Source organism: Gastrolobium bilobum, unplaced genomic scaffold, assembly GCF_033153095.1.
Source record: "Gastrolobium bilobum isolate Gb01-03AN ecotype WA unplaced genomic scaffold, APGP_CSIRO_Gbil_v1 utg1885, whole genome shotgun sequence".
NCBI classification, from domain to species: domain Eukaryota; kingdom Viridiplantae; phylum Streptophyta; class Magnoliopsida; order Fabales; family Fabaceae; genus Gastrolobium; species Gastrolobium bilobum.
The window spans coordinates 417,596-520,742 of NW_026899589.1; the positions used below are offsets into that span (position 1 = coordinate 417,596).

At 33.3% G+C, this 103,147-nt stretch overlaps 7 protein-coding genes across 8 annotated transcripts; 4 read left to right on the plus strand and 3 right to left on the minus strand.

The window, feature by feature from the left end:
- Positions 1-9,385: 9,385 nt before the first annotated feature.
- LOC133291748 (ubiquitin domain-containing protein DSK2a-like) lies at positions 9,386-15,093 on the minus strand. 2 transcript variants are annotated; one of them, XM_061490059.1, is made up of 9 exons: positions 14,648-15,093; positions 13,388-14,131; positions 13,002-13,213; positions 12,821-12,907; positions 12,266-12,324; positions 11,147-11,175; positions 10,436-10,525; positions 10,172-10,323; positions 9,386-9,789 (listed from the first exon to the last, which is right to left on the minus strand). In XM_061490059.1, exons 1-8 carry the CDS (start codon positions 14,874-14,876, stop codon positions 10,175-10,177), a joined length of 1,599 nt encoding a protein of 532 aa, XP_061346043.1. In that variant the 5' UTR covers positions 14,877-15,093; the 3' UTR covers positions 9,386-9,789; positions 10,172-10,174. The 2 variants fall into 2 exon arrangements, with proteins under 2 accessions (XP_061346043.1, XP_061346041.1); XM_061490057.1 differs by having other exon boundaries at positions 9,396-9,789; positions 12,821-12,931.
- Positions 15,094-20,860: 5,767 nt separating this feature from the next.
- On the plus strand, positions 20,861-35,901 carry LOC133291792 (uncharacterized). The gene is made up of 14 exons (XM_061490123.1): positions 20,861-20,917; positions 21,044-21,125; positions 21,489-21,599; positions 25,052-25,149; positions 25,251-25,343; positions 25,497-25,633; positions 25,850-25,922; positions 26,025-26,070; positions 26,164-26,273; positions 26,578-26,685; positions 26,772-26,831; positions 27,495-27,556; positions 33,040-33,352; positions 34,698-35,901. The coding sequence occupies exons 1-14, from the start codon at positions 20,861-20,863 to the stop codon at positions 35,547-35,549; spliced, it is 2,202 nt and encodes a 733-aa protein (XP_061346107.1). The 3' UTR covers positions 35,550-35,901.
- Positions 35,902-56,969: 21,068 nt separating this feature from the next.
- LOC133291776 (G2/mitotic-specific cyclin-1-like) lies at positions 56,970-60,270 on the plus strand. The gene is made up of 9 exons (XM_061490102.1): positions 56,970-57,080; positions 57,185-57,237; positions 57,607-57,758; positions 57,849-57,974; positions 59,037-59,126; positions 59,252-59,473; positions 59,580-59,678; positions 59,787-59,965; positions 60,074-60,270. Exons 1-9 carry the CDS (start codon positions 56,971-56,973, stop codon positions 60,216-60,218), a joined length of 1,176 nt encoding a protein of 391 aa, XP_061346086.1. The 5' UTR covers position 56,970; the 3' UTR covers positions 60,219-60,270.
- Positions 60,271-66,067: 5,797 nt separating this feature from the next.
- On the plus strand, positions 66,068-67,920 carry LOC133291779 (phosphoserine aminotransferase 2, chloroplastic-like). Its single transcript, XM_061490105.1, has one exon. It carries the CDS (start codon positions 66,230-66,232, stop codon positions 67,511-67,513), a length of 1,284 nt encoding a protein of 427 aa, XP_061346089.1. The 5' UTR covers positions 66,068-66,229; the 3' UTR covers positions 67,514-67,920.
- A 1,448-nt stretch (positions 67,921-69,368) lies between these two features.
- Positions 69,369-85,332, minus strand: LOC133291751 (protein GRIP). The gene is made up of 22 exons (XM_061490064.1): positions 85,135-85,332; positions 84,149-84,663; positions 83,743-83,858; positions 83,125-83,294; positions 81,814-81,907; positions 81,190-81,276; positions 76,956-77,036; positions 75,798-75,923; positions 74,703-74,811; positions 74,549-74,628; positions 73,746-73,874; positions 73,557-73,657; positions 73,177-73,310; positions 72,970-73,067; positions 72,764-72,883; positions 72,615-72,642; positions 72,402-72,460; positions 71,861-71,932; positions 71,721-71,768; positions 70,880-70,985; positions 70,713-70,771; positions 69,369-69,912 (listed from the first exon to the last, which is right to left on the minus strand). Exons 2-22 carry the CDS (start codon positions 84,627-84,629, stop codon positions 69,802-69,804), a joined length of 2,409 nt encoding a protein of 802 aa, XP_061346048.1. The 5' UTR covers positions 84,630-84,663; positions 85,135-85,332; the 3' UTR covers positions 69,369-69,801.
- On the plus strand, positions 77,483-78,913 carry LOC133291774 (polyubiquitin 11-like). Its single transcript, XM_061490100.1, has 4 exons — positions 77,483-77,596; positions 77,748-77,877; positions 78,217-78,695; positions 78,755-78,913. Exons 1-4 carry the CDS (start codon positions 77,483-77,485, stop codon positions 78,911-78,913), a joined length of 882 nt encoding a protein of 293 aa, XP_061346084.1.
- Positions 85,333-90,287: 4,955 nt separating the features above from the next.
- LOC133291755 (serine acetyltransferase 2-like) lies at positions 90,288-94,954 on the minus strand. The gene is made up of 10 exons (XM_061490072.1): positions 94,543-94,954; positions 94,149-94,346; positions 93,986-94,045; positions 93,058-93,153; positions 92,934-92,958; positions 92,410-92,504; positions 91,603-91,769; positions 91,419-91,492; positions 90,783-90,842; positions 90,288-90,599 (listed from the first exon to the last, which is right to left on the minus strand). Exons 1-10 carry the CDS (start codon positions 94,810-94,812, stop codon positions 90,562-90,564), a joined length of 1,083 nt encoding a protein of 360 aa, XP_061346056.1. The 5' UTR covers positions 94,813-94,954; the 3' UTR covers positions 90,288-90,561.
- Positions 94,955-103,147: the final 8,193 nt, after the last annotated feature.

The window sequence follows — 103,147 nt, forward strand, 5'->3', positions numbered from 1 at the left end:
TCGAGGTAGAACAAATAGACGTGAAGACGACATTTCTTCACAGTGATTTAGAAGAAGAAATATATATGGAGCAACCTGAAGGATTCCTAGCTCCAGACCAAGAAGACTTGGTATGTCGGTTGAAGAAGAGTCTCTATGGCTTGAAGCAAGCACCTCGGCAGTGGTACAAGAAATTTGAATCATTCATGACTGATCATAAGTTTGAGAAGACAGAAGCCGATCACTGCATATTTGTGAAGAGGTATGAAGTCGGAGATTTTTTGATTTTGTTGTTATATGTTGACGACATGCTTATTGTAGGGAAAGATAAATCGAGGATAGCCGCCCTGAAAAAGGCGTTGAGCTCGTCCTTCGCAATGAAGGACCTCGGCCCTGCAAAGCAGATTCTCGGAATCAAGATCATTCGAGATAGACAGAAGAAGCTACTGTGGCTGAGTCAAGAGAAATATATTGAGAAGATTCCGAAGAGATTCAGCATGGACAAAGCCAAAACAGTGAGCACCCCCCTTGTCGGACACATAAAGCTGAACCAGAAGCAATGTTCGAGATCTGATGAAGACAAAGATGAGATGGTGAAGGTCCCGTACCAATTCGCTGTCGGAAGCTTGATGTATGCAATGGTTTGCACTAGACTCAACTTGGCGTATGTTGTTGGAATGGTAAGTCGGTATTTGTCAAACCTCGGCAAAGAGCACTGGGAAGCAGTGAAGAGGATCTTCAAGTACCTCTTAGGTACGACCGACTTATGTCTCAGATTTGGAGAAGGCAAAGCCGAGTTGCAAGGCTACTCGGATTCTGATTTAGGGGGAGACGCCGACTCGAGGAAGTCAACTATAGGATATTTGATGAGATTTGCCGGAGGAGCTGTCTCTTGGCAATCAAAACTTTAGAAATGTGTTGCACTATCGACAATTGAGGCTGAGTACATTGCCGCTACTGAGGCAAGCAAAGAGATGTTGTGGATGAAGAGGTTCCTCATGGAACTCGGCCATGAACAAGACAAGTACGAGCTGGGTTGTGACAATCAAAGCGCAATCCATGTTGCAAAGAATTCGACCTATCACTCCCGCACTAAGCATATTGATGTGAGGTATCACTGGATCCGTGATGTGGTGGAAGGTGGAGAACTCGAACTCGTCAAGGTGCACACTGACCAAAATTGGTCCGACATGATGACAAAGTCGGTTCTAGTAAGAAAATTTGAAGACTGCTGTTAAGGAGCCGGGTTGATGCTGAAGTCGACGCATCGAAGTCGGAGGGGGAGATTTGTTGGGTTTCCTCCTCCAATGCTAAGCCCAAGCCCATTGAGGGGTTTCCTAAAAACCCTAACCCTAGATCTCACCTCCTCTATATATTCATTAGTTGTGGGTGGAGGCTAGGTTAAGAAATGAGAGAGAAAATTTGAGAGATAATTATTTTGATTGTTTGAGCAAAGCTTTATGCTTTGCATTTGAGAGATCTCTAGAGAGAGTTTGAGTGAAACATCTTTAGGGAGGTTTGATTATCACCATTGTTGGAGAGGTTGAGTTAACCACCACATTGGTGATTCTGATCATTTGTAACCATTATTTTCATAGTGGATTTTTGATCTGGACTAGGTCCCGTTGGTTTTTACTTCTTCATTGGAGAAGGTTTTCCCACGTTAAACATTGCTTGTGTTCTCTCTCTTTTCTTCTCCTCTCTCTCCTGTTTTTCGTTTTGATTTTCCGCTGCGCTCGCTGCCCGACCTGGTGAAATTCAGGCCGAGGTATTGTCGAGATCTGAGATCGAGGATCTCATTGACTGACTTCCGCAAAGGCTCCTGAGCCTATTTGAGGGAATCGAGTTCCCAACAATATGTACCTCACTCTTTCATTAAGGAGTCATTAACCTTCTCTCACCATTGTTGTCACTCTGTTGAAATTCAGCCTCACACAACCAAACCATGCATGCCCTTCACACCTCCCTTTTGATTTTCAGCCTTCATTTGAAACCTTAAACAATTGAATGATTGATCCTTTATTGAACTCTACTTCACCATACTATTATTGCCTTACATGATCACCGTTATATAAAATACCTTGCCATTGTTGGGTATGGCTCATACTTCGCATGCTGATGAGGGCCCTAATTATCGAGGTCAGCAGAAAGGCAATTGGGGGTCTGGGAGAGCCGCCCCGGCGGGGGTCCGGGGGGCAGTGCCCCCAGGCCCGTAGAGGCTAGGTAATATTGTGGGCCTCGGTTCTATTGTAATTTTCTTAGCAGTTTGGGCTTGGGCCCATGAATAGCTGTTGTTAGGGTTTTCTAATCCTATTTATATTTTCCTTGTAAACTGAGAGACTTGTAACAAGTGGCGGTGAGGTGAATATAGTACAGACAAGCTGAACGTAGCCTAAATTGAGTGAATCAGGGTAAATCGCTGTGTCTATTCTCTCTCTTTTCTTTTCCGTTTTCGATTTGTATGTTGTCGATTTCCAACATTTAACAATCTCTCCTACTACCTCTTAATGAGTTCAAATCCAAACCCCATAGAACGAAAGACTCAAAATCAACCGAGAGGTGCTCTTTCAGGTACTGTATAATTAAAATTTAGAACCTATATCATTTTTTCCCTACAAATTAAATCGCCTACCTAGCTAGCTATATACATGAAAACCTAATCATCACTTTAGAACGCTGCTATTCTGCATGCATGAGCAATCCCCATTATTATATATGTTTATAAGATTGCACCCAATCCACATTATAAGATATTGCACCCAAATCAATATTTAAATATTGGTATATTTTTTTTAACATATATGCACATCATTATATCTCGCACAACAATGTTCAAAAAGCCAGTCCAATCAACATTTTCTCTTCGATTTCAGGTAGACTCTATTTAGTTGAGTAGGTGAAAAGTAAGAATTAAAAAAATATATATGAAAATAATGTCAGCCAAAATTATCATTCAAATTAAAGTAAATACATTTAATTTTTCTTATTATTTATATTAAATAAGTGTCTAAATCTTTCACATTTTCACTCTTTACATACTCAACTAAAAGTATCTGGGTAAATTATCAGTAGTGTCATTATTGACTCGGACTCATCACATATTCAAGACATAAAATTAAAAAAAAAATGTACGTAAAGCATAGAAAATTATACTGTGACATATTTTATAGTTTGCTTTATCAAATTGAATCTTGATCATGTGCATGTGGCTTCTTACACGGGTGACTATATATATATAGGGGAAGGATCCATTAACAATTTTTTTTTACAAATTAAACTAAGTATGACCGGTCATATACTCTTGATTGAAGTATGACTAGTCATACTTAATGTAGTTTGTAAATAAAAAATTTGTAAATATAACATTCTCTATATATATATATATATATATATATATATATATATATATAGGGTTTCTCTTTTCTAATGTTACATGAGATAACATCTCTCATGTTATAGACACAACAAGTGGTAGGTCCCACCATTTGTTAAAAAAACAAAAAATAAAAAGAAGATAGCACGGATTTCGATGCCTCACAACATGAGAAAATAATCTCCAACAACATGAGAAAATGATTTCCCATATATATATATACCACCGGATGTTCCTCTTTCAATAGCCACAACAATACCAGAGTTTTGGGTAACTCAAATAAACATTATCAGTGCTTTGGAGCTTATTAATATGAAACCATTTAGGGGACGACGAGGAAGACCTTATCATTGGTCCGTATAATCCCCTGTAATGTTTTGTATGCCTAGCTACTGATCTTTTTAAAGAAACTAACCTTAATTCAATTGAAAAAATTATTAAGGCGAGGCCAACAAATGAAAAGGTCAAATGTTATAAAGGGTAGCTATCTAGGTTTTCCATTTTAAACGAGCTAGGTTTATCAATTAATGGTCGAAGAATTTTTTTTTGAAATACGGTTTTATCAGTTAAAGCCTTAAACGTAGGCAATTAAATGTTTGTGGACATATACTGAATTTTAAAATTGAAATTGTAGTTGTTTCTCAACGGATATTCAATGAAAACTTTGTGCGTTTATACACTCTAGTGTTTTTTCATATCACCAATGACATTTTATTAGTGAAAGGGTACAATCTACAATGTTTCTCTTTTTGATCTTAAAGCAATTATGTATGTGGTTATTCTCACAAAAATTTACCTAAGAATTGATCACACGTCCTTTTTCTTGAAAACATAGCATGTTAGAATTTAGATTTTAGAGCACATATCCAATTATTGTCCTTTCTTTCGTTGACAGAATATATCTAATTAACAAGAGGTTAATATTGAGTGCAATTTATAACACACCAATTAATAAAATACCAGTTTGTAAGATATAAATTTTTAATCCCGTCCCTTTGTAAGAATACAATAATTATAGATTAATGACAAAGAATTTACATTTAATGAATATACTACATTGATTCTCCTTTCTAGCTAGGTTAAAAAAACATAATAAACCATACTTTTCATTTATGAGTTACAATATTGTTGATTTATGATTTTCTCGTAGAACCCTGTGTTTGATGTAAATTGAAACTAATGATGTAATTCAAATATTTTTTTAAGTTATTATAGAGGAAAAGCTATTATTTCTAAATTGTTTTGTATTATGAAATTTAGAGTATATTTGGAGAATTTACAGAGAATGGAATAAAATGATTAATATTAATGAAAAAAATTGAAAGACAAGGAATACAATGAAAAAAAAATGTCACTCTCTTGTTTAGTTATTTAATGAATAAAAATAAAGAACACTTAACAAAGGCAATTACATTCCCTCATTGTCCCTCTAACTTCGAAGGACAAAATATTGGAGTTGTGCATCATAAAGGGGGTCTTGAAACCACTCCATTTGTTACTTAAAAAAAAAAAAAAATCCCTAACAAATCGAGGAGTATTATTAAGTTATACTCTCAATCCTAATTATAAATTTTATTTATATTTAGTGATTTTAATTTATTAAATATGTGAATTATTAATTACATATCAAATTTGATGTATAATCCCTTCTATCAAATTTGACATATCATTCTTTCTGTCTTCAATGGCCATACTTATTTTCATTTAAAAGTAAACTAGAAAAGTGTTCCTACAGTTGTGCTTGACCAGTGGTAGTACATTCTCAATCTCAAAAAGAAAGCATCAATAATTTATTGTACTCGACCAAAAATATCGAGATTTGATTTATACGACCAAAACCCAAAAAGGATTAATACTGCAACATGCAAGCAACATCACCCAGAAAAACACACACACAACCACAAACACAAAAACACAAACATAAACACAAACACAAACACAAACATAAACAAAAGCTAATTTCTAAGGTCTAGTAGTTTTCGTTCTCTTGAGGAGGAAGCTCATTCAGGTCAAATTCAAAAGTCATTGCATTGCGAGAATCATCATTTTTCTCTTTAAGCGATGACTCCACTTCATTTTTGCTTGTTGTTGAAGGTCGTTCTTCATGGCTATTTGGGGGATAAGGCTCAACTTCAATTTTCTGGACAGCAAAAGGCTTTTCTTCAATAATGTTCTCAGCATGATCATGAGGCCCCTCTTCAATTTTCCCAAACACAAAAGGCTTCACATCGATATTCTGTGCAACAAAAGGCTCCACTTTTGTTTCTTGTTTAACATGATTAGGAGAGTTGTCTATTCCTTCCATTCGTTGGTTTTGATCAAATCCCAAGAGTTGTCGAATACGGAAGCCCTCGTTCCTTTCCACTTTAGGGTGAGTGTCTTCACCTTCTTCTAACACATGACAACACACAATCATCTTCCTCATCATAAATAATAATAATAATAAAAAAAAGCATTCTACATTTTCTTAATCAACAAATTGAAAAAATAAAATTACTCTCTATTAAATCCCGACCAGCAAAAATATAGGGGTGAGAGCAATTTTATAAGCAGTCTTACTCTTCGTATTTGCGAAAAGATGATTTCTTGTATAATGTCTATTGTATTGTAGGAAATAAAATTATCTCCTACACACATAAAAGTGTGTGTAACACTGTAACTTATATTCTTTTTCTTTCTCTTCTCTTGACGTGATGTCACATGAGCCCCACATATTTTTATATGTGTAGGAGGTAATTTTATCTACTACAACAACGTGAGAAACATCAAACTCATAAACAAAGGCAAGCAAAAGTGGTTTAAGATCAAGAAAGTATATTATATGCATGCATTGGGTTTTTACCTTGAGGAACCATTTGGTTATTAAGTCGTGGTTGTAACGGTGGGAGTTCAATATAGATAGAGTCACACAACACAAATTCTCTAGATGCCTTACGCTTGTGACCAACCTCAGCGATGGGTACAGTTTCACCATCTCCAGAAGACCCTTCCCCTTGAATGGTAGTAGTAGCAGCATTTCTCATGGTATCTTGTGTTGAACTTGGGCTAATGGTATCAGTACTCTGTGACTCAGAAATATGAAGGTGTTGGAAAAAGGAGGGGAGAGACTTATTTGTGGAGGAATCTCCTGCAGAGTTTTGCATGGTTAGTAAACTCAAAAGGGACCTTAAACTCAGAAAATATCAAAATGACAAGGAACCCAACAAATTAATATATCATATTTTATACTGAGAGGGTATAGTTACTAGCCAGCTAGGTTTTTCACATGAGATAGAGTTATTGCTGACAAATGTTTAGGAAGTAAGGATTATATGAACGAAAGGGCGCGATACTCCACTTTTTTTTTTTCCTTTTATTTAAGGTGACAAAATATGGAAGTTGCTGCTAAATATAATTAAATGAATTTGCATATATATATATATATATATATTCAATTCGATTCTTGAAGGATTGAGACTTTAAAACATTATAATGACATTTAAGAAAATACCATATATTTGTATAATGTAATATTTATTCTACTTTTCCTCAATGAGAAACTAAATTATCTCTACCTTTAAAAGGATAGATCAGTCCGTATTCAATGCATATGTAGTTAATATTATCTATATATTCTCCTTGCTAGTTTAGAAAAATATATATAGCATATCTTTAATTAATGACCTAGTTCAGGAATGTTCCTTTTTCATATATTTTTAACCATTTCTATGTGTATTATGTATTTTGAAATTATTGATATGATGAATAAATAATTTCTAAGATATTTTCTGATATGGATAAAATATAGTAGGCCCATCAAAAGGTTAAAGCTCAAACACAATAGACCCGTAAAGGGTTAAGGGCCCAAACAATGCGCAATATCTATATCGCACATAAGAAATTAGAGGCGCCATTCGTCTTTACCATAACTTCATAGTAAAGGAAGTGATCAAATAGGTAAAAAGCCACCGCGCTATAGAACCAATACACAAGGGACAGCCCCAACTTGCCACTATATTCTATCAAGATAGCCTGATATAATGGGATAGGGCCAGAGCAATACCAGCTGAACCTGCAGCCCATCTACAACCAATCAGAATATACACTGCTTATCAAAGGCGGTATCTGATTTACTATATAAGCAAATGGTACAAATCCAGGTAGGATAATCTAATTCAAAAAGAATACCACATAAGCCTGACTTTGATACTGATTTTTTTTTTTTTTTTGTAATAACTTTGATACTGATTTGAGTGTCGGAGTGTGTCATTGCAGGTACCTCACAGTCTGGATCATCACGCCAAAGGAGAATCATACCCATCATATCATCAACAACTATCAACCCAGAAAACAGACAACCTAACTTAAAATCTCCTTACATCAATCGTGTGTGATTAGGCCCGGTACATATTGGCCAACCCATATTACGTTGGACTGATCATCCTCCAATTCCAAAAAAAAAAAAAAAAAAGATATCTCTATGAAAAGAACATTTTCCAATTCAATTGGATATTAAATTACGTGATGTTACGTTTCTTTCAAATTGTTTTGTATTATATTTAATTGAAAAATTTAAATTAAAAAAAAAAATTGTATCTTATTCACCTTACCCATTCAAATTTTAGTTCAAGCTCCACCATTCCTCATAATTGATAATCACAAGGTCGCTAAGGCCACCGCAATGGCTCATGGAAAATATACTTGAATTATATATAACTAAAATTATTTTAAGATCATGTAACACAATTTTATTTTATTATTTTTTGAATTAAAAATTTTCGTTTAATTCGTATGGCTTCTATGGACATAGATTACTTTAGCCATTTTCAACTTCTATTATTTATTATTATAAGAAAAATGGCTGAAACTTGTGAAAGTTTAAATTTGACTTAATATGTCAATGAATAATTGCATTTAAAGTACATTATTTTGTTTAACAATTTAAACTATTTTCTTAATATTAATCTAATAAATTGTATTTGATTACATTATTGCTCATGCCACTTGTTGCATTTTATATGATCTGAATACAATATTATAAGATATTAATGTTTCTTATATTGTAAGAGATAATTTTATCTCCTATACACAAATAAAAGTATATGAGATCCATATTTTCTTTTTCTTTCTCTTTTCTTCACATGGCCTCATATGGACACTACGCACTATTATGTATGAGTAAAAGATAATTTTATATCCTATAACATAAGAAACACTAATCTCATATTATAATAGTATATAAAAATACCAACTCCCCATCCCCAAAATAAAATAGCATGTAAAAAAGCACCCGTAGGCTTTTGTTAAGTTGGCTTTTTTGTCACCTTTAACATTTATGGTTTTACCAAATGATTGTAACTCAATTGCTAGCAAAGATGTTGAGTAAGTGAAAAAGAAAGAATCTCAGTTCGATCCTCACATACCACCTTTAGAAGAGAGATTTAAATATCTTCATCCTAACTCGTCCTGTACTTCGAATTAGTCCCATAATCGATTCAAAGAGTCAAAGCTTGTAAGGATACAGAGAAAAATCAACTCGCCTCAAAGAAATAATTAGAATTGGGTTAACTGCACACACAAAATCATGGTTTTGACTTTTTGAGTAATGGTGAACGTATTTTTCTGTGAATTAAATCATCTAGCTTAATTATAAACGAGTCACCTAACCAACTATTTTGGGGTATTTCAGTTTAACGAGTGGTCTCAAGTTTAGGTTTTGAATGTACAGCTATTTTAAAAACTTGGTAGGAAATGCATTAGTCAAGTAATCAATAAGCCAGTGCAGGAATTTCAAAAAAAATAAAAAAACCCATTAACATTAATCTTCAATCAAAACCGATTGAGACTAAACCGAAAATATCGCCAGCTATCTTTCGTTTTCAGTTTTAACATCTGATTGAAGAATTTCAGACTTCATCAGTATTCACAGGACGGAAAGAATGTACAACTATAAATAATCAACGGGTTCCATAGAAGAAAATATATGTAGACATTTTTCTTCTAGGAAATTATAGCGAATTTCCCAATCCAATAACATCAAGTATGGCTACTTTGCAAGTTGTAGATTAAAGACCGCCGAGCATCTACTTGAAAGAGGAGCTCGTGTGAATGTTTTTCTTTTTCCTTAAAAAGGATTTGCAGATGAATATTTTCATCTTAAATTCATCTTCCAATATAAATCCCTTCTCTTTTAAAATGTAACTATGACGCCAATCCTTGCAAACGGGCAAGTTAAAATTACACGTATATGGTACAAAAGGCCCTTGTACTCTTGTAGTTGAATGCATGATTAATAATTGGAGTATTGGATGTACTACTAAATTCTAGATATCATGTAAAAAAAATTCAACATATTTGTTTAAACATAATTCCCATGACGAAAATCGAAGCTAAATCGATAAATATCTCCCACCAGATTCTAGCGTTTGGGATTAGTTGCTAGTCTCGTCCCTTCCCACCTGCCAAATCAGTAATTATGGAGTTATTAAAGTATTAATGTGTATAACCAAAAAAATATATTAACACATTAATAGCATTAAAATAATTCAGTTGAAGATTTTGAGCTCTAGCGCCATGTGCCTAGAACTAGTTTTCATACAGGTACATGAGAAGAAGAAAAAAACACGAAAGGGTAGAAGGGTTAATCACACTATCACAGGTTCAGTCCAGCATATAACCTACACCACCATGTCAATTTTGAGTCCTGACCATTATAATTTGGACATTTTTTATTTTATTTAAATACCCAACAAGGCGCTTGTTGAACACATTTGAGTTCGAAGTGACCAAACTCAACAGTCCACAGAAGGACCTTCACCAAAGGAAATCAGCCAACATTACCTGCTACTGTCCAGTGTTCCCCAAAAGCCGCTCAACTGCTGCGTGAACATTCCCTGATGTGGCAACAAGAGCCCTTATGTTCTCTTGCGTGTCAAAGAATCCCATCTCTTGAAGCTGGGAAAGTTGGGTGGCATACAATTGCTCTGGCGGCTCTGAGAAGCCAACGAAGTCAGAGAGAGCAGTATAAATCTATTCAGAAAAGTAGAAGAAAACACCAATGCAGTATACAATCTATTTAGAAAATTGCAAAACAACAATGCTAACCATTTGATCTGTTCGGAACAGCTAGGCTACCAGCTCCAAGTCCACCAAACATGCTTGATAACATCTCCAACCCCATGTTGTTCAAAGATCCTACCAATAAAAACATTCAATGGCAGTTACCAAATATGCTTATAATTCGTGCTAGCAATCAATTTGCAATTGAATCATCCATCAGCCACATTCAAATTTAAAACTTATTTTATTGCTATAGATGGATGGGGCCCTTCAAAATGTAACAGTAGCACATTTATAAATGGGTCATCGGATTTGGTTGGGAGCAGCTTGAATTTGGTTAGAAAGGATTTTAGGCAATTTCCTTCCTAAAAGGCCACGTCTTTTAAACACTCAGACTCAGCTCGATGACTTATCATCCATCTAATGTCTGAGCAAAGGTCTCGGAGACCTCATAATAGACAAATTTTCATTTAAGTTTGATAGGGAAAAAAAAAACCTGCTACTCCAGATTTCATCATACAGATGCAGAGAACAAGAAGAGGAAATCCAATCACATTATTAAACGTTCCAGTAATCCAAAAATTATAATTCATACTAACTCAAGTACGGGTTGGTGGTGATCTAAAGAGATGGTCGAGCAATCTAAAATTCTGAATTGCCATCGCGAAACCACAGCAAGAAAATATTCCAAACAGACTAACAGAGCATATTTTCTATGAACAGAAACCAAAAAAAAATACAGGGTTGTCTTCATACCAGTGCCTCCACCTGTTTGACCTGGTTCCCTGCAAAAGCATACAACATTAATAGAATGTCAAGCCAGCAACAGATACTAAACATCACAATAAAATTCAAAATGGGCATCAAAATTCAAACCTTAACTACTTATTTAATCACCAGGAAAAATTCAAATTCAAGGGGCCTTGTGTTGTAAGCAGATTTATTTGTTTTTTTTTTTTTTTGGCATAGCAAGTTTAGGGTGAGGAGAGGAGTTCCAGAACGCAAATCATCAACCTCAATGAGAATTTACCATGGGATTCAAATGGAGGACCCAAGTCATACAAGTGTCATGAGAAAACGTCAATCTGGTGAGCCAACCGCTATTGGCTTTGTTATATGCAGATTTTGCTAGATGCCAATAATTTAAGAATTAATGATCATTTAGTAAGAAGAATATCCAATTCCCAAACACACAAGGTCCTGGCACAACATGATATTTTCTTCTGTACAAAAAAAGTTGAGGGAGAGGAGATTGTGCCTCATTCCAAGGTCGGGGCATGCCCACAAGCCTCAGCTGGGGCTTATAGTGGAAGAAAACTTCAAAAATTTTTAAAAGATTCTAAATAATTCTGACGTGGTGAATCACAATGGCTCACATTTATTTGGGTTTTAAAATGACACTTTAATGTGCTATATTTATTTCTCAATTTTCTTGAAAACATAAACGGTTGTATATCTGGCTTGGATCATAGACAGACAAAGAAATTTCCCTCTTTCAAGGATTCTTATTAGACAGAAAATCTTATTTTTCAAGCATAGCATCGGATAATTTTGATCAGCAGAAGTAAGCAAGCCACGACAATAAATATCTTTGGAAAAGCTATAAAATAAAAGAAGGATAAGAAGATGCAAGAAAGCTCATCCAACTAAATGTGGGAAGTCAGAATTGTCTAGGTCCAAGAGCTCAGTTGCAACAGATAAACTAGGGTAAAGCAAATAATTGCATTATTAAGCTACAGGATTGAGACATTGGTACATAACAGTCAAATCAAGTCGGCAAGAATTAATGCAAATTTTTGTAATTTGCATCTTTTCATGGAGTAAAAAACAAATGGCATATGAAAATGAGAATGCCAAGATTGCTCCATTACTTACTGTGTTGATTGTTGCTGACCAAGCTGAGACAGAAGAGCTTGCTGGAAAGACAAGAGTTGCTGCCAATGAGAATAGAACATGCAGTTATGAGAAAATTAAATAAAACAAATGTAAAATTGTATAGGCAAACAAAACAATAAAAACTCTTTATCATAATTAGATCACGTTTGATAAAATCCAATTTTCTAATGCAAAAAAAGCATCAAGGTTTAACCACATAATGTCAAAGTCAAATTTTCCCCAAATGCTTAGCTAGGAGGTAATTGTCCAATCATTTGACCTACGTAGCCCTCAGACCAATTAGATCTGATACTCATTATTTCTTCAATACTAAGACCTCTTAGAATTTATCACAGAAGAAACAAAACGCAAAGTTGCAAACAACTGTAGGAACATTCAAAATCACCATTCTACATAATGTATATAAGTGTATTACTAGTAGCTTCAGTACTGGACCTCATACTAATATGAGTAAAGACATGTACCCAACCCTATGGTTGAGAAAAAATATTAAGCCAAATTCATCAACAGATGCGTAACTCTAAATCTGCCTACCTGCAGTGTCTCAGGTGAGGAAAACAAGCGAAGGAACTCTGGGTTTTGCATCACTTCTCTCAGAGAATTTAAATCAGGCATACCACGCTGCTCAGCATTGACACCAAGAATCTAAAACCAAATAATGTGTTAGAGAGATCAGTCCAAAACATGCAGTACTCAAAGCAAAGTAAGTAAATACCTGATTCATAGTCTGTGGATTGGAAAGGATACTTTGCATCATTTGTGAAATAGCTGGATTTTGCATTAACTGGGTCAATAAAGCAGCATCCGGCATACCACCCATCATACCTTCAAGATCTGGCAGACCAAGCCCTCCTAAACCAGTTGGTGTCTGCTGTCGAGCATCCCCACCAGTAGTTGACCTTCTGGTGTTACCTTCGGCACCTCCAGCTGCAATATTAACATAAATTAAACCAGTACTAGTCACAATCCACTCAAAAATGTAGCTATTAGCTTTAGAACAGACCAAAAACTTAAAATAAGGAAAACAATTTAAAACATTTGACAAAAAAGTGACATTCAGTCACTGGATTATGAGAAGAAAATTATGGGATGAGAACTTACTTCCAGTAGCGGACCAAGGATTAGGAAGCGGGTTAGTATTTGGTATAGGGGAAGTTGTTTCAGAACCAGTAGTCGAGGGATTAGTTGATTGGTTCCTGATTTGGCCACCTTGAGTTCCCAAAATTGCTGCACTATCATTTCCTGTATTTCCAGCCATTGTAGTGGCATTTAAAAATGGTTCTTGAACATTTTCATACATGCGCCTCAGCATGTTGAATCCCTCGGGAGAAGATTCAATGTTGCTCATTGCTCTGTCTGTATTCCTCATCATTTCGCGCATGATCTCAGGGTTCCTTGTAGCTTCAAGTGTCTGGCGAAGAGTGCTGGGATCATTTAGTATGTGTGCCAGCTCAGGGTTTCTATCCATAAGCTCTTGCATCTGTGGGTTATTCATTATAAGATTCCGCACTATCTCAGGATTATTTATTAAATTCTGCATAGCAGGTGTGTTCATTATTTCTCTCACTATATTAGGATTTGACAAAAATGGTTGCTGCATTTGTTCAAGATCTGGAAAGCCCGCTCCAAATAAGCCATTGAGACCACTGTTCCCCGTCCCATTGATCCCTGGTCCAGGGAACAGTGAAGCTCCAAATCCAGGCCCTCCTAAACCTCCACCCTCATTAGCACCAACACCTCTCGTATTGGTTGTTGTGGTATTGGCACCAGTAGTATTAGTTCCACCAGTTGTATTGGAAGGCGCAAAGCCACGAACCAAATGTACAGTGTGATCTGACTCCAAACCTATAAATATGAATAGAAAAGTTTGTTATGTTCACTCATTCAGGAAATACTCTCTGAAACACCAGAGTTTTCATGTGGATAAATCTTGGCTGCATCAAAAATGACTTTCCATGTTACATTTTCACTCAAGAGGAAAACAACACAAACTTTTTTGGCTGCCTAATCCATGCTATCTTCGTAGAAAAAAACTCCACAGATTGCCAGGCAAGTTAATCCTACATTATTGATAATAAAAGCCTAATAAATGCAAACAAGGGGATTATTTCACGCTCTAAAAGAACTCTAAGTGAGATAAATAAATATTGATTGAACAGCATGCAAGTGATAAAATCATAGCATGTAAAAAAATCAGCAAAAAAAAAGACACATAATACATCCGTTTTTTTCAACTATTACATAAGAAAAATGAACAGTGCCAGCAAAACAGGAATCGAAAAACGCTAAATCGCCTCTGCAAACAAATCAGGGTTAACAGTACGCAAAAATATATCAATAATAGCAAGATCGGATGTATACCGTAGCTTTGGAGGGTTTGATCCTCCTTGAGGATCCGACCCTTGTAAATCAGACGCTGTTGATCGGCGGGGATGTCGCAGTTCCGAGCGACAGCATCCTTGAAGGATCCGACGGTGGATTCGAGGCTAATCAGAACGGAAAACTTAGAACCATTGGAGCAGCGAATGTTGATGTTGACCTCGGCGGCTTTAGGCTCCGTCGCACCCTCAGCTGCAGCGTCACCTCCCATGGCGTCCTCGTCCCAAGTAGGGGAGGCGAATCAGATTTCCACTCCCGAATTGAATGCGCAGATCGAATCGAAGAAGAAAAGGGATCAAAACCCTAACCCTAAAACGATTTAAGGAAGGAAACAAAATCGGAAGCGTGCGAATTTGGGCGAAAGTGGTAACTGGGAATTTGAGGATGATAGAGAGATGGTGGCCAAAAAAAAATTAAGAAAGAAAATAGCCGACTGTTATGCTTATGCAATCAAAAATATAAAATAAAAAAGATATAAAGAGAGAGAAAAGGGACCAGCGGACCCTACACTTCATAACCCTCCTAAGCCGGGAAAGAATTGATGTTGGTCTGTTTTAGGAAACTTAGATCCACGTGCTCAACCTGCGCGTGTCTAAAGATGGCAATCGACCATTTTCCCTGCACAACGGGTGCGAAGCGGGAGAACAAGATCAAAATCGGCACGCTCTTTTTAGAGCGCGTGAGGTTTTTTTTTATTGGGTTTAGTATTTAAGATAACAATTTATTTTCTATACACATAAAAAAATATAAAATCCATATGAGAAAAAATTGAGAAAAAAATATATAGGCTTTATATATTTTTATACTATATAGAAGATTAATTTATCTTCTATAATACGAGTAAAAAAAAACCTTTATTAGTATGGGGCGATGTGAATAAATATAAGAGATTGGTGGAAAAATAATTGTATATGTTCTAAACTCATTTTATAAAGCCATGGTTTCATAAATGGCAAACTAAAGAGATAAGAGACAGATCTCTTATCTAAGCCTAATGAATAAGCGATAAAAATATTTATCTTTTTTCCTCGACAATCTCATTCCTATTAGATTTTACACATGCAGGTAATTTTAGGGAAAAGTGTTTGTCCTTTTAAATGACACAATTTACATTCTTTCACTCTCACAAAGAGGTAAGACCTACACCTTTATTTTTTTTTTGTCCATACTCTTTCCTCCTTTATCTATCTTTTTTTGTCACTTAAAATGACATAACTTTACATTCTTTAAAACGATACATATCTTACCCTTCTTATTATAAATAAAACGTCAAGTTTTCAAGGTATATACTTTGAATTTTATATCCTCTTAGTTATCACTACCCATATACCGCACGCCTTGGCTGTACGCGATTATTATTACTATATTAATTATACACAGTGATTTATCATTTTTCACAAAGTCTCTTCAGTAGACTTACACGACCATATTGATCCAAATCCAACATATGAATATTAATCTCGGTTAGACATTCTCAATCCATCTTGATGGATCAGTATCTTTAAAAAAAAAAAAATTGAATGAAAAATGGTTGTTTGTAGGGTCATTGATGAGTCACCTAATCAAATCATCTTGTAATACGGTCAGAAAGTTATGTAGAAATTTTGTGTTTATGTTAAAGGAGTAAAATATCCTATTAGAATTAGAATTATTTTAAGAAAACACGAAGAAGCTAATTGGTTAACCTACTAATTGGAATTAGTAGGCTAGAAATTAAATTAAAGGTTATAATAATATATGTTAGTAATTTGAGTGCAACTTATAAAATTAGTTACTATAATACAATTAGATGGCCATATGTTTTTATTTAATAAGTGAATGATTATTATTTTTATTAGGGAAATGTTATCGTGCCAGAGAGTCTTTTTCCAAACGTTGACCGGAAATGTTGTGTTGATTATAATATTATTTTGCTTTACAGTTTTTTTTATTAATTTCTATTAGTATTAATAGATTACTATATAAATAGTATTTGTACTACAAATAGTAGTAGAAAATATTTTTAAATTTCCATTCCAATTTTCAGGGGCTTGATTTTTTGATGTTGCATAAGAATTGAATTCTCATGTTGTAACTTAACTAGGGGTGGACTCCATATTTATTGGAAAAAAAAAAGCTTTACACGCAAATCGATGAAAAATGTTTTCCCTTAATTTAGAGCAAACTTTTGGTACCACAGTTATAAGTATAAATTCCATTCAAATTTTGTCATTTGGATTATTTTTTTATTTTTTTATCTCACTTTTACGTTCTCTCTCCATTTTTAATTAGTGTTCCCCACTAAAAAAAGGTACCACGGTTGTACCTTAGAAATTTCCCTTAATTTAATACATAAAAACATTGTTCATTGTGAACGACTCTGACTACATGTGCTTTTAGGAGTGGAGCTCATTAACATTACCCTTTTAATAAAGCTTAGCAACTTATTAAATTGATTCATAAACTATTAAAGGAAAAAACAAGTATCATGTTATAGGAAAATTTTCTTGTCATGTTATAGAGACAATAAGTGTGAGATCCACCATGTTTAAAAAAGAAAGAAAAAAAAAGTACAACACAAATATTGATATATGTATAGGAAACTTTGTATTTGTCATGCAACATGACAAATGCAAAACCCACTATTAAATTATTGGAAATTTTCAAAAGTATAAATATTTTGTAATTGTATCTAAGTCACTGACGCCGTGTAGCTAGAGGTCTAAACAGATTAGGCTAGATGACTTAAATAAGTCAAGCCTGGATAAAAAAACATTGCATCTGGTCTGGCCTGTTAGCCTATGTAGGTCCTAAATTACAAATCTGATTTGACCTATATTTAAGAAATAAAAGCTTTTACTTAAGCCTGTTTAATCTTATTAAACATTCAACAATTAAAAAAATAACTAAAATAATATTATTTTATTATTCAAAATTATTAAAATAATAATTTTATTTATTTTATTTAAAATAAAAAATATGATATAAGCATACCTGTAGACTTATAGGTCCAACATGTATAAAAAAATCTATAGCCTATTTTCTAAATAGGTTTATTTAAAAGACTAGGCATGTTCTACTTTACTATTTGTAATAGGTCCAAACTTGGCCTAATATAAGCTAAGCCGTAGGGCTTTTTCACCCTTTTGCCCCTTATTAATTAATTAATAACCATTTTGCCCCTGATTCGAAACTATCTACCAATCTGCCCCTCTTTAATCGACTACCTTGCATTTTTAATCGACTAAACGGTTGTTAGGAGATTTAATCGACTAAATCTCTCTACTTAATCGATTAAAATCATACTGACTTATTTTTTTTTTTGTAAAATATGAAGATTTAGTCGACTAAATAAGGAGATTTAGTCGACTAAATCTCCCAGCAGCCATTTTTTGTCTGTTTTGGTCATTTAGTCGATTAAAAATGCAAGGTAGTCGACTAAAGAGGGACAGATTGATAAATAGTTTCGAATCAGGGGCAAAATGGTTATTAATTAATTAATAAGGGGTAAAAAGGTGAAAAAACCTAAGCCATAGGCCCCTGTAGGCCAGTTTAACCCATTTACACCCCTACCTGTAGCCTTGTAAAAAATAGGCGTGTCAATGTAAATATTTTGAGCTAATTATAATTTTATATACTAAAGAAAAAATTATCTATCCCTATTATTAAATATGACTATCTATTTGAGAACGAGTTATTCACTATGTAATTTTTTTTTATATATATTACTATGTAAAATTTTAATTTGTACGAAAAGAATTAAGTGAAAGTTATATAAATTAATATCATTGGTTAAATACATGTGATAGAATGTAAATAAATTACTTTCAAATTATTCACCTATGCATTGTTATTATGCTTTCTTGTTTTTTTAACTAACTTTGTAACAAATTTTTTCATACCAAACGTTACATTGCTCATTTTCTTACTGTATTCTTAATCAAAAACTTACATGAGTTACTTTCATTTTTTTTTAAAAATAAAATTCAAAATTCTCATAATTATATTTTTTAAATGTATATACATTTTAACCATAGTTTAATTTTAAAAAATATATAAAATACACAAAACGCTCACTAACTGATATACAGAAGTAAATGAAAGTTATTAACTTTTAATATAACTTGATTAGCGATTGATATCGAATATATAAATTATTCTTCACTTAAGAATATAATGCATGAGATAATCATGATTTGTTTTCATAATAAAATATTTATCATTCTTTGTGAAACCATTCTACTCACTCAAAGAAAAAAAATATCAAACACATTTTTTTTTTCATTCAAAATAAATTATACTTTTAAATTTGAGCAAGGTTATAGTTATAACTTTTTTTTACAACCTCTTGCAACCATATCTTATCACCGTTGATTTCTGCTAATCAACGGTTATCATTTTAGCAAATTAAACTTATTAATTAATTATTAATTCACAATAAATGATAACCGTTGATTGACGAAAATCAACGGTAATAAGATATGATTGTAAGAGGTTATAAAAAAAAAAAAGATGTAAGTATAATCTTCCTCTTTAAATTTAACGTGTGTTCTAGAGCAATCGCTGTACATGTCTTGAACCGATGAATAAGGTTATTTTTTGAAACCTATCTCAGACCCTATATAATGGTCCACACTCTACTTCCCTTTCACATGTATCTCAATATCTCATATTCTGGACCCTTAGGGGGCGTTTGGTAGAGGAGAAATTTTTTTTTGTCTGAGAATCTCGATTTTCAAAAATATAATTTTTACATTCAGTCTACAATAATATCTGAAAATTTAAAATTTAGAAAAAATTAATTTTCCGAAAATTCGACCAAAAGCCACGTACCAAACGGACCCTTACGTCATGTTAGCCCTAGCAGATATAGAAGTTGCCGAAAAATTACAGGTTCATAATGATTTTGACACAACGGTTACACACAAGGATCCTTAGAAGAGGAAATCGTTCCTTCTTCTCCATGGTATTACTCTCTAAATAATCAATATCTCCATACGAGAGAGGTCTCAAAATCTCGAGATAACCCTGCTGTTACTTTATCCCATCATTGTATTGAACTCACACTCCCATAAAATTCAGCTATTTACTGAGCTTCAGTATACTCGCACTAATTTGTAGCTTCCTATTTAATACACCACGCAACTTAGTATGAATCAGATTTTTTTGAATAATTTCAGTACATCTGTATTCTCAATATCTCCATTGAAGTTTTGATTCATTCATTCCTTAACCCCATTAGATTTTTTGTAATACTGTAGCATCATTCATTACCCACATGGGAAAGATACACCATTCACACTTATTACCATCTTATGTCAACGTAAACAGAGAAGAAATTGCATGATATAAATTTCTTTTGTAAATAAGTCAAAAAGAGTCCTAACCTATTAATGTGATATTGAGTTAAAACAAATTTAGAGTTAACCATGCAACAAAAAGTTATTTTGACATTGAGAAAAAAAAAAAACAGGCTTTTCCTGCTTGTAAGTAAGATCTTAATCCTTAACTGTAACTAAATTAATGAAAATAACAATCACAAAACGCATCAAAACCTAGTTATTAATTAAAGGAAAAAAGGTTTCTCATCTTAATAGAGAAATTGTCTCCCTGCACAAATAAATTGATGGGTCCCTTCAGTTTTTTTTTAAGTGATGGATCCTACAATATCATGTGTGAGAAATCTATCTCCTTAATTAAATTAAGGTAATGACTAATTATATTTATAATATTAGGGATAAGTTATTTTATCTATTTTTTCGTACTTACCTTATTTATTACTTTCCAACACTATTAAATTAAAATCTCAATTAACTTTTATCATTTTTTCTTCTTAAGATTATAATTTAATAATGTTAAAAGATGATAAATAAGGTAGGCATAAAAAAATTAAGCATAATATCGAATCCCAAAATATTAAACTAATTACGATTTGAAAACAATTACAGATAAAAAATGGATTTTATACTTTTTATGTAGGAAAATTTTCTACACACTGTTCAATTTTCATGTTGAGATAAATATTATACATGACTTTTTTTAATATACGACTCCCCATATTTTTTTATTTTTATGGCATAAGATGTCTGATATCATATTAGACTATAATTAGAGGCAACGTGCAGAAAAAACATTTGTGCCGCTCGAAACGAACTAAAGTGGTGTTCTTACTTAGCGCTGAAGTGGTTTCATGCTACAACAGTGGTTCCCCTCAGAATGAACAACAACAAGCGCGGCGTGCTTGCTCGTTTGAAAACCCTGATCAACTCACAGGTACACGTAACTAACACTACTCTCTCTTCTCTTATTTTGGTTGGGACAATTTCTCAAACACCTTGTGACTTTGGACATCTCTTTCTAAACCCACCCTTCTGTTTGACCTTGAATTCTTTGTTGCAGAGCTTCCACTCTAGTTTGCCCAAAGGAAGAGGACAAGATAAAGTGTCTCCAGAAATAGACCCCGATTACTTGGCTTGCCGAGGTGAATTTGCTTGTGCATTTTATTTTGCTCATTATATCAGCTCAGCACCAGGATTGGAATATTTTTTTTACTTTGGTTGTGGTTGTTTTTTCATCTTATCTTAATTTATTATTTTGGGTTCTCATCAGCCACCGTGGCTGTTATCAAGCAGAATGCATATAAACGCATAGGTAACTTTCATATGAAATATTGAGGGGAAGTGGTTACCCAAAAATCAGTTTTTCATCATGTTATTGATGGCTGTAATGTAATGGTAAAGCAATGTTTTGATTCTGATTGCATATATGTGATTGTGACCAATGCCTTAGTTGAGTATGCGTATCTACATGTAAGACCTGGTTACAATTTTAAGCTGTTGTCCAGGCCGCATTGACATAACACAATGGAAGACTTTGGACGCAAGGAAGCTTGGCATAACTAGATCTATGATTTCACAGCCCTCTTGGTTTGTCCTTAACCTGCTTCGGAGAAAAGGTGAGAAATTTCTTATAACCCACGTCACCCTTACTTAAGGGAGATTATATGCAGACTTGTAAAATATCCTTCTCCTTTTCTTATTCCCTACTAATGATAAAAGATGAGCATTGCCTTCCTTGCAAGTTTATTTTCTTTTTACTTGATTTTGAAACTTTGATCTTAGTAACTGGGTACTCTTACTCTATGTAGCACCGACACGACACGCGACACATGGCATGACACGATATGACACTTTGACATGTTAATCCTAAAAAAATATGAATTTTGACACGTTGGGACACGTTTTAATATTAAATAATATTTTTAATTTATATAGTGATACCCAAGATCCCTTGCATCTACTTGGTCAAGAGGTACCCAAGAAAAATGCTTTTAGATACCTGGGATCTATTTTGCAAAAAGGTGGAGAGATTGATGAGGATGTAAATCATATAATCAGAGCAGGGTGGATGAAATGACATAGTGCATTTGGGTTTTTGTGTGACCGCAAAATCCCCCTTAAGTTAAAAGGAAAAATCTATAGAACAACAATAAGGCCTGGAATGCTATATGGGGCTGAATGTTGGCCAGCACATAGGCAACATGAGCATAAAATGGAAGTAGCAGAGATGAGGATGTTAAGGTAGATGTGTGGTTATACAAGGATGGATAAGATGAGAAATGAAGATATTTGACGAGTGCTACCGGTGGCTGAAAAGATGAGAGAACATAGATTGAGATGGTTTGGGCACGTAATGAGAAGGTCCTTGGATGCTCCCGTAAGAACAAAAGTTTGTTATCAAGAGCTCAACACAAAGAAAGATAGAGGTAGACCGAAACTTACTTGGGGAAGGTAGTGAAGCAAGATTTAATGGATTGTGATATAGATTGGCGGACGATGTGCCTTAGAATGAAATGGAGAAAAACTATAAGCATGGTGGAGGGTGAGATCCGTTGTTATTCCTATGTTCCAGATGGTCCCTTTTTAGTCCTTTTTCCTCTTCATCTCCCCCCTCTTCTTCTTTTCCTCCTCTTTTATCACTTTTACATTTATATATATATATATATACATATATATTATTACTATCTTATTTATTTATTTTTATTTTTTATCTTTTTTCAACCCTTTCGTATCTTTTATTTGGGTTCATCTACCACCGACCTGAATTAATTTGGGATAAAGGTGTTGTTGATGTTGATGATACTGTATATTTCATTTAATATTCAATAATTTAACAAAAAAATGAAACTAAACTAAATAATATCCATCAACACGTTATAAAGGAGGAAGCTTTAATAAAAGAACAAGATCTGAGATGAGAGAGAGAGATCAAATCAAATTAGAGAGAAGGAGACACAACAAGAGCGTAACAGGAATGATAACGATATTGTTGAGATGATCTATTATCTACTTAAGGGGAAAAAAGGCAATTTTTTTTTGATATGATCAGGTGGAAGCTTTATTAATATTTTTTAATTTTTAATTTTTTTTTTAAATATAATATATTTATGAAAATGCCATTTGACCGTGTTGGAGCGTGTCAGACACGGTCAAATTCGCGTGTCGAAATGGTCAACGTGTTGGGAATGTCGGACACGACACTCCCTATTTTTTGGAGTGTTCGTACTAGCTACTCCTAATAATGTAGACACCTCACTAAAGTCACGGACCATTGTTTCCGCTTTGAGCCAATGGAATTGCTAGTCCATGAGGTTAAAGGATATTTCTGTTGAAAATAGGGCTTTGGTAGAGAAAAAAGGAATACTCAATATGAGAAGATCATATTGATATGGTATGTATTAATATGATACAAAATGCTGACTCAATGGTCCTATTTATATTAATAATTAGGTCTAGTACAAATTTAGTACTCATACTAAAAGCCCGACCATTGATGCAACACGACGACTAACCCAAACTAAATAAGGAAACAAATCATAAAACAACAAACAAGAAACAAATCCTAAGATTGCTTCCTCAATTAGACGACTAATTGATTCCACAATATATTCTAAAGACATTCTAAGATATTACAAATATTATGAAGATATGTGTTACATTCCAATTGCAAGGTATGAGACTTGATCCCACATCGGAAACATAAGGGTCTGGTGTGGGGTTTATATGGACTTTGTGCTCTCCTACCTTACAAGCTAGCTTTTGGGGTGAGGTCCTCCCAAGGTTCGTATCAATTGGTATTAGAGTCTTCCATTATGTTTCCTAGTTGCAATCGAGTGGTGCGACTGGTGGCGCTGGCATCGCAGTGTTCGCCCAGGGCTAGTAAAAGACTAGCGCAAAGTCAGACCACATGGACGCCGAGGCTGCGAAGCGTGGCGGGATGTTACAATCCTATTGCAATGTATGAGATTTGGAGTCCCACATTGGAAACATAAGGGTCTGGTGTGGGGTTTATATGGACTTTGGGCTCTCCTACCTTATGAGCTAGCTTTTAGGGTGAGGCTCTCCTAAGGATCGTATCAATTGGTATCAGAGCCTTCCACTATATCTCCCAGTTGCAATCGAGCAGCGCTGCTAATGAAGCTGGCATTGCAGTGTTCGCCCAGGGCTAGTAAAAGACTAGCGCAAAGTCAGGCTGCATGGGAGCCGGGGCTACGGAGGGTGGTGGTATGTTACAACCCAATTGTGAGGTATGAAATTTGAGTCCCATATCAGAAATATAAGGTTTGATGTGGAGTTTATATGGACTTTGGGCTCTTTTACCTTATGAGCTAGCTTTTGGGGTGAGGTTCTCCCAAGATTCGTATCAATATGTTAAAATACCCTCAATCTATGATGCATGGGTACTCCTAAATAATTTCTGTATTCATACATGTTAGGTTCACATGGATATGTACCCAACACTTATCACTCAAGTACAAATCAGTTCATTCAGAACACCAAGTTTTGTTGCTAATGTTGTCTGGTTTGTTACTGAAAGAAAGAAACTGCTACTTTACTCCCTTCAAAACTTGTGCCATCTTTAGATATTTTTGTTACTTGAGTTAGGACATTATGAAAATTGTATTTATCTTATGATTTCAATACTTTAATATTTATGTTTTTCTATTTTTATATAATAGATCCTTCCATACCCCGTACTTTAGTTTTAGAAATTGTTGTACCCCATACCCATGCTAATACCGGTAGTCGTACATGTATGCTGACAACACAGCTCTCAAGATACTTTTAAGATATTCTTAACAATTTCCATGCTTCCCCTGCCGTCTTTTAAAAAGTTTTCTTGCTTGATCTTAGCTGAACTAGGGGGAAAAAGCATAATTAGACAGATCTTGGAAATGCCTTTTTTAAAAAAGCCTTTGTAGTTTGTACTATACTGGCTCTTTTTTTAAAAAAATAAAAAAACTTCTTCTGGTACTAAATATCATTTACCTTGAACTTTTCTATGTTCTGTTACTACCCGGATTTTCTTTTTTGATAACTAGATTCTTTCAACTTCTGTGAATTCCAGGATTTGAGTCCTACTTAGTAGGAGGGTGTGTGAGAGATCTACTACTAAATAGAACTCCAAAAGATTTTGATGTGATCACCACAGCAAAGCTTATGGAGGTTTTGTGACAACAATTCAATTTATTAACTATATGGGAAGGACAATATACATTTGTAGTGAGTTTTAATGTTTTTTTTTTCTCTCCAATGATATCTGACAGGTGAGAAAGCATTTTCGTCGTTCAGCTCGTGCTGAAGTTGTTGGACGGCGTTTTCCAGTATGCCTGGTTCATATAAAAGGTTCTGTAGTAGAGGTTTGTTTATTGAGTAGTTATACAAGGTTATATCTGTACATTTTTTAAGCTACAAATTACATGTATGATTTAACGTGCTCTCCATTTGGAGATCCTTCTTTGATTAATGTAATTTCAATAAATTAATTAACCAATTTATTTATATTGGATAAGGTAACCAGTTTTGAGACAGTGGCACAAACTTCCAAAGGGAAGGAGCGATCTTTATATTTTCAGCTGCCCAAATGCAGTAATAGAGAAGACTTAATTCGCTGTAAAAACTCCTTGCACAGGGACTTCACAATTAATAGGTACTGTTGGGTTTTTGTTTTATTTATTTATTTAATTTTTTATAACTTGTAGGGAATCTATTTGTTTGTATACGTAGCTTCAAACTTTTTCTTTCTCTTTTCAATGGGTTTTTTGATTATGTTACAAAGGATCGGAAGTTGCAGTAAGTATTAGTGTTTATCTTTGGTGTTTCATTTTTATCCATCTTATTAATCCTTTTCTTACTGTGGAAGCAGTTTATTTTATGATCCTTTTGACAATAAAATCTACGATTATGCCAATGGAATGGCCGATTTGAGGTCCTTTAAGGTAACTCTTTATTGGATTTGTTGATGAACCTTTACACCCTGAAGCATGATTGTAACTTGTAATTATGCTGATATGTAATTATGCTTGTTGATATGGATTCAGCTAGAAACTGTGATCCCTGCTCAGCTGTCCTTTAAAGAGGATCCTGGTAGGTAGTATCATACTCTCATTAGCATGAACATTGACCATATTAATTAACATTTACTATGAAAATGATGTTGCATGTGAAACCTCTGTGCAGGGAGAATTTTGCGCGGCTTTAGAATTGCAGCTCGTCTAGGTTTATCATTATCAAAGGAGACTGAGGCTGCAATCTGGACATATTCATCACTAGTTAAAAGCTTGGACAAGGTACCTCAAATGGAATTTTATGATGATGGTTTGCTGCCTGAATTTGGCATAATATTTTTTCTTTCATCGTTTAGTTTTACTGATATTGCTTCTCCTTGTATTTGTTGTCCATGGGCTGCGTAGAAATGCTGCCTTTTTTTTATTATTGCACTTCATCATTATTCTTGTTATTGACAATTGGGAAGGGTAAAACTGTCTATTACTGAACATACTCATAAGGTTTTGCTTTTGGATATCAAAGTAATTATAGATTTATAGTTTTAGCTTCTTCACTCACCCTGCTGCTGTTCTTTATATATTTCAGAATAAAATAATGATTGAATTGAACTATATGCTATCTTATGGAGCTGCTGAGCCATCTCTGCGCTTGCTCTGGAAATTCAACCTGCTTGAATTTTTACTTCCTGTGCATGTAAGTCTAATTGAGTTGCTGACTTTAAGTTTTCTAATAATATGCCTATCAGCCAAATACAAATGTTACTCATTAGTTGGTTATAGGCAGCATATCTTGACGAACAGACAAGTAAAGAAGATGCTCAGGCTTCCAACATGTTAATGGTAAGCTAGATTTGTGAAATAATTGTAGAACGTGCTTTTAATGATATGATTTTGATTAAATGAACGCAAATGCCAAAGTCATTACAAGCAGAAGGAATATGCTACAATAAGTTGATAGTTCACAGTTAACTGGATCACTATTTGAATGCTTTGATGTTTAATAAACAAATATTGCTAAAAATAATTAAATATCTGGTGTCATTCAAAATATAATTATTTGATCAGTGAACATTTTGAGTAACTTAAAACTTTGAACTGTAAGGACATAGTTGGAGAAGATTATTGCTACTTCTCTGATAATTGGAGAAGAATTTGCTTTTTAAAACTGAAGATAAGTTGGATAGTTTAAATGATGTTACTTACTCTTACAGTACGCCAATCCAACATTAAGAAACATAGACTATGAAGAGGTTCTCACATATTCTTAGGCTATGCTTGTATGAGTAGGTGGAAAATTAGATATGTAGTTTGTCACAATAAAGTCTAGATGAAAGATAAGAATATAAAGATAACATGTATGAAGACTTAATTGCGTCCCAGTGCAGTATTATTTTTCACCTTCTCATTTCCACCTACTCAAACAAGCGTTGCCTTAGTCACTATGATAACAAGTGTACTTATCAAACTTTTAGGCTTTCACTTATGGTGCTGTTACTTTTGCAGAAATTATTCTTCCATCTGGATAATGTGGTTGCTTGTGATCGACCTTCTGATTGCACTCTCTGGTGAGTGATTGCTAGTTCTGTTTGTTACACGAATCCTCTCTCTAAAAGGAAAAAAATAAATCCAATTGACCCTAAGATCTTAGGACTAATTTTCCTGCAACCAGGGATGTAGGGACAACTTTAGGATGTAGGTACGAGCAAGAAAGAATATCTAATGAGACTGTAAAGAACCAATTCAACCCAAAAGCTTAAGTTATTGGGTGAGGTTATATTAATGATTTTATATATCTCAACACGCCCCCTCACACGAGAGCCCACTGGGCTTGAAGGGTGGACAATGCACAGGCCCACCTGTGCAAATAAAGAAATTCCACTTGAAAGAAAATGGGGGGCGGCGAGGATCGAACCCGGGACACGAGGCTCTGATACCATGTAAAGAATCAATTCAACCCAAAAGCTTAAGCTATTGGGTGAGGTTACATTAATGATTTTATATATCTCAACAGAGGCATTAAAGCTTTAGAGAGGATATTCTCACTACCAAAATTTTCCACTACCAACTTACTACTAATTTAATTACCATTAGATCAAAGAGAGAGAATGTCAAAAAGTTTTTGAAGAGAGAGAAAATATTAATCTAATGGTGATTAGATAGGTAGTAAGTTAGTAGTGGAAATTTTTGGTAGTGAGAATATCCCTCCTCTTAAAGCTTATATCAAGTAGCAGAGCTAATTTGTGAAACTTTACATGAACGCTATTGGATCAAATGACAAAGACATTGTTGATAAAAAGATGGCTTTTCCCGGATGAGATGGTTGTTGCTATCTGCTCCAATAACGAATAATTGGTTTAACTGAATAACTAAATAAAATAGCTGAATAACTAAATAAAATAGATCATGAATGTTCGGAATCCATATTATGCAAGGAGACATTACTTTTGCTAATTCGAATTGAAGGGTGAGATAAAATCGGTTTATTTCCGGCATCATATCCATAGGTAGCACATTCATCATAGTTAGTCGAATTACTTATCCTTCGGTCTATTAGTGAACTATCTCTCCAGGGATTGTGAAAGATGTTCCACTAGAAATATTCTTGTTATTGCTTCGACTAGCTTTGTATGTTTTTCTAGCTAGTCTTTAGGTAACTGGGGAATTAGTACTAAGTCTAGTTTTCAAACATTCGATGCTAGTAGTAAGTCTAGTTTTCAAACATTCGATGCTCCTGTCTGTGTAACTGGGTTTTAGTTGTTTGATACCATATATTATATAGACGATTTTAGGTGCTTGAAACTGTATGTGTGACTGAAAATTCATGCAAATTTCAATCAACCGTCTAGCTTAGCTGACTTGGTGACTAACATGGCAGATGAAGGCTAAGTATTGTGAAAATGTTTCATCCCATTTTGGCAAATAAAAACAACCAACAAGGTAAGCCAAGAAAGAAGTCAGCATAACATAATGGTGTCATTTACAAACAAGGGTCATTAAATCAAACCTCCTTTCTCTCTGTTCCCTAGATAGCAACTCTGACACAGTTCTGAATGTCTTATCGATTATTTTTCCAAAGCTACCCGCCCTACTAAAAAAATTCGCAACCAAGGGACATGCCAAACACCTACCTTTCCAACTAAAAACTTTGATCATATTAGAGAAATATAATATAAAACCATTAATGTGGCCTTCACCTAATTGCTTAAGCTTTTGAGTTGAAATGGTCTATTATATAATATCAGAGCCTTTGTGACTAAGCCAACACAAGTTCGATCCTCATCATCCCCATTCTATTATAAATAATTAAATATTGTGGAGTTTCTCATCAGAGATTGGTGGACCTGTGCACTGTCCACCCTTCAATCTCAAACCCAATTGGTTCTTGTCTGAAGGGGCATGTAAGAGAAATATAATATAAAACTATTAATGTGACCTTCATCTAACAGCTTAAGCTTTTCGATTGAAATGATTCATTACAGATCACCATATTGAAAAGTGACTACAACAATGGTACTTTTTCCCCTTCTTTTTGGGATGGTTCATCTTTAATGTCTTTGAAAGGTAAGAGCATAGTTAGAAAGGGCAAATATTGGAACATTTTGGGTTTGGTGATTTCCATCTAAAAAGATTAGGTCTAGGATAGAGACATACAATTATAAAAAAAATCCTCTTTATAATCATATACATTCTTGTTCCTCATTCACTTTCTCCCAAAATGAATGGATTAACACTTGCACTAGGCTATCATAATCGTGAGTATTCGATGAACCCTAGATTCCACGCCATCAACGAGTCATTTCCTAATACTTATATTCATTTTGGTTCACTTTAGCTTGAAAATAAGTTATTAGGAGCATGAGTTGCTCAGTTTTTTTTTTTTTTTTTGACTTAAAAGTTACTTTAAAGGTAAAGCTAAAAATAATACCTTAAAAGTTAAAACTAAAGTTATTTGATGATTATATAATTTTTTTTAATTTAAAAGCTACTTTTGTAACACCCTCTATAGCTAGCTAGCATAAAGAATATAACATTAATCTTAAGTAATACTTTAAATAAAAAAATAAGAATTATGAAAGAATAAAGGGATATAAAATTCTAAAGCAACGGTTATAAAAGAAGGCAAATGACAGAGCACCCTTAAAGTTAATTATACATTAGATAGAGTTAAGTACATTGATTTATGGTGACTAAAACTATTTCACAATAGTGGTTATGGCACGCAAGCCATCTAGTTAATCAAGATTAATTCCCACTCTTATCTATTCGTTATTAAGTAGGAACTTTATCTAAACCTTCACATATTTAGTCATCCAGATTAAAAGGAAATGTTTTTACCCTATCATGGTAGAAAACTACAGCTGCACCATGAGTGTCTACAATCACCCGGAACTCTGTTTGGTCTTCGAAGTCGTTAATTAGTATGCTCCAACCTTCTCCGATGATACATATACTAGGCATTTTTATTCTCTGGAAGGGTTAGCATAAAAAACACAAATATGAGATAAATCTCAGTAATATTGAAGTTTTCAAACTATAACCAATCCAGCTGCTATAACGGAAATTATCATTCTCTCTAAGCATGTTTATGATAAGAAAATATATATTTCAATAATAACTGGAATAATAAATATAGAAGAGAACATGTAATTTTTAACTGAAACTACTAATGCCCAGCCTCTGAGAGTCTTTGAATGTGAAAGGTTACTGTGTGGCCGAGCTCAAAACCAATTAAGGCGTTTCTTACAACATTATCATCTATTCCGAATTTCCTTGGGTTAATTCACATCAGAATCATTCAGTTAAAGATTATATATTTTTTTTAATATTCTTTTGGTATGGTACCAAAGGAATACAAATCAATTAGTTCCATAGTCTTGATCCAATACCATCTTTATAACCAATATGAACAGATCCATCAAATCCATAAAACCAAAGTTTAGACGATTAAACCAAATGGTAGAAGATAAAACCAAAGTGTAGAAGAATTCTATAAGAAAATGGTTTGGGTCATGGTAAGGACACCTCCACAACTTATAGAAAAACAACTTCCCCAATACCAAATATAAACATAGAAATAGATGAAAAATAGTGAATTTCAAAGAATGAAGTTCACTCCCAACATTACTTTTCCCTTTTTGCTTCTATCTTTCTCTTTCCCTCTTTCTTTCATGTTGCCCCCCCTTCATGCCATATCTTTTTTTAAATATTATTTTATTATTATTTTTAATTATTATTATTTTTTGGATGTTACAACTTTAAAGTTCAAGCAATATCAAACGTAGTCATTTGCCTCCCTCACCACGGCTTCCATCTTCGACCTCAAATTCTTGTCCTTCATGTTGGTGATTTTCTTTCCCCTCATTTTGTGCGCAAAACGGCGGCAGCGGGGAAATCGTTGGAGAGGCAATCAATGAGAACCCTTTCCATGGAATCATGCAAGAGATGCAATTCCTTACCTTTGCTGAGAATCTCTCCCACGGTCAATTCCATGTACATGATTCTTTAATTGGTATTGTAAAGAATAAATTCAACCCAAAAGCCTAATATGTTGGGTGAAGCCCACATTAATAGTTTTACATTATATTTTTCTAACACGCCGACTCACAAAAGAGTCCATTGGGCTGACAATGCACAAGCCCACCTATATATGTTAAGAAATTCCACAATATTTAATTATTTATTAATAGAATGGGAGCGGTGAGGATTGAACTTGTGATTACTTGGTTACAAAGGCTCTGATACCATATAAAGAACCAATTCAACCTATAAATTTAAGTTGTTAGGTGAAGGCCACATTAATATATTTATATTATATTTCTCTAATAGGTTCTATCTCGGTGATAGAGACGAGGAAGATTTTGTTGATGATGATGTCCCCAACTTCCTTTGGAGTCTATTGGGTTTTCACCGCAACTATGGGTGAAGCTCAGAGCAATCGATTGAATTGTGTTCTTTAGTTTGATTTTGATTTTTTCTATAGAAAAAAAAAATTTAAACCTCAACTAGCGAGGGTAGGGGTGACTGAGTGAGGACAATCCTTGTGCGTAGTCTTATCCTTGTATATTTGAAAATAGGTTTTTTCTCGAATTTGAACCTATGACCTTTTAGTCAAGAAAGAGCAATTTTACGACTACACCAGGCTCACCCTCTTTAATTTTCTTATAGAAAATGTAAAAAGAATAAATCAAGGATTTTGTCCTTGGGGTTTTCATTTTAATGGGATTTTTTTTACTTTTTTTGTTTTGTTTATGAGAAACAAAAAAAAAGGTGGGAGGTGGATCTTGTCATACCGAGAGAAATAAATGGAATTGAGTGAGAGTGAAAGAGAATCCGGATGCTCCTCATAGAAGCTTCTAAAACGAAGCTTGTTTTTTCACTTTTCTTCATTAAAAAATAGCTCCTTTTATTAAGAGCTTTTCTATAATATTATTTGGAGCGGTTTTGTGGTTTTAAGCAGAAGAGAAACTGAAAATAAGCAAGGCCAAACAGGCACTAGTATTTATAGATGAGCTTGATTTTCAGTTAACAATGGATCTCTCCTTGCTAAACAATTAACAATTTTTCCACCAGTGTGCCCATGCTGTATTGACAACATATTGGGCCATATGGAAAGTATATTCCTGCAAAATATTAAAATGGAAAGTATTACCTGATATGTATTTTTGCCATATCCAGTCTGTGAATGTAATTGGCACATGCAAAATCTGCGTTTGGTGCAACTTTTTGAAATGCCTTCGTAGGAGATATCATAAGTATGACTACTGAGGATAGTCGAAACAACTACTCATTGTGAGTCACTTTTAGTAATAAATGTATGTTCTAATTCATTAATCATGTTAGGTACCAGGGCAACAATCAGCTGTTGATCTAGTTGCGAAATCTTTTTTTCTTATTAGGTTTTTGTGGGTGGAGGTGGAGATGGGGAACAACTGATTTGTTCAATCTTATTTTCTGTTGTAGCTTGGATGGATGTTGTTGTTTTTGAATTTATATATCTCCTTCACTCATGGGTGTTTGAGACACCATTGTATATTTGTACATGTTACAGGATTGGATTGCTAGCCTTTCACCTGGCATTAGTAAATAACCCTCAAGATGCTCTTGTGGTGTGGGCGCTTGCTTCTGTTCTCTATCATGGGGAGTGGGAAGAAGGTGTTAAATTTGCTAAAGAACGTGAAAAATTGTGTGTTAATTTTGCACCTGAAATAAGGAGGTCCAATGTATACAAATCAGATGAAGAAATTGCAAAAGCAGTCGCTAAATTGGCATCTTTGGTGATGGACTCCTTACGTGCTCTGGTTGAGAATAATAGTCTTCTTCAATCCATGTCTAGATACCCTTCTTTTCCACGGTCTGGCATGGTAAGTAAATTAATTTTGGTATATATACTTTTAGATAAGGTTTGAAAATTGCGTGGCTGGTTGATTGCGTAGTAGTTGCAAAGGGATCAAGTTCTGTTCTAATTGACTGAGATATTCAAACATGCCATAGGGTTTTTGTGATAATTGTTTCTGGTTAGACCTTACTAATGGTTTGTCTGGGCTTTGAAATTTAAAGTAGTTCTAATATCATGTAAAGAACAATAAGAAATTTTTTTTACTCAAACGTAGCTCAACATAAAATATGAATACACCCGTTCAAAAGAGATATTATGTCACTAAATAAATGGATAGTATATGGAGAGCTATAATTGACTGAACATAATTCATAAATATCCCAGCTTTTGTGCCCCAAAGCGCAATATTTTGGCAGACCTCAGTTCATAGGTATTATTTTCAGGCAGCTGCCCTGCTTTTAATCACAGATAAGTTTCTATCATAATGGTTAATCAGATCTTGAGATTAGTCAACTCATTTCATGTCAATCTTTACTTGCATTGTCATATTTCATGTATTGATTTCATGTGATCTTGGGATTTAGTTTTGATTCCGGGCATAAAAATATAAAGTTGGTTAATGTTCAGTCTGAAGCAACCAAATTTAGACAGACATGTTTTTTGGCTCCCTTTCCGTCATAACAAGGCGTGAGAATAGGCAAAATAAAAATTGATAGTATCAATGTCAAAGAATGGAAACTTAGTTGTTTTCTCCTGACTGTGATCTGAGAACAATGTTCTGAATCTTCTGATGATCTCTGGATTTTAGCTTCTTCAGAAAATATTTCTACTGTATCTTTGGAAACTTAATTGGTAGCTTATAGTTGCATTTTTTGCATTTTCAAATAATATCATGAAGTAAGAAAAGGAGAAAACTGTATCTAAGTAAAAGCTTAGTTTCGTGGTCTCTGACATTTAGTCTATTTGCACTAGCTACAAACTCCTCTTAAAGATTAACGTGATTTTTCTTTTCAAGTAACTTGTTCATGAATAACGTAGCATCGGAAAAGAGAAAAACATACATTTTTCTTTTGATGAAAGAAATAAAGGTTTGAATGCAAGTAGGCAACAGTCAACAAACATCAGATGGCTTAATATGAAATTGGAATGAGGCTGTAGATAATTTTGCCTTTCTCTAACGGGCTTATGATCATATTTCCTTCCTAACCTATTACCAAATTCATATAATACCTAATTCTAAACTTGTCCCTTTAGTTTTGATTGATTCATCTTTTACCCGTCTGTAAATCAATCATTTATGTCCATTTGAAGATGTGTTACATTGTGGTAGTTCATACCTCCAATCCAGTTGAAAAGTTTGCGACTTTCAGGTATTTGTACCAAGGAAAACAGGGAAACTTGTTTCTGCAATTTTTGAAGCGCTGGTCAATGATGTTGAGTTTTATAGGAGTGAAAGAAAAAGTTCAGAAATAAATTATGAGATGCTTGGCAGGGGCCATCTTTCAGAGACTGGATTTGTTTTTGGCAAAATTGTTCTTGAAACTATGAGCAGTGGAATTGTTGGGGACGGGGAGGATTTTGAGGCTGAAAAACTTCATCTTAAGACTGAGGGCACCAAGGAAATTGGCCAATTGCAACTTTCGAATCGAGTAAATTATCAATTGGTGGCAAGGAAAGATAAAAGACAAGTTTTATCAAAACCAATTCCAGAACGTATGCAAAGAAAAATCAAGAAACATAAATTGGCTGAGAATGGATGCATTGCTGAGCAGAAAATGGGTTCGGCAAACCATGTGGTGTTTGAGAAATTTGAGAACAAGGAAACCAATGAACAGAACCAGAAGCTAGTTAAGTTATACCAGAAGGTTGATCTATCCATGACGAGAGAGACTACGCCAAAAAAGGAAAGTAGTCACAAAAAACAGCTGATAAATGATAGGAAGAAAAGTGCCAGTGCCAGCAAAAGTTCTTTAGACCAAACTATGCACTTGAAGATGGATGATCACAACACGTGTACATTATCACAATCTGAAGTGTCTACGAATCATCAGGTGATAGCCAACAACTGTAACATAAACGTTGATGCAGAAACAACAAATGAGCCAGACTTAAAGAAGAAAAAATTGCACTTATCACTACATGAAGTCTTCAACGAGAAAGAAAGACAGCAACCACATAAAAGTAAGCAAAGTCTGCCTCCACTCTCCAGTCTCTTCAAGTAATGAATAACAATTTTTGGTAGCAGAAGGTATTTTATTTCCTCCAGTATAGTTTAGAGACAAAACTTATCTAGTCTTCCTTCATTGCATAGGAAGCAGATGAAACAGAATTGAGCCTCTTACTCCCTTTTGTCCTTAAAAACTTTAGATGGCTTAAAACTAGGCATTCAGCTCCTCTAGATTGTTCTTATGCTTATATTTCATAAGGCTCTCCTGGGTGTGTATCTTGCTGCCATTAGGAGATACCCCTTCCCTTCACCTTTTATTGTAACGAAGAACAAGGGAAGAGTGTTGTTTTAGGTTCTCTGTAAACTGCAACTTAATACAGTGTAGTTGGACAAAGAAACGATATTATATGGGCGATTACAGAATTCATTATGTAAACCACTTAAAAAGGATATAAACCTTTAGAGAGATGGAAGTGAGTAATAATTTATCTTGATTTCCTGCAAGGATGAATGAAAATTACGTTGTGTATGAAGTTATTTGATGACTTAAATAGGAAGAAATACTAGGACTTGCATTTAGGTATTGAACTAGTTTGAGATAAAAACTTCCAGCTCAAACACGTTTTAATGAATGAAAAGTACTTTAATACCTTGTTATTGGCTCATTAACTTGACCATGAACATTAGTTCTTGTAGAGATTAATAAAGGAGTTTTACACTCTGAGTTCGGCCAACTCAACTCGGATTAATTGAAACTTAACATAATATTTTATTACTTAGAGCCTAAAAAATTAAAATCTCTTTTTTTTCCCTTACATATTTAGTATTTTCTTCTTAGATATTTATTTCCACCTTGTTAGATCTTGTGCATGTAATGGTTTATTTTTTATTTTTTTGAGATATTTCAATTGGTTCATCGCTTTACGACTAGTCCGATTTGGGGCAGGTCTTGGAATTAAGGTTTCGCCGACAGAGCTATCATTATTTGGTTGTAATGGGTTGCTTTTAACATTTTTTTAACTTTAAATTTTTGTTCCTGTGCTCTGTTATTTAGGCTTTTTATCGTTTGTCATATTTTAAACTCTAAATATCTCCTCAAAATAAGACGAAAAAAATCAATCTTATTAATGTGGCAAAATATGCTTACATGGTTGTTGTGGTCGATATTTATGTAGACCTCTGCTCTTTGGCATTTTCAATTCAAGAATCAGGTCTGGTGCCAGAGATTTTTATGGCAAGAGAGTAGAGTCGAAGTAAGAAAAACATTTATGGTATTTTAACGAAGCCTTTAATGTTTTTAAAATGAATGTAGATAAGTTGTCTATATTCGCTTCCAAAACGATGTCGTTTTGGTTTGAAAAATTAAAAAATTATAATGAAAAAGACTATTATAATCCTGAAATAAATTATAATTATAAAAATACTTTGATTTCTGCCTCATAACTACATCATTTTAGGCTCAATGTAGATAAATTATCTACATTAGCGGTAGAAAAAACGAGCCCTTTAATGAATATTGTTAGTTTCTTAAATGAATTTATAACAAAAGATGGCTTTTATGGGAAATAATTATCTCATGTTGCATGAGATAATTATCTCATGCATTAAATACGAATAAATCTTTGGTGTTACTGTTGCACCAAAGGATCGGTACATCCCACCAATAGAAATATTAGATGTCAGTTAAAGTTTTCTTTTTTCTGCCAAATTTTTTCTCTCTCCTATGATGTGTAATACTTCCATTGGTGGGATGCACTGAATTTTGGTGCAACAGTAGCACCAAACATTTATTCACTAGATACAAATGGGATGTGAGATCCACTTTAAAATTTCTCTCTCTTCTTTATTCTCTCTCCTCTATCTTCCATATATGGGCTTTTTGATCCTTTTGCCCCTCATTTATTAATTAATAACCAATTTGCCCCTGATCAAGAACTATCCACCAACCTGCCCCCTTTTAGTCGACTACCTTGCTGTTTTAGTCGAGCAAATGGTCAATCTTCAGAAAGTGGACTACCGCAAATGTAGTCGACTAAAAAATCATCTTAATCGACTACATTTTTGGGATATTTAGTCGACTAAGTAACGATATTTAGTCGACTAAATGTCGACTGAAACCCTATAATTTCCATGTTTTCGGTCTCATTTCAATTGTTGTTGTTGTGTAAACCTAAATAGCTCCCTTTGTTCATGTGTAATCCTCTCAATCCGATTGTATTTCATCCCACTATCTCTACAGACCTAATATTGTGAAATCATTGTCATTGCCCAATTCCAAACCCACATAATGGGAATGTCATGTTCCAACACCCTGGAATGATTAAAAGATCGCGGAAACAGAACGTGGGTGAGGACATAGTGTAGTATACGGGACTCCACAGAAAGCAACCCCACCGTATAGTGCAAGTGTTCCCCACGGACTCTTCTCTGCTCCTGCACGGCATCCTCTCGTACATATCCTGGAAGTACTACACCACTATCAGCGTCATACGCCACAGTCTGAGAAGAGTCAAAATCATAGCCGAGTATCTCCAACCATGCAGGTGTCGTCATGATGATCTCTATTCCACAGACCCTCGACCTCAGCTCGCCCTGTACGTAGCTGAGGTTATGGTAGAAGGCCCGCACCATAAGCTCTGAATACGGACATAGGGTCTCGGCCAACACCCTCAGATGTGCCGCCTCCAACACCCCCACAATTTCAAATCCCTCCTTATCAAAAAAGGCTGTATCCAAAGATTTTGGAGCACATAACGGCCGGTTCAAATGGTCACGTACGAATGAAGCGTGGACGACAGGGTCGTCCTCAAACAGATACCCATACGGGAGGTCAACAGTATCAGGCTCTTCGTCTTGTCGCCTTGACGAAGAAGGCCGCTCTTGCCTATGCTTGGTGCGTCTCTCAAGTGACTCATTGCCCTCATCGCTTGGTCTTCTGCGGCTCGTCATTTGTTTAGGGTACCTACAATGAAACATGTCAGCATTTAACTATATGAAACATGTCATGATGGTAATGAAAACTTGCAACATAAGGGCTGTAAACCAAAAGCAAACTTTTGCCACATACAAACTTTTCAAACAAAAAAATTCACACAATGCAAAAAAATAAACCTTAGTAGATTAGGGTTACAAAACCTACAACAAACGCTTTGATTAGAGTTCACAAATTCGGACAACAAACAAATAAAAAAAATTCCTAAACCTAAAACACAATGCAAGTTAAGAAACCTTACCTATCCTTCAGATTTCACGATTTGGACCGTATTTGGGGCCAATCCACACGCCTAAGGGAAGGGTTTGGGGCGTTCTTCAGCTGCTCCTGCGGATTTGGGGTTTGGGCCGCCTCCTTAGTCGATTAGGTCATCCTACTCCCCCTCTGCCGAATGGGGGGTTTTTAAAAAACAAATCCGTCGATATTTAGTCGACTAAATATCGTTACTTAGTCGACTAAATATACCAAAAATGTAGTCGATTAAGATGATTTTTTAGTCGACTACATTTGCGGTAGTCCACTTTCTGAAGATTGACCATTTGCTCGACTAAAACAGCAAGGTAGTCGACTAAAAGGGGGCAGGTTGGTGGATAGTTCTTGATCAGGGGCAAATTGATTATTAATTAATTAATGAGGGGCAAAAGGGTCAAAAAGCCTCCATATATGTGTATAGGAGATTCTTTTTCTCTTATGTTAAATGAGAAAAACAATCCCGGTTTTTATATGCTAATTATATCAATCCTACTTCTTTATAAATTTTAGATATCAATAAATTTGTTTATCATTATGTGAAATCAATAATAAAATTCGAAGTCACATGAACATGCATGAATAAATTTTTTAAATATATTATATTGTGATAATTTTGTTATTTTATTATAATTGTTGTTATTACTACTGCTATTATTATTATTATTACATTCCACTTTGCATTTTAATCGTGTAAATTAGAATTAAAAATAATTTTAAAGAGCAATAATTTGATACATATAAAGAAAATGTATCTTTAATTTTAAGTTTCTCGCTAACTTTGGAAATTGAAAAATCCAAATATTAATTTTTGTAAATAAAAATACGTTGGCTATATAAAATTAGAGTACAAGTTTTAAATTTACTTATTGAAATTTAATTTAAGATCACAAGGAATTTTCATGCACATCTTGAAATCTTGCAAAGGTTGAACAATTACTTTCAGTTTATCTATCTTTTCACAATTCTCGATGGATAAATTATGGAGTAATTGAATATATTTTTCACAAATATAAAAAGTACATAATAAATTTACAAGTTTATGGAGTAAGGCTTCCTTTGTTATTTATATTGACTAATATGGCAGGTATTTAAATGTAAATTAACAAGTAAATATATTCGTGGGAAAAGCTTTTCCCAAGTGAAGCACTAATATATTTTTAATTTATAATTGAAGGGTTTATTGTTTCTCAAATTTATCTCCTACACGCAGAACCCTTTTTCATAATTTTTTTTCTCATTTCTCTTTATTATATTTCTTTTTTTTCTTTATTTGCTTCTTCTTCCACCAAATTTTAAACATTCTTTTAAAAATTTGATAAAACTTTGAAGTCCTATCGTTTCCTTTCTCTTGAAAGCAAATTTGGGTGATGTTTTAAGGTTAAGGAAAGTGCTATAAGGAGGAAGGAGTGCAATCCATTCCTTAAAGATTAACTTTTTGAATTATTTGAGATAAATCCATTATTCAAAAATTTGAGAAAATTCACATTTTTACAAAGATTTGTTTAGCGGACAGCGGTAGATGCATATAGCATCATATTTATGGTTTGTGACATTTAAAATTTCTATAAATGTTGGGTATAATCTTAATATGAAATATTTGATTTAAAATAATGAGATTTGATAATTTCACTTATTATTGAAAATGAAATGTTTTGAAGAAAAAATTGCTTTGTTAAAATGTTTTTTATATATTTTTAGGATCCATGTTAGAATCTTGTAACCAATGTTGTTAAAATCGAGATTTTAAGTAAAATCGGAAGGGGATTAAAAAATCGTAAAATCGTAATGTAAAAAAATCGTAAAAACGTTTGGAATATTAGTAAAATTATTTTGATAAAAAAAATCGCAAAAACGTAAAATCATAGTGATAAATCGAGATTTTAACAACAATGTTTGTAACAATTAGCAAGGGGTAACAGTGTAGGTGCACCTTTGTATATAAATATTTATTCTGGGAGAAGAGAGTTATCCGTTAGATGGAGTTGCCCCAAAAGAGAGGTCAGCTCTTGGAGGAGAAGGCCATTAGCGAGATGAAGTCACCCCCAATGGAGTGACTCCTGGGAAAAAAGTCACCCTTAGGAGAAGAGGACTTTTAACAAGGTGGAGCTGTCATTGCTTGATCCTCTCATGTGTAATCCCTATCGTAATAAATTTATGATTGTATTATGCGTTGTGAATGTTCATTTCATTATTCTAAAATTTCTTGATTTCTTGCTCACACATTTACTTTATTGATTTTATTTACATTGCTTACTTTCACTATTCAAGTATGTTTATGACTAAGTTGGCAAAAAAATAAAAATAAAAAAATCAATCGATCGTGCGTATCGTATTTTCCCTTTTTATGATTGTGGTTATTATGTCCTTATTAACTCTATGTAACTCACCTTTCCTTTATTTTGCCATCTAAATCATGAGGTAATTAAGTAGCCGATTGTTGGGAGTTGCATATCATTCCATAACATATTTTGATAGTCGTGTTTTAGATAAGAGCCCTTCTTTTTTTCTATTTTGAAACTCTAAGCATTTTGCTGCTATGGGAAGAATATTAGAGAAATCATTTTGGGATAATTATTGTTGTTGGTCGATAATATATACATTGCGTACCGGATATTTGATTTGATTTGTTTGTGAATGTCAGAAATATAAAGGAAACACCACCCAAAATTGATTTGTGTTTGGTTCAGGTTTTCTTTTGGGATAAATGGAGAAGTGTGTATGAGTATTCTAAAATATCATATTTGGTACAAGTTTAAGGAAAAAAAGTATAGGAAAGAATTTTGCATAGAAAATCATATGCCAGTTGATTTTGTGCTCAAATTCACTGTTTTAAAATACTACTTTTGAGATGTGGTATTTTGAAAAAATTGAAGAAGTAAAAAACTGAGCGCTAAAATTGTGACCAAAGTAACCCTCCATGTTTGTAAATTGAGTTACCCATTCTCATCTACAGATCTGGAGATATGGTTGCACTGCACTAAAGTTGTGCTTAAGGTGGGAGGTGAGTTACTGCTACATACATTTTCTTCTTCTTCTTAATCAAACCTTGACTTCACAGAAGTGTCTTGCAAACTTTGGCCTTTCCGATTGCAACGGGTTTGGGTGTCACCTTCACTTCTCTTGCATTTGGGGCAAGTAGCATATGAGATGTGGATGTTGTCCATGCCTTCAGTTTGCCAAACCATGCGTCTGTCAGTTCTCAAGATATACACCACAAAATTAGGTACCTGTATGCAGAAAAAGCAGATCACCTTGCCATGAAAAACTGAGGTCAACTACGCTCATAGGGGTCAAATGCACAAGTTGTATACCATTGTATGAATTATAGGATGCCGTTTGTCCACATACACATCAGTTTTTCTTCATTTTTTTAGTTTGTACATTTTTTGAATTGATTCAGTGATCCAAAGATGTAAATATGAATTTTGTATATACAGTAATTTTACATACTCCTCAAATCGAGTGTATTTCTATTAGAAAACTAATTGTGAAGTTGTAGATTTATGTAAACAATGATTTCTTAGGGTCATACGCAAGCAATTGAGATTAAAAAATTAAAAAGGGTTACTTTCGTCATTTTATATCACTTTCCTATTAATATTTTACCTTCAACCAAACATAGGCTTACAAAACTTTAGTCAATTTACCCGGTAATATCTCGTCTAACCAAACAACTTTTTTTCAACTTTACCAGCAAACTTACTTTCTCATGATTTTTCCAGTAATTATATTTACCTGGTAAAAAAAATTTACCCTCTACCAAACGTCCTGTAAAATTCAGAATATGAATTACTTGAAATTTCCTTCTATTTTATTTATTCTTTGTATAAAATACACTTGCGAGGCTAAGGATGTTTGAATTATCTTAACCTATATGTCGATCATGGCTCAAATATGAGTTGTGACAATTTATTTTTAACATTTAACTTTAAAAATTTATTTTCCTATGATGGGGCTACAACATGTATAAAAGCTTGTAATGAAACATCAAGTTATTTTTCTATCACGATAGGTGTACCCCAAGGTTTGACTCTAAGTCCTTATTAGCATTGCTTCCAGTGATGATAATATCATCAACATAAACTAGCATGAAGACACAATGTCCATTGCTGCGATGGATGAATAAGGAAGGATCACACTTGCTACCAGAAAATCCTAGCTGCAACAGACCTCCTTTTAATTTGTCAAACCAAGCTCTTGGAGCCTGTTTTAAGCCATAGAGGGATTTCTTTAACCTGCAAACAAGAGACTTGTCATTAGAAGTGAATCCAGGAGGTTGTTGCATATACACCTCCTCCTCAAGAATGGCATTAAGAAAGGCATTATTAACATCAAGCTCTGTCTTAAGGACCAACCATAGGATACAGCTATTGTAAGAATGACTCGAATTGTTATAGGTTTAACCACTGGTGAGAAGGTTTCATCGTAGTCAAACCCAGCTTGTTGGTGGAATCCCTTGGCAACAAGCCTTGCCTTGTACTTATTTATGCTGCCATCTGGATTTTCCTTCACACGAAAAACCCATTTACATCCGATTGCACTTCTGTTGGGTGGAAGAGGAACCAAAGTCCAAGTATCATTTGCTTGAAGAGCATCATACTCAGCTTGCATGGCTGAGAACCAGTGAGGTATAGTCAGGGCCTGTTTAATAGAGCTTGGTTCAAGAGATGTGGTTAGATTACAATGATAGTCTGAGAGATAGGAAGGAGGGTGTGAGGATCGGGTGGAATGTCTAACAGGATCAGGTGCAGGTTGAGAAGGAACATCACATACAGTGGAGGATGATTGAAGCTGAGGGAGAGGAGGAATAAATGGTTCAGTATGGAATGAGTTATTGGAATCTGTGTTAGGTGTGGTATTTGAGGTATTTGAGATATTAGAGGCAGGTATACAATCAGTGTTGCAGTTAATCATGGAAGGCTGTGGTGCTGGGATGGTTAAGGCTCTTGGGTATTGAGGTCAAAAGAGCAACCTCTGGTGCTATCTTTCTTTCTCAGTCTAAGTATATTAAAGATCTTCTGGTTAAGGCTCACATGGCAGAAGCCAAAGGCATATCCACTCCCATGCCATCCGGCTGTAAATTGTCACGAAATGGATCCAACTACTATCCTGACCCGTTCCATTTTCGCTCAATAGTTGGAGCACTGCAGTATGCCACCTTGACACGACCAGAGATTAGTTACGCTATCAACAAAATGTGTCAATTCATGTCCCAACCTTTGGAAGAACATTGGACCATTGTTAAACGCATTCTCAGATACTTAAAGGGCACCCTTGCACATGGATTGATGCTGCAACCCAGTCATCCCAGTAACCACTTCTCTATCACTGCATACTGTGATGCAGACTGGGCATCTGATCCCGATGATCGTCGTTCCACCTCTGAAGCCTGTGTTTACTTTGGAGCCAACCTTGTCTCTTGGTGGTCAAAGAAACAATCAGTTGTGGCATGTTCCAGCACTGAGGCAGAGTATAGAAGTCTTGCACTTGCTACTGCTGAGATACTTTGGTTAAAATCCTTACTTACAGAACTACACATTCAATTTGGTTCTCCTCTCATCTACTGTGACAATCTCAGCACCGTGGCTCTCTCTCACAATCCGGTCTTGCATGCTCGTACAAAGCATATGGAACTCGATATCTTCTTTGTCAGGGACAAGGTAATTGCTAAAGAACTCCAAGTTCTTCATGTGCCAGCCGTGGATCAAATTGCTGATACGCTCACTAAGCCTCTTGGAGCTCCACGCTTTATCTCTCTTCGTCACAAACTCAGAGTTGTTGATTATTCGTCTTTCACTCACAGCCTCTGAGTTTGAGGGGGTGTATTAGCATTGCTTCTGTATCCCAGCTTATGAGTTGTTTGTAATTAGTTTTTAGTCTTCCTTTACAGCTGTGAAATGGTTAGCCAGCTGTCAAGTGGTTAGTTTTTCTGTTAAACTTTTAGTTACAGGTGTCACTCATATGGTTGCTGAGTTGCTGAGTTACTTATTTCCTAGTCTGTATATAAAAGCACAACTCATTGTATCACTTGATCATTATCGATTCATAACATGCAAATTCAATCTCTCTCTGCTTTCTTCTCCTTCCTCCCTCACTCTCTTTCTCTCTTTCTTTGAGTCCTTATTTATTTGTCTTAGTTATGGATGAACTAACAAAAGATATTCAAGAGAAAGTAACATCATGTATGTCTTTTACAGATGATATTGTGCTTATTGATGAGACCAAATATGGTGTTAAGAGAGAACTTGAATTATGGAGAAGACCGTTGGAGTCTAAAGGATTCACGTTAAGCCGGAGCAAGACTGAGTATTGAAGTGTGAGTTTTCTCTGGTAAGAGATGTAGATCAAGATCCTGTGCATCTACTTGGTCAAGTGGTACTCAAGAATTATGCTTTTAGATACCTGAGATCCATTTTGCAAAAAGGTAAACAAATTGATAAGGATGTAAATCATAGAATCATAACAGGATGGGTGGAATGGTGTAGTGAATCTGAGTTTTTATGTGATCGTAAAATTTCCCTTAAGCTAAAAGAAAATTTTATAGAACAGTAGTAAGACCTGCAATGTTATATGGAGCTGAATGTTGGCCAGCATATAGACAACATGAGCATAAAATGGAAGTAACAGAAATGAGGATGTTAAGGTGGATGTGTGGTTATACGAGGATAGATAAAATAAGAAATGAAGATATTCGACGAAAGATAGAAGTAGTATCGGTGGCTGAAAATATGAGAGACCATAGATTGAGGTGGTTTGGGCATGTAATGAGAAAGTCCATGCATGCTCCTGTAAGAAAAAAAGTTTGTTACCAAGAGTTTTACACAAAGAGAGGTAGAGGTAGACCGAAACTTACTTGGGAAAAAGTAATAAAATAAGACTTAATGAAGTGAGATATAGATTGACAGTCAGTGTGTCTTAGGATAGAATAAATAAAATAAGAATGGTGGAGGGTTAGACCCAGTGTTATTCTTATGTTCCAGATAGTTTTTTTTAGTTATTTCCTCTTCATCTCCCCTCTCTTTATTTTTCCCTTCTTTTCCTTTATTTCTTTTCCCTTTCCCCATCTTTTTTTTTTACTTATTTATTTTTTCTACACCCTTTTATTTTCACTTATATATATATATATATATATATATATATATATATATATTAATTTTTTGTCTTACTTTCTTAGTGTCTTTTTTGCCCTCCTATATATTTTTATCTATAATTTACCTTAATATATTTTCTTTTTAATTGTTTACCTCTTTATTTATATATATATATATATATATATATTTATTTATTTATTTATTTATATTTTTTCAATTTTTTTATATTTTTTATCTACCCCAACCCTAATTAGTTTGGGATATTGATTTAACTTTAAAAATTCGTGCTCTCTTATTACGTCCTTTAATCATTTTATATATTTTAAATATGTCCTCAGCATAAGACCAAATTGAATCCGTGGCAAAACATACTAGGTAAACATACTAGTTAATATTTTGATCCAGTCCATAACACATACCTAGGTGGTTGTTGCAGATATTTATGTCGACCTTCACTCTTTTTTGCCATTTACAATTCAAGACTGAGATGAAATTATTGGGGATCTAAATGCCATTATATTACATTTAGAAATTGAAATATATGATAACAAATAGGTGTGTTTCATTTATCCTTTTAAAGAATATTCTTTTAAGAGAGAAAAAGAGATAGATTATTAGGGAGAGGAAAAAAATTTCACTATCTCTCTTTCATGATATATCTCTTTCTCTTTAAAAAACAACAACTTTATATTATTTAAAATATACACATTTTTTTTCTTTATATAATTACAAATATCTAATACATGTCTCGTTGATGTATTGTTGTCAGGGATATTCATGACAAGAAAGTGGGGTAGATGCGAGAAATATAATTTTTTTGTATTTAATAATTTTTTTTTATTTTCTTAAATAAAAGCTAGTGTTAACAATAAATTTACAAGATACATAAAATTAAAAATCTCATTATTGCGATGGTCATGCCATAAAATAGCTTTTTATATGCTAATTATATCACACTTATTTATTTATATTTATAAATTATAATTTATCCATAAATTTATTTATCACTATGTGAAATTAATAACGAAATTTAAATTCCCATAAATATGCATGAATAAAAATTTCAAATTTATTATCTTATAAAAGGTTATTATTATTATTATTGTTTATGTATTTTTCATTTTGATCATATAAATTAGAGGGAAAAAATTAAATAAAATTAATTTGATACACATAAATAAAGAAAATGTATCTCTAATATTAGTTACCAAAAAATTTAAATACATTTTTAAAATGAAAATTTGTAGGATTATTTAAAATTATAATATCATTTTTTGGTTTTCTTATAAGAAGATATGATTTGAGATTATAAAAAATTGTCTCGCTTAATTTTAAAAGCTTGCAAAACTTATAAGACTATTATTTATTTGTAAAAACCTGAGAAAGTGTTGGATAAAAATGAATGCAATATTTGCTAGCCATTTAATAAAGTTTTTCCTGAGAAAATTTGACTCCTGGAATTCGACTTGCTGTGTAAAATGAAATATGTTTACCAACCAAATAATACCACAGATTAGTTGGGTTTCTTCCTTTCTCGTGTAAGCGGCACAAAAACTGAGAAAATTTTGTCCAAAATAACCCTGATAATTGCATTATGTCATTGTCGTGTGATTATTATTCAATGTACTGTTTCGCTATTTGATTAGACATATATTTCTTATCACCCAACGGAGTCTCGGGATATACAAACACATGTTTGAATAAAAAATGTGAAGGTGAGATTATTTTTGTAAAAGAACCTCACATTCTCACTGATATTTCATAATCAACCAAATACAAACTCAGTAAATTTAATTAAATAATTCCGGAAATTTTTTTGTCTATCAAACAAATTTTTGATAATATTCCTAAAAAAGTGATTTTTCCACTATATTCACGACAATCATAATTTCTAGATAAATTTTTCTTTGCGGTTTATACTCTTTATGCACAATTTTTTATGGAATAAGTCATAAAGTAATTCAATATATTTTCTATGAATGCATAAGGGACCAAATAAACTAAATTAATCCCAGTATCCAAACATAATATAAGCTAATGAGTTTTATTATTTATACTAATTAATATTATAAATATTCAAGTCTGAATAAAAATAACTTAAATTAACACGTAAATATTCAAATGTATCATACGAATTATGAATCAACCTACTTTTATTAAAATAATAAACCACAATCGATTATTGCGTATAATTAGATAATTCAAACAACTTCACAATTTTTTTAGAAGGACAAGGGAAAAAAAAGGAAAATCACCATTAAAATTGAAAGTTCAAACTATTTTTTTACACTACGAATGTGTTTCCAAACTTCAATGATATGAAACGTTACAATTATTATATTGGCATGGGAATCAATCCTGTGTTATATAACACAATTATAGTATGTGAGAAGATTCTAATTTATGGACAAATCAATTGTGATAATTTTTGACAAAAAACAATATAAATTATTAAAAAAGCTCTCATTTAATAATTTAAGTTTTTGGATTAAATTAGATCTTTATATTATATCAGAGCTTTAGTGATTACGAGGTCACGAGTTCGATCCTCATTGCCTCTATTTTCTAGTGAAATTAAGTAAAGCATAAGGTAAACCAAAAATTAAACCTGTGCAATATCTACGCTTCAAGTCCAATGAGTTCTTGCTTGAGAGGATGTGTTAGAGAATAATATAAACTATTAAAAATGTCCTCACCCAACAACAGCTTAAGTTTTTGGGTTGAATTGATTGTTTATAAATTTGTTATTTTTTATCCCATATTTTTTCTCATTCATGTCTTCTTACTATTGATTTGTGCATAAATAATTAAAACCATCCTAAATAACAATATAATGTCAAATAAGATTATAATCTTTCATGGAAAATCGATAGTTATGGTTTTGTCCCACTTTATTCCAATATTTTTTTTCATCTCTCATTATCATTAATTTGTTCATAAATAATTAAAATCATCTTACATAACACGATGATGTAAGAGAAAATTCATTCCCATCTTATATTCTAAGACAAAGCCATTCTTTGGCAACTTCTGACACGTGTCTGCCTCTCCTTCACTTTCAGGTTTGCATTCACACTACACAATTCAAAAAGTTTCCTTCTTTGGCAATTCAGGAAATAAAAAAATTCGAAAAGAAATTATAATCTGAACTCCAAATTGATGGCCACGATTTGCTACCTAAAATCAATCTTATATTCTAAGACAAAGCCATTCTTTGGCAACTTCTGACACGTGTCTGCCTCTCCTTCACTTTCAGGTTTGCATTCACACTACACAATTCAAAAAGTTTCCTTCTTTGGTAATTCAGGAAATAAAAAAATTCGAAAAGAAATTATAATCTGAACTCCAAATTGATGGCCACGATTTGCTACCTAAAATCAATGGTGCAGATTTGTTCTCATCTTTATTGGGAACATCTCATCTTATTTTCAAATTTTAAAAATTAATTATCTCCATTAACACACAGCTCATCTTATTTTCAAAATTTAAAAACTGACAACTAAATTAATCTTCACCTACTTTCTCCCTTGGAATGTTAAACGTTTAACAAAACCAACACGCCTTCTCATTTTTTTTAGTCATTCCTCCAGATTGCTCACATCTTCTTCTTTCTCCATTTCTTCGTGTTCTTGGTCGTTCCTCCAGATTGCTCACATCTTCTTTTTTCTCCTATTCTTCGTGTTCTTAGCATTTTTCCCAGCTGCTGTTCGTCATTTTTTTGGCCAGCCGTCGTTCTTAGTCGTTGTTTTTTCCCCCACATTTCATATCATTTGTCGTTTTTTATTTTGTTGCTGCTTTTCGTCTTCGTTTTTTAATTTTTGTTTTCTCCGTTGTGATTTTGTTGCTGCTGTCGTCGTCTTTTTTAAGTAGGGGATTTTACAACACACAACTTCAAAGGATGTCAAAATATGATTTTCTGAAGGATGTCAGTCCTGTCAAGGAGGACTGGAGGATTAAGGTGAAGGTGGTTCGGGCTTGGAAAGTTCCTAACTTTCAACGTATAGATCAAGACGACAACGTTGAAATGGTTTTGTTGGATGAACAGGTCTGTTCTTACCGTTTTAAAAATGTTGGTTCTTGCGTTTTTAAATCTTCCATTTTTTTTGAGTTCACTGTGTTTTTTTTAGGGTGGTAAGATCAACGCCACTGTCAAAGGTTCTTTGCCGGTGCGGAAGAAAATCCATGAAGGAGACTGCTATTTTATCAAAAAATTTGGAGTTGGATTCAATAGCGAAGTGTTCAGGCCTACCAGGCATCAGTATCGTTTGTCTTTCAATTTGAGGACTGATGTTAGATCAATTGTTGATTCTAATATTTGTGCAAGTGAATTTGATTTTGTTGATTATGACATCATTGAGAAAAGAAACATCCGACTCACCTTATTTAGTGGGTAATATAATTGTGCTTACTATCTTTTCATTTTTTTATTTTTTTTTTACAAACTCTTTGCTGCCCTTTTTTTCTTTGTAGACGTCATTGGTTTAATATCAGGGATTGGTGAAGTTTGTGAACGTGTGGTTTCTGGTAGGAAGACCAAGATGGTTGTGTTGGAGCTTGACAACCTTAGGTATTGTAAATTTAATATTTATAAATATTGTTTTTTTTAGCTGTGTTACCTTATATATTTTTCGTGTCTTACTGTACGTTTGGGCTGCAACTCATATGAAGAGGTCACAAGCTGGAGTGCACTTTGTGGGAGCACTATGTGGATGAGATCCAATCTTTTATGGCAGCCAGAGACACTCCTCATCACGTCATGATAGTCCAGCTAGGCAGGATAAAATGTTTTAGGGGTATGATTTTAACAATCTTTTTTTCCAATACTTTATTCTTCCGTGTTCTGTTTAATTCACAATTTATTTATTTTTTTGCTTTTCGGTTTTTTTATATGCTCAACTCGATAGGTAAGGTTGGGTTAACCAATACAAAATATACAACGAGGATTGTCATGGATTCGAATATCCCAGAAATCGTTGAGTTCAAAAAAAAGTGTGTTTGTTATTCTTAAACTCATGTGACAATTTATTTAGTTAATATTTACTTGATGTCCATTTTCTCTCTATAGTCTTTCGACTGATGGTGTTGAGAGTAGTCTGCGGATGACTCAGTTGTCTACTCAGTCATCTTATTCTTACGAAAATAATTTTCTGAATGAGACTGAAAAGAAGTCTATCAGTGATGTGAAGCTTTATGGCGAGGTAGATATAGAATTTTTGTTTCTTCGAATTTCTTGAATTTCTTTAATAATATCAAGTCTGTGCGAATGATTTTAATTGTTTGCCTGCGATTTTGCTATATTTAAGGTTACAACTTGCTTCGCGTATGGCACTATAAAATCTATTGAGAGAAAATACAACTGGTGGTACAAGTCTTGCAAAAAATGTCCATTTTCTATTTTGGAGGATTTTGAAAAGTGGTACTATAAGAACTGCCAAAAACATTGGGAAGATTACTATCCCAGGTATTGTTCTTAATCGGTTTTTAAATTATGTTTAATCTGTAACACTAATTTTTTTTTCTGATATACAATTTTGCAATCGCATAGATTTAGTGTTCAGGTAAAAGTTGTGGATAACACGGATTTCGCATCATTTCTTCTGTTTGATCGCGACTGTGTGTCTTTGCTGGAGATGAGTGCTGCTGAATTGCGTGAGCTGCTTTTCAAGAGGGTTTGTATTATTGTTTCTATGAAAAATTTAGCACATATATTTTGACGTAGAGGATTTACAGTCAGCGCTATCAATGTTGTTCTTGCTGTATATTGGATGATCTTTTCTTTATTTTTTTGTTTTGTCTAGGGTGCGGATTTGGATCAATTTCCAGAAGAGTTAAATGTTTTGAATGAAAAGTCCATGCTATTCAAGCTAAATATCAAACAAAAGGATTTGAACTCATACAGCGAGCCCACGTATCAAGTTTCTAAAATTTGTAGCAACGAAAAGATAATCTCATCGTTCCTTGAGTCTCTTAACTCTGACGTCAATCCAGATGTATGCTACTTCTCTATTTCTGTTGGTTATTGTATATCACAGGATGAAGCAAATTTTGAGGATGCACGCGAAAATAAAGTTGGATCATCAGGACCGGAAAAGGCTGCGGTAACGCAATATTTTTTAAAACATTTTCATGTTACGCATAAGTCCATACTTGACATACCTTCGTTTTTTTTTTTTTTACCGAAGTATTAATAGGATGTTGAGAGTCAGACCTGTGATAGTACTGACGTTGGTGATATCTCTCTCACAATGTTGACACCATTGACCCATTCTTATGATCCCATTGCTGGAGAATTCAATTTTTCAGCTGTTCGAACAGCCAAGAAGATAAAGCTTGAAAAAGAGTTACGTATTTTCAAATCTATATTTTTTTCGTAATATCATGTGTTGATCTGATTCCATTGCTAGAGCTCTTTACGTCATATGCTTATATTTTTTTTTCAATGCTGATTTTTGTCCTTTTTTAAAAATAGAAGTCTGTCTCCTTCTTTTCCGTTTTTCAATGCTAATTTGTTTTTTTTTTCAGCAAGCATACTTGAAGTCTGTGACTTATGTAATTTTTTTTTTCTTTTCGTAATATCATGTTCTGATCTGATTCTGTTGCTAGATCTTATTATGCACAAATGCTTATATATCATTTTCAATGTTGATTACTGTCTTTCTGTTTTCCTTTTATAAAAATAGAAGTCTGTCACTTATGTTTCTTTTTTCCTTTTTACAATGCTACTTTGTTTTTTCCAGCAACCGTACTTAAAGTCTATCACTTATGTATACTTTGTTTTTTTTCCTTTTCATAATATCATGTGCTGATCTGATTTCATTGCTAGATCTCTTTACATCATATGCTTATATATCATTTTCAATGCTAATTACTGTCTTTCTTTTTTCCTTTTATAAAAATAGAAGTATGTCACTTATGTTTTTCTTTCCTTTTTTTTCCCTTTTTCAACGCTAATTTCTTTTTTTTCAGCAAGCATACTTGAAGTCTGTCACTTAGTATATTGTTTTTTTTCCTTTTCGTAACATCATGTGCCGATCTGATTCCATTGCTATATCTCTTTATGTCATATGCTTATACATCATTTTCAATGCTGATTACTGTCTTTCTTTTTTCCTTTTATAAAAATAGAAGTATGTCACTTATGTTTTTCTTTCCTTTTTTTTCCCCTTTTTCAATGCTAATTTCTTTTTTTTTCAGCAAGCATACTTGAAGTCTGTCACTTATGTATATTGTTTTTTTCCTTTTCGTAACATCATGTGCCGATATGATTCCATTGCTATATCTCTTCACGTCATACGCTTATACATCATTTTCAATGCTGAATACTGTCTTTCTGTTTTCCTTTTATAAAAAAAGAAGTCTGTCACTTATGTTTTTTTTTCCTTTTTACAATGCTACTTTTATTTTTTTTCAGCAACCATACTTCAAGTCTATCACTTATGTATACTTTGTTTTTTTTCCTTTTCGTAATATCATGTGCTGATATGATTCCATTGCTAGATCTCTTTACGTCATATGCTTATATCATTTTCAATGTTGATTACTGGCTTTCTTTTTTCTCTTTTTTTGCCCTTTTTCAATGCTAATTTCTTTTTTTTTCTTTTTTTTAAATAGATTTAATGCAGAAGCAGATGATAATACCTCGTAGATCAGCACACTATGTCTGAAGAGTGGTTTTTTTGTGTCTTGGAGACAAGATCTTTACTGAAGTGTGGTTTTTTTGTTGGAGTTAAAAAATACACAATGTTTCTTGGAGACAGTTCAGGGTGTTTTCTGATGTTTTGTTGTGTTTAATTCAAAACAATACCTGCACGCGCAATCAAATGTATGTTGATATATTTGTTGTGTTTTTGCAATACCAACTTAAGTTGTTCATCTGTGTCATGTTATGTTATCTATTGCTGTGTTCCCTTATTCTTATTCAAAAAATGTCTTTTTGATCCAACAACAAACAAAGGTAAACTGCTAAAATTTGTTTCCTGTTTTAATGAAACAAAATAAGTACTTTTCTTTCAAATTTATGTTTCTTATTTTTAATATTTACAACTTCAAAATTTATTAAACTTTTTATCACTGGAATTCAAAGTATCTCTTTTATATCCAAAAAATAAAATAAAAATTGAACTTTTACTTTTGAATTTTTGTTTCCTACTTTAAAAATTTATAGTTTTTATATTTTATTAAGATTTGATCAGCCTTGAATACTGAGTATGTGTTTTTTTATCCAGAATAAATAAATAAAAAATTCATTTGTTTCCTAATAAAGAAGCATATTATGAAACAATAATCATGACCAGAAAATAAATTCTTCTTATTCATTTTTTTGTTTTCTGATTTTAGAAATTTAAAGTTTGAATGATCTTTTAAGCTTTGATTACTGGAATTCAACATTTGTTTTTTTTAATCCGAATAAACAAAAAATTACGTCTGTAACTGCTAAACACATTTTATATACAAATTTCAAGTTTCATAATTTATCAACCTTGACCTTTGGAATACTGAGTATGTCTTTTTTTATCCTAAAAAGGACAACTACAAAAACATGTATTTCCTAAAAAAATAATTAAAAACATGTTATGATTTGATAATTAGCATTCAAAGTATGTCTTTTTTAATCTGATTTTTTCTTTCCTATTTTTAATGTGACGAAATAAGTAACTTTGATTCAAATTTAATGTTTCTTATTTTATAAATTTAAGTTTCAAATTTTATTAACCTTTGATCATTGTAATTCAAAGTCTGTCTCCTTTTATCCAAAAAAATAAATAAATAACGTCTATCAATACTAAAAACATGTTATGATAGAATAATCATAATAAAAAAAATATTTTAATTCAAATTTTTTTTTCTATTTTTTAAATTTCAAGTTCGAATTTTGACTAAGCTTTTATCATTGGAATTCAAAAAGACAGTTAGTTTAAAAAAATTCAAAGTACCTATTTTTTATCCAAAAAAATACGTGTATAACAACTAAAAAGTGTGTTTTTGTATAAAAAATTTAAACTTTGTATTTATATTATCCTTGATTCAAGCCAGGAGTGATAAAACATAAGTTATTATCCTTCGCCCTTAATCGTTTGGCTGTGTATCTCTTCAGCGTCATTATATATGACAGGGTCTTTTGTTTTTTTGTAATCGTCTCATGTTCCGTGAATTTTTCATCCAAAATTGTTCATTCTCATATCTTACCATGCCTGCTTCATCGTCACAGAAGCGAATGAAAATGGAGATCACCGGTGGAGATTCCCTGAAACATCTGCCGTCGGATGTGTTGCTGCAGATATTTGGAAAGGTGGCGTCTCCTTCAATTGAGGACATAACTAACGTGAAGCTTTATTGCTGGGAATTTTATTATCTAGCCGAATCAAATTATGTCTACGAGCGTGTTTCGCTAGATAAGTTCGCGCTGGGACCATTGGAGTGGGTCACAAATGCCAAGCTTTCCTTCACCGAGTTAGGGTCAATGGCAGTGAAGAAGAAGAAGAAGATGAGGCGTACTACAACCCAGATCAAGTTTACAAAAGGTTTTGACAAGTTCTGTTTTTGAAGCGTCGTGTGTCTTTTTCTTTCGTACTTTCATTTGTACATTATTACTCATTCATTCCTTTTATATTGAAGGATAAAAAATGTAAGTTCGTGATTTTTTTTTTCCTCTGTGCAACGCACAGGTAATTCACTAGTTATCCATAAATTGATATTCAGGATTCAACCTTTTTTATTCTTCGATTGAAATTTTCTAATTAATGCATTCATGTTCACATACGCATTTTTCTTTGGAAAAAAAAAAAAAAAAGCTCAAGAGTGCGGTAGAGCGCAGATTGGAGCGCACTGTTACCATATAAAGATTAAATAGAAGGAGAAAACTGCAGTAAAGAAGGCCAATATCAAGCCAATGATTAGGTTCAGACTTTAGATTTTGGCTTTTTTTCATATATATATATTTTTTAAAAAAATTAGCATATTAAATTTGGATGAATAAATATTTGATGAAAAATTAATACAAACATCTTTTTGGCATTCGGATGAGTATAGATATGAGAATTATAATGTCAATATTAATCGAGAAATATGTCTCTCATATTATATGAGATAATTTTATTTTATTCACGTACAAAAAGTGAGTAAGATTCACTTCTTTTTTCCTCTCTTCTCCTTAATAATTTCACTTACTTTTTTTATATTGTATAAAATAAAATTATCTTTTTTTTTGAGTTACTCAACCCTAATTATCTCTTTGAGACGAGTTGGCTCCCTCCGGTATCCCCACGAGCTTCGACTCTTTGAGCCGGCTATGGGACTAATCCGGAGTGCGGAGGAACAGTGATGGCTAAAGGTTCAGCCCCCTCCCAAGAATGCATTCAGCGGGAATCGAACACATATCCAACCCCACTAACTCAGCGTCAAGTTACCAACTGAGCTAGCTGGGTAAAATAAAATTATCTTATACTTTGATACAACGCAAAGAAACATATTCCCTATATTAATTTACCTTAAATTAAAAGTTCAACAAAGTTATTAGTAAAGGAAATTGTGATTTGAAAAAAAGCATATGGGGTGGGTGGCTGTAATGACACGTTTCTTCACATGGTAACCATGTTATTACCGTTATCAGGACTTTGAGGAATCAGTACAAAGGACAGACAACATTGAAATAGAAAATAATGTAATGGTCTTGCCAGCCTCTCAATATTGATCCAACGGTCAGGAATGACTAGCCGTTGAATTTTCAAAACAAATACCCCATGATTTTAGTTCTTTTCAGTGTACTAGTGTGCAGTGATAACGCTATTCTCTGCCACTTCCTTCTCCTCCCCATATCATCTTCTACCCTTCTTTGCTTTAAGATTGAATTGAATGTCCTTCTTATAGGATTTTAATTTTTTTTTTTTTGAGGGTGAGAGTAATTGTTCTTCATCAACAAAAGAAAAAAAAAATTTAAAATGGCGAATTCTGATGACAACATTTCTAACGCCGTTAATCCAGCAAATTTTCAAGGTATAATCATTATTGGGTTAACTGAAATTTTGAGATTCAATGTTGCTGCCAAGATTGAAGATGATGATTTTAACATGGGTGGTATCATCTTTTTCTTTTTTTCTTTTTTTCTTTTTTTCTTTTTTTTTGTAATAGGAGGGTTAGATTATATGGGTACCAGAAAGGTTGTGCAGACCAGAAGAGCGTTAAGTGTAATAAATCAGAATCTGGTGGAAGATCGACGTTACCCTTGCGTTGTTAACAAGAGGGTTTTGTCAGAGTAATTTTCTCCTTTGACCATACCCTTGTCTTTTTTCGTGTAAATTTCTTGTCTTTTTTGGTTTCAAATGTTGATTGTTTGGTTTTCGATTTGTGGGCACACAGAAAACATGATGTTTGTGAAAAGAAGCAGGCGGATCCAGTGCATCGACCCATCACCAGGTGAGGAAATGACACTTTTGAAAGTGAGAAAGAAAGGTTTTTTTTTTTGGTGGATGCAATAAAAAATGTGAGAAAAATATTCAAATTTTGAAATTGAAATGCATTTCACTACGTATCACTATTTTGTTTTTTTTTTTCTTTTCTTAGTGACCAAATGGAGGAATAATGGTATTTTAATTTATTTCCATACAAGTTTTAATGTGATGGATTCATCTTGATTTACTGTTGTTTTAGGAGGTTTGCTGCACAAATTGCTAGCACACAGCAATCTCGTGCTGAGGTAGATTTTTTCTTCCTTCTGTGAAATTTGCTGCACTGCACAGACAGAATCTTAACTATGGAAACTAAGATTTTTTAGTGATGGGGTCGATGTGAACAGGAAACCAAGAGGTCAGACTTGACAATTTCAAATTCGAATGGATTTGGAGAGTGTATATTTATCGATGATGAACACAAGCCAAGGGAAGACCAGCCAGTGCCCATGTTTTTAGAAGGGCATAGTGAACCAGATCAGATGGTATTTCATTTATGTCTCTGTTTTTTTTTTATAAATTTTTTGTCCCTAAAATCTATTTCAAACTTTAATCGGTGCAATAATGACTATTAGGATGAAATTCAGATGGAGGATATAATTGAAGAGCCTGTTTTGGACATTGATGTCTGTGATGCAAATAATCCTCTTGCAGTGGTGGACTACATTGAAGATCTTTTTACCAACTACAGAAAAAACGAGGTACATTTGGAATGAAGAGTTTGGAACACTTATCTGATCATTTGAAATGTAATTCTAATTTGTCAACTGAACTTTGAGTGTGCTGCATCTGAAGTCTCATCTCCCATGTCCTAATTGCTCATTGATCGATGCCCATATACACCAAAACTTGCATTTTCTACTAAAGCAAGAGTCTATTTTCTCATGTAGGCATGCAATATAGTGTTTGAATAAGCAAAGCAAATTACACTATGATGATCTAATACTGTAGAGTTGGATAGTTTCCATTAACTATTGTCCTATTTTTATGAAGACATTTCCCCATTTTTCTATTATAACTTGCAAACAATATTCACCAAGTGTATTTCCTACTAAAGCAAGAGTCTATTTTCTCATGTAGGCATCCACTAGTGTTTGAATAAGCAAAGCAAATTAAACTATGATGATCTAATACTGTAGAGTTGGATAGTTTCCATTAACTATTGTCCTATTTTTATGAAGACATTTCCCCATTTTTCTATTATAACTTGCAAACAATATTCACCAAGTGTATTTTCTACTAAAGCAAGAGTCTATTTTCTCATGTAGGCATCCACTAGTGTTTGAATAAGCAAAGCAAATTAAACTATGATGATCTAATACTGTAGAGTTGGATAGTTTCCATTAACTATTGTCCTATTTTTATGAAGACATTTCCCCATTTTTCTATTATAACTTGCAATCAATATTCACCAAGTGTATTTTCTACTAAAGCAAGAGTCTATTTTCTCATGTAGGCATGCAATAGTGTTTGAATAAGCAAAGCAAATTAAACTATGATGATCTAATACTGTTGAGTTGGATATTTTCCATTAACTATTGTCCTATTTTTATGAAGACATTTCCCTATTTTTCTATTATAACTTGCAAACAATATTTCACTGAGTTGAGTTAGTGTAAAAAAATTGTACTCAAAAACCAATTAGAGCAATTAGAGCAGATTTCACTTTAAATTTTGGAAATCAAAATTGATTTGAGAATGCTAACTAATATGGAATGTCTTCGTATAAAATTTTGATTACTAACAGCATTAGCTGCATGCAGAGGACTAGCTGTGTCTCACCGAATTATATGGCACAACAACCTGACATTAATGGAAGGATGAGGGCTATACTGATTGACTGGCTTATTGAGGTATATTAAATGTTCTCTCCTGAATCACTATGCCAAGAAAATGCTAATAGTTGACCTACTTGATCAAATATAATTACCATTGATTTTGTTTTGTAAATATTGATATGCTTGTTTTGAACCCTCAGGTGCACGACAAATTTGACCTCATGCACGAGACATTGTTTCTTACGGTTAATGTTATAGACAGATTTTTGGAGAAGTCTACAGTGGTAAGAAAGAAGCTTCAGTTGGTGGGTCTGGTTGCCATGCTTTTGGCATGCAAGTATGAGGAAGTCTCACTACCTGTGGTTGGGGATCTAATTCTGATATCAGACAAAGCATATACAAGGAAGGAAGTTCTGGAAATGGTAACATTTGTTTGCTTTATTGACATACCTGTAACACTTTTGCATTTGGGGAACCACTCAATATGTATGACAAGTAAGTAACTAAGACATTTTGTAAACCTTGCAGGAGAAGTTGATGGTCAATACATTGCAGTTTAAAATGTCTGTGCCAACAGCATATGTTTTTATAAGAAGGTTCCTAAAGGCAGCTCAAGCAAATAGAAAAGTCAGTATTCATATTGCTGCCAAATATTTCCAATGGATTTTTTGCATGCTTTTACCATAACCTGCAAATTACTAACTTTTTTTTACTTCATTCCTCACCATGGAACAGCTTGAGCTACTAGCTTTCTTCTTGGTGGAGCTATCTCTAGTGGAATATGAGATGGTGAAGTTCCCTCCATCTCAACTAGCTGCAGCTGCAGTTTACACGGCTCAATGCAGTATCCATGGTTTCAAACAGTGGAGTAAGACATGTGAATGGCACACCAACTATTCAGAAGATCAGCTATTGTAAGCACATTCAGCTCAGTACTTTTTCATGTTCCAATTATCCATTAGCTTGACATATGTTAAATTCTGATGTGTGTTTATCTTATCTTATTTGTGTGACATACACAGAGAGTGCTCTAGTTTAATAGTTGATTTTCACCAGAAGGCTGGGACAGGGAAACTTACAGGGGTACATAGGAAGTACTGCTCATCTAAACATAGCTATACTGCAAGATGTGAACCAGCACTTTTTCTTCTGGAGAACCCATTGTAGCAGTCCATATAGCTACTAACAACAACATTTGACTTTCCGAATTGGGTTAAGAAAATGCACATATGAGAGCAACTTAGGTTGCTCTTGCACTGGGGGGGATGGGAGATTGTTTCTAGGATTCTGAAATCCCTCTTATGTTTCTGTTTCTTTTTACGTTTTTGTTCTTCAGTTACTTTCCTTCCACCCTTTTCCTTTTCTTGTTATGTTTCAAATGAACAATACTGTTCCATTAAATTCTGTATTTCTCTTGTTCCCATTGAACAAAATAATGGAAATGATCCATTGAACAAAATAATGGAAATGGTGATATAGAAATTTTGATGAATATTTTTTCTTTTTTCCTAACTTTTTCATTAAAATCTGTATTTCTCTTGTTCCCCATTGAAAAAAAAATGTAAATGAATGATATTGAAACAATTTCATTCAAATTCAAGTATTTGAATGAATATTTTTGCTTTTTTCTTATCCATTTCGAATTGGTTTAAGAACCAATCCGTTTTCTCAAAATTGATTAGGCTCTTCAACCAATTTCATAATGTAATCTGGCGAGTCTACATTTCATAATGGTACTTCCCTAGTTCCTAGAAAAGCTGGTGCTATTTGGGGTGTAAAATTTTTCAAATTAAAATTTTTCTTTTCTATAACTCCTTTTGTCTTTTACCGCACAAGTGATCCAACGTTTGTTATCGCACTCTGACAAATTGCCTTCCTTCAGCGTCACATCTCAATTAGTATGGCTTCCCTAGTTCCTAGAAAACTTGGGGTATCAATTTTTCAAATTTTTCAAATTTTATTTTGAGTAAATATACTTTTTGGTCCTCAGCAAATCTTATGACGTTCGTTTTAGTCCCTAATAAATAAAAAGGTTCATCGTAGTCTCTTAGAAATTTAAAATGGATCCATTTAGTTGAAATTATGATCCTTCACAAATTCAAAAAAGATTCATATTAGTCTCTAAAAGGATTAAAATGGGTTCATTTTAAATTTTTTAGAGATCACGATGGACCTTTTTATTTACTAGAGACTAAAGCGAACATCGTAAAATTTGCTGAAGACCAAAAAAAATATTTACACTTTTATTTTTGAACTGTTTCAGTCTTTTACCACACTTTGACGATGCCATGTCGTCCAACGTTCATTACCGTGCTTCGTGCAAATTGGCCCTAAAATAAATGCTTTGTTTAATGTCCCATTCATTGAATTCTTTGACTCTTGTGCTCCAAGTAAGGCCAACAACTCATCAACATTGTCCAACACCTAACCCTTTTATTTATTTAAAACAGAAAAATAAAGATGAGATTACTTTTCCAAACTTCTTCATAAGGAAAATATTTTTTATTTAATATTTTTTTTGTAAAAATAAAATAATTTTATTTATTGCATATATATAAAAGTAAATAAAGCTTTTTTTTTCTCTTTCTCTGCTGCGTCTTCAATGGGCTCCATCCACTCCCATAAGATAAAATTATCTCATATTTGTAGAAAAATATATTAAACACTTAATAAAAACATATGTTAAGAAATAAGAAATAATAATAGCTAAATAAAAAATAATTCAATATTATGAAAATCAATAAATATTTATTGTTTTAAAATAAATAATAGACATTGTTTTTATTTCTTAATATATGTTTGTCATGGAATTTTTTTTTGGTGGTCTATGTTTGTCATGCAATTAATTTCTTCCCAAAATTTATATTATTACATGAAAAAAAGAAATTAATAATTAATAATTTCTTTTTTATAAAATAATAATATTAAGGTTTGAACTTATAACTTCATACAAATTAATTAAATTCCTCATTCCTCGTGAATAGATCATTCCTAATGAATTATATTATAATCGTTTAACAATGTTATAATTGTTATTGATGGTAGTGCAAAATTCGTGTTGTTGGTTACGAAAATATCAAAAATAAAAAAAATTGCAAGCAATCACAGAAAATTAGAATGCAATGTGCAAGTATAAAAATTGTAGAAAATTATACCTAATCTCAATATTGAATATTGTATCCTTAAGATAATTTTGCCCCCTCAACAGTACCTAAGGTTCATGGACAAATGCCTCCCAGGATAAAACATGTTACCTTTTGTTTCGACGGTGGCACAACTAGAAGAAACAACACTAGCGAACACAACAAATGCCGATCAATCACAGATAAAGGCAATATGTGAGGATTAGTCTTGATAGAGTTTTGGTAAGGAATCGGGAAAACTTGTGTTTGAGTTTATAGAAATGTAAAATCCCTTATAACTGGCTAGCATAGATGATATCATATTAATTTTTAAATCTTATTTTATATATAACGCAGCGGCTATAAAAGAAATACCCTTTAAATCTAAGCAGCGAATATATAATGCATATGATAAAATATTTTTAAAATTTAATTATACAGAAGTCAAGTTCACTGTTACATCTGAAATACATCGTAATCTAAACTAAAAAGAAATATTTTTGGTTTTATCAATCATTTCACTGATCTCCATACAGTCTTTAACCATAGTGTTTTAACCCTACTCCAAAGCTACACATACTGACCTGTTTATTCTCTGAAAAGGATAGCATAAAAATAAAAAAATGTGAGATAAATTCAATAACATTGGGATTTTCAAACTATAACCAATCCAACTACTTTAGTGAGAAATATCATTCTCTCAAAATATGTTTATAACAGGAAAATAATATGATGAATAATAAATATAAGCCAGACCTTTGTCGGTTCTTATTTAGACATACTCAAACCTTTTGTGGGTTCTACATACAAACACACTCAAACCTTTGTAGGTTTCTGCATATAAACATATAAAGAAATGTGTAGTCTTTAACTGAAATGACTAATGCTCAAATTCTGTGGATTTTGTATGTAAATGGTTTTGTGTAGCGGAGCTCAAGCCATGATAAGACGTCCCTTACCCTATAACCATTATGATCCCAAACATTTGTGAGTCAGTCACATCAGAATCATTCAGTAAAAGATTACATATTCTGTTAATATTCATTTGGTACCAAAGGAATCCTTTAGTTCTATAGTCTTGATTCTTGTAACGTACTGGAAGAGAAACCCTGCTCTGATACCACTTGTAACGCTTGGCAACTTGCAAGGATCAACGACTGTCCCCACACACTAACACGAGACTTTTCAGCGTGCTTTTCCCTCACTCGCATACTTCCCGGGAAAACTTCACATGAGGTCACCCATATCAGAATTGCTCCAAGTCAAGCATGCTTAACTATGGAGTTCTTTTGTTCCGGGCTACTGAAAAGTAGATGCATCTTGTTAGTATAGGTAGTACAAATTAATTCTTATAAGTTATTCTCAACTATATTGTCCCATACCAGCACAGTCTCTGGAATCCCTCTCTTTCAAGTGTTGATTCGATTCATTTATGTACCCCTGTCGCTGGAAGTCTTCCAGGAACCGCTCTTTGCTTGTGCCCTTTCGCACCGGCGATCACTCTCCACCATTGTAAACGCCCGGGATGTTACAATTCTCATCATTCTTATAATAATCAATAAGAGTCATTCATCAATTTCACAAAACCAAATATAGAAGATGAACCAAAAGAGTAGAATAAATTCATAATAATTTGACAGAGAAACTACATCTTCACAACTTTTAAAGAAATATCTTCAAAATACTAACTTTAAATATAAAATAGATGAAGAAAAATTAAAATAAAAGAATGAGGTTTTCTCCCAATATTACCTTCCTATTTCATTTTTCTCCTCACGTTCTTCTATTTTTTTCTCGATTTTCTCTCTGCTATGCGTCTCTCTCTATTTCTTTCTTTCTTTTCTTCTTTCTCTTACCGCTTTCGTTTCTTTCCTCTTCGTTTCCTTGTTTTGTTTTGTTTTCTCTACTTTTGCGCTTTCTCTCTCTTGTCAGGGGTATATATATATATATATATATATATATGTATGCATACCAATTAGTATTATTACCAATGTCAATACCAATTTGTTTCACCGTTAGATTGATTATGTGGATACAACATTTTTTATTTAACTTTCTAATAACCTTCTTTCTTCTCTATATTTGAAACTTTATATTTATTTCCACTTTTGTATGATTATGATTTTTCATATTTATTGCTTTCATATTAAATACGGAGAAACATAATCATACAAAGATGAAAAATAAATATAAATTGTTAGATCAACATACTCGATCTAACAATAAAATAAACTGGTAGTGATATTGGTAGTAGCACTAATTAGTAATAACAATATCTTATCTCATAAGTCATATGTTAATATCTTTAAAAATATATGACTCAATCTTATCCGAATCTAAAAAAAATCAAAGACTTCTACCAAGTTGCTTTCGTGTGGCGCTATTGGTGTCACTATGGTGATACATATGCCAACTTTTTCTCTCTTTATCTTTTTATGATTGTGGCGTTACTAACGCCAAACCAATATTTTTTTTGCTATTACAAGAACACGAGTATTTATAAGAGATGAATGGTGACATGAGAATAGGCACGACTTTTCAAAAACAAAAAGACACAACTGTTACAAAATAAAATGAAGAGGCACGATTGTTCGCAAACGAAGAGACACGACTATTCGAAAATGAAAAGACGTGACTCTTCCAACTATTTATTCATAACCATTTATACAACAATAATATCATACACTAACAAAATTGAATATTAGTTCAATTTTAAAGTGGGGATTAAATGGATGACTCATCTTAAATGACAATTGTTTTTTTGAAATCATATGTGTGGCTGTGTTGATGTAAATGGTAAATTTATTTTAAAAGAAAAAAGGTTTCAAATCTCAATTTGTATACTCAAGAAAGAAAAGGTAAAATACTAAAATTTATTTTTAAAAAAATCAACTTAATCATTTTTTTTGGAAACAATTTAATCATTCTTTTTCAAGTCTTGTTAATAGTGTCTGAAAATATGCTATTAATAATTGAATAGTCTTTATTAAATATTTTAAATTACTAAAAATATTCTTGTACTTTTAAATATGAATTATTTTCATTTTAAATTTGATATTTTTATTCTTGATATTTTTAGTACTTGTTAACAAATTCATTCTTGTAAATTTATAGACTATAAATAAAATATTAGTTATTTTTAATTTTTTAGATCTTTTCTAGTAACATTATCTAAAAAAAAAAAACGTTTTGAGTTATGAGATGTTTGCGTGGTGACCCCACCAACAAGCTTTCTTTCATATGCATAAGAGTTTGATCTTTCTTTGAACACTTGGAGCGCCGCCAGCATTTAAAAAAAAAAAGGGTAGAATTAAAGTCCAAACTATAAAGATATAATTATGAACCAAAAAACAAAAACCTCACTCCCGCATTCTTACTCTACAATTAAAACCACCCACCTTATTTACCAAAAAAAAAAAAAAAAAAACGACCCACCAACTTTATACCACCAACCACATCTCTGCAAATTTCAATGGTCCATTTGACTCTCACAGATTTTATTTTTCTCTAAGGAGAAATACTTTATAACAGAAACAGAGTTGAAGAGGTGTCGTTAAGGTTGCCATTTTTTAAGACATCCATATTTTCAATAAATTGTCGACTGTTATTAATTTTATAATTAATAAATATCTTAGGATAGTATCCAAAACAACATTGATTAAAAGTAATTGTAACAAATAATATAGGACAACACAAATATAATTAGTTATCAATTAAATGATACAGTTGTTTAAGATAGACGTACACAAGTACAATGAGTAACTAATAAACATTAATCAATCTAATAAAAGTACCCAGCTATAATTATGACACATAAAATTTAATAGAGAAATTGAGTTTAAAATATCAATCAAACAACACATTGTATGTGACTCAATATAAATCAACCCTATTTGGTATTCAGATCTTTGCCAAACACATCAAATTCCAAAACAATAAAAAAAAAAAAAAGCACCAAACTCTGCAGAAACTTTCTCCCTCTCTCTCTCTGTATCTCTGTCTCTCTGATTTACCAAAAAAACAAAAAACAAAAACAAAATCTTCAGCACCGTCACCATGTCAATGGCAACTTCAACTCACACTCATCTTCTCCAAAACTCCAACAAACTATTCAACCAAACCACCAACATCAACAACAACAACAACAACCATCGTTTTCCGTTCACCTCTCTACGCACCACCTTCAAGCCCATATCCATCAAATGCGCCACACAAGTGCAGGCTCAACCGGTTCCTCACACCCAATCGGAAGATCGGGTCTTCAACTTCGCCGCCGGACCGGCCACCCTGCCGGAGAAGGTGCTCCTGAGGGCACAGTCGGAGCTCTACAACTGGCGCGGATCCGGCATGAGCGTGATGGAGATGAGTCATAGGGGCAAAGAGTTCCTCTCAATAATCCAAAAAGCCGAAGCGGATCTGCGCACCCTCTTGCAGATCCCGCCGGAATATTCCGTTATGTTCCTTCAGGGAGGCGCCACCACCCAATTCGCCGCCGTGCCGTTGAACATCTGCAGTCCCGAAGACACCGTTGATTACGTTGTCACCGGTTCATGGGGTGACAAGGCCTTCAAGGAGGTACAGAAATACTGTAAACCAAAGGTGATCTGGTCTGGGAAATCTGAAAAGTACACAAAGATTCCATCTTTTGATTCATTGGAGCAGAACCCAGATGCTAGGTATTTGCATATATGTGCAAATGAGACTATTCATGGTGTTGAGTTTAAGGATTACCCAACACCCAAAAATGCAAGTGGCATTTTGGTTGCTGATATGTCTTCAAATTTTTGTTCCAAGCCTGTTGATGTGTCCAAATTTGGGGTGATCTATGCTGGGGCCCAGAAGAATGTGGGGCCCTCTGGTGTAACCATTGTGATAATCAGGAAGGATCTGATTGGGAATGCTCAGCCAGTGACTCCTGTGATGCTTGATTTCAAGATACATGATGAGAACAATTCACTTTACAATACCCCTCCTTGTTATTGTATTTACATGTGTGGTTTGGTGTTTGAGGACCTTTTGGAACAAGGTGGTTTGAAGGAGGTTGAGAAGAAGAACAAGAAGAAAGCTGAGATTCTCTACAATGCCATTGATGAAAGCAATGGCTTTTTTAGATGCCCGGTTGAGAAGTCAGTGAGGTCTTTCATGAATGTGCCATTTACTTTGGTGAAACCAGAATTGGAGGCTGAGTTCATTAAGGAGGCTGCTAAGGAAAAGATGGTTCAGCTTAAGGGACATAGGTCAGTGGGAGGTATGAGAGCTTCCATTTACAATGCTATGCCTTTGGCTGGGGTTGAGAAGTTGGTGGCTTTCATGAAGGATTTCCAGGCCAAGCATGCTTAGAGGAGGATCCTATGTCTGCTGGAAATACTTGGATAATCGTAGTGGTTTCAACTTGGATGTACTAATTTAATCTCATCATTAGTGCATCCTAGTTAGGTACACCACTTTCGTGCAAGCATTTCTCTGTTATGCAGAAAGTGTCACTATAATTCCAAAGAATCTCTGGCAGTTTTTGCTTTCTTTAGTTAATTAGGCACAGGCTGTCGTCTCCTTTTCACTTTTTTAGTGCCATGTTTGATATTCAAATTTGGGTCGGCAGGTTGTGTTTTCATTGCATTTACCATTGTCGACTGGAAGTGAACTAGTTTAGGTTCGGTTTATTGGTATGTCCTCAATTACAAGTTTGTAAGGGTTGAGTCTCATGTGATATTTTACTGGATGTAACATGGTATATTTGCAATAATAAAATGAGGATGAGACATATTGAGTTATTGTGGAACTACAAATACCTTGATTTATTGAAAGGTATGGAAGGAAAAGTTCTTGTGTGCTCGTACACATGGTGTTAGAGTCCTATCTTGGGGTAATTCTTAAACTAACTGTTTATTCTTACTAAAGAAATGTTAGTAACATATTTTTAATATTTTTTAATTATTGAGTGAAATATCTTAAATCTATTTTTCAAAAGTGGGACTAGTATAAGATTTTATTTTTAATTATTGTTTAGAAGAAAGTATGAAGAGAGTAAATTGTCTTATTATTGTAGCGATTCCAATTCCCAACTTTGCGGCTTTCAGCATTTAGCAGGGGAGATAGCAAATTGACAACCCACGTGATACAATAAATTAAAAATTGGTGCACAGGTAAGAATTTGATAATTTACCCCTAGGAACAGTTAATTCATTGGAAAATTAAAAATAGAGGTAGGGTGAAATTTTTTATATTTTAAGAAAACTTGGTTTCTTTGCCATTTGGCTGGGAAAACTTACTTGATCTCAGGATACCAAATTCCTTAGTATTATTTTGATGGCTGGATGATATTTTTCCTTTTCCATGTGGTTGGATGTTCTTAATAAATGTTTATATCTAAATGAACTTAAGAGTGATGTTAGTATAGATTCGAATTCATGATATATCCTATAGGCGAGAACATATCAAACCATTCATAAGTTTAACTCTTGCATATTATAAAATTTATTAATAAATATATCGTCACTTATAAAATTCACAGTGAACTCAAAGATATAGTAACAACCTTCATGAACAAAAACAATTGTTGGGCAAAACCTGTTGTCTCGATACAAAGGAGGTGGGGAGAATCTTTTTTTTTAAGTTCATAGTTTGAATTCTCCATTTTTGTAAGCATTTCCCCATCCCCAACCCCCGCGATTCCATTTTGATTACAAATGTTACTATTTGATGGATCTTTTAAGTCCTCGTTGTTTGGTAGCATTCAGCCGTGTATCTTAAATGCAGACATTTGCAGACAAAGAGCACAATATACATCAAATCTCAATTGAAATTTGTTATTCACGACATGTATATGCCAATATTACCCGTGACATTGCTCAAATACATTATCGAACTTCATTTTAGGATAATTAAAACAACGTGTCTAGGTGCACATATTTTGTTTATCTTTGATATTCGTCATATCAAAAATTTGACATACATCTAGTCCTTTCCGCAAGGAAATGAAGTGCTTAAATTATCAAGCAACGTTGGTTCAACAAGAAGCAGTTCAAGAGCCTGCAATGATGAAATATCAACATATATTGAGCAACTCTGACCTATGAGGCTATGATATTAAATAATAATATAGTTCCGGCAAATCATAATGCAGTAACATAATTTTTAATGCACCAATGAAAAAGATAACCTTCATGAAAACTCAGTAACACCAAAAATGCCTTAATTATTACTTGCAAAGCTAGTATGAATTCAAGGAGAATTATCATTCCTTTGGCATTGTCAAATTGAAAATTAAATATATCAAGAAATATAATACAGTTTTCTATACTTTTCAACTCAACATATTCAATGAGAAAAAATGAATTATATTGTTGCTCCCTCGACAAAACAACAGGCAGAACATCCCGTGAGTCCTCCCTCCCTGTTGTTATATTTGTTGTATATTACCCTTGATGTTTCTTTACAGCTTGTCAGCTTCCAAACACTTGCATTGAGCATTTGCTGTTGTAACCTTTTTTTTTTTTTTCCTTCTAATTTACAGATACAAACCTGCTTTCTCAGTACAGTAAGCAAACAAACATACTCCTAGAGCTGTAAGGCAGAAGCAGACATTCTATCAGCAACGAAACAGTTCTCCAGCACTCCCATTTATGCCATCAAGAAAATGAGAATCTTGAGAAAAGAGATAGGCCGGATCCTGAAGCATCACTTGCAGGACTTTGTGGAACATCTCTTGAGCTGTGATATGCCTGCTGGCACTTCTGAATCTGCACTTGCATAAATTGCAGAGAATTGTTTCCTTTTCATTCATCAACATAACTGAACTTCTGATTTTAAAAAAAATTACTTACATTCTATTTGGCACTTAAATAAATTGCTGAAACGTAAAAACAAATAAGAAATAGTTTTTGACTCTTGTAAGGGACATCATTTTTTATTATATCCGGAAAACTAGGGGAAGACAAAAGAATTGTATAGCGGTAAAACTTTTTGAAGCATGAAGCAAACTGATTTGAGCAAATACTGTCCATCCAATTAAAAGCTTGGACATACATTTGAAATTCTTATTCTATGGAAAAACATGTTTAAAATATAGATTACTTCTGTGTAGTGCCCATTAATGAGCCTACAGCACATATAACTGGGGCACATTCACAAGCCAAACGAATTTTGCCAAGACTGGTTTGAGCAATTAATGACCATCCAACTAAATGCTTGAGCATATATTTGAAATTCTTATTTTATAGAAAAACTTGTTTAAAATATCTACTATTACTTTTGTGTAGTGCCCATTGATGAGCCTACAGAACATCTCACTGGAGCACATTCACAGTCTTAGCCAAATGATTTTTGCAAGTTCAAATTGCATCAAAGTGATTTCTAATAAAAACAAATTTAATTTAGGAGATGTAATAGGAAGTAGGAAAGAAATGTACAATGATTATAGCATTGTAGAGAGTGCACCTCTTTACTTTGCACAAGTTCATTCCTTCCCCCAATTTTTTTTTTTCTTCTATCTCTACCAAATAAGAGCCTTGGGATGCAAAGTAGATGATGACAGAATTACCTCTTCCGGACTAAACTGAAGCAGCATTCCAATAACTGGTAGCAATACCTCCACTTCACCTGATAAAAAAAATTCATATTAATTAAACTTGCTTCCCAATACTACTTAGAAAATGTAAAGGAGATTCAAAGAAGGACCTCACTCTAAAAAAAATAAAAAAATCATACCTGTCTCAAGAAGCTTTAAGATAACATTTTTCAAATATGTCATATCTACACCCTCCCTTTTCTTCGTTCTTTCCATGCTACGAAGCTCAGTCTTTAACATTGCTTCCTACAGTCATAATATTCGGCTATTCATAAGCACAAGTTACTATATGCTGAAACATGTAATTAAAACTAAATTGTTCAAATCACTCATCCGAAGATGGTCATTTATTTATCTATTTTTCAATAGTCACAAATTTAAAAATAATGTAGCATGAGAACATTTTCCTAACTGAAAATTGCAATATAAACGAGAACTACTAGCAGAAGATCTTTACCTCCAGTAACACTAATTATTTTATTAAAAAAAAACAACACAACACAGCTTTCTAGTTAAGTATCTGATTCTCTATCCAACAAAAATGAAAGGCTACAAATTTTTTATGCATAATTAAGTGCTACGATTGGGTGAAAATTGTTGAAAACTGCAAACAGTCAACGCAATATTAAAGTCTTTAAATCCATGTTTAACTTCACATCCTCTTGCACCTGTCAATTTAGAGGGTTAACTATCAATTTTAGGCTATTCATCCTGACCCTGCCATTAGCAACATCAATTGGCCCTCTGGTGTGTCCTTAACACTCTATATCCATGGTATTAACTTTTTTCTTTGTTAAGTGAATCTATCTAAATCTTGTTAGAACATTAGTTTTAATTGAACCTTAAAAGTCAGGGAATATCTACTGAAAAAAATATAGTCTAGCAATTAAAGAAACAACCGTTGACCTTGTAGACCCATTCATCTCACTCTTTCATATGGAACTATGATTAAAATCTTAAAGAATTCCGGCACACACATACCTGTTGACTGTGGAGACGATTCTCACGTTCAAGCTCCTCAATTTCTTCCTGAGTTAGCATTATAGTATTACTGAAGAAAGAAAAAAAAAGGGAAAGAAGGGGGAATAAAAGATGAACATTTTAAAAAGGTCAAGCCATACTTGAAGAGCTAAAATATGGCGCTGTGACCGTGCTAGCTCTTCCTCTCTTTGAGCTTGTTGTCTAGCCAAAAGCTGAAATTATGACAAGGATCAAAACAAAGATGCAATGAAGGATTCTCCAAAATATACTAAGTATATGCAAGATAGTCTAAAAGAAATAGTCTTGTATATTTTGAACGAAACTTCCACTTTCAACACCACCCCCTTCCCAAAAAAAAAAGAAGAAGAAGAAAAGGAGGATAAAACGATTGTTATAATATCTCAAACCTGACCAAATCGCTACACACAATATTTTCCAAATAGATATATATATATATATATATATATATATATAAGTAGAATCATTTGACACCGGTGTCAAATTAAAAGTTTGATACCTCATTTGAGGACCGTTAGATCAAGGCAAGATCAACGACTTTGAGATGAGGTTTTAAACTTTTTGTTTGACACCGGTGCTAAATGATCTTGTCTCATATATATATATAGAATATATTACAGCGATAAATAGAATTAAACTGAAAATTGGAAATGAAGAATATACCAGAATTTGCTGTTCTGCAGCTGAGGGACTTAAATTTGTTGAATCCAATTTATGCAAGGCTGTACATAACAGATGAAGATTAAAGTGTCAGTCATCACCCCTGAATGATTGACTTATGATAACATTTAGCAACAATATGATCAAGTATAAATGAACTAATACTTAAAAGAAAACACAACTACTATCATAATCATACTATAAATGAATTAATACCTGTGCTATACTTATCATTTTGATCGACCTTAGATCATTTGCACAGAATCGCGACACCAGTAGAATGCATATGCAAGACCACAGAAATGTTAAGTATAGGACCAAGGTCTTCATTCTCATGATATTGAAAAAACAGGTAAAATACATACTGGCGGTCTTGATTGAAGAGAAAGACGAAGATTCTTATTTTCATCTACAAGTCTGGATATTTCATTATCTTTGTCTTCAATCATTCTATCAGCAAGATCATGAAATGAAGCATGCTCTTCCTGCAAGTTATAGATTCAGTTAGCACAAAAAAGGAGAGGAGGGGAGAAAAAAGGTCCAAACACAGGTTTAACAATTTGCAGGCTACCTTCAATTTTTTAAATCGATGTTTGAGCTCTTCAAATTCCTTTTGCTTATCTTCTGCAGCAGTTGCTTCATTTTCGGCCTTCATTGCCTCGCATCTGACTGCAAAGTTTGCTTTAAGTTAATCTTCTGATGCCAGATTCATGCAGATGAGGAATCATAGAAGAATAAGGTATTAGCAACTATTTAACCAAGTAGCAGAGTGTATTACTTCGCCATGTTTCTTCTACATTTTGAAGGCTTTGTCCCCATTCCTCTTTCTCTTTTAGATGTTGAGCATTACCTGAGTCAAGCTTTATTTCTAAATTCCTTATCTGTTGCTTAGCATTTTCAAGGGCTGTGTCTCTGAAATTCATGAAATGAGAGGTTGTGACTGCTCCACACTAAACAGCAAAAAAGATAATTATTGTAGTCTATCCAATATTTGCCCCAGAATCATAGCACAAATCAATGAGATAAAGCAAGTTTCTCACAAATTCAGTTACTAGTGATTCATCTTATGCTTCCAACTAAATGATTGTAATCTGTATAAAATTCAGGGCAACATATCAGGTAAAAAAGCCCATTAAGATTTGTCAATAATAATAGCACCTTTCTGCAAGTTCTTTCTCATGATTAGCCATAGCAGATTGAAGATCCTGAAGAACTCTTTCCCTTTCTTCTGTTATTGATAATACTTCATTTTCAGCCTCCTGTAGAAAATCAAGAATGTGATTGGCGATCAATATATTTACATTAATCAAACAATGTCTTCTTCACCAGACTATTATGAACATGTACTTTTAGATTTTCTTCAAGAGCTTTGAGTTGATCAGAGTCTTTAGCTGCAGCCAGTTCTGCATCCTTCTTTTGAAGAAGTGCATGTGCACGGGCCTTGTATGAAGAAAATTCCCTCTCAAGACATCTGATCTGCAGAGGCACAAAACCAAACATTAGAGAGCCGACATGCATTGTTGTAAATGATACGTATCTTATCTTCACATGTGATGCTGCCAAGGGACTATTCAACAACCATTCACGGATGTGGATGGAACACAAGACATATTTCCATGAACGGTTTTCAATTAAAGGCTGTACTGTTCTAAAATATGAACATCAACATCACCTTTATCCCAAAATAGTTGGGAACTGTTATGAAATACGAGGTAATAAAAATATCAGATTCGTTGAAGCAATAAATTATCTTGTCAACCAAGTAGTTCCTCTTCTGTCTGTCAAAACACCGACAAAAACTTCAAACCATTTCACTTACTAGTCCAGAAGGAATACCAGATACGGATTAGAAACACGGTTCTCTCCCACAACTGGAATGCCATATGACATTACATAATTCACATATCATAAATTCTAATATAAGTAAGAAAATGCTCTTATGCCCAACAAGAGCATGTTATTAGAACCGATGATTTTTTTTCTCTGAGTTCATTTCTTTGACATAACATTTTCCTAATTCTTACCCAACTCCAGAGATAGACAAAAACTGTTTGGCACTCTTTAAAATACAGAAGAGACAAGCTACAAATCAACATAATTTAATCTCTGTTTAATTTTCTACCAGCTAATAAGGGAAGATTAATTAGAACCTCTTCCTTGGCAGCCAACAATTCAGCATCTCTCGTACTGAGGATCCTGGCTTGTGTAGATACTTCCGAATCCAGCTGACCTGGCCATGGTTAAAAGCATGAATATCCATATTAAAATGAATATGAGAAAGCTTGCAGACGGATCAATATGTACTTCTTATTTTTGCTACTTCAACTTCTGCCCGTATGCAGTTGCTCTCTGCAATTTCAAGTTTTGTTCTAAGTGCCTGAGTTGCAGTCTCCCAACTTTCCCTTTCTTTTTCCTGAGCACACCATAGTTTGAGATTAAAGCAACCATATAACAAAAGTATAGAGCAATAAGTTCAGTAACAACAAGACCTCCACATTTTTAAACACTCCAATTTCTCTTAAAATACTCATCTTTATTGCCTAAGCAAACCCCAAACCACTCCCCATTAAACCCCGATTAGCGAAGGTGAGGTGAGGGCAATCCTTGTATGCAGCCTTACCCTTGCATATTTGCAAAGAAGCTATTTCTCGGATTTGAACCCATGATCTTTCAAACCCCAACAAGCTAAAACCACAATCTTCTTCCAAATATAAAGGGAAAGAACATTCATAACAATGAGTACATTAAATTAACAGATAAAAAAATTGAAGAACATCCTTAGCAAGATAAATCATACAGGAATTTAATTAAGCAATTTAATCAATTAAAACATGCATTACAGTTAACTAATTTCAGACAAGTCAATGCACTATGGATAATTTCATTCCTGGTTGTACAAGCATATTTTTAAGGGATAGATCAACCCAAATAAGAAAGAAGTCGTTCTTCCATTTCAACACATGTAATGGAGAAGTCAATGCCTAAATTTGCATAAACATCATCACTTTTATTTAATAAATTGCAATTCCATAAGCTTCCAAGTATACGATTTATCCAAATTGATGATAGGCTAAGTGACAAAAATGCTCCTCAAACAGTTCTAACTTTCTATATGAACCAAGATAGACATAATAGTTGCCTAATAATATATTGGCATTGCTTAAGGAAAGTCACATATTATGTGCTTACTACCCTTTTATTTTAGTATTTTAATTTTAATATTGGATTTATGCATTATTGAACTGATTTTGTAGATAGTTCAAACGTTAAAGATATATCGGGTCGACATATTACATAATACTGCAAAAACGCTCTTGCTTAAAGAGAAGGGAGAGGAGGAAGAGAAATCCAACACAGAATGGAACATTAATTTACACATTTTGAGAGTCAGAACCATACATGCTCCTGTTTTAGATGAGAAAGCTCCCCCTTCACACTTTCCACAGCTGCTCTGAGCCGTGCCGCTTCCCCAGTTGATGCTGCCTCCATCTCTGCAATTATAGATTCTTTCTCTGCAACTAGAACCTGGAGGCATTAGTGGATTGCACATGGTCAGGACATCAGCCGGAAACTTCTGACATATGCAGGAGTACATGTATTTTATATATGTGAAGTGATTGGCAGCAGATCATTTTTCTTTGCATAAAAGATTGTCATCGGATAATCAATCCCCAAAAAAATATTTATTTATTACATTTCATTTAATTATTACAAATAAAAGAGTCCATGGACTCTCAACTTAACATATTAAAAGAGAACTTAAATGTCCTTAACTATGCAAGTAAGACAAAACATGTGTTACACACACAATGAATAAGAATAAGAAACTTATCAGCTGATTGAGCTCATCCTTTGTTGGGGTTCATTTGCAAGGTATGGGACTTGGAGTCCCACATTGGTTGTATGGGCAATTAATGTGGGGTTTATAAGACCTTGGGCACTCCCACCCTTAGAGCTAGCTTTTGGGGTGATGCATCCCAAGGTCTCATCAAATGGTATCAGAGCATCCATCACGTGGAGTTGTGCGTGGGGGCACGCACCAGGGAAGCATGGTGGAATGTTGGGGTTCATTTGCAAGGTATGGGACTTGGAGTCCCACATTGGTTGTATGGGCAACTAATGTGGGGTTTACAAGACCTTGGGCACTCCCACCCTTGGAGCTAGCTTTTTGGGTGGTGCATCCCAAGGTCTCATCATCCTCCAAATGTCTCTAAATCAGAAAAATTTCAAGGCCTAGTAGCAGTTTGAAAGTAAATCCTGAACCCCACTAAAATTAAATTGGTTGTTGGTTTTCTAGTCTAAGTCCACTATAAATGTTCTCGTTACCCAGCCCTTGCAGACCTCTGTTTAAAAGTAGTAGAGCTACTCACTAGAAAAGCTAAGCATGAAATCAAAAAGACAGCTATATTTAAATAATCATTAAGATCTGGTCATCAATGCAACTTCAACCCCCTCCATCCCAAACAAATGGAACATAATTTTCAACTAAGCAGCATATTGTTCCTCCCTTTATGAACCATGGCAAGTATGCAAAAAGCACATCACCATATAACTCACCTGCAGTGAAGATATGGATTCAGTTGCCTTACTTCTATCAGACCATGCATCATTAAGTTGAGCCTCCAAACTCTCTATATTCTGCAGGAAACAAACATTGAATTGAAGGCAAAGCACATCTAGATGCAAAATACACAGCACAGATTACAGAAAGTGTAACCTTTTTTATTTTTTCAATAAAAGAAATTTGATGAGGGACGAAAGAGTACACGAGGATGTGGTGTCCTCCTAAAAGATTATATATATATCGGGTATAATATCATTACACGTGAATATTTCATCTAAGCATCCAATGCAGGAAAGTGATAGATAAACATTTGCCTCCCTTTCCCTCACTGTCCAGAAGTTAAACATAAGTGAAATTGAAATATCACATACAACATTACCGGAAGTGGCTTTGCTAGTGCCTTGTGAATCCCCTCACTCTCATTTCCAATAGAAGGGAATTCTACGTACTCCCCCTCTTGGTCCTTCGAGTATGATTCTTCATTCTCCTCCACCTCACTCTCGCTCTCACTTCAAGTAGAATGGGCAACCAGAGCCTAACAATAGGGTTATCTCTGAACAACCTCCATGCATTTCTTGATGCAAATAAAGATAAAATAGATTTTGGAAATGCAAGGGAATTGTCATTTCCTGCAGTTCTTCATTAAGTAAGTTTTATAATTTTGGTTATAATTATTACTTTTTAAAATTGTATTGTGTTTTGAATATGTTATTTATAACTGATTTACTTTTTCTTGTCAAATGTGCATGTAAATTTTTGTTCTTGAACATATTCCCAAACTTCAGACTAAATGCCTGGAGAAACTTTTAAAATTTGGGCCTTACTATGTGACTCCAGATGTGATGGGATCCGCCAACCTTGAAGAGAGGGACTTCCCGTTGATTGATAAATGGTTAGAAAAGTTTGTTGTGGAAGGCTGCAAAACCCGAGTTAAACATTTGAAAAAATCCTACACTAAGATTTTGAAGAAAAAAAAATTATGATGATGTAAGTTTATAAAAATACCCCTCGTAATATAAATGAAAATCTTCTTCATTTGTTGACTTGATAATTGTAAAGAACCAATTCAATCCAAAAGCTTAAACTGGTGGGTGAGGGTTTTTTAATGGTTTTATATATCTCAAAACGCCCCCTCACACGAGAGCCCACTGGGCTTGAAGGGTGGACAATGCACAGGTCCACCTACCTGTACGAACAAAGAAATTCCACTTGAAAGAAAATAGAAGGCGGTGAGGATCGAACTCGGGACACGAGGCTCTGATACCATTGATAATGTGAAAACCAAGATCCAGGACAAAGAGGGTATCCCTCCAGATCAGCAGAGGCTGGTTTTTGCTGGCAAGCAACTTGAAGATGGAAGAACCCTTGCTGATTATAACATTCAGAAGGAATCCACTCTGCACTTGGTTCTACGTCTTCGTGGGGGGATGCAAATCTTTGTTAAGACTTTAACTGGGAAGACCATAACTTTGGAGGTTGAAAGTTCTGATACCATCGATAATGTGAAGGCAAAGATCCAGGACAAAGAGGGCATCCCACCGGACCAGCAGAGGCTTATCTTTGCTGGGAAGCAGCTTGATGATGGATGTACCCTTGCTGATTATAATATCCAGAAGGAATGTACTCTGCACTTGGTTTTGCGGCTTCGTGGTGGTATGCAAATATTTGTGAAGACCCTAACGGGTAAGACTATCACATTGGAGGTGGAAAGCTCTGAGTGTAAAGAACCAATTGCTCTGATACCATGTAAAGAACCAATTATAATTAATTTGAATTGTTTTTGTTGTTATAGATTACATGGAACCCATTTCAAGGCATAAATCTTCCTGAGTCTTACCCGCAGAAGCATGGGTTGGATACAACCCATAATTGCAAGGCCATGAAACTCCTTAAGCAGCGTAGAAGGGGGAGAAGAAGTGGTCTCTGTTATGATTGGTTAAGAAAAAACTGAAAATATATTGACGTTTGGTACTCTGGACAAACTTGCATTCTTTATAGCGATATTTCTCCATTTTCAATTGCTTGCAAGTTATTTAAAAATTATATTTTACTTGTTTTCATGTCAAAACATTAAATTCATAGTACGCAAACCAGACAAAAATGACAAATTATTGCATTAGTTTTCTTTAGGTTGATAGACCATGATTTAATTGCAATGTATTTTTGTTTCTTCAAGCTCGGATTGCGGTATTAATCGAGATAAATTTGTTGAGGAGGAGGAGGAGAATGAAGAGTCAAGCATGCAGGACTAAGAGAGGGAGGACAAAGAATCCCACTCTATTGGAAATAAGAAGGAGGAGGAGGAGGAGAATGAAGAATCATACTTGCAGGACTAAGAGAGAAAGTACATAGAATTCCCTTCTATTGGAAATGAGAGTGAGGGTGATAAGAATCTTGGGATGCACCATCCCAAAAGCTAGCTCAAAGAATGGGAGTGCCTAAGGCCTTATAAACCCCACATTAGTTGCCCATACAACCAATGTGGGACTTCAAGTCCAATATATTGCAAATGGGATCGTAACATTCTACCACGCTCCTTAGCCCCGGCGATTACGCAGGTTGGCTTTGCGCTAGTCTTTTACTAGCCTCGGGCTAACACTGCAATGCCGGCATCACCACCTGCGTCGCTCAATTGCAACCGGGAGACATAGTGGAAGGCTCTGATACCGTTTGATAAGAACCTTGAGATGCATCACCCCAATAGCTAGCTCAAAGGGTGGGAGTTCCCAAGACCTTATAAACCCCACGTTAGTTTTCCATATAACCAATATAGGACTTCAAGTCTCATACCTTGCAAATGGGATCGTAACAGAGGGTGATTCACAAAGTACTAGCAAAGCCATTTCTGGTAATGTTATATGTGATATATCAATTTCATTTATGTTTATTAGAATTTGTGAAGAAAGAGAAGTGAGAGAGACGAAGAGCCATTGATCTGTATATTGAATTCTATTAAACACAGTACATAAAGGTTCTATTTATAGAGCTACAGTTACTAACAAATCTCTAACAGCTTAGATACAGCTGTAATAACAAACTAACAGAAAGGTGAAGTGCTAATCACATACAACCAGTATTACAATAAGTAAAATACACCAGATGACTAAGTAAAGCTGAAGCTTTACTATATACTCTAATACTCTCCCGCAAACTCAGCAGTGTTGGAGATCCAACACTCTGAGTTTGGTGCGCAGATCAATGAAACGATCAGTGGATAAAGCTTTGGTAAGAATGTCTGCAATCTAATCTGATGCTGGAATATGTGATACAATGACTCGTTCACGAACAAAGAAAATGTCTAATTCCATATGCTTGGTACGAGCATGTAATACTGGATTATGAGATAGAACAACTGTACTCAAGTTGTCACAGTAAATCTGAGGAGTGGAGATGGGAACTCGAAGTTCATGAAGAAGAGATTGAATCCATAAGATTTCAGAACATGTAGCTGCTAGACTGCGATACTCAGCCTCAGTGCTGGATCTAGCCACCAAGGTCTGCTTCTTTGACCACCATGAAACAAGATTGGGTCCAAAATAAACACAATCACCGGAAGTTGACTTTCTGTCATCTGGATCACCAGCCCAATCTGCATCACAGAAGGCAGTGATGGTGAAAGAGGCTGCTGGACTGAGAAAAAGACCAAAGGAAAGAGATCCTTTGAGATACCTAAGGATTCTTTTAACAGCCAGCCAATGTTCATTAAGAGGTTGAGCCATGAATTGGCACACTTTGTTAACTGCATAGCTGATTTCTGGTCTAGTGATGGTTGCATATTGCAATGCACCAACAATTGATAGTATGATCAGTACTCATTTTATAGAGAGAGAAGTGAGAGAGACGAAGAGCCATTGATCTGTATATTGAATTCTATTGAACACAGTACATAAAGGTTCTATTTATAGAGCTACAGTTACTAACAAATCTCTAACAGCTTAGATACAACTGTAATAACAAACTAAAGAAAGGTGAAGTGCTAATCACATACAACCAGTATTACAATAAGTAAAATACACCAGATGACTAAGTAAAGCTGAAGCTTTACTATATACTCTAATAATGTTTAACCTCTGGACAGTGAGGGAAGGGGAGGCGAATGTTTATCTTTCATTTTCCTGGATTGGATGCTTAGATGAAATATTAACGTGTAATGATATTATACCCTATATATATAAAAAGAGAAAATAAGAAAAAAGTCAGCCAAGATGCTAAAAGACAAAAATGTACCTTTTGATGTTTGGCTGAGAGCTCAGCTAGTGCAGCTTGCCTTTTTTCGTCAGCAGCCTGAAGCAACCCTCTCATATCTTCCAACATCTGAGTTGTCAAATTTTAAAATACAGATATTTAATATAGGAATTTAAAATAACACAAAAAATTTGTGAAAGATATTTAATATAAGTCATAAAAATTGTTTGAATCAAGATAGATAAAAACATAAAGCAAGCACTAAAAAGTTTGACAAGAAAGATTTAATTCATAACTTGTTGTGCTGTCCCATAAGAGGATCCAAATGGACTCTCATACTAGAATACCATTTTAAGGAAAGGGGTAGACATCTGGTCCAAGGAAAAGATCAAATAGTCATATATTTTGGCCGAAATACGTATCTGTAGTTGAGCAAAGGCAGTATATAAACAAGTTGGGTATAATATGAAAAATTGATAAGTATCAATAACAATTGTTTAGTTTACAGCCATAAATAGTGCACTGAGTTAAGTTTTACATGCAAATATCCACAAGAGACAAAGACAAAATCAGTTACCAATAAGAATAAACACAACATAATAAACATACAGGAGATCTAAATCAAAATAAAAACTTCACCAATTAAAATAAAAGGATCATTTGCACCTGTTCCTTTTCTGCAAGTGACAGTTGTAATGCCTCAAGAGCACTCTCCTTAGGTTGCAATGAACTCCGTAAATCCTCAATGGTATCTCGAAGTCTAGAAACACAGATTTTTAAAATAACAATTACAATTGGGATACAGTACTCTGAATTCTCCTTTATTTCTATAATTTAGTTTTCTATAGACCCATTAAAAACGTTTTACACTGGAAGCAGATTTTGAAACCAATCTTGTTGGAAACAATTTATGATCAATTTAACACAACATTCCTGTCTAATGATTCCTACATAGCGCAATAAATTAAGATTAGGGGTTAGCATGCTATGTTTGGAACAAAATAATTAACTTTCACTGCAATTGGGAGAAAATGAAATTTCTTTTAAAAGAATATTTATATCAAACATGCCTATGGAATAACTAATCAATAATGCCTAATGAACCTAACCCCTAAGAAGACAAAAATTTCCCCTGCAGGGGAGGGAGAAAAAAATTCTCCCATTTCATAATTATAACAAAAGGAAGTGGAATTAGTCACAAATGATTACATGAATAACTATGAAAGGGGACAAATGAAGGGTGTTGGTAGTAGTAGTGGTGATTTGGTTTGGCCCCTGTAATGCAAATAACTTTTACATCCTATCATCAGCATAGCTTATTATTATGCTTATTAGTCCTATCCTATAAAATAAATGAAAACATAGTTTCTCCTGTGTTAGACAACAGAAACCTCTAATCACCAGTCTATTCTAGGAGGAATTACAAGGGATCAAAGCCCTCTCAATTGTCTGGCAGAAACTGTATAGAAGAAGATAGAATTGGGGAAAGTCACTTATAGATAGCTGCCTACTTGTTGAGAAAATAATTGTTGCAGAAGTTATTGTAGGAATGTAACTGCTATAATGTAACTGTTATAAAAATTATTTTAGGAATGTAAGTTATTGTACGAATGTAATTGCTGTAATGTAACTGTTGTAGAAGTTATTGTAGGTACTAGGAGACTAAATAATAAAGGCTGGAAAAACACGTAAGAAAAGGCAGAATTTAAGTCAGAAAGTTAGGAGAATAAGAAGAGAACATGCCTCTCGAAGGCATGCTTCTGTAATTCTGTGTATTTTCATTAAATATATATAAAAGATGTTTCAGAGTTTTATGATTTCAGTGGAGTAATTTTAATTTAATTTGTGCTACTGTTCTACTTATATCTATTGTGTATTGAGTTTGCTATCATCCTGACACACCTAAATATACATAAGTTTCTAACAAATGGATGTGCTGATCAATCATCGTGATGAAAAGTAAATCAGTGGTTTTACTTGTTGTTTGCACTTCTTAATTGTTGCCTATCAATATCCATGGCTTTCAATGCTTCATTCGCTTGCTTCCTTGTGCGCTCTAACTCTTGTTGCAGTGCTGACTGTTGGGATGATGCTCGCTCTGCAGTTTCATTCACCTCAGAGAATCGGGCCTCAAGATCATCTTTTTCCTGGCAATAAAATTTCCCAAACCAAAAATTGAACTCACTTCTACATAAACACGTATAAAATAATCCAGTAAAGTGCCTTAACAGAGTATGTTGCCTCAGGAGGTATTCTTGAAGCACTCAATAAGAACTTCCTGACTTATCTTGTGCTTATATAAGAATTCTGAGGCCCGGGGTTCATCATTAAAAGACAGAAGGTGTCCTTGTATTACAAAATCTCAATCATAAAAGATAGCAAGAAAAAGAGTAATCCCATTAACACAAACTACTAATTTGCTACACTACACATAAGTTTGATATGGGGAAAAAAGTGTTAAGTAGAGCCACTTGATCAGCAGTTTGAGCAAGTTTGTGATAAAAGATTGTGTAAGTAGCATTACCTCAAGGAAATATAGACAATATCAACATTAAAACGTGAAGAAGCCAGAAAAAAAATATAGCAACAGTTCACCTTTTGAATATCTTGAATGCGCTGTTTTGCTCGTTTGTGAAGCCTATTAAACTTGGAGTCAAGTTCAGAGTACTTCTCTTCATGCTCTTTTATTTCTTGGTCTAACTTCGATTGAGCTGCGCAAAAAATTAATACAATGCATTCATTCTAGGGAAGATAAAACCTACAAGAGTGATTAATTTTCTTATGACTGTATGATTTCAGCAACCACTAAATATATTGTTCATATCTATATCATTCTTAAGCTTTAACAGGAAAAATCAATGAAATCTCCAGCTTTGAGAATTGGTTTTAGAGGTGAAACTGGTTTCCAGACAAGTAGCAATTAAATGTAAGTCAAACTTTTTCATTTATGGTCGATGCATGACTTTCACTTTTTCATACATGCACACAAACATAATCATACCTTCTGCAAGCTTTTCAGAGAGCTCTTGGGCCTTTGCTTCTGTCTCAGAGTATGTGATTTGAAGGTGCTTCAAAGCTTCTTCAGATGCAATTCTTGTTTGCTTTTCTTCCAGAAGTTCTTTATTTATCGATTCTATCCTTTCTTGAAGTTCTTTAACAATGTCAGATTCCCCATTTTCCAGCCCACCAACTCCTTTCTGTACACTAGAGTCACTATGTACACTGTTTACATTGCTAAATCCCTCAAACTGGGACTTCAAGAATTCATTCTGAAATCTGAGGTCAACAACCATTTGTAGAAGCTGATCGTGAGTATCAGCAGGATCTTGATTTTCATCAGACAAACTGTTTGCCAATAGAAGATTTCCATTGCTTCCATCTTTGTAATGATTATTCACATCAGGCAAATGCTCCTCGTGAATTGAAGAATCTTCCCCGTGACTTTCCATCATTCCACCAGTATCACCTTCACCTGATGCCATCAACTTCTTGCGTCACAAGTTTTACCAGCATAAGCTGCAATTGGACAGACAATAGCCATGAACCTACTATGTCATATCAGACACAGATTGAAATTTTCAAATGGGCATCCATTCATAATAAAGCTTTTAGGCATCTTAAAGATTAAAATGCTAAAGTGGAGAACAGCAAGAAAAAAAATACTTTGAAATAAAATTTTCTATCACAAACCACTCGAACGGCAAATCGAACACTACAAATTTTCAATTACTTTCAGCTCAACTTTGAATTGCTCCATACATAAAAATCCATAACATTGAATTAATCTCATTATTTTCACCAGAACATATAAACAGATTACATGATCAGCTAGAGAGAACCCAGAGCAGAGCTCAGTTTTAGCGTCATTTGATTCTCTTTCTGAAAACGCTGTAATGGATGCAATGGAAATTGAATTCAACACGAATCCAGTAACGTTATGGAATTAGGAGAAATATCAAAGAGTGAAGGTTCAGCAATTGAGTGTACCTTGTATTTCCCAAGAGTGAGGAACCTGGGGTACAGAACGAACGAGGAGGAGGATTCAGCAAATAAACGACGCTTGTTCGATTTGAACGCGGGAACCGCCGTAAGAGTCTAGAAGCGGTGGAAGTGAGATCGCCGGTGGCAGAATGGATCTCACGCCGCCGTGCACGGGAAGGAGAGGAGAAAACGCTGTCGTTTCAGAATGACCCTGTCACTGCACATTTCTATTCCGAACAAGGAAACAGGATTTCGATCCAGTATCGAAGTTGTAATACTTTGATTTGACAAGGGTATTTGAGTAATCGTGCTTGTCGTTATTAATAATAAGAGTAAAGTTCCTTTTACATTCTAAAAACAAATACGGCGCCACTTTCATCTTTTATAAAAAAAAAAAAAAAAAAATTGATTTCTTTAAAATCGTGGTATCTCAAAAATTATAATTCCACTTCTCTAAAAATATGGTCCCTTCAAAATTAAGATTCAATTTAGTCCTTAAAAATAATTAATATGGATTTTTTTTTTTTTTGTAAGAGACCAAAATAAATATCGCATTTTTTTGTTAGAAATCAAAAAGATTTTATTCTAATAATAAAGAGAGAGAGCATACTTTGTAATAACGGCGGAGTATATTCCAAGTTTTCTTCAATTTTTTCTTAGAGAAATCAACTGAATTAAACAAAGGTTAAAAAAATAAAAAAGTTACATACAAAGGGATTACTATATTATTTTTTAAGATAATACTTATAGGAAAAATGTTTTGTACTTTTAAATCACGGGATATTGTATCATTTTAAGTGAAATGTTAATGTTTTACCGATAGCAAAATAATTTAAAGTAATGACTAGTAATGGGTATAATCAGTGGAGGAGCAGAAAAATTAGAAAGTTAGTGCCAAAAATCAGTCAATCGTGAAGGAATCTTGTGCCAAAACCAGCAGTTATGAAGGAAGCAAATCACTTACAATTACTAGATAAAAAAAGCTTCTAAGGAAATCAGCCACTGTCAAGGCACGGTTCCAATTCCAATGTGGTTACGCCAATGGTTTTAATTCAGTTATATAATGAGGTAAGTTATTTTTGTAGTATCTAGAAGTCAGTAATATGTAAGAGTCAGTTATTTGAGTAAATAACTGCAATAATAGTAATGTAACTAGAGTAGTGTTGGGGCATCTCTGTATATAGTAGAAGGGATGGGTAGGATTATTTTGTTTTACTAACTTGTATTTCGGCCTTGGCTGAAGAGCTAGGAGAATCTTCTCGTTTGCTGGGAGCATTGATCTTATTTTTCTATAAATTATCTCTTTAATTGTTAATATAAATTTCTCAGACTTTAGACAGAGAGTTATTTTTATCTATTGATGCTTTCATTTGAGAGGTTAAATGCATGATCACAAGGATAGCAGCAACACAAAGGATTCATGTTTTACACTCTCGTGTGGCTGAACTTTCATTGAAACCAAATTTAAGTTAACCACTAGTGCTGGGTCGGTATCCCACTAAGGTCAAAGAAGACCTTCCAATCTCTTTGAGAATTTTTGAGAAGAATTATATATCACCCACTAACAAAATTCTCACATCGGCTAGCGGGGTTTGAACCCACGCCCTTGTGGAGTATGAACTAAACCCTTAGCCAACTGTGCCCACATTTTATTGACCGGGGTTTCTTATAGTAAGTAGGAGTCAGTTATTTAAATAAATAATTGCAGTAATAACTGCAGTAATAATACGTAGGAGACAGTTATTTGATGGGTAGGATTATTCCATTTTCCTGACTTGTATTTTAGCCTTTGCTGAAGGGCTAGTAGAATCTTCTTCTTGGGAGCATTGTTTTTGTTTATCTAAAAATTATCTCTTTAATTGTTAATATAAATTTCTTAGACGTTAGACATGGAGTTATTCCTATTAATTTTAAATAATTGACTCCTACATATTACAAGAATAACTGACCCCATTACATAACTGAACTATACCTATTACTAGTCATTGACTTAAATTATTGGAAAAACTTCAAAAAAACCCTATGTTTCTTTTAGAATCACTTACTTCCTCCCAAAATTTTGAATCATTTACATTTTTGTTTAAAGTTTCTTTATCACATACCCCATAAGTTAATTTTCCATCCAAAAATAAAGTTAATGGAGTTAATTTTTTTGGAAAATACCTTAACTACCTTTAAAATAAAATAGAAAAAAACAACATAGAGAAACCCTTGATGTCTCGTGGCTGCGAAAAAGAAAAAATTTCGAAAACATCCACAATGTTAGCTTCACGTGTGTAGGTTGGATAATAGTTAATGGAATGAAATTTTTTTGAGTGAAAACAAATTCTGACTCTTTCACATATATAGGTTGGAAATCTTTTATACAAACACTTATATTGTTAGCTTCTTTTCTGTTGTTGTTTTTTAAGGATAGTTTTGGTATTTAAAAAAAAATTAACTCTGTTAACTTTAATTTTAGATGAAAAATCAAGTTATGAGGTAAGTGATAAAGAAACTTTAAGTAGAGACGTAAATGAATCAAAATTTCTGGTAGAGAGATAAGTGATTCTAAGAAAATTTATAGGTGTTTTTTTGAAGTTTTCCTAAATTATATTGCTATCATTTACTTAATATTTAAATTAAAAAAATTCATTAATAAGTCCCCATTCTTCATCATATTTTTTACATTTTTTCATTAAAATGATATAATATTTTGAGCTTTAAAATGATAAACATTTTTCCATATTTATTACGTAGACTTTTTTATTTAAAAAATTACGTATGCATTTCTTATTCTATATGTTTTTATATTTTAAAAAAATTCACTTAAAAACCATATATCCTTACTTTCTTATGTACAAATTTTACACAAATTTACTTTAAAAAAACAAATTTAAAAGTTAAGTAAAAAAAGTAGGGGAAGGTTTACCAAAAAAAAAAAAAGTAAGGGAAGGATATTGTAACAATCAAGTTGTGTTACTACCAATCAATCTCACTGTTAAATCGATTATGTTGATCTAACGATTATATTTATTTTCATCTTTGTATGGTTATGATTAGAGGTGGCAAAGTAGGCGGCCCGCCCCGCTCCGTCCCACCCTGCCAAAAAATGAGTCTCGCCCCGTTTTTGAAAGTGGACTGAAAAACTCAGTCCGCCCGCCCCGTTAGGCGGGTTGGCCCGCCAGCCCGAGCCTATTTTACACTGACCCGCCTCGGCCCGCCTATGTCCGCCATCAACCCGTCAAAAAATGAGTCCGCCACGCTTTTGAGATGAGTTGAAAAACTCAGCTCGCCCAGTCCCGTTTGGCGGGTTGGCCCGTCGAGCCGAGCCCGTTTTGCCGGCTCTAATTATGATTTCCCAAATTTAATACTTTATATTTATTTCCACCTTTGTATAGTTATGATTTCCCATATTTAATGCTTTCACTTTAAATATGGGGAATCATAACCATACAAAAATGAAAATAAATATAACCGTTGGATCAACATAATCGATCTAACGGTGAGATTGATTGGTAGTAACATGGTAGTAACACAACTTGGTTGTTACAATCTGGAAAGCACGTACACGCTCCAAATTGAAAAATTTGCGTGTCAGACACGTGTTCGACACGGACACGCTCGGACACGCTGTAAACATTTGGAGACACGCGGTCAACTCTCCGACACGTTCTTCCGACACGCAGTCAACTTTTTCCGACACTCGGACTCGTTTTTTTTTTTTTAAATCTTAATTTTATTTTGTTAACTAAATATAAAAGAAATGATATATAAATTAATTTTTTTCTGTTATGAAATTTGACATGAAAAATTAACAATGTACGAAAAATTATTTATATTTATATTTATGTTATGTAATTTAAATATTTGATTGGTTATATGACTTATTATGGACTCTTATATGTATTAAATATAAATTAAATTATATATATTAAAAAATTTATTTAATATTAAAACTTGTCCCAAACGTGTCGAAATATGATATTTTTTAGAATTAACGTGTCAGCGTGTCGTGTCTCGTGTCCCGTCTCCCGTGTCCGTGCATCATAGGTTATAATATCCTTCTCCAAAAAAGTATGTGTAACAAGCACCAATTTTTTATTTTATTTTGGTAGTAACGAGCACCAATTTTAAAAGAAATGATGTAATTAATTACCAAAAAAATATAAAATAAAGAGAAAATACCCAAAATCAAAATAATATATGAGTTGGATTACAAGAAAGAAAAAGTTAAATTTCAATAGTTGACTCAAGTGATAATATGAATCTTAGGATACACAAACCCCAAAAGAGTAGGGATTCGAATCCTCAAAAACATATATGAAATTAGAATGGAATATACATAGTAGGAAACCAGTAAATCCAAGACGTGCCAAAACTAATTAGCCCAAATACAAATAAATTATTAAGCGTGTGAACTAACTGTCATTGACTCACGGTCAACCGAGCTAACCCACTTAATTTCTAGTATTTCACATTTCACTGTCTAAAAGGTTACCCATAATTACTGAAAGTTGATTTTTTTCCAAGAGAAACATACAATAATAAAGCATTATTTGATTTAAAAGGTTCAAACAAATCCTGCCACAAGATGGAATTTATATAACATTTTCCGAACAAACTCGTCTTCAATCGGCATAACATGATATTCTGCCACAAATAGTACATGAAAAATTATATTTTTTTTGTGCCAGAAAAAATTACAAATAAACAGAAATACCTTCTATACAAAAAATGGAAAGAAAAATTACTTTCAACTGCATGGCAGAAATCAAAACTTGTATTTTTAAAAGCTAAATACTGTAAGTTTTTTGTTTTAGCTTTTAGTAAAATTAATATTAAAAAGACGATGTTGAAATAATTGATGTTAAAAATATTAATGTGTTTGGAAATAATATTTTAAAAGTGAATTTAAAATTAAATTTATTTAGATGATAAAGTAAAATTATTTTTAAAGTGTAAATATAAACATGCTTTTTGTATGTCTCAAACTTAGAATTAATTCTAATCAAGAAAACATTTTAAATTTTCATTTCTCTCAAATCAATTCACCTTACCATAATAATGTTGAGAAAGCAAAATTTTACACAATCAGCACATGTTACTGTATAAACCAATCTTCTTTTACCGCAAATGTCCATGTGCTTGTATCCAAACAAGCACTAAATCGGATATCCTCCCAAAACAATGTCACAGGGAAAGAAGAGGAAGAAGCAGCAGCTAGAGACAAATAACATCTGCTTTTAAATTTGTCTATACAGAAATTCGCAATACTGATGCAAGAACCTCGGCACTCAGCAGCATAAATTACAATTATGAAAAATTGAAAATACTATTGATATTCGAGATGCATGTTAACATTTGAACTGACCCTGATTCTAACATTAACTATAACATCATCCTTCCATTGAAGGAAATGAATGCCAAATGAGATCTACTCTACCGAACCTCTCAAGTGTTCATTTCATTTCGATCTGGATTCTGAACTCCTGAAACATTTTCAAATATTTGACAGATAAGAGAAGGGAAAAAAATAAAACCTTGGTAGTTAAACAGTGTAAGACGAACACCAAGGGCATGGTCAGGACTATAATTTTAAGCATTGAAATATTTAGTCTGGTGAAAATTTTTGTCAAATTCAAACAGGAGGAAAAGACAAGAAGAAAGCTAACCTGTGGGCTTTTCATTTGTACAGTTAGCAGCTACATGTGTGAAAAAATCTTTTGTAGCATCTGCACAATCACAGCAACAAAAATTATGTGAGATGTAAGGTACACTGAAATGTATGTGATATTTTACAACAATTCTGCTACAGAAGTTACCAAGAGCATACAAGATAATTTAAAAGTGCCATAGAAACCAGAGCAGGATAATCAATATGCATTATAAACCGGCATTCTATATGATTCAGAGCGGTTTCATTGTTGGTGGATTTCAGATAATAAAGAATTAAAATTTAATTTCATAACATATTTTAATAAGTAACACAGGTACTGAAAATAAGTAACTAACTACTCCAATGATTGGATTAAAGAGAATCCTACTCCTATAGTTCCTCCAGAAAGGAACTGCTATGCTAGACTTAAGCAGCCTGCATGTATCATACATATATGTAATTATAAATTCCATAAGAATGTCACATGTAAGTATAATTTCTGTCAACAACTTTTGGCCAATTAGTAATAATAGCCAAAAAAAACAGAAAGAGAGAATAATTTGTGTAGGGCTTGGCACATTATCTTTACCCCAAAGAGAGAGAGAGAACCAAGTAATACTCAATGATAAGGCATGCTCCAAGGGCTGCTTACCATGCTTCATGGTTAAAGATGGATCATGCTCCTGTAGACCTCCAATAACGTTTGCTGGTATTCCTGCGACAATGCTTTAAAACAAAGCAAGTAAAACAATAAAAGAAACATCACCTTTTATTACAAAACAAATCAGATAGAATCTGCAAGTACTAAACATTGTTTAAAAGATATCCATTTATACCTGTGGGGAGGGACATCCTTTAACACAAGGGAGCCAGCAGCTATCATCGTACCTTTACCGATTCTTATATTCCCAAGTATAGTTGCACTAGCTCCAATTAGTGCGCCGTCACCTACTTTGGGATGGCGATCACCTATTTCCTTCCCCGTGCCTCCTAATGTTACACCCTGTCAAAGCAAATATATCATGTAAAGAGCATAATGAATGTCTGTTTAAATAGCATTTGCTAAAAAATAGCTCTAATCCTAAATCTATAATAATAATAATATCTGATACACCAATTTCTTAAATTTTTTTCTCTTCTTAGAAACAAACAAAATAGAAGTAAATCTGAAAACTTTCAAGAACTGTTTCCGGGATAATTATATTAACGGAAGCTCGTTCAGTAAACACCAAAAAGCTGTTTGCTATTACTGTCAGTCTCTAGAAAATATAAAGCAGTTGAAAACAAATTTATTTCGAATAATTCATCTCCTTTCGTCTAATGCAAGAGTCAAACTTGTTTCCTTGACACAATTTAGGAAATTATAAAAACAATATTAAATTGATATAATTAAAGTTTGTAAAAGGAAAAAAAAAACTAAAAAATCACTCCCCATTAAACCTGACTAGTAAGAATAGGGGTGAGGATAATCCTTGCAATCTTGCATGAAGTCTTACCCTTGCATATTTGCAAAAAAGCTGTTAACGGGATTCGAGCCCGTGACCTCTCAATCACAGAGGAGCAGCTTTATGCTTGCACTCAAAGATTGTAAAAGAACTAGACTAAAATAATCATAAAGGAAATTACTGAAAAAACACACTCACATGCATCAATGAAACTCTGTTTCCAATAATTGCAGTTTCACCAATAACCACGCCTGTCCCATGATCTAATAAAATTCCCTCCCCAATTTTCGCAGCTATATCAAAAACCATTAAAACATAAAGTCCAATAATAGTAATAACAAAAGACAAAAGAGCTTTCAAATCTTCGATAGAGAGACAAACATCCTTCAAGACAAAACCTGAGATATCAGTTGTCTTACTTGGAATAAAAAGTAAGGAAATCAATTATCTACATGCTTCCAATAATTAAAGATTGAACCCTCAAGAATACCTTCTGCTTCATTAATTTCGTTCTCCTTTATTCAGAAAAATAAGTTGGCAGGCACAACATGAATCCATTTGCAACACAATATTGCTTCTCTTCTGATAGAAATTTACAACACTAAATCAATTGGTTTTCCTGACATTTCCCAAAACAATATTATCCCCTCACACGTAAAGAATGTCAACTTGCTCTTACTTAAGTTATTATATATTTGCAAGCAAAGATGAAACCAACATACCAGGATGAATGTCAACTCCAAAAACCTGTTCAGGAAAAGATAAGGGCTTGGATTATCAGCAAAAGAAATATACAATTACCTTATATTTATGGGATTCATCAAGTTTGACCAACTAGAAAACTACCTCACTAACACGGCTCTGCAAAGCCAAGGCCAAGACTCTGCGTCCCTGGTGCCACAATGCATGGGCTACTCGATATACTTGCAGAGAATGGTAACCCTGTTGACAGAGCATAGCACTAGATGTCACAAATGAGTCTTATGAATGAAAGGGATATGTTGATGGGGGAACACAAAATCTGGAATAAAATGTTCCAAATGTTACAACAAGAACACCATGATATCCAAGCAAGTAAATTGAATCGAACACACAAGTTAGTACCATCAGATGATGCTGAAACTGTGAAACAGTAGCTAGCAGCACTCTTACCCCATGAATGTAGTTAGGTAGTAGAAAGATGTCGCTTATGTCTAATAATTAATAAACATATGTATGGATAAAGGGCAACCTGGTATCATTAAAATGTTTTCATTCCTAATCTTCATTTTCAAGGAGATTGAGGGGTTAATTAAATCCCAACCCATCTCCCAATGCTTAATTATTTGAATTATGAAAACATAGTAATGCTTAATCATGGAAATAATGCATTAGAACCAAAAAGAATTCACAGCCATAGCAGAATCGTACAAACTGTAAAAAATCAATTCAACCCAAAACCTTAAGGTGTTAGGTGACGGCCTTTTTGATGGTTTATATTATTTTCTCACACACCCCCTCAAGTAAGAGCCCTTTGGGTTTAAAGCGTGAATATTACATAGGCCCAATTTTTGGTTTACCTTGTGCTTATTTTAATTCCACTAGAAAATGGAGGGCAGTAAGGATCGAACTCAATTAGTCACTTAGGCTCTGATACCATGAAAAGAACTCATTCACCCCAAAAGCTTAAGCTGATGGGTGAGGGCTTTTTAATGGTTTATACTATTCTCTTACACAAACCAGTAAGGACTAGTACATACAGCTAGAAACTCGATGGAAAGTCACAAAGATTTACCTTCATATACAAAAGTGCCGAGCAATATGACAAACAAGCAGGGTCCCGATCTTTAAATGCCTGTTCAGAAAAATGGTACCACATAATAATCAAATAAGATCACTACACACACAAACACAAGAATCACCCAAACACTTTAATAACAAGAAGGAAAACCAATTACCTGGACATCAAGGCGAATGGATCTCTGGATACCTTTGTCATGCATAATCACATTACAAAATATATCTATCAGTTGAGTTGCCAAAAGAGTAGGATTTTGGAGACGGTTGGCAACAACAAACGCCAATGCCTGCTCCAAGCAATCATGTGATAAAATACTAGCATACAAGAAGATACTCAAAACTGGTTCCTTTTCTGCCTGCACAGTAGTAGTAAAACCCATCATCATCAACAACAATCCTTATCAGTAATCAGCCACAATCACTTTACAAACTTACAAATCAAATCCAAATTCAATGTCAAATTAACCAACATTTAATATGTTTTTTTCTTAATTCTAAATAAACGGTTTGAATTGGAAACCGATAGAGAGAAGAAAAATAAAACTCACGCACCTCGAGCTTAGCTTCCTCTCTGACAGCATCCCAAATCGGGTCAGAACCGTCCAGAACGGATCCAGGATCGGGGTCCGGGTCGGGGATGCCCATGGCGTAAACGGGGAAAACTTTCTCGAGGCGATAGGCGGAGGAGGAGAGAGAGGGGCAACACTTGGGTTCGGCATCGTCGTCTTGGAGGCGGTTGCCGGTGGCGGAGAGAGGGAAACGTTCGGAGACCATGTTGGGGAGAACGGCCCAGCTGTTGTGGTGGCGGCCCAGACAAGCCATGCAAGGCCCAGCCCAAGGTGGTTGAAAATGAAATAGAAGAGAAACCGTCGTGAGGTGGTGGTGGTGGTGTTAGAATACCAAGTGTTCCTCTTGCTTTTTATGCTGCGTTTTGCACCTCCTCGTGTTACTTACTACTGTTAGTGCCTTGAGTCCCACATAAATAAAAAAAAGTGGCACACAAAGTGTAAAGATATCATATAAAAGTTGGGGTCAGAAAGAGAGTGCCATTATGAATGGTTCAGGATATGCCTCTGTTGCATTGCATGCCTTGACCCTTTTCCAATTCCCAAAAGTTAAGGGTGGCCTACCCTACGCCTTTTAGTTTAAGGGTTTAATTAAAGAAATTTATTGAAACTAAACTCTCTTCATTTTTATTTTTGTTTTTTTTTGTACATAAAACTCTCTTCATTTTGTTATCATCCTCACTATTATAAGATATCACCAAATAATCTATTGAGATATTTACGCGTAAAACGGAGTTATGATAACTATTTTAAGGACTCCGCATTATTAGCTCTGTCATGGGAACACTGATCATTTTGTCACGCTTGACCAAATTATTTACCAGACTATTATGTCAATAGTAAAAATTTCTAAAATGCCACGCGACATAATTCGCTACACTGTGCAACGAAATATATTTGCAAATAATTCGCTACATAGTGTAGCGAATTATGCCATGTCAGGCTGCACATTCAGCAGCAATGACACGTGTCAAGCAGGTAGTAATACAAGCATAATTCGCTACACAGTGTAGCAAATTATTGCCTGCTTGACACGTGTCATTTTTGCTGATTCATTAGCTTAACATGGCATAATTCGCTACATTATATAGCGAATTATTTGCAAACATATTTCACTGCACAGTGTGACAAATTATGCCGCGTGACATTTCAAAAAAATTTATTGTTAACGTGACAATTTAATTTGATAAATAATTTACTGAAATGTGACAAAATGATCAGTTCTTATGTGTTATGTTCTTTTATCCAAAAACAAAACTTCGTATACTTTTTATTTTCGGTAAACGTCGTTGTACTTTACTGTCACATCATTTAGACAATTTATTATAAATTAATTTGTTTATTGAATAAGATCAAGTATAACAAATTTAACCATATTGGTCCCGTAGATCTGATTTGTTTTGTATTAAAAAATTATGAATGCTTGGTTAGTTTAACTAGGCCTTAAATCGATTTGGCTTAGTAGTTAAGGAGATATGTTATGTATTTTAATCAAATGAATTTTAAATTTAAGGTCATCGCTGGATAAAAAAGTAATAGATTATAGGTAATCAAATAATAAACAATTTAATAATTTTTAGATTAAAGTAAATATTTATTTTAATCATTAAATTTATATTACGTTGGTATTTAATTTATAAATGATATCAAAATAATAATATTATAGTATTTGATGCGCACTTAATAAATAATATTATAGGATTACATTATTTTATCATGTATTTAATCTAAATCAGATAGTTTTGGTATTTGGTATATTATATAAATAAATAAAAAAGTTGTTATAAATAATTTTATATTATTTTTTAAAATTTATTTTAAAAAACTTTTAAATTAGTTTCTATTTTAAGTTTTAAAAAAATAAAAATAATAATTTTAAATAAAATATCGATTAAAATATATCTTCAATGGATAAATTTTCAAAAGTAAATTTTAAATTGCTTGTCAATATTTTATTATGTAACATGAAAAAATTAATTTAAATAACATCACAAAAAAAAATTAATTCTCGGCAACATACTACATAAAATAATTAAATTTGGATGAAGTTCAAGTTAATTTATTTAATAAATAAAATCAATTTTAAACCATGTCAAGCATACCATATATATATATATATATATATATATATATATATATATATATATATATATAGGGCAGAATATTCTTATACCGGTGTAAGAGTTAGAAGTCTTACACTCAATCTTGACCATTGATCCACTTGTATCCAATGGTTCACATTACTAAAAAATTAGAGCCCTTAGATATAAATAGGATCAACGGACAAGATTAAGAGTATAACTTACACTGGTGTAAAATGATTCTAACTCTATATATATATATATATATATATATATATATATATATATATATATATATATATATATACCAAGAGATTTGTTATTGGCTGAAAATCAATGAAATTTTTGTTTCAAGAACCTACGTCACGATGGCGATAGTTGACCAATGATAATGGTGGTGCATGATGGCGGTGACAATGAATAATAACATGATATTATAATTATTATATGCATCGAATCAGTCCTTAATGTGTATCCCTTTAAAGATTAGTTGAATGGGACTTCATGAATTAATTCGAAGATACAAATTGATATTAAGTAATCAAGTTATTGTAGTTCTAATTGAAGTTTAAGACGGTAATAAAGTATTATCAAAATTCTCTCTTGATTTATTGTGTTAAAAAGTTTAAAATTATTATTAAAATATTTGTTGAGACATTCTTTAATAATTTGTTTATAACAAAGCATATTTAAAAAGTAAGATATTGTTTACCAAAAAAACAAAGTAAGATATTTTCAATCATAATAATGATAATATATGATTAAAAATATGTAAAATGTTTTACTGTTATAAAATCAAATTAAAACATTTGTGCATGCACCTACAATGCCAAACCAGTATTAATTATAACTACAAGGTGAATTAGTGTGTGTCGCAGTAGGTAGATCTTATGCAAGAAGGATAATTATATTATTGTGCTAATGCAACACTCTTTTATTTTTGAGCTATATATAAAGAAAAAATATGTTCTCATGTTATTGGAGAAAATATTCTCTCTCTCTTACAAATAAAAATGTGATTCCCTTTAGTTTTTTTTTTTATTTATAAACAGTGGGTCTCATATATTTTGTCTCAATGACATAAAATAAATTATTTCTTTTAACATGAAATTAATAAGCTACATATATAAATTAAGCGGAATAGATTTCTTTTGTCGAGGAAAAATCTATCTTCCACGGACATAAAATAAGAGAAAAAAAAAAGTGAAATTCACATATTATTTTTTGTTAATAGAAGATAGATTTCTCGTGCAACAGAGAAATCTATTCCCCATAAATTAATAAAAGGATCTGATTTATATAGATTTGAGGTTAATAGATAACATAAATCTTACTGAGAATTAAATTAATGTAAAATGTGCCTTTGATATTTCACCACCACAAAGTTTTCACGAGTGCACGTAAGTGGGAGTAGACCACAAAGAATGAATATTAGAGAAGTAATTTGTCAAGGTATTTTGATTTTATGAAGTTTATGTAAAAAGAAAAAAATATCATTAACGTAACTTGTAAATGATAAATATAATCTAATTAAAAGACGAGGAAAATTATACTTACAACCTATTTTTGTTTACAACTTTTTATAACCATAATCTTAACCGTTGATTTCCGTCAATCAACGGTTATCATTTATTGCGAATTAATAATTGATTAATAAATTTAATTTACTAAAATAATAACCATTGATTTACGGAAATCAACGGTTAAGATTATAATTGTAAATAAAAATAGGTTGTAAGTATAACTTTCCTCTTAAAAGATACGTATACATTTTTGGATGTATATTTGAGGGGAATATGACTTTTATGCAAGGAGAAGAAGGAGAGAGAGAAAAAAGTTTGCAGTGCACTTCTTGAAGGGTAAGTAGGAAACACTATTTTTGTCGTGCAACATTATAGTTATATTTCCTTATATTTAATGGAGAATATATTTATCTTGTTACACGAATTAATTTTAATTCATGCAACAACAAAAAAAAAAAAGATCCACTAAAACGAAGAGAAAAAAATGAATCATACTCATTTTTTGTATGTGTGTATTAGACAAATTTAAAATTATATGATATAATATAAGAAGGGAAAAATATTCGTTCTTTTAAAGGATATGTAGTTGTGTTATTTTAAGTGAGAGGAAAACATAACCTAGTATTTTTTTATTTAAATTTTACATTTAAAAAATCACTCACTTTCTTTTTCATAATTTTTATTACTTGTATTTTTTCACTTAAAATGACATAACTTTATGTTCTTTAAAAGAATAAACACTAAACTCATATAATAAATATATTTTCCATATGTAATATTACCGAAATCAAATTAAGATTAAGTAAAAAAAAAAAGTAATTTGATTGTTATTGAATTTTACAAAAAAAAAAATTGATTTCACTATCATGATCTTTGACCGTTGTACATAATTTGATCAAAAGATATTTTATTTTAATGTATTTTAAAAAAAAAAAATTCGAATGCAGTTAATCGTAATGCTATGCGAGATTCATTACCAACTTATTACGGCATTGAAAATAAAAAGATGTGGTATGTTTTTCTCATGTTTTATGAAATAATATTATCTCATTTAGAGACATAATTAAGTGAATTTCACAATTAAAACAAAAAAAAAAATGTTAGCTCGGATTTCGATAAATGTGTAACATAAGAAAAGCTTTTTTATGTAACATGAGAAAAATATTTCTCTAAAAAGATCGTGCAGCCAAGCCTTGAATGAAGTAAAAGATGAGAGACAATAGGCAGTTCCATCCAAAAAAATAAGTTGAAAACACAAAAAATAGAGAAGAGCTCTACTGAAGCATCATTTATAAATCCTAGTTTCTCCTCTTGAAAGAGACGAATGAATTTCGTATTGGGAGATATATATGTTTTTCATTCCCCTTTTCATTATTATTTTTTAGTGCTGTTCATTTTCATTTTTGTGAGCAATATATATATATATATATGGGGCAGGATATTCTTACACCGGTGTAAGAGTTAGAAGTCTTACACTCAATCTTGACCATTGATCAACTTGTATCCAATGGCTCACGTTACTAAAAAATTTGAGCCCTTAAATATAAATGAGATCAATGGACAAGATTAAGAGTGTAACTTACACTGGTGTAAAATGATCCTTATCCTATATATATATATATATATGTGTGTGTGTGTGTGTGAATTTAAAAATAAGGAAACTTATCACAGTGAAGATTTGGAACAGTATTTACAAATGAAATAAAGATTTTATCAATTCTTTCAACCTTATCAATGAATTATTTCTAATTAACTTGGTTAATCTTTTTATAATTTAGGTAAAATTACAAGAGCAAAATCTTGGTTGACCCACACGAAACCCATCATACAACGACACTAGAAATGCAACAACAAAAAATTGATAAAAGAAAAGCAAAAAGTTAATTCCAACTATACAATGCATAAACACAAAACAATCATGGTCAATGCTATTGTTTAACAAACTAATAATTGATGGGATCAAAACAGCATGAAATTGTCTTGTCTTCAAGTGGTGGCCGTGCCACCGTTCGCTCTCTACGGCTGCCACTTTTCTTTGATATTATATTTGATGCAAAATATGCATGACTGGGAACTATGAATTGTTGCTTTTGTTTTTGTTTTGATGGGTCTGTTTTCTTTTGTCCTTTCATGTAGGGAAAGATGAATATGATTATGTTGTATGTGGCCTTGTACGCGACCAGGGACATTCTCCGTTAAAGCCAAAGTTCCTCTGCGACGAACATGAATCACATGATTATCTCAAAGATTAATTTGGCATTTAAACATATTAAGATAATTTGTCTCATGCAACCTGAAAAAAGTGAGTGAAATTCTCTAAGAAAAAAAGAGAAAAAAGAAAAAAAAAATGAGTCTCACCTTTTTTGTGTGTTATATGAAATAATTTGTCTCATGCAACATAAAAAAATATTACCCATTAATTTGTAAGGAAGTTATATTTATAGAAGGAGGATATTTTTACTACAAAAATTTTTCACTACCAACTTACTACCTATCTAATTACCATTGGATCAAAAAGAGAGAATGTTAAAAAGTTTTTGAAGAGAAAGAAAATGTTAATCCAATGGTGATTAGATAGGTAGTAAGTTGGTAGTGAAAAATTTTGGTAGTGAGAATATCTCTCCTCATATTTATAAACTAAATAGTTTATAAACTCTTAAAACTAAATCTTAACTGTTGATTTTTGTTAATCTAACGGTTATAATTTATTGAGAACTAATAATTAATTAATATGTATGACCCAATAAATTATAACTGTTAGATTTACAAAAATAAAAGTTAAGATTTGGTTATAAAAGTTTGTAAACTTTTAATTTGTAAATATAACAGTTCTCATTAATTTATAAGAAAAATATTTTCCTAAAACAATATAAAATTATTTTTTGCAATCTCAAAATGATGTCATTTTGAAATTTAATAAAAAAATATAAGATATTTTTAAAATTTTATTCTCCTCTTATATTATGAATTTTACGAAAATACTTTATATTTTTTCTAAATCCTAAAACAATATTATTTTGAATTTGCAGAAAATAATTTTATTTCTTATTGCTATAGAAACATTAATCCTTTAATTTATATAAGTGTTAGTGTAATTACATCAAATATTAATCATTAACAATTACAATTTAATATTAAATTGATTATAAAATTTATTGTTCTCATATGTATAAGTGGAAACTATCTTCTTCCGAAAAAATATATCACTGTATTCTTTCGGAAAAAAATAGTATAGTTTATAAATAAAAAAATTTATAAATATAATTTTTCTTATATAAGTATTCTATTCTTCATACCTTACAACTGACTCATAAAATGTAGAGAAATTATACTCTTATATTATATAAGACTCCTCTCTTATTTTACACTCACATAAAAAGATGTGTCTCTCTTTTCTTTTCTTTTTCTTTTTTTAAAAATTGATAGACCCCACTTAATTTATCTCATAATATGAGATAAATTCTCTCATATAACATGAGAGAAGTAAAACCTTAAAATGTAATATCAGAAAGACAATATTCAGATGATATAGGGTCAAAAAGCCTACATAGGATCACGAACCAGAGGAATCAGCTTTGCGAGAATGTTCATAAAAGACTGGTTTTCATACACCCTTGTATCACATCGTACTCATAAAGCTTAACTCAATTATTCGTAGCACCAACTTTGTGCGCGTCTATAGTAACCTTGCATTGATTTATTTATTAAAAATTACGTGTTAAGTATATGCAAACTACTCCCCAGCTATGTGCCAGAGCATTAAGACTAGTCATCATATTGTTTTATGTTTGCACGCGCGTACACATACAAAGCATAAAAAAAAAAAAAAAAAAAACAACTGATTGATAGAGTTTTGATAGAAATATAATGGTTTTAAAATTGGATGTGACATTCAACGAGTCAACCAAACTTTAATCCATTTATTTATAATAGAGAAGAGAATCTATCTCTTTCGTATTTGTGATATACGTTATTAATTAGTAAGTACATACTACCGTATTTTGTCTTTTTTTAAGTATATGGGAATCAAACTACAACACACACCCACTAAACACTACACACACCTCACCACCACTAGGCTAGCCTTAGTGGGTTTTAGTTACCGTATTTTGTAACTAGTATTGTGAATGACATTTAGCTTGATAGGAACATGTATAGAACGGTTCGGTTCAAATTTTATCAAAAATAAAATCGAACCAGTTTTAAATAGTTTGGTTTTCAAACCAAATCAGTTTTATATTTTAAAAACTAATTTTAATTTTCTCAAACCGGTTTGAAATTGGTTTCAAAACCAGTTTATGAATTATAACCGATTTTGATTGAAAATCGGTTTTGAACTGATTTTAAATCAAAACCGGTTTTGAATCAAAAACCGGTTATCAAATTAAAACTGATTTTATAACAAATTTAAAACTGATTTTTGATGAGTTGTTTTTTTAATTAAATAAATTAATTAAAAAAATAAAATATCGAATATTATATCTAAACATCATTTCATACTTGATAGTAACTGTCTCTTCCATATTTGAAATAGTTTCCATATCAATCATAGACACACACTATATTCGATACTACTAGGATACCGAGTGATAATTTAACTTTTTTTTTAGTTATCTTATATATTTTTAAATCAATACAGATGGATATTACAACACTAATGCATTTACAGATAACAAAGTTAGTGTACACATAACAAGGCCTTCACACGAAGGCATTGTTCCAATATCAGTAGACAGAACATTGCACATAAATTGTTAACTGATTCAAAGAAACACAAATTTGCCTCTTATTTTCTTTTAACGAATGAAGGAAGATGGGAACCATGAATTATTCTAGTAGATTTTTTTTGGATACTAACCAATAACATGCATCACTCAATTTCACTCCCATCTCATCCTGGAACAAATCCAAACTCAGTTTCTATTATCACCATTCAGTAAGACGGACTAATAATAGGGTTAAAACGTGAAATGATTAAAAAAGAAAT

Bases quoted from the DNA above. Each gene is read 5' to 3' on its own strand.
- LOC133291748 (XM_061490057.1), bottom strand. From the start codon at position 14,876: ATGGGAGGTGACGCTGCAGCTGAGGGTGCGACGGAGCCTAAAGCCGCC. The intron at 12,932-13,001 runs GTATTTACTTAC...ATTTGGTTTTAG, and splicing joins ATCCACAGACTATGAATCAG to ATTCTTGGTGTCAATGCTGA. The intron at 10,324-10,435 runs GTTAGCATTGTT...TTGGCTTCTCAG, and splicing joins TGTTCCGAACAGATCAAATG to AGCCGCCAGAGCAATTGTAT.
- LOC133291792 (XM_061490123.1), top strand. From the start codon at position 20,861: ATGAACAACAACAAGCGCGGCGTGCTTGCTCGTTTGAAAACCCTGATC. The intron at 21,600-25,051 runs GTGAGAAATTTC...TGTGAATTCCAG, and splicing joins TAACCTGCTTCGGAGAAAAG to GATTTGAGTCCTACTTAGTA. The intron at 33,353-34,697 runs GTAAGTAAATTA...TGCGACTTTCAG, and splicing joins CTTTTCCACGGTCTGGCATG to GTATTTGTACCAAGGAAAAC.
- LOC133291776 (XM_061490102.1), top strand. From the start codon at position 56,971: ATGGGTACCAGAAAGGTTGTGCAGACCAGAAGAGCGTTAAGTGTAATA. The intron at 57,238-57,606 runs CCAGGTGAGGAA...TTTAGTGATGGG, and splicing joins TCCAGTGCATCGACCCATCA to GTCGATGTGAACAGGAAACC. The intron at 57,975-59,036 runs GTACATTTGGAA...AGCTGCATGCAG, and splicing joins CCAACTACAGAAAAAACGAG to AGGACTAGCTGTGTCTCACC.
- LOC133291779 (XM_061490105.1), top strand. From the start codon at position 66,230: ATGTCAATGGCAACTTCAACTCACACTCATCTTCTCCAAAACTCCAAC.
- LOC133291774 (XM_061490100.1), top strand. From the start codon at position 77,483: ATGGGCAACCAGAGCCTAACAATAGGGTTATCTCTGAACAACCTCCAT. The intron at 77,597-77,747 runs GTTCTTCATTAA...CCCAAACTTCAG, and splicing joins GGGAATTGTCATTTCCTGCA to ACTAAATGCCTGGAGAAACT. The intron at 78,696-78,754 runs GCTCTGATACCA...TTGTTGTTATAG, and splicing joins CTGAGTGTAAAGAACCAATT to ATTACATGGAACCCATTTCA.
- LOC133291751 (XM_061490064.1), bottom strand. From the start codon at position 84,629: ATGGCATCAGGTGAAGGTGATACTGGTGGAATGATGGAAAGTCACGGG. The intron at 83,295-83,742 runs GTGAACTGTTGC...TTTTATTGCCAG, and splicing joins GCATTCAAGATATTCAAAAG to GAAAAAGATGATCTTGAGGC. The intron at 70,772-70,879 runs GTATGATTTTTT...TTTTTTTATCAG, and splicing joins CTTAAAGCTTCTTGAGACAG to GTGAAGTGGAGGTATTGCTA.
- LOC133291755 (XM_061490072.1), bottom strand. From the start codon at position 94,812: ATGGCTTGTCTGGGCCGCCACCACAACAGCTGGGCCGTTCTCCCCAAC. The intron at 91,493-91,602 runs GTATAAATGGAT...TTTGTTTTAAAG, and splicing joins AAGGATGTCCCTCCCCACAG to CATTGTCGCAGGAATACCAG. The intron at 90,843-91,418 runs GTAAGCAGCCCT...GTGATTGTGCAG, and splicing joins ATCTTTAACCATGAAGCATG to ATGCTACAAAAGATTTTTTC.